The sequence below is a fragment of the Mytilus trossulus genome, chromosome 5, assembly GCF_036588685.1.
Source record: "Mytilus trossulus isolate FHL-02 chromosome 5, PNRI_Mtr1.1.1.hap1, whole genome shotgun sequence".
NCBI classification, from domain to species: Eukaryota; Metazoa; Mollusca; class Bivalvia; order Mytilida; family Mytilidae; genus Mytilus; species Mytilus trossulus.
This window is the reverse complement of record NC_086377.1, coordinates 77,052,233-77,196,411: the sequence shown is the minus strand read 5'-3', so window position 1 is coordinate 77,196,411 and position 144,179 is coordinate 77,052,233. Positions and strand designations below refer to the sequence as shown.

Below are 144,179 nucleotides of genomic sequence, written 5' to 3'. Positions count from 1 at the left end.
TAAATTTCGAAACTTACTTTGATATTTTAGATGACAAAAACATTGCTTCTTTTTGTAGATTTAGAACTTTGAACACAAAAATTCCTATCGAAATTGGTAGATGGCAAAACATTCAGAGAGAAAATCGTATTTGTACTTTGTGCAATAACGGTGATATTGGCGACGAGTTCCATTACATTTTAGAATGCTCAGCAATAGACGATAGTAGACAATTGCTACTAAAGAAACCTTTTATAAACAGACCAAATATTCTAAAATTTCAAGGTCTCATGAATAGTAGCAACCCGTCTGAACTAAACAATTTGTGCAAGTTTATAAGAATTATTATTAAATGCCTAGAATCTCCTGGGTAATCACTTTATGTCTCTATTTTTACATTTGTATTTAAAATTTATACTATGTTAATTTATTTGTATATGTCTCTGTACCATTGTACTTTGGTTTACGAGAATAAAGATATATATATATATATATAACATATATGTAGCTAATAGGTTCAAACGAATTTTACATGAGTTAGGATTCAATGAGGTCGAATTAATCACTTGGAAATAAATAATTCATCAGCGATGGTTTCTTTGGCTTGTTTTGACGATATTGATCAACATCGGCAGGTAAAAAAGAATTATCATTTCATTATTTCATTTTTATTAATAACTGAAGCAAATAAAATCATATTCTATTCTTTTCAAATTTCATTGATTAAATTTTATAATAGTATTCATGTACCAGACGACGATTAGATATTTGGAAAGGGGAGGGGTGGTTGCTTGAAGTCTTAAGATGAAAACATATCTGGCTCTGATTTTGACTAAAATGAAATTAATTTCACAGTTGGACTGCACCTTCAAATAAAAAGAAGGACACGAGTTTCCCATTTGATAATTTTAAAGGTGTACAAAAAATGTACTTGATTTGGTCCATATCTTTATTTATTTAAACCAACATATAAATTTATTAACATGTATTTAGGAAATCATTGCTAGTAATGCATGCGATCATTCTTTTTATATGAAGTACATAATTGCCAAATATTAGGGTACAAGGAGAAAGGCTGTTTATTTTCTATAAAATGTCAGTATGTTTAGCATTGAAACAACGCAAGTGTACATAATACTCAACATTTCCATAAAATGTACAGAACAGCTGTACACGAGCTACCAATCACATCAAATATACACATAAGATATTTAGTTTAATAAACTTCTTATAATGAGACCTGACCGTCGTGGTCCCTTTTCTTATTAGCTTCCATGTCGTCTATATCTGCCAGAAATAGTGTGTAAACGATCGCGCTACGACAATTAAATCATAGTCTCGCTTTAAGACTTTCTGTTACTCGTAGACGAAATAATTGTTTTATTATACGCTGTATGTAAAACAAAAAACACCACATGAACATCATAATAAAACTATATTTATATAAAAGAAGACACGTTTGAAACTCTGAACTTGCCTTATTCGGAACTATTTATAATAAGTTACCACCATCACAGATTTAACTTACGACCATCTTCAACATTCATATTGTTTTAGTTACGACCATCATGCTCGTATTTTTGAATGTCTATTTTACAAAAACTCGAATGATTTTATGTATCAAATTTTATTTCAATATCAAAGCACTGACGATTAGTATGAATGAGACAATCGGTTTGGTTGAAATCGAGCTTTTACTGCCCTAAAATTGGAAAAGAAAAACTTACCTCCAGAGTTGTCTCCCATTTTCGGATGGTCGTAACTTTAAGTTACGACCATCAGCTTACCAGCAGTGAACATTTTAAAAGCTGCAATTTTTTTTTTACAGCCTCCTTTTTTTAGCCGTAAGATTTATTGTTGGCTATTATTTAGATACTTTATATATATATACTATACATACTCATGTATATTTTTATTATGTTTCTTTTCAATTAGGCTCTTTGTTGACAACAGGAATATACTGTGATGGTTATTTCATTGATTGTGATGTACATCAGAGTTTGATTGGATCATATCGTTTATTCAGGAAAACAGGGAAAGGTATCATTTCATATTTTTATCTTCTGATTATGCTCTTGGTCATCTCTTTTAGAAATCCTAATACTGAAGAATACATTAATTTTCACATGTTGAATATAACGACCATTTAAGAACTTTGAAAGCGATGACATGGAAAAGGGTCCTTTCTGAAACTAGTATTCAGTTTGTCATCGAAAATCTTAACAGTGTAAATTTATACAACATTATCTGTCATAAATAAAGGCAACAGTAGTATACCGCTGTTCAAAAATCATAAATCGATTCAGAGAAAACGGGTTACAAACTAAACAAACTATTTGATAACAACTGCAATATCCCTGACTTGGTACAGGACAATTTGATAAAAACAAATGGTGGTTTGAACCTGATGTTATGGCTAGCCAAACCTCCCGCTTATATGGCAATGTTAAAAAATATATCGCTAAAATATCAACACTACGTGACAGGAATACAGTACAAACAAATGCAAAAACACTCGGTACAGAGAAACGCATAAAAAATAATACATTTCGACATGTAAACCGCAGAATAACAACGGACATCTTCCTTTAACAACAGCACATCACACCACAAACAGTGAGGTATTTTTTGTGACGTTTATATAATCTTGAAATTCATACAATTATTTGAAATGAGATCCTAAAATTTACAATTATTTTCACAATACTAGTCCAAATAATCATCATGGTTATGACGGTCTTGAAAGGCTATTTTAGATTAATGCTGTGACGACGTCATAATTAGTTGAACTAACACAATACTTTATCCACGGGAAAAGGAAATTAACTCAACTATACTGACAAATAAGACGTATGTGAAATGTACTGATAATACAAAATTTAAACAACAAACTATAAGACATAACACAATATCAAACCGAACACACTAAAGAAACATAACTAAATACATGAATGTTGGATGTATAAATACCGAGACACATCGTATATCAATGCAAGTTCACACTCGACAAAACAGTCATATTCGGGAATAGGTCACATTCGGTGCTCAGAAGACTGACGACATAGATGTTAAACCACAATCTAAGACGTGGTAAAAATATCGTTAGTCAATTTAAACACGATCAGTTATACCATACAACCTCACTTAAAATGAAAACAACACTTTATAAATGTCATGCGTTCGAAACGATTTTCTGAATTTATCTTCATCAGGAACGCTCAAAGAAGAATATTTAAAAGCCAATGATATATAAGAACAGAAATGTATGACGAGCTTATCCATATAAGATCAACCTTGCCTTAGAGAGTTGAAACCTTAGTTTCTAAATCATTTATAAATTTATAAACGAACAATTTAGAAATGGTTGTTATGAATAATGTTATAACCGAAGTACTGACTACTTAGCTGATGATACCCTCGTATGATAAAGATCGATTACTCCAAATAGTCCCTAATTCCACAAATATGGTACATTCGGTAACTAAGTATTCACAAATAAAATTGAGAATGGAAATGGGGAATGTGTCAAAGAGACAACAACCCGACCAAATAAAAAACAACAGCAGAAGGTCACCAACAGGTCTTCAATGTAGCGAGAAATTCCCGCACCCGGAGGCGTCATTCAGCTGGCCCCTAAACAAATATATACTAGTTCAGTGATAATGAACGCCATACCAATTTCCAAATAGTACACAAGAAACTAATATAAAAATAATACAAGACTAACAAAGGCCAGAGGCTCCTGACTTGAGACAGGCGCAAAAATGCGGCGGGGTTAAACATGTTTGTGAGATCTCAACCATCCCCTATACCTCTAACCAATGTAGAAAAATAAACGCATAACAATACGCACATTAGAATTCAGTTCAAGAGAAGTCCGAGTCTGATGTCAGAAGATGTAACCAAAGAAAATAAACAAAATGACAATAATACATAAATAACAACAGACTACTAGCAGTTAACTGACATGCCAGCTCCAGACTTCAATTAAACTGACTGAAAGATTATGATTTCATCATATGAACATCAGGCACAATCCTTCCCGTTAGGGGTTTAGTATAATACCATCATAACATAACAAATCAAAATATTACTATGCTGCTTTCAAAAATATAATAAAAACTTATTGGTCACTGTGCTATTTTTCAAACTACAAGTTGCGCAAAAGTACCCAATTTTCTTAGACTATTCATGAAAAAAAACCTTTTTAGGAATTTAAAGAAATCTATGAGACTGAATTTTGATATACAATATGATTGGTGTAATGATATGCGTTATGAAAATAAAAATAAAAAAAATGCTGTCACCCTTTTTGATTTGTTGCTAGAAGTAAAAAAGAAAATGTCTTTAACATTTCTTTATAAAGTCTTACTTATAGAGTTATCTCCCCTAAGAGGAAAATTACTCGGGCAAAAACAAATATTTCGTATTTGTAACAACAGTCTCAAATATGCAATAATTTAATGATTATTCTATATCTATATTAACAAAAATTGCAGACTGATCAAGCGGAGAACTAGACCGATAGCGTACAGCTATTTTACCCTCAAAGATGGCGGTTTACTTTGAATCTTTTTTCATACTGTTGTCCCCTCTGACAAAACTTCAAAATTATGTATTTCATTTATGGAAATCACAAAATATACTTGGTTAAGCAAAACATTTGGCTTCAATTGATCAATAGGAATATAACGTATACTCTATAGAATTGACCTGATAGAAATTCCGGGCGAACCATAGGATTTTGTCATATTCCTTTTGAACTTTAGGCAGGTTGCCTATGTGGATTCGCCTTTATCAGAGATGCTCTTATTGAAAGATTTGAAAGCAAGATGTGTTTTAACACGTATAAACGTAAAAAGCTATATGCCCACGAGGGACATAAAAATAATAGCCAAATTCATCTTATATCAACATTACATGAAGGAGTTTCTTAAAAGTTTCTTAATCTGACAAAGTAAAAGCACCGACTCCTTGATTCATGTATCGACATTGCCTGAGGTAGTTGGAACCTTAGTTTTTTGAAAATTTCTACATTTATCAACTATAAATTTTAAAAAGTTGGAATAAATCGTATCAGTACCTGCGCAAATACTAAGAGCTGCTGATTCCATCGGGAACCAATATCGAGTTATCGATGCAATACTAGAAAATATTTATTAAAGGACTTTAGAATTGTCGTGAATCTGAATAGTTTTCTGGAGTACACTTCAATGTGAAAAGCTCAAACCTAAACATTTGAAAGACAGGGATGTGTAAATATATCGAGACCCTAAGACCTTAACAGCTAAACGTGATATGAAACTAACTGCCAATTTCATCTATGATGATTTTTAACTGAGGGAGTTGAAACCTTAGATTCTTCATAATTTCATAAGGGATAAATGGATATGATGTGAGTCAAAAGCGCTTTTCATTGTTTACCTTCATCATGAATGTTAAAACCTAAGCATTTCAGAGTCAGAGATGTATGATATATGCGCAAAAGGAATCTAAAAATTTGGTCAAATTCATATAAAAGGTCAATTTTGACAGAAGGAGTTTACTTATAATTCATTGATAAATTCTTAAAAGAGAGGCGAAAGCTACCAAAGGAATATTCAAACACGTATGTCGACAAACAAACAACCCAATTGCAAAAAAGAGGAAAAAACGACCAAAACACAAACGACGTTATAAAACACAACATACAAAACTAATGTCAAAGCAATTCGAACTACATCGAAAATCCAGGGGGTGATCTCAGGTTCACCTGTAGGGAAAGAATATCTTGCTTCACAAATTTCTTTAACAACGTCGAATTTTTAGACAATTTTTATAAATCCCTGAACAGATAACACCTGCCAATTGCTATATCGACTCAGAGATAAAAAATTAAATAAAACATTGTGTATCCAAAGTCTTTTTTTCTGGATTTACCTTGATCAGGAACGCTCAAACTAAAGATTGGATGTCAGAAAAGTATTGCATACATAGAAACTGTAGAAGTTTTCCAGAAATTATTTCTGTTTGTGAAGCATTGACATTGACCCAGTATACGCACTATTATCACCATGTTTACGGAATACGGGATTCCTTATTATTTTCAAATAATAGATAGCTTTCGAGTTCGATGCATTTCCGTCAAACACTTTGGTTTTAGTGAACATCACTTGTGTGTATAGGGGCCTCGTCACTTCCGGTTCCATGTTGAGCGAGTTGTAAGAAAACTATGATGCTATATTGCACGAATTATTCGTCAAATTGAATTCTAATAATTGACAATCAACACTTGTATCATAAGGGAATTGTAATTAAGTACCTACAGAATAAATATAATTACTAGTGCATAATGACGATCACTAAGACATTTGAGGAACGTTAATAGTGCAGGGATGCAGGCGATCCCCTCTATCTGGTAAATGACGTCATAAAGGCGCGCATAATTGACGAGTTTTTACCGGTGACGGTTGAACTCAAAAGTGGTCTATTGAATAATACATACATTTTAAGAATATAAAATGAAAATAACCCTTTCATGTCGAGCTCAATTTATTATTGTAGGTGACATACCGATTAGTAAATGTATGAAATTGGAACCAATGAATGAATTTGAAAATTTGGTTATTGCATCTTCATATTTGAAAAATGAACAAGGATGTTCATCAATACTGAATGAGAAATCTTTCCTACAAGCAGTTGATAAAAGTCAGGATTTGTTGTGTAGATTAATGCTGTCCTACTTTGGTGACAGTGAAAAAAATGTTGAATATCTTGCCAAAGCCCTCCGATTTGCAATAGAAAAAAGACATGATACTATCTCAATGGGTATTGCTTGGCATTTAACATGGATCTATTATAAACAAAATCAATTTGCTTTCCCATCTTTAGTTGATATTTGGCCTGCCGTTCGATGTTCCTGTACAAACGAGTCAGAATATAAGAATGATATTTGCTCATCAGAAGCAGTAATTGTTGTTCAACTCGATACTGATGCAGCACAGCCTTCAGTAATGTTCTTTTCAATTAAGGTTATTTATTTCACAAATTTAATGGACGAAACATTACCTTTTGCCAACAGAATAATACCTTATTCTGATCACATACCGATAACTGGTTCTTCAGCAGAAATGTTATTTAATAGTCATCGAAATCTAACACTTATATGCAAATCCTCATGTTTAACGTCGAAGGAGCCATGTAGACCTTCAAACACACAATTTGAAATAACAGCATGTGTGAAACTGTACTGTAAGGCAAAGGGGTTCATACCAATAGGTGAGGAACATTTTCCAAAGATTTTCTGTGGTATGCGTACTACAGTTGTACAAGGAACACCAACATTGATGACAGGTATGCAGATAGGCAAAAAAGTTGGCACAGACAACTTTAAGAAAGGAACACTTGGAGGGTTTGTCAGATTTAGAGGTGAAAACGCTTTTCTCACCTGCCTCCATGTTTTCCTTACAGCTGAAGAGTTAACAGCTGATTACATAACTCTTGATGATACTGAATCATATCATGTAAAATATTATCAAAACACAACTGAAGCGAGTAATGAAGGCGACGGAATTGTTTGTGGGAAAATTCAAGTTTTTGGCTTTGGAAAAAACTCTGAAGGAACAAGCATAGATGCTGCTTTAATACAGTTGGAGAAAGGAATACCTATAGACTCGTCTCATTTTACTGAAACAACAGGTCAGAATATATTTTATTAAAACTAGTCTCTTAAATGCATATATCAGTTTAAATTCAACTCATTTCATAACAGCTGAAGTGTTCACTATTTTATAGATAAATAAGTCTGACCAATTAAATGAACGATTAAATGGTTTAATATTATGATTTCCGTCGCTGCAAACAATACATATTGAATATATACAATTCCCTTATGATCTTCTGGTTATTGTTTCATAAAACATAGTCAGGGCTAAAACTTATGTCTTATGAATTGTCTAATAATGTTTGATATAAAAGTGTATTTCGAGAACATATCAATGATAACTCAAGTCTCATGACTACTGGGCTGGTGACATCCTCGGATAAATATATCTCCACCAGCAGTGACATCGACCCAGTGTCTGTAAATACACTCATCATAGATACCAGGATAACAGCCCTTTGTGTGTAAAACATATGACTCAAACAAAACATCATACTTCCCCCCTTCGAAGCTAAATGGTTGCTCCCTTATTGTTTTCTGCTGAAAATGAATTTATTGGTGAATTATATTTTTAAATGACGAATGTTTACATTCAATATCTTACAGTGCCATTTTGATATCCATTTTTCTTTCTTTGTAAATTTTACAAAATTTAAAACAATAAGACATTTGTTTAATTTCAAGACTATGAAGACTGTTTTACAATCGACAATAATGTCCCCAGTTTCTTGGATCTCCTATATATGTTAAAAGAAAAGTTTGAATTTCCATGCAGTGAGAAAATTGTTTTGATCAGGTTTTTCATTTTCATCTAAGCATAAGGAACCATCACAGGCACTAGTCTCGGAAAAAAAATCCTATATACCTTTATATAACATATGTTATCTACCCAAAAAATTTCCAGTTTTACATTGATTATTTCTCATTTATATATAAATGCAACAGATACTGGCAGGAGATACACACGAAACAGGGTGTGTAAATTATTTTATCGGTGATTTGAGCATTTTTCCTTTGATGTGTACTCCTTGATTATTATAAAAAAGAAGATGTTGTATGATTGCCAATGAGACAACTCTCCACAAGAGAGTGGAGACCAAAATGACACAGAAATCATAAGTCACCGTACAGCCTTCAACAATGAGCAAATCCCATAGTCAGCTATTAAAGGCCCCGACATAACAATCTAAAACAATGCAAACGAGAAAACTAACAGCCTTGTTTATATAAAAAAATGAACAAAAAACAAATATGTAACTCATAAACAAATGACAACTACTGAATTACAGGCTCCTGATGTCACCATCAGTATTAGTGGACTGGTCATGTAAAGAAAATATATTTGGTCGGTTCACAATTTACTTGTGCAAGTGCACTGCAAAAGAATCTTCTTTACCTTTAATTAAAATGTAAAAAGTAAACAATTATAGGTTAAAGTAAGACCTTTAACACATAACTTTGTCTTACACCGACCAGCAAGCTATCAAGGACACACAAGTGACTAATGTAGCAATTCAAACAGGAAAACCAACGGTTTAGTCTTCATATAAAACAAAACTAGAAACGAGGAACATGTATGAACCACAACAACCACTGAACAGGTTCCTTACAGTTGCAAACAAACGCAGCATGTGTATACGTTTAAACATGCGACAACCTTCAACCTAACCCGAACTTATATACTCTTATTAGTAACTTGCATGTCCAATTATAACTGTAGTTCATTTTGATAAACAAATTACAAAAAACACAAAAACAAAACGAAAAAATACAAAATGCAAATTAATCACATACATGCATTTTATCTGATATTTCACAAATAATTTGACAGTGACAAGAAAGTGAAACCATCTTTGTCATTGCCAATATCCACATCATAATTACAGATAACAAAAATGTTCCATAGATATATAGGAAGATGTGGTGCGAGTGCCAATGCTACAACTCTCCATCCAAATAACCATTTATAAAAGAAAACCGTTATAGGTCAATGTACGGCCTTTAACACGGGGCCTTGGCTCACACCGAACAACAAGCTATAAAGGGCCCCAAAATTACTACTGTAAAACCATACAAACCATAGTCCATTTCATCATATAAAAACAAAAATATATATTACAAAAACAAAAAAAAAGTATTTGTCAAATAGCGCATTTTGTGCGGTAAAATTTGGTATCAAGTAATATAATAAGTAGGGGTAGTTCAGAATGTTAGTGTAAGTTTAAACTCTAAGAAGTTCGGGGTATATAAACGTTGAAAATATGCCGCACAGCCCTATATTTTGACCTTTGAAAAAATAGAATTCTAGGGTATATTTTTTTTTCAAAACTTCATAGTTTTCGTAAGGCAACATAATTCTTTGATACGTCATATCTTGTGTGTACCCTTTTATGTCTCCTTATGTTCTATAAAGTTTCCCAAAGTCTGATTACGTGCTTTTTCATTAATAATTGCAAACTATCAATGAATACAAAAAAAAGCTAATGAATTGCATGTGTCTGAAATGCTTTTTTTGGATTTACTTTCATCAGAAACAATCAAACCCTAAAAGAGGCAAAATATAACAATGAGATACTCTCATTCATAAGTCTAAAACAAATTGACAATGCCATGGCATAACACGAAATACTACAAAAAGACAACATAGAAAGACTGAGCAAATACTGGGGATGATCTTAGACGCCTCACAAGGGGAAGCATATCTTGCTTATCATTCATATTTTCAACGTTTATATACCCCGAACTTCTAAGAGTTTAAACTTACACTAACATTCTGAACTACCCCTACCTTGACTTAAGGGTTTCCGCAGATTTCAATTTGACCGCTCTGCATATATATGTATATTTACTGGTAACATTCCCAAGTTATGTCTCTACGAGATGAAACATAGAGATCATATCTGGGAATCAGTACGTTAACAAAATTAATTACCTATGAATATTATATATCTCCCCAAAAGAGGCGTGGTTTGTGAAACAGCTGTATTTACTAGTAAGTGCAACCTATAGACAACGAAAATAAAAGGACGATAACTGTGTCCCCAGACTTGCTGCCGGAAAGCATCTCAATGTTTTGCCTTTTGCGACATTCGTCACAGGCGAGACGATACAACATACATATTATTCTGATAGTATCGAAATACATACTAAATCGCTGTATATTTGGAACTGCCACAAAAACAATTACTTAAAAAAACTAATGATTAAGATATAATGAGGAAAATTGAATTGGAGTCCATGTGAAATAGTTTTATCATATTAGCAGCTTTTTATGCTAATTATATGAAGTTTTATCGTAACTCTAGATACGTCGTGGCAACCTGTTTGTTATAAAATATATTCTGCAGTATTAAACCAACACAAAAAAAAACAACATGGTGATATTAAAACAAAATAACTTCAAATCAAGGCAAATAATGGTTTCTTGTATTTCACATGCGCTTATGCACAGGATTTTAGATTGTTTATTTCATTGTTATAACTGATTATATACATTCAATCATTTGTTTTAAGACTACATACTTAACAGAATCTGGTTAAAACTTTAAATGTAGGTTCCCGGAAATCTAACTAAAGGATGATAATTTAAAACGAGATGGCGGCGAGTTTCGTGTCTATTTGTATTTCCTACTCTGTCGGTATAGTTTCGATATAGTAATCTTTAACCTTAATGATGCTTTCCATGGTTATATCTTGGTCTTTATCCCCAATCTGTTCTTTAATAGAACGAAAAATTATTGTCTTTTTCAGGGTTAATTTCATGTGTTTTACGAAATGTCAGACTTAAGCCTTCAAATTGAACGCATTTAAAACAGAATAACAAAAATAACTCAAAGGTTATTCAAAAATGGGGACGTCCATAAAAACTAACATCATCAAATATTATCAACACACTGGACGAGTGAAAAACAAGTGTCATATTCCTAACCTGGTGCAGGCATTTTCCGAAGAAAATGGTGTATTTAAAATGGTTTTATCAAAGGTCCTTACACTTATATATATTGTGTTTAAACGCATGCTTTCTTCTGAATGCGTCGGATTTCTTTTTTTTTGAAAGGCTTTTCTGGTTTTAGAATGGAAAGTTAACTGAGGGATTGTATCAGATTTGATAGAATCAGCTAAAACTATGCACTATGTGAAAAAACCAAATAAGGGTTTAATAAGTAGATATAAAAAGATATGGTATGAGTGCCATTGAGACAACTCTCCATCCAAATCCAAGTCACAATTTATAAAAGTAAACCATTATAGGTCAAAGTACGGTCTTCAACACGGAGCCTTGGCTCACACTGCACAGCAAGCTACAAAGGGCCCCAAACATTACTGGTGTAAAACCATTCAAACGGGAAAATCAACGGTCTTATCTATATAAAAAAAGAGAAACACTGATGAACCACAACAACAAACGACAAACAACTACTGAACATCAGATTAAGTATATGGTCTAAAAACTGAATATTGAATATTGAGCGCCACCGCAAATATTTCATTAAAATTGTGTACCCATGCAAATGTTGTTACACCGACTTTTTTTCGTTTCCATGAAATAATATAAAACACAATGGCCCACTCATATAATCACATTCTTATGTTCATTGAGCCGTAATATTACTTTTTTTTCATATATAGGTCTACAATCGTGTTACTTGAATGACATATGTATTGATTACAATTCACTCAGACACGGCTTTCCAGGCCCAACGATTTCAATTGTGTCTATAGGAGCTGTTTCCGGCAACTCAAAAATAGATTTCAATGTCATGGTGCAGAAACCTATTGATATGGATATAGATGCATTTAAAAAATCGATTAGCGATATAATACTTGAAGGTATGAGAGATCATGTAGTGGCTGTCATGCAGGCGCTTCATTCTTGGTCCGATATTAGAACACCAGTTCGTGATAGAATTCGCATTTCTGTAAATAAAATATGTAGTGCAGAAATGTTAGTTGAAACAAAAGAGAGCATAGCTGAAATCGTTTTTCGTATATTTCCTGAAACCTTAAATCATGAAAACAGCGATCAAATAGAGAAAATCGACAAACTTCTGCACGAAGCAACGTTTGAACAAACTTCTAGTAGATTTTCAGCAATAGTCAGTGATGTACATATGCAAACAACTGCACTGAAGAGGACAGTAGAGTCAGCCAAAAGAATGTCATATAAAATTTATAAACAGATTTACATACCAGGCATTCCATTCGAAATGGGTGATTCAGGTACATGCTTATATGTTCATGATAGTGTTAATCCTAATACAAAAGGATGTATCGGTATGGCAATTGCTAAACATCCAGATGGTGGATGCATTGCTACTCCAATAATGGAAATACTGAAACATTTTCAAATCCGTTTTAAGGATTGTTATTAGGAACGTGTGGACGTAAATGGACCATAGAATTAACTGATTGACTCTTTATATTTGTGTGTTGGGTTATTAATACAACTACTAGATTTTGTATGTATATCTTCCGTACATTCACTGCATCAAACAATAAAAACAAAGGATCAATTAATTTGAAAAGATTGTTATTTTAACAAATATAATGCTGATCTCTAACACAGTATACCAGGTGTGACAGAGTGAATTTGGATACAACTTCTTATTTCCATTTTTTTTTTAAAGAAATCACTTATATAACTAATCTTTCATAAACTTTTATTTTTAAAGTATATTGGTATCATGTTGTCGTCGTCGTCGTTGTCTGAAGACACTTAGTTTCCGGACAATAAATTAAGTTTAAATGAATGGATCTTTATGAAATTTAAACAAAAGTTTTGAAACCACAAAAGGAAGGTTGGGATAGATTTTGGGAGTTATGGTCCCAAGAGTTTAGGAATAAAGGGCCTAAAAAGGGGTTCAAATAAGCATTTTTCTAATTTCCAGACAACAACTTGTGTGTAAGTGTATGGATCTTTCTGAAATTGTACCACAAGGTTCCATACCAATAAAGAAAGGTTGGGATTGATTTTGGGGGTTATGACCCTAAATGTTTAAGAATAAGGGGCCAAAAAGGGGCCAACAACAAAATACTTTTCTAATACTTTGTATAAATTGCTTATTTCTTGACCAATTTCAATGTGTTTTTTTTCTTGAACTCTTGGGGTTTTTTAATATGCTGAATCTAACCGTGTATTAAGATTTTGGATTTCAGGCCCCGTTTTCAAATGTCTACATTAAGGTCCAAAGGGTCCAAAATTAAACTTAGTTTGATTTTAACAAAAATTGAATTCTTTGGGTTCTTTGATATGGTGAAACTAAACATGTATTTAGATTTTTGATTATGGCCCAGTTTTCAAGTTGGTCCAAATCGGGCTTCAAAATTAAACTTTGTTTGATTTCAACAAAAATTGAATATATGGAGTTCTTTGATATGCTGAATCTAACCGTGTATTAAGTTTTTGGGATTTTGGGCCGCGTTATCAAATTGGTCCACATTGAGGTCCAAAGGGTCCAAAATTAAACTTGTGTTTGATATTTCATCAAAATTTGAATTATTGGGGTTCTTTGATATGCCGAAACTAACCGTGTATTTAGATTTTTGATTTTTGGTCCCGTTTTGAAATTGGTCTACATTAAGATCCAAAGGGTCCAAAATTAAACTTGTTTGATTGTAACAAAAATTGAATTATTGGGGTTCTTTGATATGCTGAATCTAAACATGTACATGTATCTAGATTTTTGATTATTGGCCCAGTTTTCAAGTTGGTCCAAATCGGGGTCCAAAATTAAACTTTGTTTAATTTCAACAAAAATTGAATATATGGGGTTTTTTGATATGCTGAATCCAACCATGTATTTAGACTTTTTTGATTTTTGGGCCGCGTTATCAAATTGGTCCACGTTGAGGTCAAAAGGGTCCAAAATTAAACTTTGTTTGATATTTCATCAAAATTTGAATTATTGGGGTTCTTTGATGTGCTGAATCCAACCATGTATTTAGATTTTGGATATTGGACCGTAATTGGTAAATGTCCAATTTAAAATTTTAAGTTTTTAGACCACATTTATTCTGTGTCAGAAACCTATGCTGTGTCAAATATTTAATCACAATCCAAATTCAGAGCTGTAGCAAGCTTGAATGTTGTGTCCATACTTGCCCCAACTGTTCAGGGTTCGACCTCTGCGGTCGTATCAAGCTGCGCCCTGCTGAGCATTTTATTTTACTATTCGTCATTTCACAGATCTTATATGACCATGTGTAATACATATAGTACAAACAAATTCCTATAAGTGTAACATACATTAACTAATTGAGCAACATGTCAAATAATGTTTACACAATTAAGCTTTCAGACAGGAAACTTTCAACAACGTACACATTTTTTTATGTCTATGTAAATATGCTATTACACACTTGTAGCCGGGTCCCGCATAGGTACAGTGGAGATCACTTCTAACCTCTCATTAAATCTGTCAGGAGAACTGTTGTAGAACAGTACGTAGAACTGTCAGCAGGGGTCGAAATTAGCGCTAGATCGTGAATGGTTGCATTATATAGTAGATCGGAATTTAATGAACTATACAATATGTGAAAAATTTGCAGTTACAGACCTAGATAGGAAATGTATTTTCGAAACAGGATCGTCAAATTTCAGATTGGATTCTGTACTTGCTCATGAGCAATCAGAACAGCACATGTCAAATTAATGTCATTTTTGCAGGACCAGTAGATTTTGAGCCGGGAGCATGTAATTCAGTGATTTTCTTTTTTTTTTGTGTGTTACATAAATTTTTGTTTTTCTCTCAATTTTTGTACATAAATTAGGCCGTTAGTATTAGGGGGGCATTATTATTAATTGTTTTACATTTGTTATTCCGGGAGTCAGGATGGCTCATTATCACATAACAAAATTATCGGACCTCAATAACCAATATAATATCTGTTTACGAGTAGTTTTCATACCTTGGACGACCTGTTTAACAAAAATCTTTTGACCGCATCAATCTAAACTGCCTTTATTTGCTTTTCCTTTCTGCAAATCTATATAGCTGCACAGTACTTCAGTTTTAATTTAAGGTCTAGAGGGACTGTAATATACAAGTAACAGCAATTTTGGAAAAAAATGTAATTGTTCACATCAATTTATAGTGCCAACATGCAGGGGCAGCTAGATCCAGGCTGGGGGTCCAACTATATGCTCCCATTCATATGCATTGATGTTTAAAAAAAAAGGGGGGGGGTTCCAACCCCTGGACCCCCTCCCCTTGATCCTCCAATGAGCATGTCCTTGGTTTTTTTTCAAAATATTGAATCATTAACAAATATCAGTTGTTTGTATACTTCAGACTGAGTCATGTAATAAAATCTTTTGACTGCATCAACCAAAACTTAACATATTTGCTTTTTATTATGTAAATCTATATAGCTGCACAGCAATCTAGTTATAATTTTAGTTCGAGAGGAACTGTAGTATATAATTTACTGCAATATTGGAAATCAATGAACACAAATTTTTTCTCTCGCATTAATTGAGGGTGCCAGCATTTCCTATTTTTATTCAAAATATCGAATCAGAAAAAAAATATCAGTAGTTTTCATACCTCAGACTCGTGTTACAAAATTATTTGTCTGTACCAATCACAACTAACCACATTTGACAGCACCAACCAAAACTGACCATATTTGACCACATCAACCAAAACTGACCATATTTGCTCTTTTTTATACAACTCTTATAGTCGCATAGTAAATCTGTAATATTTTTATGTAAGGATGGAGTGTATAATCATTATAATACAAATGATCTATATTATAGGGTTATTGCATGAATATTGGGGAATATTGTTTCGAGAATTTTATATTGCGCGTGCTTATATTTTTATATCAGGATGGATTGTTCAATATGAATGAAAGCACCGTTGGAAAACAAAATTATGCTCGCATCAGTTTAAAGTGCCAGCATGTCCTCTCTTTAATAAAAAATTTGAATCGTAAACTAATTTCAGTAGTTTTGATATCTCAGATTGACTCATGGATATAACAAAATGATTTGTCTGCATCAACCAAAACCATGAAAACTGACCATACTTGACCGCATCAACCAAAACTGACCATATGTTACAGCATCATCCAAAACTGACCATATTTACACTTTATTATGTAAATCTTAATATATATATATATATAGCCGCATAGTAAATCACTTATACATGTAGTTACATACCACGATGGATTGTATAATTCAAATGACAGCAATCTTGTAACACATTGGCTAAAAAAAAAATTCACATCAATTTAGAGTACCAGCAATTTTCTGCAAGTCCTCTTTTTATTCAAAATATTGAGTTGTAAACAAATTTCAGTAGTTTTGATATACATGTATCAGACTGAGTCGTTTTACCAAAAATTATTTAACCATATCAACCAAAACTGAACTTATTTACACTTATCATGTAAATATATATATGGCCTCATTGTAAACCAATACAATTTCTATGTCAGGACGGATCGTATGATAAAAATGACACCAACTTTGGAACACAATACACCTATATTGCTAATCCAGGCTGACCCGGCCTCTTGAACTTTTGAAGCATACAACAATCACTTTTCCATTGTGGCGTCAGATATTTTGTTTTATGATGTCAAATTTTTACGGGTACCTATGCGATATCCAGTAATGGCAGACAAATAGCGGTAAGGTGTATTTATACCATATCTTAAAATTTAGCGCACCGTTATTTTCTCTCTGTATTCATAATAATGAACCGTCACTATAGTGAATTTTTAAGTCAATTAGTTTGTGTATTTTTTTTTTTAAACAAAACTATTTTACGGCATCATCCAACACTCACATGACGGATTCATATACTTTATTTTAAAATAAAAAAGTACATGTATGGGGATTCTCTTCTTGGAATAGTATACTGTTAATATAATTTGAAGACAAATGGAAGGAGGCAAAGAAAAATGCATGATTTTGTTTGTAGCCGAACGTCCAGTGGCAAATGCTTCATTCATGTTCAGATGAGTATATTTTTCTGAGTTTCAGACTCCCAGATATCATTTATATTCGTTATGGATAAGTCTGGCTAAATTGACCAAATGGTGCAATTGTACATGTATATTTTTTTTTACGTTATAATACAACACTTTTTTCATTAATATCCCATAATTCATCCACAATTTTCGTATGAACATTTGTCAAAACAGAATCTTAAATAAATGTTAATCCAAGGCAAACAAGCAGGTAAATAACGATTAAAATTCCATGAATAGACCACTTTCGAGTTCATCCGTCACCGGCAAAAACTCGTCAATTATGCACGCCTTAATGACGTCATTTACCAGATAGAGGGGCTCGCCTGTATCCCTGCACTATTTACGTTCATCATAGTCTTAGTGATCGTCTTTGTGCAGGATGAACTAGAAATAATGGTTGCTCTGTAGGTACTTACTGACAATTCCCTAATGACAGCAGTGTTGATTGTCAATTTTGAGAATTCAATTTGCCGAATAATTCGTACAATATAGAATTATAGTTTTCCAACCACTCGCTCAACATTGGAAGGGAAGTGACGACGCCCCTATACGCACAAATGACGGTGATAAAGGCGCGTATAATTGACGAGTTTTTTCCGTTGACGGATGAACTCGGAAACTCGAAAGTGGTCTATTGAATGCAGAGTTATATTTATGAAGAGACTGTTTAAAACGGGGAACGAAGAAACGTAAACAATGATGTTTCCTATGCAATCTTATAAAAATATTTCTCCGATGAGTTGGATTACCTCCTATTCACTTCGAAATTTGTACATGTAACGTTTGATCAGAAAGAAATATAGAAAATCTGCTATTATATAGCAAAGTAATTGGAAGTGATTTATTTCTTCTAAATTCTAAAGTGCCCTTACTGCAGTGACGTCATTTAGAACTGTTCTACAGTCCTGACTGATTTAGTCAGTTGTGCTGACAGTTCTACGGTTAGAACTGATTTGGACAGTTCTACCTAGAACTGATTTAGACAGTTCTACCCTAGAACTGATCCTGACAGTTCAACCTAGAACTCATTTAGTCAGTTCTACCTAGAACTGATTCTGACAGCTCTACTTAGAACAGTTCTAGGTAGAACTGTTCTAGGACAGGTTAGAACAGTTCTATGACAGTTCTCCTGGCAGTTCTAATGAAAGGTTAGAAGTGATCTCCACTGTAAATATAACTATAAGTTTTTGATTAATAGATTTCTCCTTACTATGGCCTTACCTGAAATTTTGGACAGTGTGTAAATACATGTACCGTTGTCTTGTTTGTTTCGGTCATTACGGATACTGTGAACAGAACTTAAAAAGTATAGATAATATAAATAAAGTTAGAGAAAATTGCGTATATATTTTTGTTTCATGCGTAATCATTATTGAAATTACTAATTCAATGTTAATTTCTGCATTTCATTTCATAATGATGATAACCGTCTTGAAGTACTATTAGGAGCTGCTAATGATACAGTATTCAAACTCGTCTAGAATGATGTATTACATAGTGAAACATGCTCACGCCATGTGTAAAAAATTCAGACATCTATTATTTGAAAACAGGTTTAGTTATGAAATTGATTAGACATTGATTGATGAACATTTAGTTTTTTGTTTACAAGTAACTGTGTATTGTGTATTTATCTCAAAATGTATATTTTGTTTATTGTGTATTATTTCAAAATGTATGATAATTTGTTTATAATGTGAATAATCACTTGAATCTTTGTATTCAAAATCTCCATCTACATTGACGAAATGCAGATACATTCATTAATTCATTCTCTTTTGTCGTAAGTTTTGTTTTCGACAGACTCTTATTGTCAATTTCTAGATGTAAGTCAAGATAGTGAGGGTATCTGTTTTATCCTTCATCTGAAGTTCGATGGCAAAGGTGCGTTCAACATAATCACGAAAATTTGAATTATTTAGTGAATTTTCATCATCTTTATATCGGAAAGTGAATTTAAAGGGTAAGGCTTTTCTTTCTTCCTTAGAAGCTCTTGAGAAAAGTCAGCCTCATATGAATGAAGAAACAAGTCGGCAAGAAGAGGAGCACAGATGTTCCCATGAAAATACGAATTGTTTGTTGGTTGAAAAACACATCCTCCAAACTGTGATTTGTGTACAAAGTCCGATTTATCCTTCCCTAAGACTTGTTTCTAAGTTGGCAATTCTTTTTTATGAAACAAAGCAGGACCAATTCCTTCAATTTGTCTTTTAGTTTGGAATGGGGTTATGTAGCATAAAACTTTAGCAATCATGAATTGTTTTAAGTTTGTTAAATTGAAAAATAACTGTTTTATTGTATTTCAGAGAAAAAGACACATTGATTTTACATTGGAACAAAATTTGCTAATTACTCTTAAGAAGATCTAGATTTAAAAAAAAAAACAACAGACGGGTTATATGAAGAACAATAAGGTTGTTTTTTGTTTTGCTTGTTGTTGTGTGTTTGCGTTTACTAGCTAATATTTTGGATGATAACACATTGATGATAAATTAAATATGCAATTACTGCAATGGATACATCCGGATAAAGAACATGATTTTTGCCTGCCACTTGAAACGAAGGTAATTTGGATTGGAACATAACTGTTCACTTCCAACAGGCCATCTACGGAACAATGATCAAAGAATACCACTCGGCCACCGAGGCCCCTTCTCCTGATACTATAGGCATCAGATTTAATGTCCCCTTTCACAAAGAATGCGAGTTCATACATCCTGCACAGTCAAACGAATTCCCGGTATAGCATAAGTTTCACATATAAGGCTGTTTTTTTGTTTGTAATGATAAGATACGAGTATCTTCATCTCCATTGCCTCAGGAGAATTCCCGTGTCTGTACAATCTGATGAATTAAATACTGATGTTAAAAATCCATACTAAAGCGTATTTACACTTGTGAGACAAAACAAGTAGACATATAAAACTTAAGCAGGTCGGGAACACTACCTTAAAATTGAGAATGGAAATGGGGAATGTGTCAAAGAGACAACAACCCGACCAAATAAAAAACAACAGCAGAAGGTCACCAACAGGTCTTCAATGTAGCGAGAAATTCCCGCACCTGGAGGCGTCCTTCAGCTGGCCCCTAAACAAATATATACTAGTTCAGTGATAATGAACGCCATACTAATTTCCAAATTGTACACAAGAAACAATATAAAAATAATACAAGACTAACAAAGGCCAGAGGCTCCTGACTTGGGACAGGCGCAAAAATGCGGCGGGGTTAAACATGTTTGTGAGATCTCAACCCTCCCCCTATTCCTCTAACCAATGTAGAAAAATAAACGCATAACAATACGCACATTAAAATTCTGTTCAAGAGAAGTCCGAGTCTGATGTCAGAAAATGCAACTAAAGAAAATAAACAAAATGACAATAATACATAAATAACAACAGACTACTAGCAGTTAACTGACATGCCAGCTCCAGACTTCAATTAAACTGACTGAAAGATTATGATTTCATCATATGAACATCAGGCACAATCCTTCCCGTTAGGGGTTTAGTATCATACCATCATAGCATATCTGAGAAGAATAACATAACCCGTGTCATGCCAACAACTGTTTTTAGATGGATATGCATGTATTAGCATACTTATGTCCTCGCACATATAATTGTTTATTTACGTGTGATGCAATTTATTTTTACATCGATTTTACCAATCCACTTAATGAGTAACAATGCATGATGGACTACTACGTCGAAACGGTTGCCCGGTTGACGAACATGGCGGACCCACTTTTCTAGCTGCCGAGGAAAATTGTGTTATTTTACTGTTTTAGTCACATCAATATATATATACACATTGTTTTATTATCACCACCTCTACTCTAAAACAATCGTTCATGTTGCCTGAACATTAAAACCATCATATTTCACTTGGAAAGCTACAAATTGTGTGTTTAACCGGCTTCTGCTGACGACGCCATCTTGCGTTTTTTGGTAAATTGATATTTGGTCATCCATATTCCAAATATTTATTGTGTCAACGTCTTACCAGATCTTATAAGTAACCCTCACAGAGAACATTTTTACTTTTTATAAGATTTTATAGCATTTTAAACAGTACCTGTCCTTTTACTTTTGGATATTTTTACGATTTTTACCGTTTCGTTTTACTCCTCATATTTTTAACTGGTTTAACCGTGTGTTTTAGATTACCTAGCATTGACATCCATAGTTCTACCTCTTGATATATATCAAGACAATAGACATAGCAAGAAAAAGGAGTGACAGAGTCAAAACAAAACGTTCTGCGTATATCCCTGTCAAATCAGCACGCAAATCTGTTATTGTTGCCTCACCAAGCTGAATATGCTCTAAATAAAAACCAAGCAATTCGTCAAAAACTTGATGCCTAAAATCGAACATTCTCAGTAGTATCTGTATTTAGTCCTGGTAACTTAGTGCTTACATTCACCGCTGGTGCTTATGACGAATTTAAAATCGTGTCTTTGCGTGTGCTTTAGGGTCAAGGGCTGTCAATCAGAATGACAAATACGATCGACGTATACAACACTGAAGTCTCTGAATCTGTCGTTGTCATTAATGCACAGAACAAACTATATGTATTAAGCTTTTACAATACTTTGTCAAAAGTAGTTCTGAATAGTAATCAGCTACATATGTCAGTTTTTATTTCGTCAACTCTACCTGATACCTTGAATGTATTAGACTACAACAAGGATTTCATAACAATTAACAGCAAAATCAGACAATGCTGCATTGCATATCTTAACTCAAATCAGGGTAGCTGTACTCGATCAACCGACATAAACACTAGTATTCAACAAGATCAGTTTGAAAATTCTAAACAAAGTAGTGCTTCTGCATCTTTAAAGTCTCTAATAAACGCTTCCGATAACAACGATCAACAACAAAATGACTACTGTCCTACATGTGACAATCTTTGTAGTTCTGACGATAAGGCAGTTGAATGTAAGATCTGTAATAAATAGATTCATTATAAATTTGAAAATTTTACTGTTAAGGAGGTTGATGAGATAGAGAATGATTTAACACTCCAATATAAATGTAACAGCTGCAAAAGTTTAAAATCATTGCAATCAGATTTACTTGTTTCTCAAATAAAACATGCCACGGATATCACATGTATTCAACCAACCACGAGTATACGGTCACGCTCAGAAAATAGCGATACAGCTATAAACTCGAGTCATATCTCAGTTCCGTGTACCACTCCGTCCCGCTAACTAACTGTAATGTACATCCTATTCCAGTGACCATCAGTGCCACTCCAACGAGATCATGTAATAACACTAACAACTTAGAGGAGGAAAATAAAATCTGAACTTGGTCTAAAAGATAAGCAACTTAAAACCAAAGAATCACTCATTTTTAAACAAGATGCCGAAATAAAATTAATGAAAAAGAAATTGGCTACTAACAGAGCCCTCATTAGATCATATTCCATGAAACAACGGGTACGATCATTGGAATTTGAACTCCTTAAACAAGACAATAAAATTTAAAATGTATCTGATAAATTCATTGACTTTAAAATAGAAATATGTCGTAAACAACCGAGAACTAAAAGAACAAACAAAAAGTGAATAATAAACAAACTGCTGACCAGTTCATGTTTGAGAAGTTTTCAAACGATTCTTGTTGTAAAGTATTATTCGATACAGAACTTGACATGCGTGATGACGAGGCAAGAGATGAACAATCACCTATTCATAATATACAGTATACCGCACAGTCTCCTTTTTTAGGCTGTGCTCGTGTGCAGAAAAGACACCTGCAACATATGAATTTCTCCCCACCAAAGAAACCAATGTACCACCCTCCTCCAACAAGACAGAGGAATCCGAACCATATGCCCACCGACAACACCAAGTGATTCCCAGATGTCAGAGCCAAAGTCCACGAATAGACACGTCTCATTACCCCAATTCTACAAAGACGATAATACAAGACCAGCAATTCCAACAATCGACTCAGTCAAGAATTTAACTACACACTCGTTAAATATTTTATCTTTTAATATTGAGGGCCTGACCTCCAATTTAGTGTATCTTGATAAACTTACTAAAAGATCAGATATAATTTTACTTCAAGAGCAGGATCTATAGTCACGAGAAGGACAATCTGTATAATATTTTTACTGATTTTAACTGTCACATAAAACGCTTTGACGATGGAATTATCGATGATGTAGTTGACAAAAAAAAGAAACTATCTGATGGAAGTAATATAATTGCGGCAATACGTTTGAACTTTGATGTATCTCTGGTGATAATTTCTGTAGATTTACTTTCTCGTAGTAATAATTATAGTCAGATGACTATCTTGCAGTATAGGACGAACTTATCGAAATTGTCACAAAATGCAGAGACTATGCTAATATTTTAATTGGAGTTGATATGAATGCCTCAATTTTCAGGAACCATCCTAGAGATAATGACTTTAAAAACTGTCTACGTAATAATAATCTATGCATACCTGAAAACTATGTTGAGTGTAGTTATTTTATCATTTTAACAATGATTATCGTGATGAGTCACAAATTGACTATTTTATCCAGAATTTTGATATTATTAATACATACTGTACATATAGTCGTGAATTAGCTAACACATCAATTCATGATCCGATAATGGTATCAGTTTTAATAAAAACTGCAGATAACCGAATGCTTTTCCAAAAAGTAAACATTTGCAGCGTATAAACTGGAATAAAATTGATAAAAGTGAATATCAGAGATTAATGGAATTAAATTTACAGTAAAAAAATAACTGAAATAGATCATCTAACACTTGAAAACTTTGATGAATTTGTGATTTCTGTCTGTGAGATAATAACTCAAACAGCTGATACGCTCCGACCTCCTAATAGTAGAAAACGTGGGGAAAATAGATATTGGACTCCGAATATGACTGAAATTTCAAATCGTAGTAAATTGCATTATTGGATGTGGAAACAAGAGGGAACATCAGATAAATTAGGCATTCATTATCAACAGCTCGTGCAGGTGCACTCGACTCCAATCTTATTTTTTGCTATCCAAGGTCGGTGGTTTTCTCCGGGCCCTCCGGCTTCCTCCACCCATTAAAAACTGACCGCCACGAAATAGCCCAAAAGCGGTGCTTAAAAGTGGCGTTAAAACACCAAAAATCAAAATCAAATCATTTTCAACAAATGGGAGTACTTAAAAAGAAACTCAGATCAGAGCAAAGGAAAATAGAATCTGCTAAGAGACAGTATAAATTTAATAAATTATGTCGTTATCTGACAGAAATGATAATAATTTCTATACTTTAATTAACAACCAGCGTAACATGTGCTCTTCTGTGACATCTATTTTTAAATATGACAATAAATAATTAATACTGAGGAAGAATTTTAGATACCTGGGCTTCATATTATGAAAATTTAGCCACACCTGTCTATAACCCGGACTTTGATAATACATATAACCTTATTATGGAACAGGACATATCATACTTGACCGATACTTATACTGACAATAGAGATACGCTGGCCCCAGTCTCAGAAAGGGAGGTGGTACAATTCACTTAAGAAAAGGAAAAGCACCTGATGCCTCTAGCGTAACCTGCGAACATCTTAAATTTGGTGGAAAAAATCTCTCTTACGTCTTAACATCTATCATAAAATTCCCATTTTCAAATCATCTTATACCAACCATATTTACACAAGGACTAGCTTGATCTGTGTATAAGAAAAAAGGAATCCGAAAGAGGATACTGGTTCCTACAGGAAAATAACTATCACTAATCCCATTAGGACATTAACAGAGAAATTACATCTTGTCAGGAAGAAGGACAATATTTGCAATATACTTATAGAAAAAAGAGGGACGAAAGATACCAAAGGGACAGTCAAACTCGTAAATCTAAAACAAACTGACAACGCCATGGCTAAAAATGAGAAAGACAAACAGAAAAACAATAGTAGACATGACACAAAGACTTTACTCAAGGTACAATACCACTGGTGGCTGCACTTATTCTATCGAATTACATACTGAGGCTTAGGAGAATGGTGATCCACTCATTATTGCACTAACAGATACTAAAAGCGCTTTTGATGTGGTCTGGCACGATGGTCTTCTTCGAGAAATGAATAAAGCTGGCCTATGCGGCGACAATTGGCTTCTTTTTAAAGACTGGTATAAGGGGCTGAACTCTAATATCAAATGGCAAGGACAAACGTCCAGAACATTCCTGGAATCTCAAGGTGTCAGACAGGGTGGTCTCTGGTCCCCAACCGCTTATAAGATTTTTTATAAATTCTCTTCTCACAAATCTCGAAACTTATAGTATTGGCTCTCATATTGGTTCTATCTACGTAGGAGTTCCGACCGTAGCAGATAATGTCACCTTATTATCAAACTGTCCGTACCAATTACAGACAATAAAATTGAGAATGGAAATGGGGAATGTGTCAAAGAGACAACAACCCGACCAAATAAAAAAACAACAGCAGAAGGTCACCAACAGGTCTTCAATGTAGCGAGAAATTCCCGCACCCGGAGGCGTCCTTCGGCTGGCCCCTAAACAAATATATACTAGTTCAGTGATAATGAACGCCATACTAATTTCCAAATTTACACAAGAAACTAAAATTTAAATAATGCAAGACTAACAAAGGCCAGAGGCTCCTGACTTGGGACAGGCGCAAAAATGCGGCGGGGTTAAACATGTTTGTGTGATCTCAACCCTCCCCCTATACCTCTAAACAATGTAGAAAAGTAAAAGCATAACAATACGCACATTAAAATTCAGTTCAAGAGAAGTCTGCGTCTGATGTCAGAAGATGTAACCAAAGAAAATAAACAAAATGACAATAATACATAAATAACAACAGACAACTAGCAGTTAACTGACATGCCAGCTCCAGATTTCAATTAAACTGACTGAAAGATTATGATTTCATCATATGAACATCAGGCACAATCCTTCCCGTTAGGGGTTTATTATCATACCATCATAACATATATGAGAAGAACAAAACCCGTGTCATGCCAACAACTGTTTTTGTTTTTTGTCCATGGATTTATGAGTTTTGAACAGCGGTATACTACTATTGCCTTTATTTAGAATAAATGTGTTTAGTTCCGGCGCAAAGACCTTATCAGTGACTCAATATTAACGCCAAAATATGCAATCTTTAATGACTTGACAACAGTATCGTAATTACATCCCTTCTTAATAAGTCTATTCAAAGATTTTGTAAGTTTATGAGGTGAATACTGACACCTTTGTGCTTTATAAAGAATATTTCCATAACAAATTGGATGTGAAATACCTGAACGTATTAGAAGTCTGCATGTTGAACTATATTTACAAATGATGTCTTTATACCGATGATAAAATTTAGTAAATGTTTTGACTAGTTTGTGATATCGAAAACCCTGGTGTAATAATTTTTCAGTAATACATACATTTCTCTCGTTAAAATCTAAAACATTGTTACATACACGAGCGAATCGTACAAGTTGAGATATATGAACACCGTAAGCTGGTGACAAGGGAACGTCACCATCTAAAAACGGATAATTAACGATAGGAAATGAAAAATCATCCCTTTTATCATAAATTTTAGTATTCAGCTTTCTGTTAGTGATATAGATATCAAGATCGAGGAAAGGGCAGTGGTCATTGTTAGTATTAGCTTTATTTAAAGTCAGTTCAGTAGGATAACTTTCATTAATATACATACTGAAGTCGTCATTATTGAGAGCCAAAATATCATCCAAATATCTAAAAGTATTATTAAATTTGTTTATCAGATGTTGTTTTGATGGGTCTTTGCTTATTTTTGTCATAAATTGTAACTCATAACAATACAAACAGAGGTCCGCAATAAGTGGTGCACAGTTAGTCCCCATTGGAATTCCGATAATCTGACGATATACGGAATCCCCAAAGCGAACAAAAACTTTATCTAGTAAAAATTCAAGGGCATATATAGTATCAAAGCATGTCCAATTAACATAGTTTTTTGGTTTATTGCTACTAAAAATGACATTAAAGAGTTTGAACATATATATTCATATTCTGATTTTTTGAATGCCCATTTAATTAGGTGTGTGAATGTTTTCTTAATGAGAATGTGAGGCAATGTGGTATACAGGGTAGAAAAATCAAAACTTTGAACAGATTCAAAATCACCAATATAAGCATGCAATTTGTCAAGTACTTCCAACGAGTTCTTGACACTCCAAAAGTAATTTATTCCACTATTTTCGAAGGCCTTATTTGAACAATTTATTATAAGGTTTTTTATTGTACCAAGTGTGCTGGTAAGCATAATGGACAATTTAGTAGTTGAACAATGGTTTGAAGACGAAATAAATCTATATTTGTAAGGGGTTTTGTGTAGCTTCGGAAGCCAATACATAGTTGGGACTTTCATTGTATTTGGCTCTGCTTGTAAAGCGGTGGCTAAAAGTTTATTTTTGTTACAGATTTCGTTTTCTGAAAATGGAGTCAGAATGTTGGTGAATTGGTGATTTCCTTTTTCAGAACCTCAATGTAAAATGTTGGATTTACAAATTGTCACGCAAATAAATCCGTTATCTAATCAGTCAAAAATCTTTCATACTTAATTACAGATGTGCTGACTCTTACGACTGATCCATCAATGGTAAACCACCTATGGATACTCCATAAACGCTGTTCATCTTGGTATTCAACGCGATAAGCTCTCCCGTCTCGGCACAAAAAAAGTTATACCTGGTCGCATACAACTAGCCAGACAGACTGTCTACTGATGGGTGCTGGGCTGTATGATATCAAAGGAGTCAACCCAATGGTCTCGCTTCATCTTATCCGCTGCTATGTGATTCCCAGGCTTTTATATGGACTTGAGGTTATACTTCTATTGAAAACAGATATAAGTAATCTTACAACATATTTTGTGAAGCTATTAAAACGTATCCAACATCTATCGGACCGTACAGCAAATGCTGCAGTCCTATTACTTATTGGACAAATTCCTATTGAAGCGGAGATTCATAAAAGAATTCTTGGTATTTTTAGAAACATTATTGAGAATGATAACTCTGTCGAACGTGATTTAGCCTTCCGTCAACTTGCAATGAAATCTGATTCATCAAGCAGCTGGATTCGTTAATGGTTATCAAAGGTACCAGGCTTATAATTTAATACGCCAGACGCGCGTTTTGTCTACATAAAAAATAATTCGTAAAATAGTTACTATCACAGAATTATATGATCTAACGTCACCTCATGATCTACTTGTCAGTCCTCCTTCAAAGTCACAATGGAAAAAAAAACTGGTTAACACCTCCGTCAACTACTACAGTAACTGGATAACCAAACTAAAATCTGAAGCGTCAGACAAATCATCTCTTAATCTTTTGAACTTTGATGATGCAGAATTTGGAAGCATTCATCCTATTTGGAATACTTGTGGATCTGAACCTTACTCTACGTTACGTGCCTGCATCAAATCCAAATTAGCATGAAATACATATACTCTTCAGTGTGGCAAGGATAAATTAAGTAAACGACTAGTCAGTGCAATCTATCCGTTATGTGGAACTGAAGAAGAGAATCGGTTATATTCTCTTTTAAGATGCTGTAAATTAAATAATGCTAGAAACCGCTTTATACATAGTCTAAACGCCTTCATAACAGATGTTGTATCATCTGAACTATAAGATGAACTATTTTGTTCTGAAATTAACTCTTTACAGTTAATTATCGACTGCAGTGGATTTCATTTCCTGACAAGAGGCGATATATTTACAGTAGAGTGCATCACTAGAGGACTATGCTTTAAGTTACATCAGGTGCGATCGACTCTATTGAGGTAATATCAAGCAGTTTAAAGAAAACAAAGTGCTCAACTGGGACAATTGTCTATTTGAATTGGAGCAATGCACATTTGTAGGTCAATTGACTTGCGTTCCAGTTTCTGTCGTGTATACATTTCAAGGGATGTACTTTTTCTCGTGTGTAAATAGATGTGGTAGTTAATGTTTATAACAGAAACAATTATAGTGCATTGAATTAAATGACAGTTTAATGATATTCACACTGAAAAATGGGTCGTCTGATATAGGCGGAACAGTACAGACTAAAGTGAAGTAAAGTTTACAATCAATCAAGAACACGTGTTATTGACTGAAATACAACACATTTTTTCATGCATTGTGGGAGTAACAATTTCGCTTAGTTTCTCATTTTTTGTACCCACATTTATAGTTCGTGGTATAAAGTATTCGTTCCATGCTCAGGTTGACGAAGAGTTGTTTCTATCATAAGTGAGTCCCGCGAGATTTGACTAATACAATCAGTTTGGCCGCTGCTATCAAGCGTGACTTGGGTAGAGCGTGGTTGTAGTGTTCAAAGTTGAAGTAAAGACGTTTCTTACTGTGGAAGTAAGTTTTTTAAACTTTGTAAAATATAGTTAATGCTTTGCATGTATTTTGTTGATAACAGCTAATAGTTTCAGTTGGAATCTGTTTTATAATTAATGTACTTATATGGAGTTTGCGTCTGCATTGGTTGCAACGCGTATTGAGAACTGTCCTGTAAGTCGGGAAGTTTTGTATGATTTAGTTCAAACATACTTTTAAATGTTTCAAGTGCCGTTTGCATAGGTTGCGGCGTTTTAATAAAGATCATTTTAGAGATTTTTGGTTGAATATATCTCGGGAGAAGTAGTTTCCGTATTTTGTGTCATTGTCGGGGTAATGGAAATAATAAGGCAAATGTTTTTGGTTTAGTTCATTCAGGAGTTTAATATCCCATTTGTTTTTGTTAAATGTTTCTTTTATTGTGCATTAGCGAAAGTTATTTGTATCCTTAATTTACGACTTAGAAAGTCCGCATGTCACGATTTTAAATGGCGGTTTTGTTAATGTTTAATTAATTTTAATAAAAACATGAAAAAAAAATTCAGCTATGGCTCAGGTGTTGAAGCCTTACTGCTCCCTAGTGGGATAAAGTTTAATCCCTATCATTTTGAGGGTGAGAACCACAGATGCGGAAGCGGTTTTAGAGTTTTCCAGACTTAAAAAATGATGAACCACTAGAGAGTCTAGCGAAAGTTGAATTGAATGCTCAATTTGAAAAGCTGACGGTTAATTAATAATTAATTACGTTTTTTTAAGACTTTCAGAGATCTTGTATTCAAAATTAATCATGTTAATATGGCTTTACAATTTGGGAAATATATATTTGTTTTGACCGATAATGAATTTTGAACAAGCATTTATTTAGTTACTAGTATTTCAGTTTTACTTTGGAATGTTACTGCATCGGGTGCAATGCTATACTGATTAAAATAATAATGTTAAATCTGCATCTGGTGCAATGCAACTATCCTTATGTTTTTACGTTAATTCCTGTTATTTTGATAACATCAGAAGGTATTATTTTTTTGTAAACGGTAAACAAGTTGCCTCCGAGTTTTTAGCTTTCCACGGTTCGAGATTTTTTACTCATTGTACATGTACTGGTATCTATTATGATTAATTGATAAGTGGTTTTATTCAAATTCAGGTGAATCCCTTAAAGATGTATCAATTATATGTGGGAAGGATGACAGTATTGGGAATGTTAGACTTCTAGTGCACGAAATCATATTGTTGGCTTATTCTGTTGGTGCTAGAAGTCAGAGGTTAAGGAATCCTTCGAGTACAGATACACAGCGGCGAAAGGTATGTTTCTTTTTTTACCTTATTCTTTGGATAAGTTTGCTTGTCCATCTGTCCTAATTTAACCTTTTTTAAGTGCTTCTCGAAGGTTGTCTCACCTTTTTTGCGAATTAATGTTCATTGACCATTATGTAGGCCTATGTATTAATTACGGGACAAGTCATTCACGGCAGTATATCTAATTTTGTTTTCGTTGCATTTATAATAGGAAATCTGGATTTCTTTGCTAACTTAAGAGTTTTTCGTTAAAACAGAATTGTTATATTCAAAAACTGTTGCAAGGAAGTTTACTGACTTTCTTCTTGGTTTGGCTGTTGTAGGAAGTGATGGTTAAGCCGCTCCATCTACAACAAACCAGCAGCTGCAATCAATGAGGCAAGACCTGGATGAGTTGAAGAAAAATTTAAAGGTTTTACAGGTAGATGAAGCACTATCTTACGTTAGAACGTTGGCAGCAAGACCAAAACTTACAACACCAGGAGAATTGCTTGCGGCCATCGCAATGTTGGTTGATGCAGCTAACAAGGCGAATCATAAGGACTGGTCTTTATTTGCAAAATCATTTGCAATGTGTACAAAATACGAAGATAATGTTGATTTTAGTGGGCTCGTTTTTAAAATTGTTTGGTTCCCAGGAGGACAAAAAGATTTCCTCCTTAATTTCAGACTGGGCAAAATCTAAGAAATACGAGGAACCATCGGGGCCAAAGGAAAGGCAGGAGAGATTAGATGCACCACCTGCTTCAGCTTCTGCATTTCCATTTCCTGGATATGGATATCAAAATTCCGAATTTGGTTTCCCGTATCCTAATTTTTATTCTTGGCCAAACATTAATTCTGGTGGTTTTCGGCCTCCCAAGGAGTCGGGACATTTTATTGCCAATTGTCCAAAAATGAAGAAAGATAATTAATTTTGTAATTTGTGTATTTTTTTTTTATACCTTTCCCTTTCTCAGGAGCTTCGATCTCCAGTGAAATTGTTTCACGCGGGCAAGGGTTGAGTGTCTCTCTCCTTTTTTTTTTAATTTATAAATCTTAAGCAATTTTCCAGAGATGAAAAGATATTTTTCTTTTTTGTTAATTTCAGAATATCAGGAACACAAACCGTTGGTTAAGAAAGAAATGTTTGAGCCAGAAATTCCAGATTGGGAGTTAAAATCGGGCTTTGATCCATCTAGAATTAAATTAAGAAAGCAGAGACATACTTTCAGGAAGTTTTAAAGGAGAGATTACCCAACCCTATAATTGCTTGCCAAATGCTGAAGAGGTTGTGAATGGTAGCGACTATAATTTCGAGGATCTGTCTTTTTTAGATCCTAATTTTTTCAAAGCAGGAAATTGTTCAGAACAATGGGAGCAAATAGGTTGTCCTGGTAAAATTTTGGACTGGATTAAACACAAGGTAGATATTAATTCCATGTTTAAACATTTTAAGGGAAATTTTAAGGGTCGTAGTTATGATTCAAGCCTTCCCCAACCTACTTATTTACAAAACTCTGCTAGTTGCAAAGGATTTTAGAAATTTCGGTCTAACACTTTATTAGAAAGAATAGCCAATGGATCTTTAACTGTAATTGGTAGAGTTTTCGCCTTTACTTGCTTTACCTATCACCATTGAGCCATCAAAACCGCGTATGTGCCATAATGAAAGATGCTTGAATTTATGGATTAAGGATCTCCCTTTTTCCTTGGATACTCTTAAAGAGGTTCATAGATTTATAGGAAATGATTCTTTCATGGCATCTCTTGATGATAAGTCTGGTTATGCTCATATACTTTTAAATTCCAAATCTAGACAGTATTTTGGAATCCAGTTTGCAGGCTGTTACATGGTTCTCAACACTCTTCCATTCGGCTTCAAAGCTAGTGGTTATATTTACCACACTACTGGTCTGGTTCCAATCAGCTATTGTCGCTCCCTTGGTGTACCTTCTTTATTGTATATAGATGATAGATAAGTTGCGAGTTTAAAAATTTTAATTTGAAGAAAAGATCAGGCCATGCCAAATTAGAAAAAAACGTCTGTTCATTCTATGTCAGGTTCTTGTTAGATTGGGATATTTCTTAAACTTGACCAAGTGTTGTTTTTTTACCAACCAGGTGTTTGAAATTCTTGGGAATGTTTTGTGACTCAACTAAACTGGCCTTTATCTTGCCGCGGCAGACAAAAAAAATCATTTAGAATTTTAAGGGAAACTATCCTTGATGGCAATGATGTAGGCATTATAACCTTTCAACGCTTTGCAGGAAAATGTATTTCATTTTATCTTGCTATCCGCACTGCCATATTGTTTTCAAGGGAAATCAATAGGGCCTTAAGCCTTGCTTCTAGAAATAGCAAGAAAATTACCATTTACAAAAAGTTAAAAGACGAGTTATTGGCGTTTTTTTTTTTATAATTGGGAGGGGGCTGCCACTTTGAGATTAGAGATCCATTTAAAATTGATTTTAGTAACTGATTCGTCGCTTTTTAAGTGGGGTGCGTTCATGATTTGCAAAGAGGATACGGTAGAATTTGGTGACTTTTGGAAGTACAACAATAGCTCCCCTATCCACGTTTAGGAAGCAAATGCGCTACTGGACTCCCTCTGTTCTGTTAAAGAGAAAATTGTCGACTCTCTGGTAGACGCGTTTTGTGATAATCTTGCGGTGATTAATGCTTGAAGTAATCAAGGAGGTAGAGACCCCTCGTTCAATTTAGTTTTGCGGAAGATTTTCACTCTTTCAAAAACAGTTAACATGGACCTACGTCTTATGTATGCTGACAGAGAGTTCAGGAAGTTAAGATTATCAGATGGTATGTTAAGTCCTCTGAAATGGAACTTTGTTGAACAGAGGTTTGGTCTGCTGACGACAGGTTTGATGGCATTATACTTGAATGATAATAAAGGTAATCCGTTAAAACATTAAACACCATTCCCTACAGTTCTTTTAGAGCTCACTACTTGATCGTTATTGAAGCATTCAGGAACTACGGGTGTCTACAAACATAATAATTGCAGTTCAACTGAAGATATTAACACATTAATTTAAGTCATAGGTTAAATACATTTGCTGAAAATTAATGACATGGAAGGTACACGTGAAAGTCACAAAAACAATATAAAAAGGCAAAATTTAAGTGCACGGCAGAGTTAGCAGTAGGCATATTCTGCTTCGATCAGTTTTTCTGCATGAGATGCATTCATTTGATTTTTTTGGTATTTGCTTTGATCTGCTTAGTTGGCGATATTTCAAGTATTATCTTGGTGTCTAAATATTTTATGGTTTCGGAAATAACAATTATTTTTCATGGTTTCGAAACTATCATTTGTTGTAGAATTTTCGATTTCTTCATTTATACAAGACGATATTAAAGTTTTGGGTGGGTATTGGGAATGTTAAAGGTTAAACTTAGGAACTAAAAAAATATTGTCGATATACTTATAGTATTGTGGTTCTGTGAAATCCAATTTTCACCCAATACTCATATAAATTTGGTCATATCGAGCAAGGACTTACTTATGAAATTACTAATCTATATCAAAAGTGAGTCCCGCGAGAATTGACTTATACAATCAGTTTGGCCGCTGCTTTCAGAGCAAAGCGGGACTTGCACATGCTCTGTGTATGATGTTGATACAAAGGTGGACTTGCACATGCTCTGTGTAATACATAATTATGGTTTAAGGCTGGAATTAACATGTGACGTCTGGACAAAGCGGGACAAAGCAGGACAAAAGACAAAAAAACCAACAGAAAACAGAAAGAACAAAAAACCTGAAATTACATGTATCTCATTATGGCAAACCCAATTTTCACCCAATACTCATATAAATTTTGTCATATCGAGCAAGGATTTACTTATGATATTACTACATGCGAAGAAACGAGTAGATATAGGAAGATGTGGTGTGAGTGCGAATGAGACAACTCTCCATCAAAATAACAATTTAAAAAAGTAAATCAGAGTGTTTGAATTACCCGATATGTATCCAGTTATATGATTGATGATGACACAGAGATTTCAGGTATTCGTCCACAAGCCAGCAACGAAACAACAATGAAAATACAATTACCCATAAGACAAACTTTCAATTGTTAAGCTAACCGTCGATAAAATCCGGTGCAAATAATCATGAGGGCAGCAAATTTCATATAGATAGTTAAAAAAAAAGGGGTCCTTGAATGTTGTGTTCGTAAAAAAAGGGAAGACTTAGAGTGTGTCCAATGTCTGTTGGGGGATACTAAAATTTCACTATTTTGATTTTATGATATTGTAACTTCTCTTATGATTAAAAAGTATTTTAAATCGATGAAAAGTATGTATTTATTATTTTTTCTTTAAGAAACAACAACATATAATCATCAATCGGGGTCATGTATAGCCGATTATGGGGTAAGGGTTTTTCTCATTGTTGTAGGCATTACAGTATCATTAATTTCATCCACTTTATTTGAACTTAAGTGGATAGTTGTCCAATTGGCAATCCTACCTCATCTCCGTATTTTTGTATACTAACATCTTTCAGAGAGATCGGTTTTCTATTATGATATACTTACTGTAGAATCGGACTAAGTAATATTTTCATATTAGAATTTGACAGGTATAGAACATGTATGAAGCCTACATCATCCATCATATTTCATCGAAACTACACAAAACATTTTTAATTCTAGTATGTTACACATGTTATGAACTTTGAAAAGAACACAAGCACGGGTAACTTTAGACACCCCCTGCAGGACAGGATATGGTCACAAGTGGAGGTGGTCGGTTTATAACAGTAAACCACTCTAGTCTTAACCCACCAAATGCTTGCTTGAAACAGAAGTAAAATAAAAGCAGGTAATTGTTGTTTGTGCTGTATTTAGACCCCTCTACGAAGACATTAGTTTTGCATGCACACGTATACAAATTGCGGTTTGTATCCAACGCAATCATAGGTTTCAACGTTTTTTTCAATTTAGACTTATTTATATTTTTCGTTTGGGTTTGTATTATATTTGACTTCGAGTTTATATGATCCATTTATCCCATTTCGACTCTTCAAAACTCAAGAATCTATCCTAAATAAAGATAAATTATATGGCCTTCCAAATACCGTTTCGATTCCAAACATCACTAAAGAGACATCAATTGCCGAAATCCGGATATGGTGTACAAAAAAGGTTTTGCACCTCATGTTTGCGGTATACCATCTTTTCCGCAAGTTTATTGTTTTCTGTTTGGTATTACATTAATAATAGATTCATTTTGTTACATGTTGTGATCCGTTTATATGGCAATCGCCTATGGCAGTCAGCAGGGTTTAAGAACATCCGTTGTTCGACCTGTTAGTCAAATGCGTTTTGTTCTCTTTTTTGGTCTTTTGGAAAATGTTGTGTGTGCTGTATTAAGACCCCTCTACGAAGAAATTTGTTTTGCATGCACACGTATAACAATTGCGGTTTTTATCCAACGCAATCATAGGTTTGAACGTTGTTTTCAATTTGGACTTATTTATATTTTTTCGTTTGGGCTTGTATTATATTTGACTTCGGGTTTAAATGATCCGTTCATCCTATTTCGACTCTTCAAAACTCAAGAATCTATCCTAAATAAAGATAAATTATATGGCCTTCCAAATACCGTTTCGATTCCTAACATCACTGAAGAGACATTAATTGTCGAAAACCGGATATGGTGTACACACATTTTTTTGCACCTCATGTTTGCGGTAAACCATCTTTTCCGCAATATTTTTGTTTTCTGTTTGGTATAACAATGATAATAGATCCATTTTGTTACATCTTGTGATCCGTTTATTTGGCAATCGCCAATTGCAGTCAGCAGGGTTTGAGATCATCCGTTGTTCGACCTGTTAGTCGAATGCTTTATGTTTAAATATACCTTTCCACATTATTAGTTTTTTGGAAAATGTTGTTTGTGCTGTATTTAGACCCTTCTACGAAGAAATTTATTTTGCATGCACACGTATGTCTTATTTATATTTTTCGTTTGGGCTTGTATCAAATTTGCTTGCGGGTTTATATGATCCGTTCATCCTATTTCGACTCTTCAAAACTCAGGAGTCTATCCTAAATTGAGGTAAAGTATATGGCCTTCCAAATACCGTTTAGATTCCTAACATCACTGAATAGATATTAATTGTCGAAATCCGGATATGGTGTACATCATTTTTTTGCACCTCATGTTTGCGTTATACCATCTTTTCCGCAAATTTTTTGTTTTCTGTTTGGTATTACATTAATAATAGATCCATTTTGTTACATCTTGTGATCCTTTTATTTGGCAATCGCCAATGGCAGTCAGCAGGGTTTGAGAACATCCATTGTTCGACCTGTTAGTCGAATGCTTTATGTTCAAATATACCTTTTCACTTTTTTGTTTTTTTGAAAAATGTTGTTTGTGCTGTATTTAGACCCCTCTACGAAGAAATTTTTTTTGCATGCACACGTATAAAAAATGCGGTTTTATCCAGCGCAATCATAGGTTTGAACGTTGTTTTCAATTTAGACTCATCTATATTTTTTCGTTTGGGCTTGTATTATATTTGACTTCGGGTTTAAATGATCCGTTCATCCTATTTCGACTCTTCAAAATGCAAGAGTCTATCCTATATTGAGGTAAATTATATGGCCTTCCAAATACCGTTTCGATTCCTAGCATCACCACTAGTAGCCCGAATTAAGCTTGAACGGACGAAAACGTGTTAACGCTATTTAAATGAGATTAATCGTCATTTGATAAAGATTGACAAAACATAAAAATTATTTTTTTTCATTTCAATTCATTTTAACGCCAGTCAAATAGATTTCTTTGCGGTCAATCAATTGAAATCAAGTTGGTGGTAATGTACGTCAAACTTAAAGGCCACGCCCCCGTTAAACTATTTTAAACTGGCATCAATTCGTTTAAAACATCATTGAGACCCGAGCTTGCACAGGTAAATCACTCAAGCAAAACAACCTTAATTTATGTATCGTTTATTTTTTTTTCAAATTATATCGAATTTAGTTAAACATGTTAAATGCGTGTATTCTTAGTAAAGTCGCATGCTTCACATTTTTTAACAAATGAATGAACAATACACGTGATATTTAAGAAATTTTAATAAAAACATTAAAATATTGATGTACAGTTTTTAAAATGTGAATCTGTTGAAAATAAAATAGTAAGATGTATAACATAATTTGAATTTGCCAAAATGCAGTAGATCTTTATCTCACCAGAGACATATGATCTGTATGATTATTTTTGTTGGCATCTTATTTCAAAATTTTATAATACTGTGTAGAACTTGTAGTGTAACAATGTCCTATATCTAGTTATTGGTACTTTTATCATATGTATTTGATATATGTATATTTTTTTATTTGTATATGAATCATGATGATGACAAATACCATATGGAAATGTGTCAAGAACCAATAAATTTTATATCTGATATTTGTACTTATTTGTCTATATCTCGTACATGAAAAATGAATAAGTTGAAGCAATGAGACAACAACCTCCAAAAAAGAAACACGCAACCTACAAAACATCGGTGTTCCGAATGTTCAAAGGTGGTGGTTGTGTATTTTACCTGTGCGACTGAAAATTGTATTTTATGTGGTGGAGGCATAACATTGAGAAGATTCAAGCTTATTAGTGTTCCCAAACATTTATAACAAGCCAGAAACTATTAATTTACATTCAGAAAACGTCAATTCCTACATTTTAAAAGTCTGTTTCAAGTACATTTTTCCTGACACTTCTGCACGAGAAAAAATGGCGGCTTTTTTAAAAAAAAAAAAACATACTAAAACAATCTGGTCTTTGGCGATCTGCAATCATTCTATTAAATTTCCAGCTTATATAACATTGAATACAAGATACCTTCTCAATACTATTGCATTGTTGACATTTAGTGAATCTGTATTTTAAACTGTGCTTATAAACGAGCAGAACTATCTTGAAATTTTATCGAAGTGGTTTTTAGAAACAAGACTCAGTTTTAGATTTTATTTGTTTTATCCTACATCAAATAATTTCAATCATAGGATTCGAACAATTCATCTAGCATTATATAACATTTTATCATCTGTGGCTTTTAGCAAAATATATATAGACTTGCTTGCACGAACTAATTAGTACCTGTGTGTTATAGCTGCTTGCATAGCTTGATTTTAGAGAAGTGTGTAGTCAACAATATTATTTTACCCTCTTAAACTTTATCGATTATATGCTAACAATCTTAGTTATTATTCATGACGGAGCATAAACTATTAAAGTATCTTGCAAAACCATTTGTAATACCAGCTGGGGTAAAACAACTGACTCCTGTAGTGTTTACTGACAGTAAAGGGAAATATTTGGAAAGGTATTGCAGAAATACAGTTGAGAATAGTATTAAATGGTGGAATCAATCTGGGCGTAGCTCCTCTCAAGCTCTTGTATGGTTAAAACAAAACCTTGAATACAAAATTGGACATCTTGATAATATTGCGTTATATGTATGGTTTGGCACATGCGATCTCACTACTTATGACAAAAACACTAGATATATTACCTTAAGAACTGAAACGGATGATTCCATTCAAACAATTGTTAACAATTATCAAGAAATTGCTGATCTCCTTAAGAGTTATCCTGGGTGTAAATTAAGATTTTTGGAAACTCCACCATACTCTGTATCTCTTTGGAATTCGTATCAAAAACATCCTGATGTTCAAAAATTCAAAAATGATGATGACATTTTATTAAAACAAATAAAGGCATTAAACAATCACATCAGACACATGAATGACACATTGGGAACTAGAACAGCTGATATTCACCATAGAATCAATACTAGCAACAAAAATAGTTTAAATATAGCTAGAAATCAATATAACTTCAATCTGTATAGAGACGGCATCCATCCTTCAACAAACCTTGCAAAAGTCTGGTTAAAAAAGATAACCCAGCAAAAAAAACCCAGACTGTTGGTAATTCACAATCCTGCTTTGAAGTATTTGATCTTAAAGACAATCTGTATATCGCTGCTGTGACATAGTTGGGGAACGGTGGGATTTTCCACAGTACTCTTACTTGTCACAACATATTTTATACTAAATTGTTGGTTGGTTAAAAACAAATAAAAGTTAAAAAAAATATGGAGCTAACCCAAAGAACTAAGCGAAGAACGTCCAACAAAGGCAATAATATGAGCCCGCACCAGAAATATGAAAACAACTATACTATGAATATTGAAAAATCTTTGAAGAAAAAATTAGAAAGTACTAAAGTCACTGAAATAACATACTCAAAAACCGGAGGTGGTATCACTGGAAAATTTGATGCTATATCTTTTGATCTTTTTTTTTATATGCATATGAAATCTACTATAAAAATTCACAGGACATACTTGACTTCAGTAAAACTGCAGCAACTGACAATGTGGGTAATAATGTACAAATAACCTATAGTATCACTGATACATCAAATAAAAGCTTTACTATAAACGCCTAAATAACAAAGTGTACCTTGCTGATAAATGGTAAAAACGCAAATAGATTTGAACTATGTGACATTTCAAAAATACACAATATAATGGCGGACACCAAGATATCTGGTATAAAGATAAATATAGTAAAAGTCACAGAAAGCTCGCGGAGCAACTTGAAGAGGCAATTACAACGCTGCATTCTGAGCTAGGATTAACAAATACATCAAAATCTCAAATGGATATTGTGCCAAATATAAATCAAGAGGAGAGATGTCTCAAATGTAACAGAAATTGCTGAACAAAAGCAGTTCTTTGCATCTATGATCACTGGGTACATTATAATTGTGAAAAAATTTCTGAAGATGATGTAACAAATGTGAAAAGAAAGGATTTTACTTATGTATGTACAGTCTGTACTCTCGAAAAAGCTAAAAACAATAATATTATAAAGGCATTGGAGTCGAATGATAAACAAGACATAACCTTAGCTGAGTCACTTTTACAAGAAGAAAATGTACTGAACTGTCATGCGTGTGATATGTCTATACTAAAGAATGTAGATTGCTGTTCTGTTTGTCTGATGAAATTTCACATTACTTGTATGGATACCACCAACCACACCTGCTTTGCTTGCTTTGCTTAAAGACCAAAGTGAAATTGTACAACCGGTTGACACACAAGATCAGCAAACTTTGGCTAAAACAATAGATGCAGAAGGTCTATTAGTAGACAACAAAATTGATGGCAGCTCAACGCAACATACAGAAAAGAATGAAGAAACTTTAACAACAAGTAGTACTCTCTCATCATGCTCAAATAACAACAATTCCACTGCGCAAGATCAAAATGAAGCCAGTGCAAATTCCGAATTTCAGAAAATTAAAATGAAAGAACTTCGACAACTAGAACAGAGATTGCGGAAAAAAGATGAACAGTTGAAGCTGAAGGAGACTGCTATTAATGAAAACATGTCAGAAAAAACGAAAGTGCTAGATAGACTGTTTAAAGCTGAGGCAAGAAACCTAGAGTTGGAACAGACCGTAAACACTCTTTTCACAAGAATTGAGACACTAGAGCCTATAAGACTACACAGGGAAACGGTGGGACTATCCACAGTATCCCTAACACAGAAGACAAAGTTAGTCATGATAGTACCTCAAGTGATAAACTCATAGTGGGAATTAGAGACAAAGTCACCAACTATGTACTTGGTAAAGTGGATGAAGAACTCAACAAACTTCTCAACAACAGCGGTAATAGATCATCAAATTCTGAACAGTTTAATTCTAGTCAACAATCGTATGATCAGCAAAAATCATTTGTGCAACCACATCAATACTCTCCAAATCAGCATTCAATTCGAAATCAACCATATGTTACAACTCAACATCCAAATCATCAATACCCATATTACGGCCAACCTGTTTTTCACAATACATCTCATTTGCAACCAAATCATCAATGCTCAAATGCCTACTACCAATATGATCACATTCAAAAAAGGGAACAAGATACATAAATTAATCATCCAGTTAACCTTCACCTCGATGTCAACTATGACAAAAAACATATGTAAAGAAAACTTAATTGGAATACTTCCAAATGAACAAATGAATGTTAACAAGACTGAACTTTCACACTCAAATGAATCATACAGGAACGATAAAGAAGTGGTCAACAATCAACAGAGTATAGGAAAAAGTAATCCCAATTGGTTCCACATCTCCCTGGAAGGTGCACCTATAAGCTATGAAGTAAACAATAGTGACATGCATTTTTTATACCAACAGAGCCTCATCCGTCCGAAAATATAGCAATAAAACCTAGATCCATAGAAGAGAAGGCTAAAAAGTGTAAATATGTATTAAAGATTTTAGATTTTAATTTTATTGAACATTTTAACCTGTGGTCCACTATTTCATGAATTAAAAGACTCTATTGACATTTATCTACTTCAAGAACACTGGCTCTTCCACTGTCAGTTACAGATGTTGAATGACATTTTACTTGATTATAAGGGTGTTGGTAAAGCAGTAGACTCCAGCGACCCAATTGCTCCATGGAGAATGCCAAGAGGTTATGGTGGGACTGCTATACTATGGAAGAAAAATCTTGACTCCATAGTCACTCCACTGTCTATAGGAAATAATCGAATACAATGCATAGAGATCAATGGTGACCCAAATTTATTAGTCATTTCAGTATACTTACCGTGTAAAGGTTCAACAAATAGTCAAACAGAATTTCAAGAATGTCTAGATCTTTTGAATGAAATATTGACAACCTATGAACTAACACACCAAATAATAATAGGTGGTGACTTTAGTGAGGAAATCTTTGGATCTAATGACTCGATAAGACAGAAATATATAGTGTCATTTATGGACGAACACTGTCTGAGTACAAAAGATACTAGAAAAACATACATTAGCGCTAATGGGAGTGATTGTACTGCAATCGACTATATACTTTTTCAAGAAACTTTTAAAGAATCAATCATTTATATTAGGAAATCTGATTTAGTTGGGAATGTATCTGACCATTATCCTCTTCTATTGTCTCTGGATTTCAAAATAACTAAGAGTTCAAATACGAAAACAGAATTTAAGACTAAAATGAAAGTTAAATGGGATAAAGCAGACTTGTTGAAGTACACTGAGATAATTAATGAGGGACTTATTACATCTCTACAAGTTATAAATACAAAGGATGATATAGAAACAGGTTTTCATGATATAACAACTGTAATAACAAAAGCCACCAATGAGAAAGCACAAAAACCAAAAATTCGAAAGAATAAACCAAAATTAAAAGTAATGTCTGACGAAATTTTAAAAGCTATTAGGAATAAGAAATCAGCATTTTATTATTGGAAAGCAAGCGGACGGCCTACTGATTGCTTAGATCCTTTTCTACTTGAAAAGAAAATTACAACACAGGAACTGAGAAAAACTTGTAGATTGGAAATTGCACAAAAACGCAGGCAAGAAAGAAACGAAATTATTGAAGCAAGTTCATCAAACAAAACTCTCTTCTATAAACTTATCAACAAGCAACGTGGAAAACTATCTAGACGTATAGATCAGCTGAATGTAGGTGACAACATTTATAACACTCCAGAGCAAATAATGGAGGGGAGGAAAATACATTTTGGTCAACTAGCAGAAAACACTTTTGATTCCAATTATCTAAAGAATACAGAAAATGAATATACAAACATCATTGAACTCTGCAGTGAGCAATTTATTCATGTTAATGTAACACAGGAAGAAATTTTAAAAGCTATAAACAGTCTGAACCGAAATAAGGCAGCAGATTTCTATGGCATAACAGCTGAGAATATTATCCATGGCGGTGCCAACCTTTTAACATATTTACAAGCTTTAATCAACAAATCATTTGAAAAACATTTTATTCCTGATTCACTCAAAATTGGAACCCTCTTTCCGGTATTTAAAAATAAAGGAGACTGTAAAAATGCAAAAAAACTACAGAGGAATTACTGTAACAACAACATTCTCAAGAGTTATTGAGAAGATACTAAAAGTTAGAGAGAACTGTAAAATAATAATATGTCAAAATCCGTTACAAAGAGGTTTCACAGAAAATTCATCACCATTACTTTGTAAACTTATAGTAGAAGAATTTGAAAGAGAGAATATAGATCTTAAGCGCCCAACCTATATAGGCCCCTTGGATGCAAAATCTGCCTTCGATGTAGTGGTTCACGCAAACTTAATTAAAAGACTTCATCAATATGGTTTTTCAAATCAATCAATTTTATTGATAGACAATCTATACCAAAATGCAGTGTCATATGTCATATTTCTTTAAAATAGAACAAGGTGTTCGGCAAGGCGGCACTCTCAGTGCTGATTTATATAAACTATATATAAATCCTCTTTTGAATTTTCTATGTGACTCTGGACTTGGTGGAAAAATTGGAAATATTAATTGCTGTGCACCGACCTGTGCAGACGATGTTGCACTACTTGCCTGTAACCCATTAGACATACAAACAATGGTAGATATAGCCGTGGATTTCAGTAAGCGCGAAGGATACAATCTACAACCTTCAAAAAGCGTTATTTTACCTGTAAAAAGCAAAGCTAAAACTATACAAGCTAATTTAGGATTTTGGAAATTGAACGATACTGTAATGCCAGTGGTAGACAAAGCTTCACATATTGGAATAACGAGATCTCAAACAATTCTGCACAAACAACTGTTAACGAAAATTTAAAAAAAAACAGAAGGGCTATCTACAGTCTAATGGGAACTGGTCTACATGGTGAGAATGGTCTTGATCCTGAAACATCAATTGCAATGTTGAGAACATATATTCTTCCAATACTAACCTATGGGCTTGAAATTGTGTCACCAAAAGGCAAAATTCTCGACAATTTACAGATCCAATACAAAAAGTTACTTAAGCAAATTCTTTCACTAAATATTAATGTGGCTGACCCTGCTGTATACTAAATATCTGGTTTACTACCTATAGAAGCAGAAATACACTTAAAAATTCTCTCATTGTTTGGAAATATTGCAAGATCAAATAAAAATTCATCTGAGTGGAAGCTAGCAGAAAGACAACTACAGATTAAGAGCTTTGATAGTAACAGCTGGTTTATAGATATGAAAAAGATATGTATCAAATATAGTCTAGAAAACCCATTATCACTACTTTATATTGAAATGTCAAAAGGAAAATGGAAGAAATTGACTACCACAGCAGTACATAAATATTGGACAACAAGAATTAATGAAGAAATAATGTATTACTCAAGCTTAAATACATTCCAACATCTTCATTTAAAGTTGGGAAAATTCATCCTTTGGCCTTAGCGAACAGTGCTACATTGTAATCAAAGAGACATCAATAGAATTCCAATAAGAATACAAATTGCAACTGGAACCTACATTCTACAAACGAATAGAGCAGCTTACAATCAAAACAACGTTGATCCAACTTGTAAATTATGTGACCAAGCAGAAGAATCACTTTCACATTTCTTGCTGTGTTGTAGTGCACTTGACTAATTTCGCTTTTTTAGTGACGTAGGAGATAGTGTATAAGGCTACTGGTGCAGTGTAAGGAAACCTGAGTGAAGTACCAATAAAAATGTGCATATTGGTTTAGTTTTGAATGAACAATACAAAGTTGAGTTATGTGCTGAGTTACAAACTGTCACAGTAACATTGATAATTTGGTGGTACACGAAGTGTTTTTAGATTTTAGTATATGCCACAGTGCATGAACTTTTAAAGTAATATACATTGATTAGTGTATAATTGACATAACATGTGTGATTTATATGGAGCACAAATGTATATAGTATGGTGATGGAACAGTTTCCTGCACGTCTACAAAAATGATTTAACATTAAGTTATTTTAAAGTTTATGTTTGAATGGAGCACTGGCTGGGATCGCAGCCTGAGCTCATTTTGGATAAGACCAACTGCCGTTGCGTTGTAAATTGGTAGTGGGTACGCCAGGCTGTGTTGATATCCTTTATACCAGTATCTAGAAAATATATTTTAGGCGAAATAATACTGGTTTGTGCACCGATCATATATTCACTGTACAATATTCCTGCACATGCACACAGTTGCTCACAGTATACAGTAATCAGTTGCTTATCCGTGCTACACTACACAAGTAGTGGTACTCCAGACAGTGGAGGAAAGAATTATAAGGAAGAAGACACCAATTTTGAAAAACATTATATGTAAATGTAGTGAGCTTCCTGCTTTGCAACATTCTAATATTCAGCTAGACATTTTGCAACTAATTATTAATCCATTCTACTATGATGGCAGTGCTGAGTCAGTAAATGATATAAGCGATAGAATTGAACCTTTGTGTAGACAATTAATTTATAAATTACACAATAAGAGGTACGAAATACTTTCAAAAATGGACTTGATAAGTAGCAGGAGAAAGATGAACTTTAAAGTCAGTTAGATAGGTCAAATAGGGTTTTTGCAGATCGCCTAGGCTTAATATTAAGTTTTATAAATAGAATTTTAATAGTATAAAGACAATTTTTATCTTTTACATATAAAAGGATAAATAAATATCATAAACTGTGAACTGTGTACATAATCCTCATAGTGGATTCATAGTGTATATATATTGATGGATTGATATTCTATACTGTTGCGGTGGTGGAACTATTTTTATTGTTTTACTCCATATAACAGAGGTATGCCTATATTGGCAGAAATTCATAGGATACAGATACAGATATGGCATATTTGGGACAAACAATACAAAAATATTACAAACCTTTCAAATTGCTCTTTCCGTGTTGTTTTGATGTATGACCACGGAAGCCAGAGATTGTTTTAAACACTTTTTTGCAATCGGGACACATATATCCTGAACACTGAATGTCCTTTTTTGGCTTCTTGCATGCAGAATCAGCATTAATATCAGTGTCGGTATAATCACCAAGAAGATATGCTAGTTCAAAGTCGTCTAAATCTTCACCCCATGATAAAAAATCGGACTTCGACATAATTTCACTTGCATGTGTAATGTGCAAAAGTTTGGCATAGAAATGAAGTTACTTTCAGTACCAAATTTTAATTTGAATTAATTAACAATGCCGAAAATGAAATATTATTTTTCTCAATTTACGTTTATTTAAACTTTAACTTTTGATATGTGCGTAAGCATCAAAGCTTGATAATATGTTCATTAATTAATTTATCACAAATCAGTAACCACCCAAGCTCAGATCTTCACTAATTACCTTATGTATATGTTACAGTAAATAGGTGAAATTAGGAATTACACGTAATTACTAAACATTTCAGTAAATACCTGTAATTACTAGTCGATTTAGTAATTACATGTATTTACTAGTTTATTTTTGGTAAGCTTAATCTCAAATTGTAGCTCCTGAATTGCCAAAAAAGTGGTCTTTCAATTTGAATGAAAATGGCAAACTCAGGTCAAATGGTAGTAAAAATTTGTTTTCCTCACTTTAATCAACCATACACTATAAACAAAACCGTGTCTTAGATTTTTGATATATGTCTCCAGTAAGAAGATATAATGATTTAACTGCTGGGTGCCAAACCTCATTTCACCTTTTATCTTTTGACACCTATGAATTCATTTAGAAACAAATTATCCAAAAACTGGGACACGGTATTGTAATAAATACTCCCTTTAATCACATATATCAAAGTCAAACCAAAAGGGGTACCCATGAAGTTTCTATTTTCTTTTTTTGCTAACAATTCTCATGAAAAATTGTTCAGAGAAATGACCTAAAATCTGAATTTCCCCCTTAGAACCCCTATAAATGCAACATTAATACAAAAGTTACACTGAGAACACCCCAAGAGTGTTCTGACCCCATTATTTTATCAATATAACCACACACTTTGTGTCTTTGATGCTCTAATACTGTAAATTTTGAATTATATGTGCACTGACCAACACTAACTTGGCATTTGGTGGGAGTTTGACGTCACAGATTTGACCAACATCTGTAATGTAGTAATTAAATATAGACAAAGCTCCGCCTCTATCCAGATAAGAGAATAACAGGAATTACCAGGTGTATATAAACACTATAATCACTATAAAGAATGATTTTCATTTGTATTTTAAAAAGAAATATACTATGAAATTAGCTAGAACATTAAAATTATGCAATAAAAGACATGTTTCAAAAAAGATCAAGACCATCCCCTTACTGACAATGATTTAGTTTTACGGAACTGAAAAATTTCACATAAACTTAAAGTTGGTTAAAGTCCCTAAAACTCTTAAGAGAAGACAGATTCAGAGCCATTGTCTTCTTATTTGTTAGTAAGAACCTTAAAAGTTTAAAGTTTGTCAGAGGCTTTCAAAGATACTTTCACACTCTTATCCTTATATAGATAGTTTTGTTCATTTTGGTTAGATTTTTCCCTTTAGATTTTCTCCTTTTTATTAACTTTTCCTTTTCTCTGCTTACTTCAAAGTAATATAAATTACTTTTTGGCAATACACATTATACAATCAGATAAGACCACACTATTCATCTTGTGGTCAGTGATTAACAGCTGGACACTGGCATCAACAGATGATTGACATGTTAGCCCCTCCTTAATGCCTACATATTTACATTAATTACCATGTGCTTTTATTTACATAACTTCATTATCAATTTATTCCCTGTTGTGATATGATAATGACTTTTGGATTTTTACAAACTGTGCAGAATAATACTTATTTCAAAATTATGTGATAACAAATAATATTTAAAAATACGCTGTTAGACTGTAGTGCTACCTTAAGAAGAACCGCTAATGTTAGGTCAATGATATTTGGTATGCAAATTGATTGGCATTAATTTTTGTAAATCTCTTTTCCATCGAGATTATATAGCCCCAACCCCTCATCATGGTTCATTGATTTTGAAACTTTTACATAGTTTACAAGCTAATGTTTGTGTTTAGGTTTGTCTAAAGGGAGCGACTTATGATAAGTCAATGGTATTTGGTTTGCAGTTGTATTAGCATTGGCACATCTCATTTGCAGAGATTGTTTAGCAATGTATCTTCAGTGGTGGTTCATTGACTTAAATATTTGCATAACATACTTGTTAAAGTATTGCTTTTTAAATTTCAACATTTGCATTTTACTATCATAATTGCAAAAAAGGCGAGACATATCTCTGTGTTAATAGTTTATTTTTGGCTAATCTATATCCTTTGTTTCTATACAAAATGTCATTTTATGTTTTTGTATACTTTTTTTAGCTCACCTAGCCCGAAGGGCCAAGTGAGCTTTTCTCATCACTAGGCGTCCAGCGTCGTCCGTCGTTTACTTTTACAAAAATCTTCTCCTCTGAAACTACTGGGCCAAATTTAACCAACCAAGATGGCCTCTATGGCTAAAATAGAACATAGGGGTAAAATGCAGTTTTTGGCTTATACTTCAAAAACCAGAGGTTGCTGCCCCTGAATTGGTAATTTTAAGGAAATTTTGGTGTTTTTGGTTATTATCTTGAATATAATAATATAGATAGACATAAACTGTAAAGAGCAATAATGTTCAGCAAAGTAAGATGTACACATAAGTCAAGATGACCAAAATGATCAGTTGACCCCTCTAGGAGTTATTTCCCTTAATAGTCAATTTTTAACTATTTTTCGAAAATCTTAGTAATCTTTTAGAAAAATCTTCTCATCTGAAACGACTCGACCAGATTTAACCAAACTTGGCCACAATCATCATTTGATTTTAACTAAAGAAATCTCTGTTTTGCTGAAAAAGTGTCACACCAGGGTTTTCCATATCACAAACTAATCAAGACGTTTAATAAATTTTACCATTGGTACAAGGACATCTTTCGTAAATAAAATTCAACATGCAGACATCTTATACGTTCAGGTATTTCACATCCAATCGTTTATGGTAATATTCTTTACAAAGCACAACAATGTCAGCATTCACCTCAAAAGCTAACCAAACCTTTAAACAGACTTATTCAGAACGAATATAGTTATAATACTGTTGTCAGGACATTAAAGATGGCATATTTTGGTATTAATATTGATTCACTCATAGGATCTTTGCATCGGAAATAAACACATTTATTCTAAAAGCAGTTGTTGGCATGATACGGGTTATGTTCTCATATATCTTGTGATGGTATGATACTAAACCCCTAACCATGCTAACAGGAGGGATTGTGCTTCCCCTCTGAAGAGTTTTTGCACCTGTCCCAATTCATGAGCCTCTGGCCTTTGTTAGTATCGTATGTTTTTTTTTAATTTTAGTTCATTCATATATATTTTGGAGTTAAGTGTAACGTCCGTTTTCATTGAATTAGTACACATTCTGTTTAGGGGCCAGCTGAAGCCCACCTCCCGGTGTGGGATTTTCTCGCTGTGTTGAAGACCCATTGGTGGCCTTTTTCTGTTTTCTGCTCTTTGGTCGGGTTGTTGTCTCTTTAACACATTCCCCATTTCCATTCTCAATTCTATTTGCCTATCCAGTTCCCCAAGCCTGATCACCGTGACAGGACTTACTTCCAGAAAGTTAACCTTCCACAAAACATGAATAAATACAATACAATAAAACTCACCTAAATGTCTCATCCTCATAAGTGCAAAATAAATACAAAATATGATAAAATGTCACCCTGGATGCCGCACGAATGCAACGTTAATGGCGAATCGGAAACCGGTTTATGATACATGTAGTTTTCTGTTGAAGAAAGAAAACTAAAACAGGTTCAAACAGAAAGATTTCGAAAGCATATAAAACTGTGCACCTTATAATCAGAATGTTTTAATACTAAAAGTCCAGTCTACAAATAAGGCGTAGGTACGTTAATTCAGCCACGGACCCTCAATGTCGCGAGTGTGTTCTAGAATTCATTTAAAATAGATGAATGAGAGGTAACCAAACAAATTCATAATTTTTTGTCTACTGATAAACGCCTTAACTTGTATTGTGTATAGGATTTAGGCTAAAAAGATCCTTTTTTTTTTGCTCCCCAAAAAAGGGGGAGGGGGCATATGTACATCATCATTTCTGTACGCTCTTCTAAACGTTACAGGACCTTCATTCATTACATTTTTAAATCTGTGTAAAAAGAAATAGTTTCAGGATGAACACTTGTGTTTACTTGCAATTTTAACAAAAGGTATACTGAAAGAAGTCATTGAAAAAGAAAAAAAAGCTTATTTATTTTGTAATTAATAGTTTTAAGTCCAAGGTCACTGATATATAAAATAAGTTTTATGTAAAATTGGTTTCTAGAGAGTAACTTAAGAATGTAAATTTGGAATAAGACATATAGAAACATGTTGATCAAAAGACGAAAGTTAAAGACCGTTGACTAATAATAGAATATATTTGATGATTGTTTTAAGAATCGTTCCTGTTGTTTTCTCATTAAAATTGAGAATGGAAATGGGGAATGTGTCAAAGAGACAACAACCCGACCAAAATAAGAAAACACAACAGCAGAAGGTCACCAACAGGTCTTCAATGTAGCGAGAAATTCCCGCACCCGGAGGCGTCCTTCAGCTGGCCCCTAAACAAATATATACTAGTTCAGTGATAATGAACGCCATACTAATTTCCAAATTGTACACAAGAAACTAAAATTTAAATAATACAAGACTAACAAAGGCCAGAGGCTCCTGACTTGGGACAGGCGCAAAAATGCGGCGGGGTTAAACATGTTTGTGAGATCTCAACCCTCCCCCTATACCTCTAACCAGTGTAGAAAAGTAAAAGCATAACAATACGCACATTAAAATTCAGTTCAAGAGAGGTCCGAGTCTGATGTCAGAAGATGTAACCAAAGAAAATAAACAAAATGACAATAATACATAAATAACAACAGACTACTAGCAGTTAACTGACATGCCAGCTCCAGACTTCAATTACACTGACTGAAAGATTATGATTTCATCATATGAACATCAGGCACAATCCTTCCCGTAAGGGGTTTAGTATCATACCATCATAACATATATGAGAAGAACATAACCCGTGTCATGCCAACAACTGTTTTTAGAATAAATGTGTTTAGTTCCGACGCAAAGACCTTATCAGTGACTCAATATTAACGCCAAAGTATGCAATCTTTAATGACTTGACAACAGTATCGTAATTATATCCCTTCTTAATAAGTCTATTCAAAGGTTTTGTAAGTTTATGAGGTGAATACTGACACCTTTGTGCTTTATAAAGAATATTTCCATAAAAAATTGGATGTGAAATACCTGAACGTATAAAAAGTCTGCATGTTGAGCTATATTTACGAATGATGTCTTTATACCGATGATAAAATTTAGTAAATGTTTTGACTAGTTTGTGATATCGAAAACCCTGGTGTAATAATTTTTCAGTAATACATAAATTTCTCTCGTTAAAATCTAAAACATTGTTACATACACGAGCGAATCGTACAAGTTGAGATATATAAACACCGTAAGATGGTGACAAGGGAACGTCACCATCTAAAAACGGATAATTAACGATAGGAAATGAAAAATCATCCCTTTTATCATAAATTTTAGTATTCAGCTTTCCGTTAGTGATATAGATATCAAGATCGAGGAAAGGGCAGTGGTCATTGTTAGTATTAGGTTTATTTAAAGTGAGTTCACCAGGATAAATTTCATTAATATACATACTGAAGTCGTCATTATTGAGAGCCAAAATATCATCCAAATATCTAAAAGTATTATTAAATTTGTTTATCAGATATTGTTTTGATGGGTCTTTGCTTATTTTTGTCATAAATTGTAACTCGTAACAATACAAAAAGAGGTCCGCAATAAGTGGTGCACAGTTAGTCCCCATTGGAATTCCGATAATCTGACGATATACGGAATCCCCAAAGCGAACAAAAATGTTATCTAGTAAAAATTCAAGGGCATATATAGTATCAAAGCATGTCCAATTAACATAGTTTTTTTGTTTATTGCTACTAAAAAATGACCTAAAAGAGTTTGAACATATATATTCACATTCTGATTTTTTGAATGCCCATTTAATTAGGTGTGTGAATTTTTTCTTAATGAGAATGTGAGGCAATGTGGTATACAGGGTAGAAAAATCAAAACTTTGAACAGATTCAAAATCACCAATATAAGCATGCAATTTATCAAGTACTTCCAACGAGTTCTTGACACTCCAAAAGTAATTTATTCCACTATTTTCGAAGGCCTTATTTGAACAATTTATTATAAGGTTTTTAATTGTACCAAGTGTGCTGGTAAGAATAATAGACAATTTAGTAGTTGAACAATGACATGAAGACGAAATAAATCTATATTTGTAAGGGGTTTTGTGTAGCTTCGGAAGCCAATACATAGTTGGAACTTTCATTGTATTTGGCTCTGCTTGTAAAGCGGAGGCTAAAAGTTTATGTTTGTTACAGATTTCGTTTTCTGAAAATGGAGTCAGTTGGAATGTTGGTGAATTGGTGATTTCCTTTTTCAGAACCTCGATGTAAAATTTACGTCAAACAATAATAATATTATTAGCAGCTTTATCGGCCGGGACAAAAACAAATTCCTTGGCTAGTTCTTTTAGTTTATGTTTGATACGCGAAATAGGTTTATTGTGGTTATTGTTTATAGTAAAATGTTCTTTAAAATGTTGAATACGTATATCAACTATCTTCATTACTGAATTAAAAAAAGAGTCCAAAGATGTTTTGTCAGCTTTTTCCCGTTTTATCCATTTCATACAGTAAGTATGGAGTGAGTCGTGGATGATATTACGACACTCATTCCAATTAATAATTGACGGGGGACGATATTTAGGTCCTTTACTGAGAAATGATTTTAACTCTCGGTCTTGAACGATGTTAAGATCTCCTGTTATAACATGGGAAATGGGTCCATAAATATATTCGGAATTACTGCAATTACATGAAGTAGGTGTATTTTCACTGATATTAACATCTTTACACAATTGACTATAATTAAACACAAATTTCCGGGTAGATTTCTTGTAAATATAACAAATAAGAGGTAGCTCAGTATTGTCAAAATATCCAGGAATTTGTTCTTTAACAGAATGGTCGTTAAATATACCAGCAATATTTACAAAATCAAAGCCTTTATTGACATACTTAATTTTAATAAAATGTTTTTTATGATCTTCAGGGCGATCAATTTTGGGAAATAATTTAGAATAACAATATGCCTTAATAATTTGAACACTTTCATACTTAGGACTGCTATATGAAATTGTGTTGCAATCCTCCAAATTTTTATTTAACTTATTAACCGGTAACGAACAGAGTTTTGTTATCAGATAATGTCTGCCGTTGTTTTTTGAAATAGAAATTAGGTCCGAAATATTGGTATGATTGGCCCGAAATTTTCTTTGATTGCGATTTGTTCTACAACCGTGAGAACGGTTTTTACGAACAGTTTTAGAAACAATATCCAAAATGTTAACGGAATTGGTTCTAGATATATTACCAATTCCCATGATATTATCATTTAGACCGAGAGGGTAAACTGTCTGTAATTTTTTAATCCAATTTAATTCAATTATTTTCCGTGATCGTACAAACTTTGAATGCGATTCACCAGGCTGCTTATTTACTACTTCTCAAGGTTGAACTGCTAAATATTTAAAAGGATGGTTGTGCTTCTTAAGGTGTTGGTAAATGATACTTTTGAATTTATTAGGTCTTTTAAAACGATACAGATGTTCTTGAGTGCGTTTTGATAAATATCTTCCAGTTTCTCCTACGTACTGAATACCACATCCCGGTTTGTTTCATGTGAGTAAATAAATAATACTGTTTGTTTTTCAAGTAATATCAGTTTCAAAATTTAAAGAAAATGTGCGACCATTAAACGTGGACCTTACCGTATTGTTGGTGGAAAGACGGGGACATGTAAGTCATTTTTTGGCATGACACTTATCGATAGAAGGGTAACCACGATTTTTATTGTTAAAAATGTTAGCGATGGTAGTATTTTTAGATAACCGATTTTGAAAATTGAGACGTGTAGATACCCTTTGAACAAGTTTAGTATTTAGTATTTTTCCGTTTCTTAGTTTCATAGTCATGCTTATGTGAGTAAAAATTGCGCAGAGAAACAACATATGAACCAGTAAGTCGCCTATAAGTCCAAAGTTTAAGATCAGTGTTACAAAAAAAAAATATTTAGACTTATGATTCGGAATGTCCATTTGGTATATTCCGCGTCTCTTTTAGAACATGTTGGTTTCCTTCAAAATTATTAATGAAATACAAAATATGACATATGTGTGGCATTTATTCTTATGTTAACTCAGTAAATGAGCAAAAGTCTCGATCATAAAATATCATTAACAAGTCAGGTGGGGTAAACGTCGACAACATTTAGACACAGACAGAAACCAAAACACACCAACCATGTTGGTTATTCTTGTATTAATTACAAAATATTTTGTAGGTAAAAAGAATCAGAAAAGGTCATTGTGGTATGTATTTAAAAAATATCTGGTCATGATTATCAATGAAGCCAAGATAGGATTTAGTCTTGATACTGTTAAAATACTATTTATACACACGTTTAAACTTTGATAAATAGGTGGACCGGCATGTGTTTTATACAGAAAGTATTTTGTGAAATTTAACCAGTAACATGCATTCTTTGATCTGCAACCAGTTTCTATCATTCTTTGATCTGTAACAAGTAGGATGCATTCTTTGATCTGTAACAAGTAGGATGCATTCTTTGATAATAAGTAGGATGCATTCTTTGATCTGTAACAAGTAGGATGCATTCTTTGATCTGTAACAAGTAGGATGCATTCTTTGATCTGTAACAAGTAGGATGCATTCTTTGATCTGGAACTATTTGAATGCATTCTATGGTTAGTAACCAGTAACATTAAAATGCATTCTTAGATCTTAGATAAGTCGAAAATAAACTGACAAAGCTATGGCTGAAAATAGGACCAACAGACAAACAGTAGTACACGAGCATAGAAAAGTAATGGCTGAGCAATGAACCCTACCGAAAACTGGGGGTGATCTCGGGTAAGCAGATCCTGCTTCACATGTGGCATTCGTCATGTTGCTCATATTAATACAAACCTGGTTATAAGTCTAATACCGTAGGTCACATTCTGGAAAAGGAGTTGGAATTACGACATTAGGAACATATCTGTTATCATCTGTGAAACGGATATTCCATAACGTACAACCAACTTGTGATGGGGTCCATTATAGTTATCAAAGGTACCAGGATTATAATTTAGTACGCCAGACGCGCGTTTCGTCTACATAAGACTCATCAGTGAGCTCATATCAAAATATTTATAAACGAAGGAATGATTTTAACTTCACCATTTGGAACTTTTGGTTTAATAGCTTCCTTGTGAGCAGCAACCCTCTATCAAAGAAATCATGATAGGAAATGCAAGCCCTGGAATACTGTATCAAAATTATCGACAGTAAGTTGCATTCTTTGATCGGGTATACAGTAAAATGCATCATTTGTTCTGTATCCAGTCACATGCATTCTTTGATCTGTAACCAGTAAAATGCATTCTATGGTCTGTAACCAGTAAAATGCATCCTTTGATCTGTAACCAGTATCTTTCATTCTTTGATCTTTAACAAGTAGGATGCATTCTTTGATTTGTAACAGTAAAATGCATTCTTTGATCTGTAACCAGTAAAATGCATAGTATGATCTGTAACCAGTAACATGCATTCTATGATATGCTTCCAGTTACTTGCATTCTTTTTTCAACAAGTAACGTGCATTCTTCGATCTGTAACAAATAACACGCATCCTTTGATCTATAACCAGTAACATGCATTATTTTATTTGTAACCTGTAACATACATCCTTTGATCTAGAGTGCTGTGATTTCTTCAGCGCACAGATGTTACTTGATCGTCTCTTACAAATTTTTTTAACCGTTGCAATGGTCACCTTGAGCGTGCAGTGATGTTAAAGTAGTAACTTTGAAGTTTTGGTCACATCAAATTGAAACTTAGTACACATGTTCATTATGATATCGATGTAAACCTGAAAAATATTATTCAAAATAATAGTATTGGCCCTGATTTTATGGTTCACTGAACATAGAAATGTGATAGTGTGAAATTAGTTCTCAGGTTAAATTTTTGATTAATGCAGTTTGTCATTAAGTTGTTGTCATGTCAACTTAAGACTAATTACGCATATTCATTGTGGAGGGAACTTTAAAATTATATGAAGAGTTATGATTTTGACCCTGATTTCAAGGTTCAATGAGTGAGGACATGTGATAGTGGCAGCGGGGCACTGTGTCTTAATGATACATACCATTGTTTTTGTTATTACAGTTATCAATGAAGAATACATGGATTTAATTCCAACAGATGAAATACTAGATAAACTGGCACAAGTAATAGGTGTAGTATCCTTCCAACTGGGTTTAGAATTAGGATTACCTATAACATCAAAAGATATTATACAGTATAACAATGGTCGGGATTTAGTGGCACAATGTAAAGATATATTATTTCAATGGAGAGAAGAACAAAGAGTCCGGCCAACTATACGTGTTCTGGTCCAAGCTCTTGTAAATGTTGATAGAGGTGCTAAATGTTTGGAGGAAATCATTAAAACAGTTGGTGTGAAGAAATACACCCTACACGAGGAAGTTGACGAGAAGAAGGAAGGAAAAATTAAAACACTCCTGAAAAACCTGAATCCTTTCCAGAAGAAGAAATAAGATCGATGTTACAGTTAGTATTTTTTATTGTAACCAAGTTTTTATACCATCTAGGCTGTGTGTTAATTTTGGGTAACAGTTTGTTATAGTGCCTGGTGTGGGTTTCATGTTATTAATAGCAAATTATTTAAAAACAAGAGCAAAAAACAAACTCCAAACAAATACAACTTGGAAATATCTAAACAAAATGTTGATGACTCTATTACATTGTAACTAGTGATTCAAAGAGTATATCCATGCAATCTTGTCTTAATATACAATCCCTTTAATATACCTTTAACTGTAGTGTTATGTTTTTTTAGTATGATGGATACATATTACACTTTTACAAGAATGAAGGAAATATTTTATCTTTTCACAGTTTTGTGCAGTAACACTTATACTTTTTATTTTGTAACAAGGCAAAACATTTCCTTCAATCGAGCTATTAAAGCTTTTGAGGATGCAAAATACTACAGTTTTAATGAACAAGTCCACACCAAACTGAAATTGAATATATAGTTGTACAGTGCTGTTTATCACTTTCAGAAGCAATATCACAAAGACTTCTCGTTACCATGCAAATATATATCGCAATGTTTTATAACTTTCTGAAGTGTTGTCTGGATAAAGAAAGTCGTCCTAACTTTTAAAGTAGTTTGTAATTTGTGTGTAGTTGTTTTTGTGATTTGAGTTAAATATCAATTGATGTACTAAGGATATCACTTTCTGTGCAATATATATATATGATTATACAATACAACTGATTTCATTTCTGTTTTATTATTAGTTTATGAAACATATACAAAAACTTTCAAAACACTACTTGGTTTATCTAAAATAGCCAAAAAAGTATATTCAAATTGATGTTATCACTTTGCATATTCCATTTCGTAAGTCTTGTGTGGACAAAATGCACAACATTTTAACTTGTTGCCTTTTGTTAGCTAATATTCGTATGTTTCTTTGTCAATTGTGTTCTCCTATTTATTTATATTGTAGTCCTGTAATGTGTGTTGTCATTTTAATGTTATATTTCACATTGCTATAAAAGAGGGAGGATTGGCATGCCACAAAACCAGGTTCAACCCGCCATTTTTATACGACCGCAAAAATTAAAAAAATGTTGGTCGTATTTTAGTATCACGTTGGCGTCGTCGTCTGCGTCGTCCTTGTCCGAATACTTTAAGTTTTCGCACTCTTAACTTTAGTAAAAGTGAATAGAAATCAATGGAAATTTAACACAAGGTTTATGACCACAAAAGGAAGGTTAAGATTGATTTTGTGAGTTTTGGTCCCAACATTTGAGGAATTAGGGTAAAAAAAAAGGCCCAAATAAGCATTTTCTTGGTTTTCGAACTATAACTTTAGTTTAAGTAAATAGAAATCTATGAAATTTTGACACAAGTTTATGACCACAAAAGAAAGGTTAGGATTGATTTTGGGAGTTTTGGTTTCAACAGTTTAGGAATTAAGGGCCAAAAAGGGCCCTAATAAGCATTATTCTTGGTTTTCGCACAATAACTTTAGTAGAAGTAAATAGAAATCAATGAAATTTAAACACAAGGTCTACAACCACAAAAGGAAGATTGGGATTGATTGTGGGAGTTGAGGTATGAACAGTTTAGGAATTAGGGGCCAACAAGGGGCCCAAATAAGCATTTTTCTTGGTTTTGGCACCATAACTTTAGTATAAGTAAATAGAAATCTATGAAATTTTAGCAGAAGGTTTATAACCAAAAAAGGAAGGTTGGGATTGATTTTAGGAGTTTTGGTCCCAACAGTTTAGGAATAAGGGGCCCAAAGGGTCCAACTTTAAACTGTGAATGAACTTGGGGTTCTTTGATATGCCAAATCTAACTGTGTATGTAGATTCTTAATTTTTGGTCCCGTTTTCAAAGTGGTCTACATTAAGGTCCAAAGGGTCCAAAATTAAACTAAGTTTGATTTAAACAAAAATTGAATCCTTTGGGTTCTTTGTTATACTGAATCTAAAAATGTACTTATATTTATTATTTTTGGCCCAGTTTTCAAGTTGGTCCAAATTGGGGTCCAAAATTAAAATTTGTTTGATTTCATCAAAATTTGAATAATTGGGGTTCTTTGATATGCCAAATCCAAATGTATGTGTAGATTCTTAATTGTTGGTCCTGTTTTCAAATTGGTCTACATTAAAATCCAAAGGGTCCAAAATTAAGCTAAGTTTGATTTTAACAAAAATTGAATTCTTGGGCTTCTTTTATATGCTAAATCTAAACATGTACTTAGATTTTTGATTATGGGCCCAGTTTTCGAGTTGGTCCAAATCAGGATCCAAAATTATTATATTAAGTATTGTGCAATAGCGAGACATTTTCAATTGCACAGTATGCAGCAATAGCAAGAAAGCTCCAATTACACAGTATTGTGCAATAGCAAGAAATTTTCCATTGCACAGTATTTTGCAATAAATAGCAAGAAATCTTCAATTGCACAGTATTGTGCAATAGCAAGTCTTTTCAATTGCATAGTATTGCGCAATAGCAAGAAATATCTAATTGCACAATATTGTGCAATAGCAAGAAACATCTAATTGCACAATATTGTGCAATAGCAAGACATTTTTAGCTCATCTGGCCTAAAAGGCCATGTGAGCTTTTCTCATCACTTGGCGTCCCTCGTCGTCGTCGTCTGTCGTCCTTATTATAGATAAAGATAAACTGTAAACAGCAAAAATTATCAGCTAAGTAAGATCTACAAATAAGTTAATATGACCAAAATTGTCAATTGATCCCTTAAAGGGTTATTGTCCTTTAATGACACTTTTTCACAATTTGTTCATCATATTTGCTAACTAAAAAAAATCTTCTCTGAAACTACTCAACCAAATTCAACCAAACTTCAACTGAATGATCAGTAGGGTGTATAAAATAAAGTTTGTGCTTTATTTTTTATTTCGTCAGAAAACATGGCCGTCATGGGTAAAAATAGAACACAGGGTAAAATGCAGGTTTTGGCTTATATCTCAAAGCATTTAGAGCAAATAAGACAAGAAGTTAAAGTATTTATAAGATAAAGGTCTACCTGTCCTGAAATTTTCAGCCGAATTGGGTAACTGGTTTTTCAGGTATAATGCCCCTGAATTGATGATTTTAAAGAAATTTTGCAGTTTTTGGTTATTATCTTGAATATTATTATAGATACAGATGAACTGTTAATAGCAAAAATGTTAAGCAAAGTACGATCTACAAGTAAGTCAATTTGACCAAAATTGTCAATTGACCCCTTAAGGAGTTATTGTCCTTTAAAGGTTTTTTTCACAATTTGTTCTTCATGTTGACTTACTTTAAAAAATCTTCTCCTTTGAAACTGCTGTATCAATTTCAGCCAAACTTAGGCTAAATGAGTTTCAGAGTATCTAGTATAAATTTTATATTTCATTTCCTTGTATGTCAAGAAACATAACTCCTATGGCTAAAATAGAACATAGGAGAAAATGATTTTTTTTGCTTTTGAAGAAAATAGGACGATTCAAAGAACATTTAAATAAATTGAAAAGCCAAAATAATCATTGATGAGAGATTTAACCAAAAAAATTAAGGTGAGCGATTCAGGCTCTTGAGAGCCTCTTGTTTTACATCTTAATATTTTATGATGTATTTAAATGAGTAGTTATTGTTGCAAACTCCATTAGAATTTTGAATTGAGATCAGTTTTGGAATAAGGGAAAGGGGATGTGAAAAAAAAATTGGGTGGGGGGGTTCATTTTTTCTCATTTCAAATTTCATTAATAAAAAGAAAATTTCTTTAAACATTTTTTGAGAGGATTTATATTCACCAGCATATTGAATTGCTCAAAGAGAAAACAAAAATTTTAAGTTCATTATAACACATTAATTTTGTGTCAGAAACCTATGCTGTGTCAACTATTTAATCACAATCCAAATTTAGAGCTGAATCCAGCTTGAATGTTGTGTCCATACTTGCCCCAACCATTCAGGGTTCAACCTCTGCGGTCGTATAAAGCTGCGCCCTGCGGAGCATCTGGTTTCCTTTAAAATGTGCTGTACCAAGTCAGGAATATGGCCATTGTTATATTATAGTTCGTTTCTGTGTGTGTTACCTTATAACGTTGTGTTTCCGTTGTGTCGTTTGTCTTCTCTTATATTTGAGTGTGAATTCACATTACTATAAGACGTGTCACAGTACTTATCTATCCCAAATTCATGCATTTTGTTTTGATGTTATATTAGTTATTCTCATATGATTTTGTCTAACGCTTAGTCCGTTTCTGTGTGTGTTACATTTTAATGTTGTGTCATTGTTCTCCTCCTATATTTAATGCGTTCCCTCAGTTTAAGTTTGTTATCACGATTTAGTTTTTTGTCCATGGATTTACGAGTTTAGAACAGCGGTATACTATTGTTGCCTTTATGTAGTGCACTGCTAATGTTCCTCTTCTGTGAAACTATACTATGACAATGATAGGTATAACAGAGGATTCTGATTGAACTTTTAAAATCCTTTTAAGCTAGCAGTCAGGGTGGATTTAAATTTTACAAAGGGACTTATTTAGTAGTTTCATAAAATATTAAAACTTATCAAAGATATCAGGCTAAATAATTAGGGGGTTAGACACGCGTATCGTCTACATTAGACTCATTAATGTGGCACGAATCAAACAGGAACCAAATCTACAATGAGAAATGAACGAAGTTGAAGAGCTATCCCATGTAATTAAATGTTACAATAATGCACTATTTCTATTATCTCTCATATTACACCATATGTAACTGTTGTATAATTCCTTTTAATCCAATTTGATCCTGTTTTTTTTATCTTCATCAGTTTTCTTTGTATTAAACATATTGAGCTAGTTGATCTACGTTTTATATCAAATTATTGCTGTCGGACTTTTCATTTCAAAAATACTAGTTAGTTTTTTCTGTACAGATGACTTTTACATGTTATCTTTTTATTGCTATGGGACTTTTCATTCCAAAAATACTAGTTAGTTTTCTCTGTACAGATGACTTTTGAATGTTATTATACGACCGTAACCAACATTTTGCGGTCGTATATTGGTATCAGGTTGTCGTCGTCGTCCAAAAACAATTGGTTTCCAGACAATATCTTTAGTATGATTTAATAGAAATCTATGAAATTTAAACACAAGGTTTATAACCACAAAAGGAAGGTTGGAATAGATTTTGGGGGTTATGGTCCTAACAGTTCAGGAATAAGGGGCCAAAAAGGAGCACAAATAGGCATTTTTCTAGTTTCCAGACAATAACTTGTGGAATGGTGTATGGATCTCTCTGAAATTATACCACAAGTTTCCATACCACAAAGAGATGGTTAATGGACAATAGCTTTAGAACAAAACATAATTTAAAGCAGTGTAAGGGAGGTAATTCAGGCTTATCATTTGAATTACCTCCCTTACACTGCTTTTAAATGGTTAATGGACAATTACTCAAGATAATTTAAAATCAGTGTAAGGGAGGTAATCCAAACACAATGTTTTGATTACCTCCCTTACACTTCTTTCTAATAATGTTTAAAGATATGCATATTTATAAAGGAAGACAAGTAAAAATATCTGCAAATGTTGTTTCTTTTTTTTTTTACAAAAAATTCCATATGAAAGATTTGACACCATATTTTATATTCTATTATCAAATAGATTAAGTTAGCACTATGGTAAATTTAAATTGGTAATTATGGTTGCAAACTCCATTGGAAATTTGAATTGAAAGTATGACCATATCCTGAGGTTAGAATTTTTTGGGGGGAAAAAGAGGGGGGGTAAAAAAATTGTGGGGGGTCAATTTCTTCTCATTTCAGAATTCAGAAAAATTCTTCAAAAATTATTTTTTTAGGAAAAAAAAAGTGTGTGTGGGGGTGGGGGGGGGGGGGGGGGGGGTATACGCAACAGCATAGTATTGCACAAAAGCAAAAACAAGGGGGTTACTTTTTTCATTGGGGGAAAGGGGGGGTTAATTTGCAGCAGCAAAGTGTATTGCTAAAAAGAAAAAAAATTGAACATAAATTCAAATCATATAACCAATTCTAAGTTCTTTGACTACAGTTATTCTGTGTCAGAAACCTTTTATGTGTAAAATATTTAATTACAATCCAAATTCAGACCTGTATCAAGCGCGAATATTGTGTCCATTTTGCCCCGACTGTTCAGGGTTGGACCTCAGCTGAGGTCGGCGATGCAATTAATTTTTTTACTGCTATTGGACTTTTCATTTCAAATATACTAGTTATTTTTCTCTGAATAGATGACTTTTGCATGTTATTTTTGTACTTTCATTTAACCTAACTATAGTCATATTTAATTTCAAATTCCTGTTAATATTTAGTTTATAGTTGTTAGATTTTTATTAATGCCATTTTTGTCGAGCATGCAACTTTTGTTGCAGAAAGCTCGTCATAGGGATAGTGATCAGGCGGCGACGTTAGCTAACGTCTTGAAAGCTTTATATTTTAGAAGGTGGATGCTTCATACTTTGTATATAGATGCTTCATGCTACAAAGTTTCCGTCGGTCACATGTCCAATGTCCTTGGCCTCATATTTAGTTCAGTGACCACTTGAAAAAAAAAGTTCAAATTTTTGGAAATGTTAAATTCTCTCTTATTGTAAGTAATAGAATAACTATATTTGGTATGTGTGTACCTTGCAAGGTCCTCATGCCTGTCAGACAGTTTTCACTTGACCTCGACCTCATTTCATGGAGCAGTGAACAAGGTTTAGTTTTGGTGGTCCAGTCCATATCTGAGATACTATAAGCAATAGGTCTAGTACATTCGGTGTATACAAGGACTGTAAGGTACATATCCAACTGGCAGGTGTAATCTGACCTTGACATCATTTTCATGGCTCAGTGGTTTTAGTTAGATGTTTGTGTTTAGGTCTGTTTTTCTCATACTTTAGGCAATAGGTTTACTATAATTGTTGTATGGAATGATTATAAGGTGTGCATGTCTAGCGGGCAGATGTCAACTGACCTTGACCTCATTTTCATGGCTCAGTGGTCAAAGTAAAGTTTTTGAGATTTGGTGTTTTTATCTCATACTATATGCCACAAATCAAATATATTTGGTGAATGGAAATATTTTATGATCTATTCATGTATGCCAGTAGCGCAGGTTTTATTTTACCTTGACCTCACTTTCATGGTTCATTGCTTAGTGTTGACTTTTTGTGTTTTGGTTTGTTTTTCTTAAACTATAAGCAATAGGTCAACTAAATTTGTTGTATGGAAGAATTGTTAGCTGTAAATGTCTGCCTGACATGGTTCATCTGACCTTGACCTCATTTTCATGGTTCATTGTATAATGGTTAGTTATCTTGATTCATGTTAAGTTTATGTGACAGTTTTATTAAAGCTTTATATTTAGGACTACCAGCATAATATCAATGATTAATAAAGAAGGCGAGACATTTCAGTGTGTGCACTCTTGTTTGTAAATCTCCTAAATTTTGTAATCTCTTACCTCAATTGAATAAAATAGACATTATCTTTTGACCTCACGTTTTTCTATAAGGGTTATGTCCATTTACTGGAAAATTCCCATTTTGGGATAATGTGGATTGCATTTTTATTGTCTATTTTAATGTATTTATTAAGATTGATGAAATACCACAGATACAGTGAGGTCAGCTACATATATTGATTTACGTCTAGAAGGTTGACATTAGGAACAGGTAAAGAAATGAACTTATTGGCAAACGAAATAATATTTACGTTAATTAAAATAGCATTGCGTGAATTTTTAAAGCAATTTTTGAAGATTAATTATTGCCATTTCGGGTGATCTGAATAAAATAAATGTATCGGAATACGATATCTTATCATTGTGATATCCAACCAGTCACATTTCTTGCATTAATAGAAACTTCGCAATAAATTTTGAATTAACAGTAATCCATCTTTTGGTGATGCTAGAAGTGCAACATAACATTGGAAAGTTCACAAATATTATTTCGTTTGCCAATAAGTTCATTTCTTTACCTGTTCCTAATGTCAACCTTCTAGACGTAAATCAATATATGTAGCTGACCTCACTGTATCTGTGGTATTTCATCAATCTTAATAAATACATTAAAATAGACAATAAAAATGCAATCCACATTATCCCAAAATGGGAATTTTCCAGTAAATGGACATAACCCTTATAGAAAAACGTGAGGTCAAAAGATAATGTCTATTTTATTCAATTGAGGTAAGAGATTACAAAATTTAGGAGATTTACAAACAAGAGTGCACACACTGAAATGTCTCGCCTTCTTTATTAATCATTGATATTATGCTGGTAGTCCTAAATATAAAGCTTTAATAAAACTGTCACATAAACTTAACATGAATCAAGATAACTAACCATTATACAATGAACCATGAAAATGAGGTCAAGGTCAGATGAACCATGTCAGGCAGACATTTACAGCTAACAATTCTTCCATACAACAAATTTAGTTGACCTATTGCTTATAGTTTAAGAAAAACAAACCAAAACACAAAAAGTCAACACTAAGCAATGAACCATGAAAGTGAGGTCAAGGTAAAATAAAACCTGCGCTACTGGCATACATGAATAGATCATAAAATATTTCCATTCACCAAATATATTTGATTTGTGGCATATAGTATGAGATAAAAACACCAAATCTCAAAAACTTTACTTTGACCACTGAGCCATGAAAATGAGGTCAAGGTCAGTTGACATCTGCCCGCTAGACATGCACACCTTATAATCATTCCATACAACAATTATAGTAAACCTATTGCCTAAAGTATGAGAAAAACAGACCTAAACACAAACATCTAACTAAAACCACTGAGCCATGAAAATGATGTCAAGGTCAGATTACACCTGCCAGTTGGATATGTACCTTACAGTCCTTGTATACACCGAATGTACTAGACCTATTGCTTATAGTATCTCAGATATGGACTGGACCACCAAAACTAAACCTTGTTCACTGCTCCATGAAATGAGGTCGAGGTCAAGTGAAAACTGTCTGACAGGCATGAGGACCTTGCAAGGTACACACATACCAAATATAGTTATTCTATTACTTACAATAAGAGAGAATTTAACATTTCCAAAAATTTGAACTTTTTTTTTCAAGTGGTCACTGAACTAAATATGAGGCCAAGGACATTGGACATGTGACCGACGGAAACTTTGTAGCATGAAGCATCTATATACAAAGTATGAAGCATCCACCTTCTAAAATATAAAGCTTTCAAGACGTTAGCTAACGTCGCCGCCTGATCACTATCCCTATGACGAGCTTTCTGCAACAAAAGTTGCATGCTCGACAAAAATGGCATTAATAAAAATCTAACAACTATAAACTAAATATTAACAGGAATTTGAAATTAAATATGACTATAGTTAGGTTAAATGAAAGTACAAAAATAACATGCAAAAGTCATCTATTCAGAGAAAAATAACTAGTATATTTGAAATGAAAAGTCCAATAGCAGTAAAAAAATTAATTGCCTCGCCGACCTCAGCTGAGGTCCAACCCTGAACAGTCGGGGCAAAATGGACACAATATTCGCGCTTGATACAGGTCTGAATTTGGATTGTAATTAAATATTTTACACATAAAAGGTTTCTGACACAGAATAACTGTAGTCAAAGAACTTAGAATTGGTTATATGATTTGAATTTATGTTCAATTTTTTTTCTTTTTAGCAATACACTTTGCTGCTGCAAATTAACCCCCCCTTTCCCCCAATGAAAAAAGTAACCCCCTTGTTTTTGCTTTTGTGCAATACTATGCTGTTGCGTATACCCCCCCCCCCACCCCCACACACACTTTTTTTTTCCTAAAAAAATAATTTTTGAAGAATTTTTCTGAATTCTGAAATGAGAAGAAATTGACCCCCCACAATTTTTTTACCCCCCCTCTTTTTCCCCCCAAAAAATTCTAACCTCAGGATATGGTCATACTTTCAATTCAAATTTCCAATGGAGTTTGCAACCATAATTACCAATTTAAATTTACCATAGTGCTAACTTAATCTATTTGATAATAGAATATAAAATATGGTGTCAAATCTTTCATATGGAATTTTTTGTAAAAAAAAAAAGAAACAACATTTGCAGATATTTTTACTTGTCTTCCTTTATAAATATGCATATCTTTAAACATTATTAGAAAGAAGTGTAAGGGAGGTAATCAAAACATTGTGTTTGGATTACCTCCCTTACACTGATTTTAAATTATCTTGAGTAATTGTCCATTAACCATTTAAAAGCAGTGTAAGGGAGGTAATTCAAATGATAAGCCTGAATTACCTCCCTTACACTGCTTTAAATTATGTTTTGTTCTAAAGCTATTGTCCATTAACCATCTCTTTGTGGTATGGAAACTTGTGGTATAATTTCAGAGAGATCCATACACCATTCCACAAGTTATTGTCTGGAAACTAGAAAAATGCCTATTTGTGCTCCTTTTTGGCCCCTTATTCCTGAACTGTTAGGACCATAACCCCCAAAATCTATTCCAACCTTCCTTTTGTGGTTATAAACCTTGTGTTTAAATTTCATAGATTTCTATTAAATCATACTAAAGATATTGTCTGGAAACCAATTGTTTTTGGACGACGACGACAACCTGATACCAATATACGACCGCAAAATGTTGGTTACGGTCGTATAATAACATTCAAAAGTCATCTGTACAGAGAAAACTAACTAGTATTTTTGGAATGAAAAGTCCCATAGCAATAAAAAGATAACATGTAAAAGTCATCTGTACAGAAAAAACTAACTAGTATTTTTGAAATGAAAAGTCCGACAGCAATAATTTGATATAAAACGTAGATCAACTAGCTCAATATGTTTAATACAAAGAAAACTGATGAAGATAAAAAAAACAGGATCAAATTGGATTAAAAGGAATTATACAACAGTTACATATGGTGTAATATGAGAGATAATAGAAATAGTGCATTATTGTAACATTTAATTACATGGGATAGCTCTTCAACTTCGTTCATTTCTCATTGTAGATTTGGTTCCTGTTTGATTCGTGCCACATTAATGAGTCTAATGTAGACGATACGCGTGTCTAACCCCCTAATTATTTAGCCTGATATCTTTGATAAGTTTTAATATTTTATGAAACTACTAAATAAGTCCCTTTGTAAAATTTAAATCCACCCTGACTGCTAGCTTAAAAGGATTTTAAAAGTTCAATCAGAATCCTCTGTTATACCTATCATTGTCATAGTATAGTTTCACAGAAGAGGAACATTAGCAGTGCACTACATAAAGGCAACAATAGTATACCGCTGTTCTAAACTCGTAAATCCATGGACAAAAAACTAAATCGTGATAACAAACTTAAACTGAGGGAACGCATTAAATATAGGAGGAGAACAATGACACAACATTAAAATGTAACACACACAGAAACGGACTAAGCGTTAGACAAAATCATATGAGAATAACTAATATAACATCAAAACAAAATGCATGAATTTGGGATAGATAAGTACTGTGACACGTCTTATAGTAATGTGAATTCACACTCAAATATAAGAGAAGACAAACGACACAACGGAAACACAACGTTATAAGGTAACACACACAGAAACGAACTATAATATAACAATGGCCATATTCCTGACTTGGTACAGCACATTTTAAAGGAAACCAGATGCTCCGCAGGGCGCAGCTTTATACGACCGCAGAGGTTGAACCCTGAATGGTTGGGGCAAGTATGGACACAACATTCAAGCTGGATTCAGCTCTAAATTTGGATTGTGATTAAATAGTTGACACAGCATAGGTTTCTGACACAAAATTAATGTGTTCTAATGAACTTAAAATTTTTGTTTTCTCTTTGAGCAATTCAATATGCTGGTGAATATAAATCCTCTCAAAAAATGTTTAAAGAAATTTTCTTTTTATTAATGAAATTTGAAATGAGAAAAAATGAACCCCCCCACCCAATTTTTTTTTCACATCCCCTTTCCCTTATTCCAAAACTGATCTCAATTCAAAATTCTAATGGAGTTTGCAACAATAACTACTCATTTAAATACATCATAAAATATTAAGATGTAAAACAAGAGGCTCTCAAGAGCCTGAATCGCTCACCTTAATTTTTTTGGTTAAATCTCTCATCAATGATTATTTTGGCTTTTCAATTTATTTAAATGTTCTTTGAATCGTCCTATTTTCTTCAAAAGCAAAAAAAATCATTTTCTCCTATGTTCTATTTTAGCCATAGGAGTTATGTTTCTTGACATACAAGGAAATGAAATATAAAATTTATACTAGATACTCTGAAACTCATTTAGCCTAAGTTTGGCTGAAATTGATACAGCAGTTTCAAAGGAGAAGATTTTTTAAAGTAAGTCAACATGAAGAACAAATTGTGAAAAAAACCTTTAAAGGACAATAACTCCTTAAGGGGTCAATTGACAATTTTGGTCAAATTGACTTACTTGTAGATCGTACTTTGCTTAACATTTTTGCTATTAACAGTTCATCTGTATCTATAATAATATTCAAGATAATAACCAAAAACTGCAAAATTTCTTTAAAATCATCAATTCAGGGGCATTATACCTGAAAAACCAGTTACCCAATTCGGCTGAAAATTTCAGGACAGGTAGACCTTTATCTTATAAATACTTTAACTTCTTGTCTTATTTGCTCTAAATGCTTTGAGATATAAGCCAAAACCTGCATTTTACCCTGTGTTCTATTTTTACCCATGACGGCCATGTTTTCTGACGAAATAAAAAATAAAGCACAAACTTTATTTTATACACCCTACTGATCATTCAGTTGAAGTTTGGTTGAATTTGGTTGAGTAGTTTCAGAGAAGATTTTTTTTAGTTAGCAAATATGATGAACAAATTGTGAAAAAGTGTCATTAAAGGACAATAACCCTTTAAGGGATCAATTGACAATTTTGGTCATATTAACTTATTTGTAGATCTTACTTAGCTGATAATTTTTGCTGTTTACAGTTTATCTTTATCTATAATAAGGACGACAGACGACGACGACGAGGGACGCCAAGTGATGAGAAAAGCTCACATGGCCTTTTAGGCCAGATGAGCTAAAAATGTCTTGCTATTGCACAATATTGTGCAATTAGATGTTTCTTGCTATTGCACAATATTGTGCAATTAGATATTTCTTGCTATTGCGCAATACTATGCAATTGAAAAGACTTGCTATTGCACAATACTGTGCAATTGAAGATTTCTTGCTATTTATTGCAAAATACTGTGCAATGGAAAATTTCTTGCTATTGCACAATACTGTGTAATTGGAGCTTTCTTGCTATTGCTGCATACTGTGCAATTGAAAATGTCTCGCTATTGCACAATACTTAATATAATAATTTTGGATCCTGATTTGGACCAACTCGAAAACTGGGCCCATAATCAAAAATCTAAGTACATGTTTAGATTTAGCATATAAAAGAAGCCCAAGAATTCAATTTTTGTTAAAATCAAACTTAGCTTAATTTTGGACCCTTTGGATTTTAATGTAGACCAATTTGAAAACAGGACCAACAATTAAGAATCTACACATACATTTGGATTTGGCATATCAAAGAACCCCAATTATTCAAATTTTGATGAAATCAAACAAATTTTAATTTTGGACCCCAATTTGGACCAACTTGAAAACTGGGCCAAAAATAATAAATATAAGTACATTTTTAGATTCAGTATAACAAAGAACCCAAAGGATTCAATTTTTGTTTAAATCAAACTTAGTTTAATTTTGGACCCTTTGGACCTTAATGTAGACCACTTTGAAAACGGGACCAAAAATTAAGAATCTACATACACAGTTAGATTTGGCATATCAAAGAACCCCAAGTTCATTCACAGTTTAAAGTTGGACCCTTTGGGCCCCTTATTCCTAAACTGTTGGGACCAAAACTCCTAAAATCAATCCCAACCTTCCTTTTTTGGTTATAAACCTTCTGCTAAAATTTCATAGATTTCTATTTACTTATACTAAAGTTATGGTGCCAAAACCAAGAAAAATGCTTATTTGGGCCCCTTGTTGGCCCCTAATTCCTAAACTGTTCATACCTCAACTCCCACAATCAATCCCAATCTTCCTTTTGTGGTTGTAGACCTTGTGTTTAAATTTCATTGATTTCTATTTACTTCTACTAAAGTTATTGTGCGAAAACCAAGAATAATGCTTATTAGGGCCCTTTTTGGCCCTTAATTCCTAAACTGTTGAAACCAAAACTCCCAAAATCAATCCTAACCTTTCTTTTGTGGTCATAAACTTGTGTCAAAATTTCATAGATTTCTATTTACTTAAACTAAAGTTATAGTTCGAAAACCAAGAAAATGCTTATTTGGGCCTTTTTTTTTACCCTAATTCCTCAAATGTTGGGACCAAAACTCACAAAATCAATCTTAACCTTCCTTTTGTGGTCATAAACCTTGTGTTAAATTTCCATTGATTTCTATTCACTTTTACTAAAGTTAAGAGTGCGAAAACTTAAAGTATTCGGACAAGGACGACGCAGACGACGACGCCAACGTGATACTAAAATACGACCAACATTTTTTTAATTTTTGCGGTCGTATAAAAATGGCGGGTTGAACCTGGTTTTGTGGCATGCCAATCCTCCCTCTTTTATAGCAATGTGAAATATAACATTAAAATGACAACACACATTACAGGACTACAATATAAATAAATAGGAGAACACAATTGACAAAGAAACATACGAATATTAGCTAACAAAAGGCAACAAGTTAAAATGTTGTGCATTTTGTCCACACAAGACTTACGAAATGGAATATGCAAAGTGATAACATCAATTTGAATATACTTTTTTGGCTATTTTAGATAAACCAAGTAGTGTTTTGAAAGTTTTTGTATATGTTTCATAAACTAATAATAAAACAGAAATGAAATCAGTTGTATTGTATAATCATATATATATATTGCACAGAAAGTGATATCCTTAGTACATCAATTGATATTTAACTCAAATCACAAAAACAACTACACACAAATTACAAACTACTTTAAAAGTTAGGACGACTTTCTTTATCCAGACAACACTTCAGAAAGTTATAAAACATTGCGATATATATTTGCATGGTAACGAGAAGTCTTTGTGATATTGCTTCTGAAAGTGATAAACAGCACTGTACAAATATATATTCAATTTCAGTTTGGTGTGGACTTGTTCATTAAAACTGTAGTATTTTGCATCCTCAAAAGCTTTAATAGCTCGATTGAAGGAAATGTTTTGCCTTGTTACAAAATAAAAAGTATAAGTGTTACTGCACAAAACTGTGAAAAGATAAAATATTTCCTTCAATCTTGTAAAAGTGTAATATGTATCCATCATACTAAAAAAACACAACACTACAGTTAAAGGTATATTAAAGGGATTGTATATTAAGACAAGATTGCATGGATATACTCTTTGAATCACTAGTTACAATGTAATAGAGTCATCAACATTTTGTTTAGATATTTCCAAGTTGTATTTGTTTGGAGTTTGTTTTTTGCTCTTGTTTTTAAATAATTTGCTATTAATAACATGAAAACCACACCAGGCACTATAACAAACTGTTACCCAAAATTAACACACAGCCTAGATGGTATAACAACTTGGTTACAATAAAAAAATACTAACTGTAACATCAATCTTATTTCTTCTTCTGGAAAGGATTCAGGTTTTTCAGGAGTGTTTTAATTTTTCCTTCCTTCTTTTCTTCAACTTCCTCGTGTAGGGTGTATTTCTTCACACCAACTGTTTTAATGATTTCCTCCAAACATTTAGCACCTCTATCAACATTTACAAGAGCTTGGACCAGAACACGTATAGTTGGCCGGACTCTTTGTTCTTCTCTCCATTGAAATAATATATCTTTACATTGTGCCACTAAATCCCGACCATTGTTATACTGTATAATATCTATTGATGTTATAGGTAATCCTAATTCTAAACCCAGTTGGAAGGATACTACACCTATTAATTGTGCCAGTTTATCTAGTATTTCATCTGTTGGAATTAAATCCATGTATTCTTCATTGATAACTGTAATAACAAAAACAATGGTATGTATCATTAAGACACAGTGCCCCGCTGCCACTATCACATGTCCTCACTCATTGAACTATGAAATCAGGGTCAAAATCATAACTCTTTATATAATTTTAAAGTTCCCTCCACAATGAATATGCGTAATTAGTCTTAAGTTGACATGACAACAACTTAATGACAAACTGCATTAATCAAAAATTTAACCTGAGAACTAATTTCACACTATCACATTTCTATGTTCAGTGAACCATAAAATCAGGGCCAATACTATTATTTTGAATAATATTTTTCAGGTTTACATCGATATCATAATGAACATGTGTACTAAGTTTCAATTTGATGTGACCAAAACTTCAAAGGTACTACTTTAACATCACTGCACGCTCAAGGTGACCATTGCAACGGTTAAAAAAATTTGTAAGAGACGATCAAGTAACATCTGTGCGCTGAAGAAATCACAGCACTCTAGATCAAAGGATGTATGTTACAGGTTACAAATAAAATAATGCATGTTACTGGTTATAGATCAAAGGATGCGTGTTATTTGTTACAGATCGAAGAATGCACGTTACTTGATAAAAAAGAATGCAAGTAACTGGAAGCATATCATAGAATGCATGTTACTGGTTACAGATCATACTATGCATTTTACTGGTTACAGATCAAAGAATGCATTTTACTGTTATGAATCAAAGAATGCATCCTACTTGTTAAAGATCAAAGAATAAAAGATACTGGTTACAGATCAAAGGATGCATTTTACTGGTTACAGACCATAGAATGCATTTTACTGGTTACAGATCAAAGAATGCATGTGACTGGATACAGAACAAATGATGCATTTTACTGTATACCCGATCAAAGAATGCAACTTACTGTCGATAATTTTGATACAGTATTCCAGGGCTTGCATTTCCTATCATGATTTCTTTGATAGAGGGTTGCTGCTCACAAGGAAGCTATTAAACCAAAAGTTCCAAATGGTGAAGTTGAAATCATTCCTTCGTTTCCTTCGTTTATAAATATTTTGATATGAGCTCACTGATGAGTCTTATGTAGACGAAACGCGTGTATGGCGTACTAAATTATAATCCTGGTACCTTTGATAACTATAATGGACCCCATCACAAGTTGGTTGTACGTTATGGAATATCCGTTTCACAGATGATAACAGATATGTTCCTAATGTCGTAATTCCAACTCCTTTTCCAGAATGTGACCTACGGTATAACCAGGTTTGTATTAATATGAGCAACATGACGAATGCCACATGTGAAGCAGGTTCGCTTACCCGAGATCCCCCCAGTTTTCGGTAGGGTTCATTGCTCAGCCATTACTTTTCTATGTTCGTGTACTACTGTTTGTCTGTTGGCCCTATTTTCAGCCATAGCTTTGTCAGTTTATTTTCGACTTTTCTAAGATCTAAGAATGCATTTTAATGTTACTGGTTACTAACCATAGAATGCATTCAAATAGTTCCAGATCAAAGAATGCATCCTACTTGTTACAGATCAAAGAATGCATCCTACTTGTTACAGATCAAAGAATGCATCCTACTTGTTACAGATCAAAGAATGCATCCTACTGGTTACAGATCAAATAATGCATCCTACTTGTTACAGATCAAAGAATGCATCCTACTTGTTACAGATCAAAGAATGCATCCTACTTGTTACAGATCAAAGAATGCATCCTACTTGTTACAGATCAAAGAATGCATCCTACTTGTTACAGATCAAAGAATGCATCCTACTGGTTGCAGATCAAAGAATGCATGTTACTGGTTACATTTCACAGAATATTTAATGTATAAAACACATGCCGGTCCACATATTTATCAAAGTTTAAACGTGTGTATAAATAGTATTTTAACAATATCAAGACTAAATCCTATCTTGGCTTCATTGATAATCATGACCAGATATTTTTAAATACATACCACAATGACCTTTTCTGATTCTTTTTACCTACAAAATATTTTGTAATTAATACAAGAATAATCAACATGGTTGGTGTGTTTTGGTTTCTGTCTGTGTCTAAATGTTGTCGACGTTTACCCCACCTGACTTGTTTATGATATTTTATGATCGAGACTTTTGCTCATTTACTGAGTTAACATAAGAATAAATGCCACACATATGTCATATTTTGTATTACATTAATAATTTTGAAGGAAATCAACATGTTCTAAAAGAGACGTGGAATATACCAAATGGACATTCCGAATCATAAGTCCAAATATTTATTTTTTTGTAACACTGATCTTAAACTTTGGACTTATAGGCAACTTACTGGTTCATATGTTGTTTCTCTGCGCAATTTTCACTCACATAAGCATGAGAAAACAACAGGAACGATTCTTAAAACAATCATCAAATATATTCTATTATTAGTCAATGGTCTTTAACTTTCGTCTTTTTATCAACATGTTTCTATATGTCTTATTCCAAAGAAAGATACTCTCTAGAAACCAATTTTACATAAAACTTATTTTATATATCAGTGACCTTGGACTTTAAACTATTAATTACAAAATAAATAAGCTTTTTTTTCTTTTCCAATGACCTCTTTCAGTATACCTTTTGTTAAAATTGCAAGCAAACACAAGTGTTCATCCTGAAACTATTTCTTTTTACACAGATTTAAAAATGTAATGAATGAAGGTCCTGTAACGTTTAGAAGAGCGTACAGAAATGATGATGTACATATGCCCCCTCCCCCTTTTTCGGGGAGCCAAAAAAAAAAAGGATCTTTTTAGCCTAAATCTTATTCACAATACAAGTTAAGGCGTTAATCAGTAGACAAAAAATTATGAATTTGTTTGGTTACCTCTCATGCATCTATTTTAAATGAATTCTAGAACACACTCGCGACATTGAGGGTCCGTGGCTGAATTAACGTACCTACGCCTTATTTGTAGACTGGACTTTTAGTATTAAAACATTCTGATTATAAGGTGAACAGTTTTATATGCTTTCGCAATCTTTCTGTTTGAACCTGTTTTAGTTTTCTTTCTTCAACAGAAAACTACATGTATCATACACCGGTTTCCGATTCGCCATTAACGTTGCATTCTAAGGCATCCAGGGTGACATTTCATCATATTTTGTATTTATTTTGCACTTATGAGGATGAGACAATTAGGTGAGTTTTATTGTATTGTATTTATTCATGTTTTGTGGAAGGTTAACTTTCTGGAAGTAAGTCCTGTCACGGTGATCAGGCTTGGGGAACTGGATAGGCAAATATAATTGAGAATGGAAATGGGGAATGTGTTAAAGAGACAACAACCCGACCAAAGAGCAGAAAACAGAAAAAGGCCACCAATGGGTCTTCAACACAGCGAGAAAATCCCACACCGGGAGGTGGGCTTCAGCTGGCCCCTAAACAGAATGTGTACTAATTCAATGAAAACGGACGTCACACTTAACTCCAAAATATATATGAATGAACTAAAATAAAAAAAAAAACATACAATACTAACAAAGGCCAAAGGCTCCTGAATTGGGACAGGTGCAAAAACTATTTAGAGGGGAAGCACAATCCCTCCCGTTAGCATGGTTAGGGGTTTCGTATCATACCATCACAAGATATATGAGAACATAACCCGTATCATGCCAACAACTGGTTTTAGAATAAATGTGTTTATTTCTGATGCAAAGATCCTATGAGTGAATCAATATTAATACCAAAATATGTCATCTTTAATGTCCTGACAACAGTATTATAACTATATCCGTTCTGAATAAGTCTGTTTAAAGGTTTGGTTAGCTGTTGAGGTGAATGCTGACATTGTTGTGCTTTGTAAAGAATATTACCATAAATGATACCTGAACGTATAAGATGTCTGCATGTTGAATTTTATTTACGAATTTACGAAAGATATCCTTGTACCAATGGTAAAATTTATTAAATGTATTGATTAGTTTGTGATATGGAAAACCCTGGTGTAACACTTTTTCAGCAAAACAGAGATTCCTTTAGTTAAAATCAAATGATGATTGTGGCCAAGTTTGGTTAAATCTGGTCTAGTCGTTTCAGATGAGAAGATTTTTCTAAAAGATTACTAAGATTTTCGAAAAATGGTTAAAAATTGACTATTAAGGGTAATAACTCCTAGAGGGGTCAACTGATCATTTTGGTCATCTTGACTAATGTGTAAATCTTACTTTGCTGAACATTATTGCTCTTTACAGTTTATGTCTATCTATATTATTATATTCAAGATAATAACCAAAAACAGCAAAATTTCCTTAAAATTACCAATTCAGGGGCAGCAACCTCTGGTTTTTGAAGTATAAGCTAAAAACTGCATTTTACCCCTATGTTCTATTTTTAGCCATGGTGGCCATCTTGGTTGGTTAAATTTAGCCCAGTAGTTTCAGAGGAGAAGATTTTTGTAAAAGTTTACGACGGACGACAAGTGATGAGAAAAGCTCACTTGGCCCTTCGGGCTAGGTGAGCTAAAAAAAGTATACAAAAACATAAAATGACATTTTGTATAGAAACAAAGGATATAGATTAGCCAAAAATAAACTATTAACACAGAGATATGTCTCGCCTTTTTTTGCAATTATGATAGTAAAATGCAAATGTTGAAATTAAAAAAAGCAATACTTTAACAAGTATGTTATGCAAATATTTAAGTCAATGAACCACCACTGAAGGTACATTGCTAAACAATCTCTGCAAATGAGATGTGCCAATGCTAATACAACTGCAAACCAAATACCATTGACTTATCATAAGTCGTTCCCTTTAGACAAACCTAAACACAAACATTAGCTTGTAAACTATGTAAAAGTTTCAAAATCAATGAACCATGATGAGGGGTTGGGGCTATATAATCTCGATGGAAAAGAGATTTGCAAATGCCAATCAATTTGCATACCAAATATCATTGACCTAACATTAGCGGTTCTTCTTAAGGTAGCACCAGTCTAACAGTGTATTTTTAATATTATTTGTTATCACATAATTTTGAAATAAGTATTATTCTGCACAGTTTGTAAAAATCCAAAAGTCATTATCATATCACAGCAGGGAATAAATTGATAATGAAGTTATGTAAATAAAAGCACATGGTAATTAATGTAAATATGTAGGCATTAAGGAGGGGCTAAAATGTCAATCATCTGTTGATGCCAGTGTCCAGCTGTTAATCTCTGACCACAAGATGAATAGTGTGGTCTTATCTGATTGTATAATGTGTATTACTTTGAAGTAAGCAGAGAAAAGGGAAAGTTAATAAAAAGGAGAAAATCTAAAGGGAAAAATCTAACCAAAATGAACAAAACTATATATATAAGGATAAGAGTGTGAAAGTATCTTTGAAAGCCTCTGACAAACTTTAATCTTTTAAGGTTCTAACAAATAAGAAGACAATGGCTCTGAATCTGTCTTCTCTTAAGAGTTTTAGGGACTTTAACCAACTTTAAGTTTATGTGAAATCTTTCAGTTCCGTAAAACTAAATCATTGTCAATAAGGGGATGGTCTTGATCTTTTCTGAAACATGTCTTTTATTGCATAATTTTAATGTTCTAGCTAATTTCATAGTATATTTCTTTTTAAAATACAAATGAAAATCATTCTTTATAGTGATTATAGTGTTTATATACACCTGGTCATTCCTGTTATTCTCTTATCTGGATAGAGGCGGAGCTTTGTCTATATTTAATTACTACATTACAGATGTTGGTCAAATCTGTGACGTCAAACTCCCACCAAATGCCAAGTTAGTGTTGGTCAGTGCACATATAATTCAAAATTTACAGTATTAGAGCATCAAAGACACAAAGTGTGTGGTTATATTGATAAAATAATGGGGTCAGAACACTCTTGGGGTGTTCTCAGTGTAACTTTTGTATTAATGTTGCATTTATAGGGGTTCTAAGGGGGAAATTCAGATTTTAGGTCATTTCTCTGAACAATTTTTCATGAGAATTGTTAGCAAAAAATGAAAATAGAAACTTCATGGGTACCCCTTTTGGTTTGACTTTGATATATGTGATTAAAGGGAGTATTTATTACAATACCATGTCCCAGTTTTTGGATAATTTGTTTCTAAATGAATTCATAGGTGTCAAAAGATAAAAGGTGAAATGAGGTTTGGCACCCAGCAGTTAAATCAATATATCTTCTTACTGGAGACATATATCAAAAATCTAAGACACGGTTTTGTTTATAGTGTATGGTTGATTAAAGTGAGGAAAACAAATTTTTACTACCATTTGACCTGAGTGTGCCATTTTTATTCAAATTGAAAGACCACTTTTTGGGCAATTCAGGAGCTACAATTTGAGATTAAGCTTACCAAAAATAAATGTATCTACAGATTAAGAAGAATTAATATTCCAGCTTTAAAACGAGGTAAAGATTTAAAAAATCCATTGAGTAGTTTTGGAGGAATTAATCTTTAAAGACTGTTGGTTGGAGTCAGAAAATTTTGACTGTAGTGCTACCTTAAACTGATCTAAACCACAAACTAATACATGTATAATAAGCAAAAGTTTCAAAGTCAATAGACCTTGACTGAGGGGGCGAAGCCAAATAATCTTCCGAGAAATGAGATATGCCAATGCTAATACAACTGCACACCAAATATCATTGACCTACCACTAGTGGTTCACCATAAACTAAACCTAATCACAAACTAATACATTATTGAAGCCGCCACCGGAAACAGCATACCTATGTCTCACTTTTTGACTCCGTCAAGTCGAGACAAAAACGAAATCTATTCCTTATAGCATTAATTATCAATAGAATTGACATAGTTTTGTAATGCAAAATAGTTTTTTTAATATTTTTGCAATTCAAGGACCACTTATTATACCTCTTCCTTAAGTTATAAAGTCTTATATAAGTCCATTTTATTGGACTAGTTTACCTGACACAGTGTGTGGGTAGTCAAATCCATATCTTGTAAAGCTTTTGCTATGTTACTGAATCTTCCTGAATACTTTTCTCTCCAGGTGACCAGTACTCTATACTTAACAATGTCGACAAATTCATAATCAGATCTGAGTTTTTCCCATTCATGCAAAGTAATACCAAGATGTATAGCCAACTCTCGTATTACGGTTTCCTCACATCGTGATGAAAATCGTTGAAGTTCAATATCACTTGGAATCTGATTCAAGGCGTCTTCTTGTAAACCTAAATTTGAATAAATTGTTACATAATGCTAAAACAGTAAACACTTATAATAACATTTATATTATGCATGATACATCATAAGTTATTCTATCTGTGGTGCAAATGTACAGAAAATTTGAAAGTTTGACCTGAATACACATATCATGGAATATAAGTCAATGGTTGTCCTATATGTGGAGCAAATACACAGAAAGTGTGAACGTTTGACCGGAATACCCATTACAAATTAGTCACTGGTTGTCCTTTCTGTGGTGAAAATATACAGAAAGTATTCTTTTTTTTTAAAAAATACAATAAAAAGTATGGGTCACTGTGTTATTTTTCAAGCTACAAGTCCAGCAAAATTGAAATAAAATTTGAGGAAATAGGTTTTGAAATATGCTTTAAGAAAATAAAAAGAAAAAATGGTGTCACCGAACTTGCTTTCTTGCTACAAGTAAAATTTCCAAATTTCTCATTCCATTATGAAAAATTTACTCTGTGAGTGATCTCGCCTTAAATGACTAAAATTGACAATTTGATTCGAATAAGTAACTCAAACATTTGATATCCGATTAAGCAACAACTCACTTATTTTTCCCCCCAAGAAACAGTAAAACCAATTATTTGCAAATATGTTTCAAAATTTGCAGATTCATGCAAATAACTAAACCTATTTATTAACACTATATTACATGAAAATGGCAGTTAATCTACCTTGATGGGGTCTGTAATTCAGTTTGATAGCTTTAGACATACTAGTTTTTTACCTTTTCAAACTATACCAAATAACTACTTTACCTAATTTTTTTTACATGTAATTTCATTCCCCTACTTATTATGTTATGCATAAAATATCAAGAAATGAATTTGGAAGATGTTTGAAAAAATTTCGTAAGGGTTCCGCAAAACCCAGTGTCTCGACTACTTTTGCTGTTGTCTATGTCTTCAGTGTGATAGGGGAATGTTCAGTTAATGAAATGAAACGTTTGGAATGTACAAAAAAAAATATGTTTGTAAAAAATGATAACAGTACACAATCAAATCTATAGATTTATAAACGAGTTGAAACATAAATGTATTCAATGAACAAATGATAAAGAAGATAATTTTCAAATTTTCCTCTAGATACTATCTTTTGATTGTAAGAAGCTTCTGTCCAAGTTTGGTAAAAATCAAGGATGGTTTGTGAATCTAATAAATGTTTTAAAAACTTTAACTGCAAACTGTATGTAATGTTAACTGGAAGAAAAACTTAAGTCCATTTTTTTAGTAAAATACGGAAACACAGGAAATATTTTTTTTTAAAATTTCCTTCTAGATACTAGCTTTTGATCATAAACAAGCTTCTGTCTAAGTTTGGTACAAATCTCAATATATTCATACATCAGTAAGTACTTATTCTGTTTTTTTACCTTGACAGTTTATTTCACATTCTTCTTTTGCCTGAAAAGTAAATATTGGTGGATACAAAAATTAGTATTTACAAAATGCAATGGATACAACAGTGTGAGGTTGAGACTTAAGCTATTTATAGTTAAGCAATGGTTAAATTGTTAGCATTGCCTGTCTATTTGAATTTACATGTATAAAACTATTGCAAAATTTGTTTCAGGGTGGAAATTAACAATGATTAGTCCTTTTGTTTTTAATGTGAGGGTCATTCTTTATGTGCCAAACAATGGCATGTAATATATATACTATATGTAGGGATGTTATTGTTAACTCAGTAAAAAATCACTAATCCAGTACTCCTAAAAAAATCAGCTACTCCTTATCAAAGCTATTTACAATCAAAGCAGTCCTATACACAATTAAAATTAATTAAAATTATATGCATACTGTGCTGACTTCTTCTTTTCGAATGTTTTTGTTTGCTCCTACGCATAACTTTATGGAATATTTGTTGTTCATTGTTTAGCCTTCCAATTGTTTAGATTCTGGTACCTCTGACGAGTCACACAAATACCTAAAGTTTGTTTTTAGATATTCACGAAAATACAGATTGTGTTAGGACTTATGCACCTTAGTCTTGTTTGTCGTGACCCATTTTGATTCCCTGTGTTTCATTTATACACAACGTTATAGACTTGGGGCTGTGGGGCAACTAAGAGAACTATACATATTGCATAGACACCTGTCTCATGTTGAAGTCTGTATGGTGCCCTCTCGATATTGTTCGGTTAGTTTTATAATTACTGTATCATTGGTATATTTAACCCCCACGTCCTATTTAATTCAACAACTAGAGGCTCTCAAGAGCCTGTGTCGCTCACCTGTATCTACTGTTGTTTGGGAAATCATGTAAAATAAGGTTTAAATCATAATAAATAGTATTTACCATAATAATGATTGAGGCCAAGTTTGGTTTAATTTGGACCAGTAGTTAAGTTAAAAGCAGGTCATCCAACCAGTAACTAGACTTACAATAGTCAGATAGTTACTGAAGACCCCTTATCATTTTTAAATTAGTTTTCAATTGTGATTATTTGAAATTGTTTTTTTTACAATTTTCCCTTAGACTTCTATAGTAAATACCTATGTTCTATTTTTAGCAATGGGGGCCATGTTGGTTGGATGGCAAGGTCATTGGATACATTTTTCAATCAAAACACCCTATTGAAAATTGTGGCTAAGTTTAATTATATTTGGCCCAGTAGATTAAGTGGAGAAGATTTGTGTAAAAGATTGTAAAAATACGAAAAAATGTTAAAAATTAACTATAAAGGGCAATAACTTCGTAAGGGGTCAATTGAAAATTTGGCATTATTGACTTATTTGTACGTCATACTTTGCTGAACATTATTGCTGTTTACAGTTTATCTCTATCTATAATAATATTTATGATAAGAACCAATAAACTGCTTCGCCTAAAGCAGCTGGAAATGACCACAGAGGTCCAACCCTGAATAGTTGTGGCAAAAATGGACACAATTTTCAAGCTTGATACAGGTCTGAATTTGGATTGTAATTAGATATTTGACACATTATAAATTTCTGACATAGAATAAATGTAGTCAAAGAACTTGAAATTAGTTATATGATTTGAATGTATATTCAATTGAAGATTTCTTGCTTTTGTGCTATACACTGTGCTTTCACGCAATACTTCGTAAATTTGTTAATTTTTTTATAATCTTGAGGGGAAAAAAATGCCCCCTAATTTTTTTTATCACCCAACCCCCCTAAATGCTTAAGTTTCAAATATAAGTCAAAAACTGCATTTTACCCCTATACTCTATTTTTATCATGTCGGACATGTTAGTTGGCAGACGCGGTCATTGGACACACTTTTAAACTAGATATCCTAATGATGATTGTGGCCAAGTTTGATTAAATTTTACTCAGTAGTTTTAGAGGAGAAGATTTTTGTAAAAGTTAATGACGACGGACAACAACGACGACGACGGACGAAGGACGCCAAGTGATAAGAAAAGCTCACTTGGTCCCTCGGGCCAGGTGAGCTAAACACATAATATGGTTCAAAATAAAAACAACAGACCTATAGCTTGCATTTGTAGACCTAATGTAAAACAAATATTAAAATTGCTACGTTTTGCAACTTTGAAAAGACTTCTTTAATTAGTTATCAAAGGCACCAGGTTTATAATTTAGTATGCCAGACGTGCGTTTTGTCTACATAAGATTCGTCAGTGACGCTCATATCAAAATATTTATTAAGCCAAACAAATGTAAACTTTTGTTAACAGAAAATCTATCAAAAATGACCACATTATTGATATTCATGTCAACACCGAAGTGTTGACTACTGGGCTGGTGATACCCACCCTTTGACTTGTAATGCTCACAATATTTTTCAATCACAGAGTCAATCAGTGACATACAGAGAAAAGCTCATTCTTTTTTATAATTCCTTATCAGATAAGTAACAAGCAAATTGTCTTGTAAGATCAGTTTCACAGGAATTTATCTTGTGAGATATTAGTTACACAAGAATTTATTTTGTGAGATATTAGTTACACGGGAATTTATCTTGTGAGTTTGTAATATTAATTGTTCTTTTATTTTTTTTAACATGTTGTTTTCTATTTTTGGAGACCATAAGTCAGCACTGTATGAGTTGATTCAAGATCTTATTATATAATATCAAGTTAATAGTTCCAATTTTACCTGATCTTGATTCCAAATATTCCACTTGTCTTTGGTATGTACAATCTCATGTTTATCACAAATCCATTCATCAGCTGTGAATGCTGCCTCTTCATTTATATGGCATTCTAACCTGGAGCATGCATATTCAATGTGGAAGGGTAGTTTTTGGCTGCTGGAGGAGACTGTGGACTTATAGAACTCTGAGATTCTCTCTAGTGTTGTATACATGCATTCCTTGATACCAGTGGCAATATCTGGTACGATCAGTCCATTGGAGGTTGCATGGACTATGTAGAGCAATATCTTGTTACCTTCAACACATACTACAATATCATGTGCTTTATCAAATGATAAACCAACGAATCCTGAAAACAGGAGTTGTTTTCCTTCATACGTCTTTACGGTCCACATACTGAGACATGCGCTAATGAGACGATTCGGTAAGGCTGGTGGTATTATTGTCCCTTTGAAAACAAAAGCTAGACTGATTGCTTTCTCTGGTGTGCATTCATGGGTCATGAACCTTGTGTCATTTCTTTGAGTGAGCATACAGGGAACAAAGAAGTTTTCCACTGGTAACCGACTTCCTGTAGTAATATCATATCTACGCTGCTCTGATAGAATATCAAGGTGGATGAGCATATCAAATATGAACTCTTTGTAGGGTGATATTTTAATGAAGTGCTTTTGTTCCCAAATAAGATAAAGATCTTTTCTTTGTATTATTCCCCTCCCTGACATCCTTTCAAAAGTCTTTCTAATGAGACCTTTCTTTGGCCAAAAGGCAATATCTGTAAAGTAAAAACAAATAAATAAATAAAATGAAAAGAGTATAAACAGTATCTTATCATAAAGAAACTAGCCCAAAACACAAAAAGGTCAAAAAATCATTTAAGGGCAATAATTTCTTGACTCCTACAAAGAATTTACTTACGATTTCGGAAAAAATGTGATTTATTTGTAGATCTTGTCTTGCTGATCATTGTTCTTTTTTTTAACTTTCCATCTTTTAATAGTTTTAATTAAATAGGCAAACATTTAAAAAGAAGACTGGTAGCATTCGCCATTTAAGGGCAATAACTTCGATTTCTATAAGAAGTCGTCTGACAGTTTTGATGTAAACAGACGGTAATTTATCTCAACCTTTTGATTTTTTTTGCCCTGTTAGATTGTCTCTATTCATATTCAAGACAATAAACAAAACTTGCATTTCACCATTATGTTCTATATTTAGCCATGTCGGCCATGTTGGTTGGCTTGCAAGGTCTTTCAACATTTTTTTAGACTAGATAACCTATTGATGAATGTGGCTAAGTTTGGTTAAGTTTCAGAGCAGAAGATTTTTTGTTAAAAGCTAACAGATGACGATTGACAATGAAGACAACGAACAGCAGAATAGTGAGAAACGGGATGACGAAAAGGTACTAAATAGATCTACAAATTATCAAACATAACAGATTGCAATAAAGGTAAAAACGAATATCAAAAAATTCATTATCAAGCAATATGAAACCCAGTCAAATAATACATTAGTTCACGCAAGAGCATATGTATTTTATCAATGATATTTGAGTTAAGTGTTTTATTCTAATTTTCGAGTTGGTGGTTCATTTTATAACAGTTACTGTATTTCTATTTAAATTAAAAAGTAGTCACAGAAATCCAGTTCAACCTAGCCGGAAACATTATTCTGAGTCTGAGCCTACCAGTCTTAGCTCATACTCCTCCTATATGATGCGTGCTAAGCAGAGAAATAGCAAATATTAATGTTCAAGTATTTGGTTTCACCGGGTCAGGGTTGGAACCCATGGCCGCACCACTCAAGGCAAACATGTAACCACAAGACAAACAAGGCGCTCCAATAGTTTGTAGATTTTGCATGTTTTCTACCTACCTATCATAATAAGTTTCCCACATAACAGGAAAAACACAAAGCTATTGTTGATCTTATATTGCTGATCATTTTTGCTATATATACAGTTTATAATAAATACTTATATTATACTTAAATCATTTAGTGTTTTCATAGAAAAAATCAAAACCATGAAAATCAGTCCAAAATCCTCAATTAATGACAATAACTCCTTCAAGTTATGGCAATTGCCAGGTGTATAGTGATTTAGAGATTTTTGACATGTGCTATAGACATCTGGCTGTATTTGATGACCATTGAGTACAAAAGTGAATATTATATCATATAATACCTGTAACAAAAGATCGCATAACTTCCACCAGAAGTAGCGGACTTATGATCACATAACCTCTTAACTGTGGGGTGTCAAAATAGACCATCTTTCCAAGTGAGTGTTGGAAATGAAGAAATGTACTGAGCTCTTCAGTAGACAAGACGGACACCTTGCTGATGGCATTTAATTCTTCAACTTCCAACAATGACAATACTTGTTTCCCATTTGCTACCAGGTTAGCAATCTCAAGTTCAAGGGGAACAGATGCATTAGGCATTGACTCTCCCCAACATGGATGTTGAAAGGTAAGATCTGTGATTGCTTTCTTGAGGACATCGATCTCTGGATCTGTTTTGTCTGTTGCATTGACAAATATTTGATTGTCGATGACCAGATGTTCTCGTCCTTCGTGGTCTTTAAATAACTCTTCTACTCCACTATATAACTCTGTACGCCGTTTTTTAATATCCTCCTATAAAGAAATGTGAAAGTACAGGAGAGTGATAAGATTTTGCGAGGAAATACAATGTTTGCAATACTTAAGTTCATGTAGAAGGAATTTACCGCTATACCACTAATCTAAAACACAAAACCTGAAGAACAATCATGGATGATCTTAGCGATGATCAATATCCCTAAACATTAATGGAAATGTAAAATTAAACAAGGGCAGGCAAAATGACAGCAAACCGTTTATTGATTGTAACATACTTAAATCATTCAAGGGTCATAACTCCTGAATACCAAAATTAATAATATTCAACAAAACATATTGAGGTTTAAATAGGATTGCAGTAAGTGTTCTTGGTTATTGCACATCAATCCCCAATGAATCAAAGATTAATACTCATGCACAAACAGCACATTAGGAATTTCTAAATATTTAATTTGACCTTTATTTTTTTTATGAGAAACAACATATCAAAATTTGAAAAGGATTGGATCAAACTTTTTCTAAAGTTATCGCACAGAAATCTGAAATGTCCTGCTGGTCAATTTCCCAACTAATCAAATATCTCACTTATTTAAGACATCAGTCTGAAGGCTTAAGAATCTGGGTGAAACCGGGTCATTTTCGAAATTCCCGGGTTATTTAATGACCCAGCGGGTATTGAAAAAATCTCAGGTGAGGGGTGAAAATTTCAGGTCATAACCATAACCCTAACCCTTCTGACACAGAATGTATGTAGTCGAAGAACTTAAAAAAAAATAATTACTTATTCAAACCATATCATTATTATTTGCTTTTATATATAAATCAGAAATAACCAATTTAAAATGGAAAATTTTAAAGAAAAAAAAATTCCTCGCCCAAATTTTTTGAACCCTCTTATGATTCATCACCCCAAACTCAATCCTAGCCTTCCCTTTGTGGTATGGTACCTTGCAGTACAATTTCAGAGAGATCCATACACTTGAACACAAGTTATTGTCTGGAAACTAGAAAAATGCTTATTTTTAGGCCCCTTTTTGGTCCCTTTTCCTAAACGTTTAGGGCAATTACCACCTAACTCAAACCGAGCTTTCCCTTCGTGATATGGAACCTTGTAGTACAACTTCATAAAGATTAATACACTTACACACAAGTTATCCTGAAACTAGAAAAATACTTGTTTTTTGCCCCTTTTTGGCCACTAATTCTTAAAGTTTTGAGGCAATTACCCCCAAAATCAATCCCAGCCTTCCCTTTGTTGTATGGTACCTTGCAGTACAATTTCAGAGAGATCTATACACTTGAACACAAGTTATTGTCTGGAAACTAAAAAAATGCTTATTTGTGGCCCCTTTTTTTGGCCCCTTATTCCTAAACGCTTTTAGCAATTACCCCCAAACTCAATTCCAGCTTTCCCTTTGTGATATGGAACTTTTTAGTACAATTTCAGAAAGATCCATACACTTACACACAAGTTATTATCATGAAACTAGAATATAACTTGTTTTTTGCCCCTTTTTTGGCCCCTTATTCCTAAAATTGTGAGGCTATTACCCTCAAAATCAATCCCAGCATTCCCTTTGTGATATGGAACATTTTGGTACAATGTCAGAGAGATCCATACACTAACACACAAGTTATGTCTGGAAGTTACACATATGCTTATTGTTGGCCCCTGTTTGGCCACTACTTCCTAAACTATTGGTAGCATAACCCCCAAAATCAATCCCAATCTTCCTTTTGTAGTATTGAACCTTATGCTTAAATTTCATAGAGATGGATTCACTAAAACTAAAGTTAGAGTGCGAAAACCAATGTGTCTTCGGACGACGACGACGCCAACGTCATACCAATATACGACCGCAAAATTTGTTTGCCGTCGTATAAAAAGAATAATTAAACTAATTTGAATCTTATAGGAAAAAAAAACATTTTAATAAAGGCCTATGTCAAAAGACTTTCTAAATATAGGTGTTAACTGACCTTCCTCTACATTGATTTACTTTCCTTTTGATAGAAGTTGTGTAGATATATTAAAAAAGTTATTCAATTAACCCTGCATTTCATTGCAGAAATATTTTGCTGAGTCATAAACATGTATCTTGCATGTCTTGGGTATTTCAAAGCAATATAATTTTTTTATTTGGTATTTCTATCAAATATTTTGGAATTTTTTGGTGACATGGTAACTAAGCTTGTAAACAGGAAAAAGAAGGGAAGGGGACTTTGATTGGTTAACTTCTGGTGATGTTTACTATATTATATGCAATGACATGTTATGTTATATTTTCACTGTAGTACTGGACAGGATACAACGTATTTCTTTATTTAAAACAAAGATAAATTATGCATTATGTTTTGAAGAATGCCAATAAATCAAAGACTAATAGTAGAAAGTCAATAGTGGTATTACTCCTCAAACCAGCCTTCCAATAATGAATTATCCTACTGTCGTCTAAAATAGTTCATCTTGTCAGTTCGTTAGGTATTTTATAAAGGAAGTCAACTACAATCATGACAATAAACATGATTTTGGTTATAGGTATCCTGAATTTTGGCAACAGACATTCAAATGAATTAGTATACACGGGTGTCATTCAGTTTATCGAGAGAAATGATCGTGAAAGAATATCTAAAGGCGGTCAAGTATTAAGAGACGATCATGAAAGTTCTGGTACCTGATCGTGAAAGACATGTAATGTTCATTCTAGTTCAGAATCTTTGAAAAAATCGCTTAATTTTCAAAACGCGGAACAAATCCTAACAAAAAAATATGTCTGTCAAAATGGTTTAACTTCCTCAACATAACTGTAAAAGAAGATAAAGAAAATATGAAGTACTTTTTTAAAAAGAACAAAAAGCGCAATGCATGTCTAAATATTAATTACAAATAACACGCTTTTTGTACCTATAATGGTCTTTTTTCAAAATATCATGATATATTTGAAATAAAATCTTTGGTGTATCTGATAGTACAGTAAAATTAAGTATGTTCGTCCATTAAAAGCGTTAATTTGTTTAAGGATACCTTGAATTTGTTGAATTTCCATCAAACTTGATCGTGAAAGATCAGGCAACGTATTATTTCGATTGTGAAAGAAAATGCGTGACCAGACTTAGTTCGTTCTTATGTTGTACTGTTATACCACTGTCCCAGGTTGGGGAGGGTTGGGATCCCGCTAACATGATTAACCCCGCCACATTATTTATGTATGTGCCTGTCCCAAGTCAGGAGCCTGTAATTCAGTGGTTGTCGTTTGTTTATGTGTTACATATTTGTTTTTCGTTCATTTTTTACATAAATGAGGCCGTTAGTTTTCTCGTTTGAATTGTTTTGCATTGTCTTATCAGGGCCTTTTATAGCTGACTATGCGGTATGGATGTTGCTCATTGTTGACGGCCGTATGGTGACCAATAGTTGTTAATGTTTGTGTCATTTTGGTCTTTTGTGGAAAGTTGTCTCATTGACAATCATACCATATCTTCTTTTTTATATTAATACTAGTAATCAGAAATCAGTATTTCTTCTACCATTTGATAAATCTGCAAGTGGTTGAAGCCTGTAACTATTTTGACAAGAGTGAACATTAAAGCTATTATCTTTTTTTCTATTCAACACTTTACCTCGAAATTTAAACTAGAGGCTCTAAAGAGCCTGTGTCGCTAAATGTGTTCTATGTGAATAGGACACAGATCGATTCGTGACAAAATTGTGTTTTGATGATGGTGATGTGTTTGTACATCTGACTTTACTGAACATCCTTGCTGCTTACAATTATTTCTATCTAGAATGAATTTGGCCCAGCAGGTTAATGGAAAATATTAGTAAAATTTACAAATTTTATGAAAATTGTTAAATTGACTATAAAAGACAATAACTCCTTAGGGGGTCCATTGTTGGTCATGTTGACTTATTTTTAGGTCTTTCTTTGCCTGTACATTATTGTTGTTTACAGTTTATCTCGATCTATAATAATATTCAAGATAAAAACAAAAAACGGCAAAATTTCCTTAAAATAACCAATTCAGGGGCAGCAACCTAAGAGCAGGTTGTCCGATCCATCTGAAAATTTCAAGGCAGGTAGATCTTCATCTGGTAAAAAATTCAAAAGCGTCAGATTTGCTCTATATGCTTTCGTTATTGAGTTATAAGCCAAAAACCCCATTTTACCCATATGTTCTATTTTTAGCCGTGGCTGCCATCTTGGTTGGTTGGCCGGGTCACGCCACATATGTTTCAAACTTGATACCCCATAGATGAACCATGCCATACAGATCTCTACAAATGTCCTGTACACCAAATAAATGTGTTCCGATCCTTACAGTGCCTTAGAAACTGAGAAATGTAACAGTTATGCTTGTCCAAATAATATGGAACATATTACGGGCAAAAGTATATGAACCCTGATCGACAGTTAGGCATAGACATCTTAGTATCATTCTATAAACCAAACACAATTGGAGTCATCATTGTCATATAAGAAACATGCAGACAGACATGTACACCATACACGAAACACCTTGTCCCTATAGCATGCAGGTACAAAATGTATATATTCAACAGGCAAAAAAAAAAAAAAAAACCATTGCTGAATGATGCATGATATTGAATTCAATGTTAGTTGAAACCTTGCACAAGTCGAAAATATACGCCTTAAAATCATAACAACAGACATTTATCATAAAGCTTAACGAGTCCTCGATACGGACTTGACACTTGAATGAATCTTAATCCATGAAATGAGGCAAATTCACGATCCTAAAATGCGGTACGTGATCTTTCACGATCACAAAAATCAATTTTGTGTAGATAGTTCTTTATTTACCAAGTTTCAGATTATATTTATACAAAATAACTATGAAAACCATTTAATTAATTAAAATACAATGCCCTTAGTTTGATAAACGTAGTTTATCAAGTCGAATTTGTGAACAAGATCGTGTTTGTTTACATTTTTATGTCATTGAAATGTCGAGAAGCAATTTGCCTTTTGTTGTTTTGTAATAACTATGTACTTTTGAAACTGGATATTCTGACATACTGATCATAATCTTGAACCATTTTGACAGACAGTTTTATTTTGTCATAAATGTGTCTGTGAAATTAATTAAATTAGAATGTTAACTGAACTTTCATATGTCTTCTCGATTAATTGTCTTTCACGATTCGTTACCAGAACTTTCACGTTTGTCTCTCAATACTTGACCGCTGTCAGATATTCTTTCACGATAATTTCTCTCGATAAACCGAATGACACCCGTGGAGAACAACGACACAACATTAAAATGTAACACACACAGAAACGGACTATGCATTAGACAAAATCTGATGAGAATAACAAATATAACATCAAAACTAAATACAATCATTCAATACACCACATATAGTTGACCTGTTGATTGTATTATCTAAGAAACGGACCTAATCACGTAACTTTAACCTTGCTCACTGATCCATGAATCGAGGTCAAGGTCAGGTTAACCTTGTCTGACGGACACATAGACGTTGCAAGGAACCCATATGAACCAAATACATTTGGCAAAGTAGTTTCAGACGAGAAGAATTGTGTAAAAGATTACAAAAAATTACGTAAAATTGTTAAAAATTGACTATAAAGGGCAATATCTTTTTAGGGGTCAATTGACAATTTTGGTCTTGCTGACTTATTTGCAGAAATTACTGTGCTGAACATTATTTCTGTTTACAGTTTAAAGTCTATCTATAACAATATACAACATAATAACCAAAAACAGCAAAATTTCCTTAAAATTACCAATTCAGGGGCAGCAACCGAACAACAGGTTGTCTGATTCGTCTGAAAATTGCAAGTCAGATAGATCTAAATATGATGAACAATCATACCCCCAAGTCAGATTTGCTCTAAATGCTTTAGTTTCAGAGATATAAGCCAAAAACTGCATTTACCCCTATGTTCTATTTTTTTCCATGGCAGTTATGCTGGTTGTCGTGGTCGTCGGACACATTTTTAAACTAAATACCCCAATGATGACTGTGGTCAAGTTTGGTTAAATTTGGCCCAATAGTTTCAGAGGAGAATATTTTTGTAAAAGTTAAAGACGACGGACGATGCCGGACGCCAAGTGATGAGAAAAGATAACTTGACCCTTTGGGCCAGGTGGGCTAAAAAAGTATGGAAAACTGTAACTAGTCATGATAAAACTATATACCAAATAGCAAATCAATATTTTCAAGCATGATAAAAAATAATGTGGAAAACTGATTACTTGTGTGAATTTCCAAGGACCATAACTCCGCACAAATTCATCAGACCGAAACATAATTCAAACTTGATCTGTAACTAGTCATGAAAAAATATATACCAAATACCAAATCAATATTTTCAAGCATGAAGAAAAAAGTGTGGAAAACTGATATGCCGGACTGACGGATGGACAGACAGACAGACAGAGTGCAAACCTAAAGTCCCCTACCGATGAATAAACAGAGAGTGAATTAAATGCTGACAGAATTACTGCTAATTAATCAATCTTTTGATCGGATTGATCTGTGCAACAGATACAATGGGTAACCATTTCAAAACTGATTGACAGGTGTCAGTTACATAACTGTAACGATAGTTATGATAGTTTTTTTTTTAGCAATACCCGTAATATCCACTTGCTGTTTTAAAGGGAAATCACACTATTGTTTATACGCATCGCTCTCGGCGCCGCCATAGTGTCGTAACTGTATTATGACGTCGCCGTTTTCGATTCCGTCGTAAAGGTTTATAATTCATGAAAAAGCGAGCGCTCGAAGGGACGTCCACTTAAGCAGATGAAATGATAATGGACATATCATATTTTTTACAACTGATATGTTGTACTAGCGAGTTTCTAGATTGTATTGGTATTTACCTGCGGAATACAAAATAATTGGCAAATACTGCAAAATAAAAGGCAAAAAAAAGATTGAATGATAAGTTGCAAAAATAAAAAGAATAAAAAATATTGGAAACACAAAATAAACATTAATAAATGAATTACCCACTATCCAGACCATTATGATAAAAAGAATATATCAATACTAAACACATAATCATCATGCATAATCAACACTAAGAACGTTGGAATTTCATAGCATATTTAATGTAACTTAGTCATTAGTTAGTACCCCTCCGACCAGTTTCTCGATAACGAAGTCGGTGACATAAATTTTTTATTTTATTTTTTTATGTATATGTTCAATATCTAATTGAATTCTAAATTTCAAAAAATTCTTTTGACTCATCTTGACCCATAAGTGCAAAAATGAAAATGCTACCCGAAATGGACAAAATGTATAGCAAAAAAATAGGTTTTTATGGCACAACTTTGGCAGCGTATTACCGCATGCGGTATGTAGGGTTCAGCCTATATTTTCGGAAAGGGGGGTGGGGGTTGTTACAAATAGACCAAGAGTACCAGCATATTAGCGTATAGCTATCGGAATCTGTAGTTTTCTGTTCAAAAGAGGGTTGTAAATAAGAACAATGAGTTTCAACTTACAGTTTTCTCCAATCTAATAAAAATATTGATCTCTGATTACGTTATACTACATGTTTAAAATATTGATGCATGCAACATCATAAATATAGTCTTCAATACTACATGTATAACTAATTCATCAAACATCTCATTTCATATAAGAATTTAACTCGGCTCAGCCTGTCGGATTTTTACAAAGCAGAGTCAAAATTCATATGTTCAAGTTCTGAATATGCATTTAACTTGCCACTGGACGTAAATGTGTGAAGTCCTATTTGATATCGTTATTATTTCAAATGTGACGACAGAAATGATATAAGTGTCGTCCATCTTTCCCAAATGTTCCTTTAATATCTAACGCCTCTGAACTCTGAACAGTTAGGATCAGGTAGGGCAATTTTTGATACAATATTCAAGATTGATCCGGTCTAAATTTGGATTGTGATAAAAAAATAAATTGACATAATATAGGTTTCTGACACGAAATAAATGTGTTCAAAGATAATAAAAATCTATTATGCAATGCTGTGCAATTGGAGATTTCTTCTTTTTGCCCTAAAAAAATGAAACGCCACCCCTCCCCTCTGTAGTACAATTTTTAATAGATTCATACACTTGAATAGTTAAAAATAGTAAATTTAGTAAATTGCTTGTTTGTGGCCCCTATTAATTCCTGAATGTTTTGAGCAAGTACATGTACCTCTTAAATCAATTTCAGCGTTTCATTTGTGATATAGAATTTTGTGGTACAATTTCAGAGGGATTCAGAACTTCTCAATGTCATATTAGAAATTTATGAAAATCAAAAGGGTATTTACATCAACAGATATAAACAATTTATCAAAGTTGTATGATAATTGATGAAAGCGTTATTGAATTATGTTTGTCCGAAAGCTGGAAAATCTCCCTTTTTTAATGAATAAAACCCTATACATGTAACTCAGAAACGTAAACTCAAAATTCCTAAAAAAAAGAAAGGGAGCTCACGTCAATAGATATAAACAATTCACCAGATGTATGCTAATTGGTTAAAGCGTTTTTGAGTTAATGTCCGACATGTTGACGACGACACGGACGGACAGATGTATACCATAATATGTCCCGTAACCGGGCGTATATATATAATAATAATTCAACATGTACTTTACATTTGGCTTTACCAGTCTCCAACAAGACAAATATTTAACACACACGCACACATGTATTTATGTAGAGATATATTCATGACTCACAGAGTACTGCTAAACTGTAACAGACACATTAATGGTCCGTCTGGTGAAAGAATATTCCACTCATATAGACAAATGTTCGTGATGATGTTCATCAAATATTTGCCACTGAAAGTTTTGCAAAAATAAAGAAAAATGGTAAAAAAAAATGAAAAAAAATAGAAATAAAAGTTCAGATGTAGGTTCGGGTTTAGGTCACTCAATGTGATCACTGTCGACAGGATAAAGGGAGATTGTCGGATCCCTTCCGTGACTGAAAAGGACATCCAGTTTTTTTTTATACAAAGGTAACTGATTAACTCTTTATTCTTTAGTAACCAACATGATAAAATAGAGAATGCTTAAATATTGGCACACTAATTCAATCAATTATTTTCAAATTAACTATCATTAATAAGGGGGACGGGGTTAGAGGGGTCCTGATCCCGAAATCCCGGGCTTAAAAACATGATATCCCGAGGTCCAGAATTTAAAAAAAATCCCGACATTCCGAACATCGAAAAAAAGAAATCCCGGATCCCAAAAGGGTCAATCCCGAGCTTAAAAACACTTGATCCTGACGTCCCGAAAAAGGTCCTGCCCCCTCATTAATCAGTATTGGCAAACATAGGTGCATATACCACAATGAAAGATAAATGTGATAAAATAATACACATTCAAACAAAAAGAGGTGCACCAGCAGAAAATGGAAACCACATTATTAATCTTAATTTCATCGGATCTCAAAATTTAAACTCTTACCAGAATTTTTATTCTATCTAACAGTATAACTCAGAAGTTTCTAAGTGTAACTCGAGCTTAAACTATAAATCTTACTGGAAAAAATATTCGCAATCAAACTTGAACTTTGAACTCAAAATTTAACAGGAACTCGAACTTAATTTGGTTCGATTATGGAGCGTTGTGTGATAACAGAAATGTTAGCCAATTTGAAATTTCTACCGAAAACGATGTCATTTAGGGCTTTTTTTTTTTTAAGTGCTGAGTTTGTGTCTTTTTAAATACGGCATTTCGGGTTTTATATTCCCGGTGCAATGGACAAGTAAGTGAATTTATTCTGTTTGTAGTCTAAATGGAACGTGTTACTTTTCAGCCCAGATACAACAAATGCAATTAAAAATTTAGATGACTCCAACTTTGACAATTACTTTTTAATAAACTGTTACTGTATGTTTAATAATGAATAATCAAAGTACCTAAAAAAAATATGACTATAAAAAAATATATATATTATACATGTTATAATGGTATAGTAAAAAGGTTTAACCCAATAGTTCAAAGCATTGCAAGAAATGCTGACTATGCTAGCAACGTCGTTCTGTAACGTTTTAGAGAAAAAGTTATAATTCCCGCCAAAATCGATAATAAGATTATTTCCGTTGTAGCGGATTTTAAACATCGGTGACCCCCCTTTTTTATTTATGCTTTTAAAATCTCTCCTGGAGCTGCAACTAATGCAGAAGTTTGAAGGAAAAAACATAAGTAGATTTTTTTTTATTCAAGAGAAATCTATAATAAATGGCAATCAAAAATGGCGGGAAATTAAAAAGGGCCTTAAAAAATGAGGAAACTGAGAAAAATAAATAGGTATAAGATAAAAGTTACAATTTACTGTTCTAGTTAAACCAGTTAAGCATAGTTTTTCAATAATTTTGCCTTCTTGTAGCATTTTTGAGCGCTATTTCTATATTACGGTATAACGCAATTCTTTACTTTTTGATGACGTCATATCTCGAAAACAACATCGGTGACCCCAATTTTTTTTTCGCCTAAAATATTGTAATAAGTATGAGCTGTCTACATGCACAATTTAAATGGATTATTATTAGTAGTTTAAATAGTGTGATTTCCCTTTAAATAAGTCATCTCAATGTCTTTTTGACATACGGTCATGTATGAGATTAATTTTAAGTTCCAATGTCCCTGAAATATTCGCGGTCCTTTTATTTTCGCTCTTCAACTCCTACCGCGAAAAAAGCAAAAATAAAACTGACTAAAAAATTTCCCTGTTTACAGTATATTGTTTTGGTCAGTTTGTATTAATGGAGCGCTCGTAGAGAACCATGACTTTCTGTAGAAAAACTGGTAATCCTAGTCAATTAAGATTGGAGTAGATCGCATCTGCAACTTAAACTGAATAAGTTTGATTGACAGCTGTCATTCATCTTGTGGCATTTATGTAGAATTGTTTGAGTAAATAAGTGAATATGTAAAGAATGCCTTTATATCAGCTAACATTAGTTCACTTACCTTTGGTACTTTGTCTTTATGCGTAGCAACAAACAAAATCTTTGGAATTCCTGTATATACTGCCTTACAATAAGTTAGGATACAGTTGACCCAATGTTGTAAAAATACTGAAAATAAAACACATGAATATAATATGAATATTTGCATTTCCTGGATCTCTAACAGCAACATATATCATTATTCATGTTTTAAAGCTGGTTTCAGTTTGCCATATCAATAACATTTCAAGGACTAAGTTGATTACTCTTGCAAGTAGTTAGATTAGCCTATAAAAATCATTCCCAACTGTTTCAATATGAGTTTGAAACCATTTTTTTTAATCACAAAATAGTTCGGTGCCATTGAAGCTGATTCTGAGGTTTGTCACTTACAGGTCTGAGGTCATCAGCAATGGAAGATGGTATTAGGAAATTAGAGCTGTTATTTTACTTGGATTATGGTATTAACCTTTAAAGTTAATAAATCCATAAATGAAACTTAACTTTCTAACTCTTAAATAATTATTCTAAACTACAATGTGTAATACACAGAGTGAACGCTCATTCAAAGTTAAGAAGTATTAGGCACACTAGTTTCAAAGGAGAAGATTTTTAAATGTTAGCAAACTTGATGAACACATTTCGTAAAATTTTCTTTAAAGGGCAATAACTCCTTGAAGAGTCAACTGACAAATTTGGTCATGAAACTGTTCTGTAGACCTTATTATGCTGAACATTATTGCTGTTTACAGTTTATATCTATCTATAATAATATTCCAGATAATAACAAACAAGAGGCTCTCAAGAGCCTGAATCGCTCACCTCAATTTTTTTGGTTAAATCTCTCATCAATGATTATTTTGGCTTTTCAATTTATTTAAATGTTCTTTTTTCTTCAAAAGCAAAAAAAACCAATCATGTTCTCCTCTGTTCTATTTCAGCCATAGGAGCTATGTTTCTTGACATACAAGGAAATAAATATAAAATGTATACTAGATACTCTGAAACTCATTTAGCCTAAGTTTGGCTGAAATTGATACAGCAGTTTCAAAGGAGAAGATTTTTTAAAGTAAGTCAACATGATGAACAAATTGTGAAAAAAGTCTTTAAAGGGCAATAACTGCTTAATTTTGGTCAAATTGACTTATTTGTAGATCTTACTTTGCTGAACATTTTTGCTATTAACAGTTTATCTGAATCTATAATAATATTCAAGATAATAACCAAAAAATAAAATTACCAAATAAGTTGCATTAACCAAACAATGGGTTGTTTGATTGATCTGATAGATCTTGACCTAATGAACTTTTTTACCCCATGTCAGATTTGCTTTAAATGCTTTCGTTTTTGAGATATAAGCCAAAAACTGCATTTGACCCCTATGTTCTATTTTTAGCAATGGCGACCATGTTTGTTGATAGATCAAAACTTCGGATACAATTTATAAACTAGATACCCTAAGGATCATTCAGTTAAAGTTTGGAAGTATTTGGCCTAGTAGTTTCAGAAGAGAAGATTCTTGAAATAGTTTACGACGACAGACGACAGACGACAACAGACGACGGACGGCGACAGACGCCAAGCTAAAAACTACAAAATTTCCTCAAAACTACCAATTTAGTGGCAGCAACCCAACAATGGGTTGTTCGATTCGTCTGAAAATTTCAGGGTTTTTAGGGACGATTTTTAAATGTTAGCAAACTTGATGAACAAATTGTGTAAAATTGTCTTTAAAGGGCAATAACTCCTCAAGGGGTCAATTGACAATTTTGGTCATCATTTTTTTTTGTAGACCTTATTTTGCTGAACATTATTGCTGTTTACAGTTTATATCTATCTATAATAATATTCAAGATAATAAAAAAAAACAGCAAAATTTCCTTAAAACTACCAATTTAGTGGCAGCACCCCAACAATGAGTTGTTCGATTCGTCTGAAAATTTCAGGGCTGATAGAAGTTGACCAATTGAAAATATTACCGCGTGTCAATTTGCTCTAAAAGCTTTAGTTTTTGAGATATAAGCAAAAAACTGCATTTGACCCCTATGTTCTATTTTTAGCCATGGCGGCCATGTTTGCCGATGGATCAAAACTTTGAATACAATTTATAAACTAGATACCCTTAGGAATATTTAGTTAAAGTTTGAAGGTATTTGGCCCAATAGTTTCAGAGGAGAAGATTTTTGAAATAGTTTACGACGACAGACGCCAAGTGATGGCATAAGCTCACATCCGGTGATCTAAAAATGACGATAGCACAATAACACAATGGCAGGATGTATAAATACCAAGCCACGCCAGGAGGATATTACCAAACATGAACAACAGAAAAGTAAATAATTTACGAAGACAGATAAAAAACACACTATAACAACATGAACAAGTATTTCAGATGATGAACAACGTCACTACCTTGAATCTATACTTCAAGGCCATCATGTATTACAATGTATTATGTGTGACGTTGATGCAGAATATTTATCAATCAGGTCTTGGGATCTTCTGAACAACTTCTTAAGAAAAAGGACAAGACGTTCTTTGACATAACTCTGATTTATCAACTTTCTGCTCTGACACTGGTGACGTTTAAGATATACTAATCATGGTAATCACAAATTTCCACCAGAACTATAAAATACTGTTTTATAAACTGATCCGCAAATTCTCAGAAAAAGTTTTAAATGGTGTCTCATAAATACTGATGATAAAACTTCCCCCAAAACTATAAAAGATTGTCGTTCAAAATTACTAAAATGACTGAAATCTGCCTTTTATTCACTGGAAATAAACTGGTTATATAAAATTTCCCTGTTTGGGTTTTTTTTTTCTTAAAGAAGGAGGGGGGTGAAAATTAATGGAACGCATCCATTGTATGGTCATATGGGAGCTGCTGCAATAGTGGATCGAAATTTCCTTAAATCAATGTTTACTTTGATTCTGTCTTGCAGGTAAACAATCATGAACATGTTCTTGTTATGTTATGCATGCACTTTTTTGACATTGGACTTTAAGAACAATATATCCATCCATCTGGTCTTGACATGTTAAGTCCATTAAAAATGTAAGAATGGGTTTTAGAATGGTTAAATTCACCAATAATGGGCACATCACTGAAATGATATTTCCTGGTTCATCTTAATATCATATAAAAGTAATTAGCAAATCAGAATGTCTCAAACAGGACTGTTGGAAGCCATTTGTGAAGATTGAAGTAGAATTTCTGAATAGTTTAATCATGTAAGGAAAAGTTTTATTATATTACCTGCTGGTGTTGGAGTCATATGCTGCCCAGGAAAACACAAGACATCAGGAACCTGTTCATGTAATCCTTTGCTTCCATCAAATACAACAAGAAACAAAGCTCTGTAGGTCATGAAGGTCTGGTGTGTTGTATAATATACATACTGTCCACCAAAATCCCAGAAGATTAGTCGTCCCACTTTCATCTTGTATTTTCCGCTCTTTAAAACTTTTTCCATTTTTCTTCTGATTTCATCTTTAGTCATCTTAGCTTTCATTTTCTGTTTCAGCTGCTGTCGTGATAGAGGTACAATGGAGGATGCCTGAGGTGGTAACGTTAGGGCTGCTGGAGGTTGTTTGGAGAGATTATCTGATGTGTTTAATGGGAGAGGCAATGCCATAGCTTGTGACTGCTGTAGCACACCTGGATTAACCATGTCATCATCTTTACTTCCAGAAGGACTTCTATCTGATGCTTGTTGTTGGTCTGACTTTTCTTTTAGATTATGTTCCATTTCTTCATTTGAAGTCATTAAAACCTTATTGTAGACAACATCCATGGCATTATACGTTTCTGTATGAAAAAAAAATGAAAAAACACACCACTGTATAGAATTATAAAAAAGATAGATATATATGCTTATTCTTATATGAATAGCTAGCCAATTTCACTAAGTTAAAATAGAAATTAAAAACAAATTAAAGGTACAAATGCTAAAATGTTTCGGCTGCTTTACTAACCATGATTGATTTAATATTGGCAATCTTGAAAATAAGGCTAACACATGGTACAAAATTTCAATTTAAACAGCCCAGGCCATGCAAAAAACGTCCAACAAATCTATGGCTTGTATACATATTTCTGATACAACATTTCAATTAAAACAAGAGGCTCTCAAGAGCCTGAATCACTCACCTGTAATGTTTTGCTCAAATCTTTCATCAATGATTATTTTTGCTTTTTAATATATATTAATGAATGGCTTTTAAATGCCATTTAAATGTACTTTGTATCTGTCATATTTTCTTCAAAAGCAAATAAATGCATTTAACCCCTATGTTCCATTTTTGCCATAGTGGCTATGTTTCTTGACGTACAAGAATAAAATACAAAATTTATACTAGATACTCTTAAACTCATTCAGCCCGAGTTTGGCTGAAATTGATTCAGCAGTTTTAAAGGAGAAGATTTTTTAAAGTGAGCAAACTAGATGAACAAATTGTCTTCCGCCATCTTGGATTGTGAAAAACAGAAAAACTAAGATCCAGATTTTCTATCAAGTTAGCAAAATTTGATGCAGGAATGCAGATATTTAATGTGGATTTTAATTTAAAAGAACAAATTTATAAGAATATAACTTATAGATATTAATATTTTTACAAGCATTGATTATTTTTGGTTGTTTTGAAATGTTTTTAAATTGGCATTTTCAGGGGAGGTAACTATAAAACAGTACATTTTCTGAAGGATTCTACATGGAATTTTCCTATTTTGTATTTTAGCCAGAAACCAGATGCTTCGCAGGGCGTAGCTTTATACGACCGCAGAGGTTGAACCCTGAACGGTTGGGGCAAGTATGGACACAACATTCAAGCTGGATTCAGCTCTAAATTTGGATTGTGATTAAATAGTTGACACAGCATAGGTTTCTGACACAGAATGAATGTGTTCTAATGAACTTAAAATTTTTGTTTTCTCTTAGAGCAATTCACTATGCTGTTCAATATTAATCCTCTAAAAATAATGTTTGAAGAAATTTTCATTTTATTTATGAAATTTCAAATGAAAAAAATTGACCCCAATTTTTTAATCACATCCCCCTTTCCCTTATTCCAAAAATAATCTCAATTAAAATATTCTAATGGAGTTTGCAACAATAACTACTCATTTAAATACATCATAAAATAAACTGTAAATAAAATGTAAAAAAACTGCTTGTTATCACTGAATGGTAAAGATTATTTAAATTTATCAGTTGGTAGTAAAAAGTGAATATACATTGTATATTGTATATAACGAAGGAAGATAACTCCAATTTAAAAAAATTCTTGCAATAAGATATTTCTTGCTTACTATTTTGGACAAAGAAAGATAACTCTAATTAAAAAAAAATTTGCTATTTCACAATATTGTGAAATTAGATATTTCTTGCCATTGCACAATACTGTGCAATTGGAAAGACTTGCTATTCCACAATACTTAATATAATCATTTTAGATCCTGAGTTGGACCAACTTGAAAACTGGGCCCATAATCAAAAATCTAAGTACATGTTTAGATTAAGCATATCAAAGAGGCCCAAGAATTTAATTTTTGTTAAAATCAAACTTAAGTTTAATTTTGGACTCTTTGGACCTTAATGTAGGCCAATTTGAAAACGGGACCAAAAATGAAGAATCTACATACACAGTTAGATTTGGCATATCAAAGAACCCCATTTATTCAATTTTTGATGAAATCAAAAAAGTTTAATTTTGGACCCCGATTTGGGCCAACTTGAAAACTGGGCCAATAATAAAAAAATCTAAGTTCATTTTAAGATTCAGCATATCAAAGAACCCCAAGGATTCAATTTTTGTTAAAATCAAACTAAGTTTAATTTTGGACCCTTTGGACCTTAATGTAGACCAATTTGAAAACGGGACCAAAAGTTAAGAATCTACATACACAGTTAGATTCAGCATATCAAAGAATCCCAATTATTCAATTTTGAAGAAATCAAAGAAAGTTTAATGTTGGACCCTTTGGGCCCCTTTTTCCTAAACTGTTGGGACCAAAACTCCCAAAATCAATACCAACTTTCCTTTTATGGTCATTAACCTTGTGTTTAAATTTCATAGATTTCTATTTACTTATACTAAAGTTATTGTGCGAAAACCAAGAATAATGCTTATTTGGGCCCTTTTTTGGCCCCTAATTCCAAAACTGTTAAAAGCCAAAACTCCCAAAATCAATCCCAACCTTTCTTTTGTGGTCATCAACCTTGTGTCAAAATTTCATAGATTTCTATTCATTTAAACTAAAGTTATAGTGCGAAAACCAAGAAAATGCTTATTTGGGCCCTTTTTGGCCCCTAATCCTAAAATGTTGGGACCAAAACTTCCAAAATCAATACCAACCTTCCTTTTATGGTCATAAACCTTGTGTTAAAATATCATAGATTTCTATTCACTTTTACTAAAGTTAGAGTGCGAAAACTAAAAGTATTCGAACGACGACGACGACGACAACGACGACGACGCAGACGACGACGCCAACGTGATAGCAATATACGACGAAATTTTTTTCAAAATTTGCGGTCGTATAAAAACGTACGGTGACCCTATCTTTTCTTTTGATATTCTCAAAGCATTGTCTGAAAGCAAGCTTTTCCCTATTTGTTTTACAATTCTATCATTTTGTTTAGTTTCTAATCACGAAATGGTGTTTTTTCCTGTATAATCCATAAAAAATGTGTCATTTTGTCACAACCTGAAGCTTGAGAAAATGCGCAGTGACCTACCATTTTTATTCTATTTTTGAACATATTTCAATAGAAGCTACGTTTTGGCAAAGTATGAACAAATTCTATCATTTTTATTTTAGACTCCCATACCACCTTAAACGGCAATAACTACTTAAGGACACATTTGACAATTTTGGTCATATAACTTATTTGTAGATCTTACTTTGCTGAACATTTTTGCTGTTCACAGTTTATCTTAATCATTAATAATATTCAAGATAACCAAAAACTGCAAAATTCCTTAAAATTACCAATTTAGTGGCGGCAATCCAACAATGGACTGTTAGATTCATCTGACAATTTCATGGCTGATAGAACTTGGTCTAATGAACATTTTAACCTCTCATCAGATTTGCTCTAATTGCTTAAGTGTTTGAGATATATTAGCCGAAAACTGCATTTTACCCCTATGTTATAATTTTAGCCATGGCGGCCATGTTTTTTTACGAAACAAAAAATAAAACACATTCTTTATTCTCGATACCCGAAGGATCATTCAGCTTAAGTTTGGTTGGAATTGGTTCAGTAATTTCAGAGAAGAAGATTTTTTAAACTTAGAAAACATGATAAACAAATTGTGTGAAATTGTCCTTAAAGGGCAATAACTCTTTAAGGGGTCAATGAACAATTTCGGTCATTTAACTTATTTGTAGATCTTACTTTGCTGAACATATTTGCTGTTTACAGTTTATCTTTATCATTAAAGGGAAACTTCGCAAAAAAATCAAAAATTGATATTATGTTCATTCTGTATAAAAATGCTCAAATTCATAGATATTAAAGTTTTATTCCGCTAGATAAGCGACCACCATCGATTTTAAATTTAGAGTATCAATTCTACGGTTCCGCCATTTTGTCTTCTTTCCCGATTAATAAAAAAAGATATGTCTATAAACCACAAAGAAACAAAACCACAGTAACTGATGTAGTCGTAATTGCGTGTCGATATCTTGTCAATCGTATGGTTGTTTTATCCGACTAACTAACTTGATACGGAAAATATTCTTTAAATTACCATGGTCTGTTGTTTTAAAACTTGATATTGGAATTAGGTGAAAAGTCAAAGTTGAAATCATAAATAAGTGTTCCATGAAAACTGTTTTCGGAAATCTACTTTGTTCATAATTCTTTAAAGTAATAAACTGTTTTCAAATAAATTTTGATCTTCCCTCTTCTGATCACCAGCATGGCTAAAGGTATTACTTTTTAAGGTATTGTGAGGGGTGTGAGGTGACACGTCCAGGTATTCAAGCGATTTCCTGTCTGGCTTGCAAGTTCACGCATCGTTTCACTTCTGCAGGTATTGATCAGTGTACACGGCTGATAACATTTAACTTTCCATTTTGAACTATCAGATGTATAATATACAACTCTGTCTTACTTGTCATTACCAAACTCATACGCTTGTTTATAAATAACATTTCTGGTGTAAAGAATATTGTTCATAAAAATATAAATAATACCCAAAAAATAAGATTTGATGAAATTAAAATCTATTTAAATATTTTTTCCAAGGGTGAATTTGGGAAAATGTAATATATACTGATAGTCAAAAGTGAAGGACAGATTGGAACATACCAGAAATATTGATTTAAAAAAATGTACGCACTTGCCGACGATTCGTTTATACGACTGGATAGAAAGTTACGGAACTATAGCGCAATTTAAAATATATACATGTATACATTGAACATAAGAAAAAAACATATATTCTGAATAAATAGGGGTAAAAGTGTTGTAAATAGACTAGTCCACATATGCCAACAGTATGCACTAATCTATAGTCGATAGACTATTGTATACCAGAAGAAGAAGAGAACCAATTTGATTTAAATACAGGTCGATGTTTAACTTTTGCTTTGGTTCATTGAAGTTGTGGACATAGTAAAATCACAGATTTATATTTCAATAAGATTGTTCTCGAACAGAGGAAGGAATTCGTCATCACAATTGTTATATATGCCACTGGACGAACGCTAATTATCCCGAAGGGATGTGAATATTTTGCTGGGAAACTTTTGAGTATCAAAGTTTCAAATTTTCTTTCTTGGTATTCAATAACAGAAAAAAAGAATAAATTACTTGTCCGCTAAATAGGGGTATTCTTGTCAGATGAAAGACTTTTAGTTATATTTAAAAATAAGGAAATATGACATTAAATTGGTTCTGTCTTTTTTTAAACATCGTTAAAAAGATGTGTGTCTAAGGTGAACGCCACAAGAACCCTGTAATACTAGTACGAGAGTATAGCATGTAAACATTCCTTCTCAATAATATGGTTGTACAGGAAATATTTTCATACAGATTGACAACTCATTGTCCGATATGCATGTAATATTTGCCACATGACGCCCATAGTTCTTTCTACCATCATCATCTTATTCTTTGATATTGCTGTCAACATCGATGGTTCACACCCAAACAAAATGGGAGTAATGGACCTTCAGAGCTTCTCCGTGTTATACACTTGTGAAATATATAGACGAAATTTCTGTATTGAAATGAATCTACATCTCACAAACAGGATTTTCAAATAACGATTTTGAGTTATCACCTTACAAACCAATATAAACGTATGGCAAGATATAACCATGAAGGAATTTAGTTTTCTGTCAGACGCAAGAACTCATCACTTTATCATAATTTCAAATATCAAGAACAAGCGGTCGATGTCGATAGTCTGTTTTCTAACTGTTCAGAGTAAGACATGTCACTCGTTCATTCTTGGAAGCCTTCATATTCCCCTTCTAACGATGGGAACTCTTTCTGATTGTGTTGACTATAAATGCTTGTATGGTAAATCTGTACAAGCGGTTGCATTTCCTCTCCTTTCCCAACAAACAAACGAACGAAACGCCACTAGTCTGATTTCTCTGGAGCTCATCCTCAATGGCTCTTATACGTCAGGAAACTTACATGTATATACTAATAATGATTGTTTCATGAACAACGATGTATGGACTAACTATTATAAATTCCTCAATATCATTTATGCATATTTAAAATATAACTTTTATTACAACTACTGTATTACTTATTTGGATTAATGACGGCTATCATGTTCAACATTGCACAAATATTATCATAGAATTTTTAAAAAAAGCCTTAGCTTAGATAATTTGTATTCTTTTCACAAAAAAATCGTGTAAATGATTCAAGTTGTCAAATGAATTTAATTATGTAAGAATAAAATTTTAAAAAGAAACTAAAAAAAATCATGCATGTTGTATGTTGTATTTTTTTGTCAATTAAAAACTTTAAAATTGCAATAGTTTTATTAGCATTTAAACACAGCCAGATTTGAATACAAATTAAGAAATTCCGGTAAAGTCAATGATATCAAACAGATGTACAATGGTATATCAAATTGGGTAATATTGCATTTAGTTTGCATTAAATATTAAAACTACTATTTTTTGCTTCATATTTGAATCTTTACGCCAATTGCCGCTAAGAAAGTCATCAAAAATTGTTTCCTTTTATTTTTATACACTTTCGGAATTACGAATCTGAATTTTATTTTCAATTAATTTACACAATTTAATTATTGTATCTTTATTCTCATCGTGTATTAAATCTTAGTGTATTTACATCGTGACAGCATATACTCTTTCTAATCCTTTCTGTTTATCCTTTCCAAATAACAACATTTATACCTGTGTACGCTTGAACTCACACCTGCGGCTAAATAGCTATAAGGTAAACGAATTGACCTCAAGCCGAGAAATATACAGTGACCTTTACAAAATAATATACACACTCTGCTCACACATTAGTTGCATTGAAATGATTATCAAAACAATAACGGTAAATAGAACTGAAATATTTTCAGTTCAATATCAGTAAAAATGTTCAATAAATATTTTATGAATAAAATCTCAACAATAATTAATTAAATTTATTCAAAAACATTTACTAGAGATAATTTTATAGGAGTTTAATTCAATCAATACAAAACGGTATATGCATATTTATTTTCGTTCATTATTATATTGTGGTTAATAACTACGACCATTCGTCAGCTGTGCGCTTTTAATTACGTATATTGTCGATAAGCTCTAAGAGTTAAACAGATTTTATTTTTTCCCAGAATTCAATAAATCGGGCTAATACGTCACGACCCACTCGAGAATTAAACCAAAAAAGTTACAGATACTTGATTTTCTCCGTTATCAGAAGGAATATAAGTTTAAAACTTTGCAAATGTGTTTTTTATGTTAAGATGAACATAATTAGATGATAAGTAAAAAATCGCGGAATTTCCCTTTAATACTATTCAAGATAATAACCAAAAACTGCAAAATTCCTTAAAATTACCAATCTAGTGGCAGCAACCCAACAATGGGTTTTTAGATTCATCTCAAAATTTAAGGGCTGATAGAACTTCACATAATGAACACTTTTACCCCTGTCAGATTTATTCTTACTCCTTTGTTTTTTAGATATAAGCCAAAAACTGCATTTTACCCCTATATTCTATTTTTACCCATGGTGGCCATGTTTTTTGACAAAACATAAAATAAAACATGAACTTTATTCTAGATACCGTAAGGATCATTCAGCTTAAGTTTAATTGGAATTGGTTCAGCAGTTTCAAAGAAGAAGATTTTTTAAAGTAAGCAAACTAGATGAACAAATTGTGAAAACTTGTCTTTAAAGGGCAATGACTCCTTAAGGACACATTTGTCAATTTTGTTCATATTAACTTATTTGTAGATCTTACGTTGCTGAACATTTTTGTTCTCACAGTTTATCTTTATCATTAATACTATTCAAGATAATAACCAAAAACTGCAAAATTTCCTTAAAATTACCAATTTAGTGGCAGCAACCCAACAATGGGTTATTAGATTCATCTGAAAATTTCAGGGCTAATAGAACTTTACCTTATGAACACTTTTACCCCATAAGATTTGCTCTAACTGGTTTGGTTTTTGAGATATATTAGCCAAAAACTGCATTTTACCCCTATATTCTATTTTTAGCCATGGTGGTCATGTTTTTTGACGAAACAAAAAATAAAACACAATCTTTATGCAAGATACCCTAAGGATCATTCAGCTTAATTTTGGTTGGAATTGGTTGAGGAGTTTCAGAGGAGAAGATGTTTGAAATAGTTTACACCAGCCGGACGACGAACGGTAAGCTAAAAAAACAATCCCCTCCCCTGTCGATATGTGCATCTACATTATCAACAAAGTTTCATGAAATTCTATTTTGTGCTTTTAGATGGGTTGAGATAACACACTGTTGCAGTAGTATGTTTAGGCCAAAATTCTAAATTCAAAGGGGCATAACTCCTAGAAAAAATTGAATTCTAATTTCCTGTTGATATGCACATCTTCATAGTATATATTATTATTATCTACAAAGTTTTATGAATGTATGTTGTGTGGTTTCAGAAAAGATGCGATGACAAGAACAGGAAGGACAGACGGACTGATGACCTAATAACGGGTCAAAAACATGAGACCTCTCCATCAGAGACCAAGTGTAGTTCTATAAATAAATGAGGAATGTGTCCATATAATGTTAACTAGAGCCTGTGTCGCTCATCTTGGTCTATGTGAATATTTAACAAAGGACACAGATGGATTCATATTGTGATGGTGATATGTTTGTAGATCTTACTTTACTGAACATTCTTGCTGCTTGCAATTATCTCTATAATGAACTTGGCCCATTAGTTACAAAAGATAATGTTAGTGAAAATTTACAAATTTTAAATTGCTAAAAATTGACTGTAAAGGGCAATAACTCCTTAATTGGTCAATTGACCTTTTTGGTCATGATAACTTATTTAGGTTTTACTTTGCTGTACATTTTTACTGTTTATAGTTTATCACTATCTATAATAATAGTCAAGATAATAACCAAAAACAGCGAAATTTCCTTAATATTACCAATTCAGGGGCAGTAACCCAACGATAGGTTGTCCGATTCATCTGAAAATTTCAGGGCAGATAGATCTTCACTTGATGAACCATTTAACCTCGTGTCAGATTTGCTCTAAATGCTTTGGTTTTTGAGTTATAAGCTAAAAACTGGTTTTGACCCTATGTTCTATTTTTAGCCATGGTTGCCATCTTGTCACCGGACACAAATTTTAAACTAGATACCCCAATAATGATTGTGGCCAAGTTTGGAATAATGTGGGCAAGTAGTTTCAGAGGAGAAGATTTTTGTATAAGATAACTAAGATTTACGGAAAATGGTTAAAAATTGACATTTACAGTTTATCTCTATCTATAATAATATTCATGATAATAATCAAAAACAGCAAAATTTCCTTAAAATAACCAATTCAGAAACAGCAACCTAACAATGGGTTGTCCGATTAATTTGAAAATTTCAGGGCAGATCAATCTTGACCTGATAAACAATTATACCCTATGTCAGATTTGCTCTAAATGCTTTGGTTTTTGAGTTATAAGCCAAAAACTGCATTTTACCCCTATGTTCTATTTTTTGTCATGGCGGCCATCTTGATTGGTTGCCCTGGTTACCGGACACAATTTGTTAACTACATACCCTAATAATGATTTTGGCCATGTTTGGTTAAATTTGGCCTAGTAGTTTCAGAGGAGAAGATTTTTGTAAAAGTTTACAGACGACGGACGACAGACGACGGACGCCCGACGACGACGGACGCCAAGTGATGAGAAAAGCTCACTTGGCCCTTTGGGCTAGGTGAGCTAAAAATGGACATAACTCAAGAACGATGAAAGTGATGCTACCCAAATTTGAACTTGATCACAGTTTTGTGGTAATAAGCATTATTTCAAAATCATGGGTATGTATTATTTGTTAAGGGGCATAACTCTAGAACGCTAAAAGTGACACCACCAAAATTCAAACTTGATCTGTGTTTTGTGGTAATAAGCATTGTGCATTAGTAACGTAGTATTTGGTTGAGGCAAACTAAAGTTAGAAAATGTAAAGAAAAAATTCAGCAATTTTCCATTTGTAAAAGGGCATAACTGTAAAAAGCAAAAGTGTTGCCACCAACTTTCAATCTTGATCTGTGTTATGTGGTAATAGGCACTTTGCGTTAGTTCCATAACATTTGGTTGAGGCAAACTAACGTTAAAGTACTTAAACTAATTTTGGAATGTACCTCTGGACTTCACAGACAAGGGTACCGCTTAAAGCTCCCTCCAATGCGGCAGGACAAAAACAAAACAATTTGTGTGTTTCAATTCTTACCTGGATTTATAAGAATCCATTCTCTTGTCTGGACATCAAGACCACAGCCTTCATGAAGAGAGATACCATCTGTAGGATGTCTCCCCTCGGGTATAACGTCCCCAACTAATAGCTTCACCAGACTCGATTTACCTACGGCGAACTGGCCAGTAACCATACAGCGCATGTCAAACGATTCGTAGGTACCTTTACCCGTTAAACGATTTAGCATGGTAGACTGTTTTTTTTTCTTCATCATCTTATTGTATTCTGTAAAAATAACATGAACATTTTTTACTTAAATTATAATAAAGCCAATGTTATCAGGGGAAAAAGAGGATAACATAATTGAGGAATGTGTCCATGGGACACAGACGATGAACTTGCTTGTATATAACGTTAATATAAGGGAACATAACTCAAGAACGGTAAAAGTGACGCTTACCAAATTCGTACCTGATGTAAGTGTTGTGGTAATAAGTTTCATAACATTTGGTTGAGACAAACTTAAGTTAGAGAACGGTCACGATAAAAATCAGCAATTTTTCCATCTGTAAAGGGGCATAACTCTCAAAAAGTGAAAGTGACTTCACCCAAATTCAATCTTGATCTGTGTTTTGTGATAATAAACATTGTGTATAAGTTGTTTGAGACCAACTAAAGTTATAGAACGGTATAACTAATTTCGGGACGTACGTACAGACCGACCGACCGACAAACCAGGGTAAAACTTAATGTCCCCTCCACTACGACAGGGTCATATAAACGATTAATATCTTGCATTACAATGTACCAAATGCACAAATGGACAGTACAACTGATCAGATCGACAAAAAATAATTATAAATAGAACATTGAAAGGCAGGGGCATTATTTATAAAGGTATAAGCTGTCAAATTCATGTTAATTGATTTTCTCAAATTTTATTTATAACATTATCAAACGTGTATCCAAGTTGCAAAAAGTATAAAAGAACAATAAATAATGCATGGTTTCGTTACATTGTATCAGCTTGTGCTATAGAAACAACCATTAGTAGTATATAAATAAAGGCAACAGTAGTATACCGCAAACAGTATTAGAAAAACAGACCAAAACACAAAAACTTAACATTGAGCAATGAACCGTGAAAATGATGTGATGGTCAAATAAAACTCACCAGACTGACATGCACAACATATAATATTTCCATACACCAAATATAGTTGACCTATTGCATACAGTATTAGAAAAACAGACCAAAACACAAAAACTAAAATATTACCACTGAACCATGAAAATTAGTTCAAGGTCAGATGTACACCTTACAATCATTACATACACCACATATATTAGACATAATTGTTATACACTAGTAACCCGAATTTAGCTTGAACGGACGGAAACGTGTTAACGCTATTTAAATGAGATTGATCGTTATTTGATAAAGATTGACAGAAATTAAAAATTATATTTAATTCATTTCAATTCATATCAATTCATTTTAACGCCAGTCAAATAGATTTCTCTGCGGTAAATCTATTGAAATCAAGTTGGTGGTTAGTTGCGTCAAACTAATAGGCCACGCCCCGTTAAACTATTTCAAACATGCATTAATTTGTTTTAAACATGGATGAGACCCGGGCTTTTTACAGGTAAATCACTCAAGCAAAACGACCTCGATGTATATATCTTTTTTTGTTATAAACTTTAAATGCGTATAGTCATAGTAAAGTCACATACTCCACAATTAAACAAACGAACAAATAATACACGTGACATGTACATATATAAGGAATTTAAATAAAAAAATACCACTGAGATCCCATTGGGATAAACTTTCCATTGGGATTCCACTGACACTCTGAAACATTCCAGTGGGATTCCACTGGATTTTGTTTTTCCACTGGGATTCCAGTGAATCCCAATGGTATCCCACTGGAATCCCAAGTACATTTTCAGTAGGGAACACTTTTTCGATTCTTCCAACCACAACAAAAATATCTATCTTTTCTCCTATGAAAATTATTACTATTTATATAAGAACAAGTCAAAGTTGCCGGAGCTTGATTTAGGATGCATACGAAACTTTAATGAATAATTACCGTTTGTATTTTTCAAAAAAATTATTATATCCGATAAAAATCGAACAAAAAATTATCGGTAAAAACTACCTATTTTTTTATAAAACAAAAATTATCCTTATTGGAGTCAAATTTGTAATATAGATTCATGAAGGACAAACCATATCCTCATGTTTATTTCATGCAGCACTAGTAAGCAGGTCTAGGTATTAAGCTTCAATTCGACCATTAACTACCGTAAATTTTCATTTCTTTCCGAATTACGAAAAATATGTTATAATCCTTGACCTTCCTGATGCATATCTCCCAATTTATACGATATTCCCGTGCTTGCATTTCCTATCATGATTTTCTTGATAGAGGGTTACTGCTCACAAAGAAGCTATTAAACCAAGAGTTCCAAATGGTGATGTTGAAATCATCCCTTCGTAAATTTTACGGTCGCCATCACAAGTTGGTTGACCGTTATGGAATAACCGTTTCACAAATGATATCGGATATGTTCCTTACGTCGTAACTACAATCCCCTTCCCTTTCATGAATTTGACCTACCGAATTAGACTATTTACCGGATTTGTAATCACATAAGCAACACGACGGTTGCCGCATGTGGAGCAGGATCTGCTTACCCTTTCGGAGCACCTGAGATCACCCCTGGTTTTTGGTGGGGTTCGTGTTGTTTATTCTTTAGTTTTCTATGTTGTGTCATGTTTACTATTGTTTTTCTGTTTGTCTTTTTCATTTTTAGCCATGGCGATGTCAGTTTGTTTTAGATTTACGAGTTTGACTGTCCATTTGGTATCTTTCGTCCCTCCTTTATACTTCGTTCATTTGATTGTATGAAAGCAACCGGTCTTTTACTGCAAACAAAAAATGAAAGATAAAAGCGATTTTTGTTTGAAGTAACGAATGCCATTCTTTAAAAAAGAGGAAGTTTTCGAATATTAGGTCGTCCTGATGCAAACGTAAAAGTTGAAATAAAAATTACACTCTTGAGATTACACTAAAACATTTTGCTAGCACACATAGGACTATAAATCTTTCATTTGCAAACAAACAAAAAAATTATACAAAACAAATGATAAAACTTCCAAATTTAAAATTGAGAAAAAATCGACAAGTCAAGAAAGTACAAAGGTACGGCATTTATTTAAAAACAATCTCCATCAAACTTCAAAGTGTGAGGTAAATCGATTAGTTTACGCTAGCCAAGCAACCAACAGACAAAATAAATCTTGCCTTCCCGATCAAGACTATCTATAGACACGGAATAAAAAATAGGAAAATAATAGCATGTTAGATTGGTAACAAACACCTTTATGCAAACATGAATCAGCTGTTTCTTTACTGAACTGGTCAGTGGTAATACAAAACCTGGGTTTCAAAAAGATGAAGAAAAAGAAAAAGACATTTAAACATGTTGAAGTTGATAAAAAAGCAAATCAGAAATAGTATTTAACTGAAATTGAAAAAAAAGAATCATAAAAAATATAGTCTATGATATGTATAAAAAAATTATTTCAGAAAGCTAACAACAAAATGAAAGGAAAATATGTCTAGCTTAAGAACATTTACCAAGGCTTGTCTTCTTATCAAATTGTTTTCATGGCGAATGCCTTGCAAGAAGCAAACTCCCTTACTCCGATTTCGCCCTTGCATGTTTTTGCGTGATCCATGCATGTTTCTGAATTACTTGTCTTTTGTTCATTTACTGTCCTTCTATATGGCTATAGTCTAAGTGTTAATTGTCAATTGTAAATGTCTGGTTTCGCAATGATGCATGTAGATGTTTTAGTGTCCTGTTGAATTGTTCCTTTTAAAATTGTTATACGATGATGACTGATGTACCCATATTTTGACTATTTTATTAATTGTGACTGTTTATTTAAGGCATCATGTAAATGTAGCGGAATTTGATGAGACTGTTATTAAAGTGAGAGGGTTAGCGCTATAGAACCAGGTTTAATCCACCATTTTCTACATTTGAAAATGCCTGTACCAAGTCAGGAAAATGACAGTTCTTGTCCATTCGTTTTTGATGCGTTTTGTTTTTTGATTTTGCCATGTGATTATTTTATCTTTGTGTGTATACGAAAAAATGATAGCAAGTGAAACTTCAATGTTCATGACTTACAAGTATTATACTTCTTGTAAAATTGATAGATGAGCGATTTTCACAAATACCGAACATAAGAATATAGCGTAAACGTCAATTAATGGAGAAGCAACCCAACAAGGAAAATATAATTTCAGAGGCATCTACATGTACATGTATAACTAGTTTTGAATTAAAGAAATCATTCAACATGTTCATTGTCATATGATTCTATTTAGATTTGTGCGTTTTTCGATTTACGGATAAGTCAATAAGATAAAAAAAATGTAATTGAAGCAAAAAAAAAAGAGATACATGAAATAACGAATTAACATAAGTTTACAAATACATACCTCGGTGCATTTAATAAAACAACATTTGAACTAATTAATACATTTTTTTTCATATTATTGTAAAATTGTATGTTTATGTACCTGATATAGAGGTCTTCTAAAATTAACCAGATGCTCCGCAGGGCGTACCTTTATACGACCGCAGAGGTTGAACCCTGAACGGTTGGGGCAAGTATGGACACACCATTCAAGCTGGATTCAGCTTGTGATTAAATAGTTGACACAGCATAGGTTTCTGACACAGAATGAATGCGTTCTAATGAAATTAAAATTTTTGTTTTCTCTTAGAGCAATTCACTATGCTGTTGAATATTATTCCTCTCAAAAAAATGTTTGAAGAAATTTTCTTTTTATTTATGAAATTTCAAATGAGAAAATTGAACCCAATTTTTTTAATCACATCCCCCTTTCCCTTATTCCAAAACTAATCTCAATTAAAATTTCTAATGGAGTTTGCAACAATTACTACTCATTTAAATACATCATAAAATATTAAGATGTAAAAAAACTGCTTGTAATCACTGAATGGTAAAGATTATTTTAATTTATCAGTTGGTAGTAAAAAGTGAATATACATTGTATATTGTATATATAACAAAGATTTAAGTTGATTCTGGACAAAGAAAGATAACTCCAAATAAAAAAAATTCTTACAATTTGATATGTCTTGCTTACTATTCTGGACAAAGATAGATAACTCTAATTAAAAACAAAATTGCTATTTCACAATATTTTGCAATAAGATATTTCTTGCCATTGCGCAATACTGTGCAATTGAAAAGACTTGCTATTGCACAAAACTTAATATAATAATTTTAGATCCTGATTTGGACCAACTGGAAAACTGGGCCCAGAATCAAAAATCTAAGTACATATTTGGATTCAGCATATCAAAGAACCCCAAGATTTCAATTTTTGTTAAAATCAAACTAAGTTTAATTTTGGACCCTTTGGACTTTAATGTAGACCAATTTGAAAACAAGACCAGAAATAAGGAATCTACATACACAGTTAGATTTGGCATATCAAAGAACCCCATTTATTCAATTTTTGATGAAATCAAACAAAGTTTAATTTTGGACCCCGATTTGGACCAACTTGAAAACTGGGCCGATAATCAAGAATCTAAGTACATTTTTAAATTCAGCATATCAAAGAACCCAACCGATTAATTTTTTGTCAAAATCAAACGAAGTTTAATTTTGGACCCTTTGGACCTTAATGTAGACCAATTTGAAAACGGGACCAAAAGTTAAAAATCTACATACACAGTTCAGCATATCAAAGAACCCCAATTATTCAATTTTGATGAAATCAAACAAAGTTTAATTTTGGACCCTTTGGGCCCCTTATTCCTAAACTGTTTGGACCAAAACTCCCAAAATCATTACCAACCTTCCTTTTATGGTCATAAACCTTGTGTTTAAATTTCATAGATTTCTATTTACTTATACTAAAGTTATGGTGCGAAAACCAAGAAAAATGCTTATTTGGGTCCCTTTTTGGTCCCTAATTCCTTAACTGTTGGGACCTAAAATCCCAAAATCAATACCAACCTTCCTTTTGTGGTCATAAACATTGTGTATAAATTTCATTATTTTCTATATACTTAAACTAAAGTTATTGTGCGAAAACCAAGAATAATGCTTATTTGGACCCTTTTTTGGCCCCTTATTCCTACACTATTGAAACAAAAACTCCCAAAATCAATCCCAACCTTTCTTTTGTGGTCATAAACCTTGTGTCAAAATTTCATAGATTTCTATTAACTTAAGGTGGTAGACCTTGGTTAAGGGAAATAACTCTTAAAATCATTAGTACGTTTGTGTCAGCCATTTTCATAAATACGTTCTAAGCTTCTAGGATACATAGATTATTTTCAATCTGTTTCAGGTAAATGCTTAAAATACATTAATAAAACTTGACTTTTACAAACGCATCACTGAATTAAAGAGTTATCTCCCTTGACCAAGGTCTAATCCCTTAAACTAAAGTTATAGTGCGAAAACCAAGAAAATGCTTATTTAGGCCCTTTTTGGCCCCTAATTCCTAAAATGTTGGGACCAAAACTCCCAAAATCAATACCAACCTTCCTTTTGTGGTCATAAACCTTGTGATAAAATTTTATAGATTTATATTCACTTTTACTAAAGTTAGAGTGCGAAAACTAAAAGTATTCGGACGACGACAACGACAACGACGACGCAGACGACGACGCCAACATGATAGCAATATACGACGAAAATTTTTTCAAAATTTGCGGTCGTATAAAAATCACTTAAATGGGTATTACTGGTGTATATACATGTATCACACGTGCTATCTACATGTATAATATACGAAAATGACACGGCTAGGTATTGTAAAGTTACTGAATGTAGATTACTGTCAGGTTTATATCCCAGGGCGAAGAATTTACCGATTTGTCAATCGGTTAGGTGTAATTTGTCATCTCGTAAAGGTTTGAATCACGCTCATCTCTTCTTTCTTATAAATATGAATTGCGCCAATAAAGGAACTTGACACATTCCCCATTTCGATTCTCAATTTTATTAATTGTGTCATATTAACCTGGAAACGATTAACCTATTTACACGTACATGTACAATGATGTAACATTAGATCACTGTTAAATAACTTTATTATTACTAAAATTCGAAATTATGTACTTCTCCTTCCGTATGCCATGTTTTTTGTGTCAATTCTATCTTTGCATCAGGTCCCTAGTGCACTTTTTTGTCAGTCTAAGCGTACCAAGGAGGCCCTTTCAATCTGCAGTATCTGTACCTGCATATAAATACCGAAAAGGACCTCCTCAGTGCACTAAGAAGAAACATTTGAAAATAAGTCTATAATATTTGCGCAATTAAATGATTGTTTTATTGGCGCAAATGAATGTTGCAGTTTTTACAATAAATTGATGAGAAAACAAAATTGGCGTAATTAACTTGTGGCACAAATTAATTCTATTTTAGCCGAACTGGATATCGGCCTTGACATTGTGTATACACAAACAAAGCAATATTTATCTTTTACGCAGTCTAGACGGAGAATAAAAGTTTTTGCAATTTGTGTAGGATTTTATTTTAGAATGTAATGAACAGGTAAGGAGATCGTTATGAACATTTAGTGAATCGGAAAATGAGCTATGCACGAGGAAAGGAAAAGTTCGGTACGTCGATAAAAAATTTCATCATGCGGGATGCATGTGATAATTGTAAAATTTCAAGTCTTTAAATAACATCCATTTGTAGAACTGATTATTTCGGTCCTTCAAATATGTGTAGAATAATAATAAAAAAAACCACCATATTATTAAGTCTCTTTCATATAAATACTGTAGATTTGTATTTGATTATCGATTGCAAACATAACGTTCAGTGAAAACTATTTCATGTATTCGTAAAAAGAACAAATCTCAATACAATTGATTGGTTATTTAGGTAAATGATTTGCGACAGAATAAGTGAAACTTGGCCATAAGCTTACCTTTAAGATAAAGAAATAAAGAAATATAAAAAGGCAGAGTTATTTTTTTATTCTGTATTTTACTCATAATGGACTTATGCACTTTTTACAGTCAATACCGAAATTATGAAATACATCGATTAAAATTATGTACACAATAAATAATTTCTGAGTAGTTTTCCGTGTCTACGTCTAATTACGAGTACAATATAGTAAAATGTATAATTTGTGTATGCATTTGATGCTATGAGCTCTATATTTTCCTACGGAATAAAGAATTATTACAGAAGAACAGAAAAAAGTGAAAGGTAAACATCCATGAATACATAGAGTTTCGTAAAAAGTTACAAAGGACCATGCGTTACTTTCATGCCACGAGTTTTCATAGCACTTGGCAATTTTTGAAACCCATATATATATATATGCGATAAAGATCTAGTGCATTTCAGCAAATTAAAATCATGTTACACATATAACTATTTTATTTTCAACAGATTCACAAGTTTTGCATTTTTTAACCGCATGTGCATATATATTTTGATGTTTTTATTTAAAGTCCTTATATATGCACATGCCACGTGTATAATTCATTTGTTTGTTTACATTGTGGAATATGTGACTTTACAGAGACTATGCATTTAAAGTTTGAAACAAAAAACGATAGATACATCGAGGACGTTTTGCTTGAGTGATTTACCTTTAAAAAGCCCGGGTCTCATACATTTTTAAAACGAATTGATGCATGTTTGAAATATCTTAACAGGGGCGTGGCCTATTAGTTTGACGCAACTAACCACCAACTTGATTTCAATTGATTTACCGCAGAGACATCTATTTGACTGGCGTTAAAATGAATTGAAATGAATTAAATATAATTTTTATTTTTTGTCAATCTTTATCAAATATCGATCAATCTCATTTAAATAGTGTTAACACGTTTTTGTCCGTTCAAGCTACATTCGGGTTACTAGTGATAGTATCTGAGATATGGACTTGACCACGAACATTTTACCTTGTTCACTGATCCATGAAATGAGGTTGATGTCAAGTGAAAACTGTCTGAAAGACATGAGGACCTTGCAAAGTACGCACATACCAAATAAAGTTATCCTATTAATCATAATAAGAGAGAAATTATCATTACAAAAATATTTTTTTTTCAAGTAGTCATTGAACCATGAAAATGAGGTCAAGGGCAATGGACATATGACCGACGGAAACTTCATATCATAAGGCATCTATATACAAAGTATGAAGCATCCAGGTTTTCTACCTTCTGAAATATTTAGCTTTTAAGAAGTAAGTTAACGCTGCAGCCGGATCTTTAACCCTATAATGAGTTTTCTGCGACAAAAGTCGCAGGCTCGACCAAAAATCAAAGAGACGATTTTAATTATCGATCCGAAGAATAATATAAAGTTTCTAGAAAATCAATCAAGGCATACTGGAGTTACTGCGCAGTAACTGAAACATTGCTTATATCTAACAATTAAAGTCCTGTAAATCTGGAACAACAAATCCACCAAAATGTTACATCGAAAAAGAGCTTTCCTCTGTTAGTCATTGTGTTGAAATTATACACAATAATTGATAAAGCAAATTTGAATAATTTTATGACGTGTCTACTGATAGAAGGACAGATGGACGAATGGATGGAGACCAACGGACAAACAATGTTATACCATAATACGTTTTGTCTTAAAGGATTAAATAAACATGGTAAACAATCATCATTCAAGGGTAATAACTTGTATAATGAGTGAACTGACAAATTTGGCTATGCTGACTTATAAATAGATCTAGTAAAGCTAATCATTTTGCAATTGAAAGTTCTTTTAAAATCTATTATATTTAACGTAGTAATAACACTGTGTAGCATCACCACCCGATAAAGGTACCCCAAAAGCAGTTAATAAAAATGTGAAAACAGGTAAGGTCACATTCTTCTTATTTTTATTATATTCTACTTTTTGCTGACAAGTACAATTTTGTCAAACTTATTCCTAATAAGGTAGCTACTACTTAGGGCCGATTATGATCCTTTATTGGCTGTCTCTCTCTTTAAATCATCACCTGAACGAGTGGTAACTGTTCAAAGAAGCATGTGACAAGTTCAAATGGTATGATAGACAAGAATAATTTGTGAATTGGCATAAATGGAAATGTATCCATGGGACACAGATGATGCCCCGCTTGGACATAACAATATAAAGGGACATAACTCAAGAACTGTAAAAGTGAGGCTACCCAACTTTGTACTTGATCTGAGTTTTGCGGTAATGAGCATTGTGTATACGTTTAATTGAGGCACACAGAAGTTACCGAAGATAAACGAAAAATTCAGCAATTTTTCCATTTGTAAAGGGGCATACCTCTAGAACGGTAAAAGTGACACCACCAAAATTCAAGCTTGATTTGTGTTTTGTGGTAATTAGCATTGTGTATGTAAGTTTCATAACATTTGGTTGAGGCAAACTAAAGTTAGAGAACAATAAAATGCTCCGGTGAGGCGCAGCCTTATACAACCGATGCGGTCGAACCCTGAACAGTTGGGGCAATTATGGACACAACATTCAAGCTTGATACAGCTCTGAATTTTGATTGTGATTAAATATTTGACACAGCAAAGGTTTCTTACACAGAATGAATGTGGTCTAAGAAAATTTTCATTTACCTATTATGGTCCAATATCTAAAATCTTAACACATGGTTAGATTCAGCATATCAAAGAATCCAAAGAATTCATTTTTTTATGAAATCTATATATTAATCAGAAATTACCAACTTAAAATCATTATGGCAAATTTTAAAGAAAAAAAAAGGAAAAAAAATCCCCAAACTCAATCCCAGCCTTCCCTTTGTAGTATGGTACCTTGCAGTACAATTTCAGAGAGATCCATACACTTGAACACAAGTTATTGTCAGAAAACTAGAAAAATGTTTGTTTTTTTTGGTCTTTTTTGTCCCCAAATTCCTAAACATTTAGGGAAATTATCCCAAACTCAAACCCAGCGTTCCCTTTGTGATATGGAACCTTTTAGTACAATTTCATAAAGATCCATACACTTACACAGAAGTTTTTGTCCTGAAACTAGAAATGCTTGTTTTGTGCCCCTTTTTGGTCCCTAATTCCTCAAATTTTCAGGCAATTAACCGCAAAATCAATCCCAGCCTTCCCTTTGTGCTATGGTACCGTGCAGTACAATTTCAGGGAGATCCACACACTTGAACGCAAGTTATAGTCTGGAAAATAGAAAATTGCTTATTTTTGGCCCATAATTCCCGAACTGTTGGTATCATAACCCCCAAAATCAATCCCAATTTCTCTTTTAAGGTATTGAACCTTATGGTAAAATTTCATAGAGATCCATTCGCTTAAACTTAAGTAATTGTACGAAAACCAATGTGTCTTTGGATGATGTTGACGCCAACGTTATACCAATATACAACTGCCAAAAAAAAATTTGTTCATAAAAAAACGAATATTTCAGCTATTTTCCCATTCGTAAAGAGGCATAACTTTAGAACGGTAAAAGTGACTCCACCAAAATTCAAACATTATCTGTGTTTTTGTGGTAATGAGCATTGTGTACAAGTTTCATAACATTTGGTTGAAGCAAACTTAAGTTAGAGAACGGAAACCAATTTTGTGAAGTACTTACATACGTGCAGATGGACAAGGGTAAACCTTAATGCCCCCTCCGCAACGGCGGGGGCATAAAAAACCACGATAAAGAATACTCGCAGATCATAACTGGACTTACCTTCTGGAGTCTGTAACATTACAGTCTACAAAAGAATAAACAATCTGATATTATATAACCAGATGCTCTGCAGGGCGCAGCTTTATACGACCGCAGAGATTGAACCTGAACTTTTGGAGCAAGTATGGACACAATATTCAACCTGAATTCAGCTCTAAATTTTGATTGTGATTAAATAGTTGACACAGCAAAGGTTTCTGACACAGAATGAATGTGGTCTAATGAACTTATTTTTTGTTTGTTTTGCCTTTGAGCAATTAACTATGCTGTTGAATATTAATCCTCTCAAAAAAATGTTTGAAGAAATTTTCTTTTTATTTATGAAATCTGAAATGAGTAAAATTGACCCCCTCCCATTTTTTTCACATCCTCCTTTCCCTTATTCCAAAACTGATATCAATTCAAATTTCTAATGGAGCATGCAACAATAACTACTCATTTAAATACATCATAAAATATCAAAATGTAAAAAAAGTGCTTGTTATCACCGAATGGTAAAGATTGTTTTTATTTATCAGTTGGTAGTAAAAGTATACATAGTATATTGTATAAAACAATGATTTAAGTTGATTCAACTACTATTCTGGACAAGGAAGGATAACTCCAATTGAAAATGCATGTTTTGCTATTGCACAATATTGTGCAATTAGACATTTCTTGTTTTTGCGCAATACTGTGCAATTGAAGATTTCTGGCTATTGCACAATACTGTGCAATTGAAGATTTCTGGCTTTTGCTGAATACTGTGCAATTGAAAATTTCTTGCTATTGCACAATACTTAATATAATAATTTTGGATCATGATTTGGACCAACTTGAAAACTGGACCCATAATCAAAAATATAAGTACATGTTTAGATTCAGCATATCAAAGAACCCCAAGGATTCAATATTTGTTGAAAACAAACTACATTTAATTTTGGACCCTTTGGACCTTAATTATTAAATTTTTTCATAAACCTTGTGTCAAAATGTCATGAATTTATTTCTTCTTAAACTAAAGTTATAGTGCGAAAACCAAGAAAATGCTTATTTGGGACCTTTTTGGCCCTTAATTCCTAAAATGTTGGGACCAAAACTCCCAAAAATCAATTCCAACCTTTCTTTTGCGGTAATAAACCTTGTGTTTAAATTTCACAAATTTTTATTAACTTTTTCTAAAGTTAGAGTGCGAAAACAAAAAGTAATCTGACGACGACGACGACGCCAACGTGATACCAATATACGACCAAAACATTTCTTATTTTTGGGGTCGAATAATCAAAATTCATAAACTTAATGTGTGTACACGGTAAAATATAAAGCCATTCAGACAAGAAAATCAACTGTTTGATTTCGAGCAAAGAATCGAAAAAACAAATATGTCAGACATAAACGAAAAACAAATATGTCAGACATCAACAAAAAACAACATCTGAAAGACATGCCTCGAATTAGAACATGAATGTAGCAGTTAAACAGGTTTTTAATGCTAAGTCCCTCTAAGCTTGAGACAATGGTGCAACAACACAACACAATAACATATCGTGAACATCAGTTTAAAAAATATCTGACGCTTCAGTTCGAAATGAAGCACACAAAAAGAAAGACACAAGTCACAAAAAACAAATATAAATGGAAATTACTTAATTTTGAGCGTCCGAAGTGCTTATCTGGATTTACCATCATCTACTCTCATTGGAGGGGTTGTTCCCAATCTTTTGGATAGATTTCTACATAACGACAGTTCTCTTATCTTGACCATCGTAAATGGAAAAGTTGAGACGTAAAACTATGCTTGAAACACACGTGTCACTCAAACAATTTCAAAGAAGTCTCCCTAATCAATTACCTATATTAAAGTCAAAGGATATTTAAAGTTTTCAATCGAAGATTTTTCTAGCTTTTGAAAAATTTTCGTCAAAACAACAGCTTTCTTTTCTAAACTATCTTTAAAAAAGAGGAGACATCAAAAGTTTGCTTCAAACATTTGCATTGCAAAGTGGTAAAAACATTCTGTATGTGACATTTAGGGGAAGCCATTTAATCATATCATTTTGTCAAACAATTCAATCAACACCTTTATTGATTAGTCCTTTAGATTATTCATTGTCTGTCCAAATCTTAATGAGGTCAAGGTAAATTCCGAGTATTGTCTGGTCGGATAAAGTCCAAGAAACTCGAAAAAAGTAAATAAACAAGATGGAGGAAAATAAATCGTTCTATATATTTCTTTCGCCAAATTCGTTCACAAATGACGAATTTTTATTGCCAGCGGAAACCCTGCATGCTTTAATATGTCATATTTAGGTTATAAGCTGAGAAAAAGTCTCAAACTGAACGACGTCGATCACGTTTCTGCACAATTACAGGATAGACAGTATTGAAAGCAGTTTTCCCAATTACTGGCAAACTAAAGACAATTGACCTGATCAATCTGAGCCATTGAGTGTGGAAAATAACCAAGAAAAAGACATTAATTCTTCATTTAGAGTCAGTACTCAAACAACGGTAATTTTTCAGACAATGACACAGTTGATAACGGGGCTCATAAATCAAAAATCAAAATACATGCTTAGATTCAGCATATCAAAGAACCCCATATATTCAATTTTTGTTGAAATCAAACAAAGTTTTATTTTGGACCCTTTAGACCTTAATGTAGACCAATTTGAAAACAGGACCAAAATCCAAAAACTTAATACACGGTTAGATTCAGCATATTAAAGAACCCCAAGAATTCAAAAATAAAACCCCATTGAAATTGGTCAAGAAATAAGCAATTTATACAAAGTATCTTCTTTTGCACAATACTGTGCAATTGAATATATATTTATTGCAATTGCGCAATACTGTGCAATTGAATATTTCTTACTTCTGTGCAATACTGTATAATTGACAATTTCTTGCTTTTGTGCAATAATGTATATTAGGCAACAAGCTTGGAATTGTCAACTTACATTGTTAACTGGCAACAAATACTACAATGACATTGAAAACTACAGGCAACCGTTTTATTGTAATTTCTTTGTACCGAGTCTGTTTTGTCTCTTATAATCTGTGAATATCTTTTAAAGTAAGACAAGACTATTAACCTTAAGGAAGTCCATCACTTCTTCCTTCTTCCTTTTTCTCTCTTCCTTATCATAGCTTTCTATTTCTACCAGATCATAAGGAGTCTCACCCTGAAATACAATCAAATAATCTTTCATTAATTATACACATATATATCTTTTATTTCAAAAACTGTAAAACATTAAATAATAGGTAACTGTTGCATTAATTTTACCTATGCAATGCAGAATGTTGTCTTATTTATACATACTTGAAATAAAAACCAGTGAACCTAAATCAACAACAAATATGAAGTGTCATTATAAAGAGATCAATGAATAATATTTGAGATTTTGCTGTTACAGAATTTATTGAAGGATTGGTGTAGGGTGTGTTGGTGAAGTGTGATAAGATGGTAGTTGTGATGGTAGTGTAAGATGTGTTGCTGGAGTATTATTAATAGGTAGTTATATTAAAAAGAGTATGATTGGTGTAAGATGTGTTGGTGGAGTATGATTAGATGGAAGTTTTGTTAATAGTGTATAATTGGTGTAAGGTGTGTTGCTGGAGTATGATTAGATGGTAGTTTTGTTAATAGTGTATGGTTGGTGTAAGGTGTGTTGCTGGAGTATGATCAGATGGTAGTTTTGTTAATAGTGTATGATTGGTGTTAGGTGTGTTGCTGGAGTATGATTAGATGGTAGTTTTGTTAATAGTGTATGGTTGGTGTAAGATGTGTTGGAGGAGTATGATTAGATGGAAGTTTTGTTAATAGTGTATGATTGGTGTAAGGTGTGTTGCTGGAGTATGATTAGATGGTAGTTTTGTTAATAGTGTATGATTGGTGTAAGATGTGTTGGAGGAGTATGATTAGATGGAAGTTTTGTTAATAGTGTATGATTGGTGTAAGGTGTGTTGCTGGAGTATGATTATATGGTAGTTTTGTTGATAGTGTATGGTTGGTGTAAGGTGTGTTGCTGGAGTATGATCAGATGGTAGTTTTGTTAATAGGGTATGAAAGGTGTAAGGTGTTTTGATGGAAAGTGATTAGATGGTAGTTTTGTTAATAGTGTATTATTAGATGTGTTAGGGTTAGGGGTATTATTTACTTTTAACAAAACTACCATTTTATCATATTTAACCAACACACCTTACACAACCATACATTATTTACAAAAATACCATATAATCATATCCACCAACACACCCTACACCAATCAAACACTATTAACAAAACTACCATTTAATGACATTCCACCAATGCACTTTACATCAATCATACACTATTATTAACAAAACTACTATCTTATTACATTCCACCAACACACCCTACACCAATCATACACTACTGACACTACTACCGTATAATCACATTCTACCAACACCCTACACCAATCATACTCTATTTAACAAAACTACAATCGATATCTAATCATACTCCAACTCTTTTTTTACATAAATAAGGCTGTTAGTTTTGAATTGTTTTATATTGTCTTATCGGGGCCTTTTATAGATGACTATGAGGTATGGGATTTGCTCGTTTTGAAGGGCGTACGGTTACAAAGTTGTTAATGTTTGTGTCATTTTGGTCTTTTGTGGATAGTTGTCTCATTGAAAGTCATACCAAATCTTCTTTTTATATAATCACATCCCACCAACACACCCTACACCAATCATACACTATTAACAAAACTTCCATCTAATCATACCCCACCCATACACCTTACACCAATCATACACTATTAACAAAACTACCTTCAAATCATACTCCAGCAACACATATTACTACAATCTAATCACATTCCACCAATACACCTTACATCAATCATACTCTACCATCACAACTATCATCTAATCACATTCCACCAATACACCTTACACCAATCATACTCTACCATCACAACTCCCAACTAATCCCATTCCACCAACACACCCTACACCAATCATACACTACTGACACAACGACCATATAATCACATTTCACCAATGCACCTTACACCAACCATACACTATTAACAAAACTACAATATAATTACATTCCATCAACACATACTACACCAATCATCATGATCATACACTACCAACACAACTACCATCTAAAAATATTCCACCAACACACCTACACCAATCATACACTATTAACAAAACTACCATTTAGTGAAATTCCACTAATACACTTTACACCAACCATACACTATTAACAAAACTACCATCTAATCATACTCCAGCAACACACATTACACTAATCATACACTATTAACAAAACTACCATCTTATTACATTCCACTTATACACCTTACACCAACCTTACACTACCACTATTGGTGTTTGATTTGAAAATATCTAGTTTGCTATCCAATCTTCTATAAAAATTAATTGTATAATGTTTTGATCAACACTATTAGAGGATGGCTTTGATTTGAAATAGCATTTAACAAGTGAAACTGCGAGCTACTGCTCACTGATGATACCCCCGCCGCAAGTGGATAATATTAATAGTGAAAAAAATATGCAAGTGTTTGGTAAACAGGAAGTTGTCGAGTGATGAATCTGAAAATGCATCACACAGTATAGCTAACTTATTTAAATACTGAAACCAAATTTCAGAAATCCTTGTATTGTAGTTCCTGAGAAAAATGTGACGAAAATTTTAAACTTGGCTATCATGTGTAAAATCATCCAATATGCAAGTGTTCAGTTTAATAACAGGAAGTTGTAAATTGATGAATCTGAAAACGCATCACACGGTATAGCTGAAGTTATATAAATCCTGAAACCAAATTTCAGAAATCCTTGTATTGTAGTTCCTGAGAAAAATGTGACGAAAATTTTCAACTTGGCTATCATGTGTAAAATCATACAAGTGTTCGGTAAACAGGAAGTTATCAAGTGATCAATCTGAAAATGCATCACACGGTATAGCTGACTTAATTAAACCCTGAAACCAAATTTCAGAAATCCTTGTATTGTAGTTCCTGAGAAAAATGTGACGAAAATTTTCAACTTGGCTATCATGTGTAAAATCATACAAGTGTTCGGTAAACAGGAAGTTATCAAGTGATCAATCTGAAAATGCATCACACGGTATAGCTGACTTAATTAAACCCTGAAACCAAATTTCAGAAATCCTTGTATTGTAGTTCCTGAGAAAAATGTGACGAAAATTTTAAACTTGGCTATCATGTGTAAAATCATCCAATATGCAAGTGTTCGTTAAACAGGAAGTTGTAAGGTGATGAATCTGAAAACGCATCACACGGTATAGCTGACTTATACAAATCCTGAAACCAAATTTCAGAAATCCTTGTATTGTAGTTCCTGAGAAAAATGTGACGAAAATTTTTTTTTTTTTTTTTAACATTCATAAATTCTTTATTGCACTCTTTGCTGTTTTAACAAATTACTTAATGTACAGCATTCCATCAAGTATCCCTGTTACATACAATTATAACTGATATCCAGGGAGAATATACAGTAAAACTTATCTTATTTTATACATAGCCATTTAATACATTTCTATTTTCTATCATTACTTTATAAATATACATAATATCATATAAAATCTTATCGAAGTACTTAAAGATGTTACAGACCATGTGTCGTGAAATTTACGGAGAAAAATCCGTTATCGGTTCTTTTAATAGAATTTTGAACCATATGAAAATATGAATGAGATACAGCGTGGTTACTGTTTCTGTTAACTTTTGTTAATTCGTACCTTTGGATTTATGCAATTCTTTGGAAGTGTTTGTTAATACTAAAAAATGGTAAGTAAAGTATTCTCTTTGTATGTTTCTTATAAGCTTTTGTCATGATTTTTGATTTTACAAATTTGACCCAAATTTTATTACCTGTGAACAGTCTGTGACCTGTCTGTGACCTTTATATTGTAAACATTAGAATTATCCTTATTATTCTTGTACATAATATGTTCATATAGTTTCACATAAAAAAAAGAAAAACATCATTAAACATATGAAAATGTACATAATCTTTGTTGTACAGATATAATAGAATACATGTTGAATATTTTTTTTTTTTTTACCTTTCTCCCCCCTTTTGTTTCCAAATTATTTTTATACTTCACTTTCATGCATACATAACTTACATACCTACATACATGCATTCACACTTACATATATATTCATTCACACATATGCTCTAGTTACATACATACATGTCCACACACATATAACATGTATAAAGACCTTTACAAAAAGATGCATTCACATACATTGTACATGTATCTACATGTGTTTTCATACATTTTTTGTACATAGACACCTATACTTATATTATAGTATCATATTTTTTTACTAGTCCACTGGTGAAATATTGAAAACAAGTACACAATATTAACATTCTAGAACATACATTCTGTTTTTTTCCAAGAGTTAATTTTGTTTATTTCAAGATCTGCAACACTTTTTTAAACATTTTGTTTATTTCCATATTGGCCGTATAATATAATTCAACTGTACTCGAGATTTCATATTTAAAAATGTTCACTATATCTATTTTTTTTGCCTTATTATTGGATTTATAATTTGATTTATAGACTGAAAAAAACATTAAACTCAGCAAGTGATTGAGTCCAAAATAAGCATCATCATGAATCTTGTATCCTATTACTAGAGAGTGTAGGCTTATAACATGTTTGTCAATACCTATTTTGTTAAATATATCTCTCATTGATCTCCAGAAGTTTGTGTTATATGCGCATGTGATGAAAAAATGTTTGTAGTTGTCTTGTTCATTACAATATGAACAAAGGCTGTTTTCAGAAATTTTCCATTGAAATAATAGCTCTTTATTTGCTAAGATGAAATGCATTAATTTCCGCCTGAACATCTTAATTTTATTATCTTTTAAGTATTCAAAAGTGAATTTTATCGTGTCTTTGAATTCACTATTTATATTTCCTGTATGTAATATCTTTTCCCATTTCAAAAAACCAATGGGTGTTTCTGTTTTTATTCTACTTTGCACTATCTTATAAATATCTTTATTATTAATGCCGAGTATATCCTCATGGTCTCTTAATCTGATTTTTTCTCTGTTAATATTTACTTTAGTTTTGAATGATCTCTCAGTTTTAAGCTTCTCCTCCCAGTTATTTAGTATGGCTTTTTTAAGTTTTGAAAATTCAGCAATCCAATTACCTTTGTTTTTTAGTTTTAAATTGATTACTTTTTCTGATATTTGTCCTCTATTGTCAATTATGTCATTTATAAATAGAATATCACTTTCAATCCATTTATCAAAAAACAGACATTGTCCTTTAAATTTTATCAAGTTATTGCCCCATATTATTTGCTTTCTGATCTCTAAAAAGTTCCATGTTTTATTATTTTTAGCTTCATTCAGATTTACCTGAATCCATGATTTTATCAGTTCTTGATAGAATAACGGTGTATTGTTCCATATTTTTTTGTCAATTAATTTTATATTTCTTATATTTATCTTGAAAATTAGCAAATTTTTGCCAAACTTATTCAGGTATAGTTTAGGCAACACTGACCAGTTAGCATTTTCTGATTGTATTATTTTTTTAATCCATTTTATATGTATTGACATTATATAAGACTCCAGATCAATCATTTTTAATCCCCCTTCAGCATAATTTTTTGTTAATATTGACCTCTTTATTTTATCTTTTCTGCCATTCCAAACAAACCTATAAATTATATTGTTGATGATTTGCAACTTATCTTTAGTAATAATACCATTAGTAGCAAAATAAGTTAAATTTGGTAGCAGAAGAGCTTTTACAATTAAAATTTTTCCAAGCAATGTTAAATTTCTTTTTGACCATCTGTCTACAAGTTTTGTAATTTTATCCAAGATTTTTTCTATGTTCAATGTTTGACATTCCTTATTATCATATCCAAAATAAATACCTAGACTTTTGACTGGTTTATTTGTCCAGTTTATATTTTCATATTTATCTTTACTGCTTTTTAATCTCCCTAACCATATTCCTTCTGTTTTATTCCTATTAAGTTTCAGCCCTGATAGACTTCCAAATGTCTCTATTATACTGAGAGCTAGACTTATATCTTTACGAGACTGAAGAAATAGTGTTGTGTCGTCTGCTAATTGACAGATTTTTAAATTACAAGATTGTCCGTCTAATTTTATTGTTATTCCCTTAAGTTCTTTATTTTTTCTTAATCTTATGGCCATTAATTCAACAGTTATAACAAACAGTAACGCAGAAATCGGACACCCTTGTCGAATACCGCGGTATATTTTAAATGGACCTGAGACCCACCCATTATTCAAAATACACCCTTTAATATCATTATACATAGTTTCAACCCATCTGATAAATCCACTTTTAAATCCAAACTTTTTGAGAGTTTCTGTCATAAAGATCCATTCTAAGGAATCAAAAGCCTTACTGAAATCTAGAAATAGTACTGCTCCTTCTATGTTAAATTTCTCTGAATAATCAATTATGTCTTGAATTTGCCTTATATTAAAACCAATATATCTATTCTTTACATATCCAGTTTGGTCTAGACTTATAATAGATGGTAAAACTTTTTTTAGTCTTTGTGCTAACACATAAGCCAGTAGTTTTGTATCTATGTTAAGTAATGTAATTGGACGGTAATTATTTAATGAAAGCGGGTCATCTTTTTTATATATTAAGGAAATCGCACCTTTTTTTTGTGAATTGGTAAGTTCTTTTTTCTCATAATTATTATTGAATACTTTAACCATAATATTTTTTAAATTATTCCAAAATTGCCTATAAAATTCCACCGTCAGACCATCCAGGCCAGGGGATTTATTTAACTTCATTTTAAAGATTGCTTCTGTACATTCTTTCTCAGTTACTTCCCCTTCACATTGATTGCTTTCTGATTCATCTAGCTGTTTTGATATTTCTGTTTCTGTTATATACTTCTTAACCTCATTATCACAGGGATTAGTTGATTCATAAAGTTTTTTATAGTATTTTACTTCTAACTCTAAAATTTTATTTTGATTTTTAGTAGCCAAACCATTTTCATCATATAATTCAGTAACAACTTTTTTTGTTTGACGACTCTTTTCTAGCCCCAAAAAATATGCACTATTTTTTTCACCTTCTTCAAACCATTTTACCCTTGACCTTATTTTTTGACCTTTAATCTTATCTTTATACAGAGTGTCTAACTTATTTTCAACATTCTGTATTTCTTTTTGTAATGTTTTATTTATATCAGTACTATCATTTATTTTATTATTAAGGTTATTCAACTTTGTTTCTAGAACATTTATCTCATCTTTTCTTACTTTAGCTTTTCTTTTACAATAGTCTAAACTTGCATCCCTTACTTCTATTTTCAAATTATCCCAAAGAATCCCCAAATCATCACAGTTGGTTAATTCTTTTTCATATTTAGATATTAGCTTTTTAATAACATAAACATATTCTTCATTGTTCATTATGCTAGCATTTAACTTCCAATACCCCCTTCCTTTATTTCCTCTTTCTGTATTTATTTTGAGTGACACTGCATTATGGTCAGTTATTTTTTGGACAATAGGTCGAATATCACAATTTTTGCAGTTTTTTTGTACTTCTTTAGAAACAAAAAAATAATCAATTCTGGTAGCTTCTGTTCTATCTTTCCTACACCAAGTAAATTGTCTAGTATTTTTATTTTTATTTCTCCAAATATCAATTAGTTTACATGATTTTATAAGCCCTTTTAAACTTGTTACAGGTTTATCAAATTTTTTGGAAGATTTAGTTTTATTTTTTGTATCTAGCAGTGACCAAATGTCATTAAAATCACCTCCTAGAATGACTTGCCCGAGTCCGTATTTATTAATAAACACTTTTATTGTTTTAAAGAAACTATTTCTTTCTCTTAATCTGTTCGGAGCATAGATATTAACTAATGTGTAAATATTTTCATCAATTTCAATATTAATCATAATGACTCTCCCTTCTAAGTCTTTATGTTCATCTATGTATTTGAATCTGGTTTTATCTTTTATCCATATCGCTACCCCACGTGAATTGCTTGTCCCATCGCTTCTAAAAAGATTTTCACCAAATTCCTTTTCTAATGTGAACTTCATTTTATTTGTAAAATGGGTTTCCTGTATGAATAGAATATCATTTTTTTGTTGATTCGACCAGCTTACAATTTTACTTATTTTTTCAGGTTGTTGCAGGCCATTGGCATTGACCGTGCTTATATGTAGATTATTCTTCATTTTGGATTAAAAAAAATTTGATTGAGCGTTTTATCTGGTAAGTACCATTTTCTAATCATAGTTTTCAAAATATTTTCCATATATAATATACAGCTGTTGCTATACATTTGTATATCATTTTTATACTTTGCTTTTTCATAGGGCTTTTTATTCATTTTTTGGCAGAAACCTTTTACCATATATGTAGCATTTTTATAACTTTTAAATGTATGTTTACAGAAAGGTTTTAAATGGCTTTTTCTTTTCATATACAGGTATATTTCCTGAGTATTTACAAAATACGCTTCACTGATTCTTACGGATTTAAATTTTATCGATGTACCTTTAAACAATTGTCTAGCTTTTACTACCGGCGATTTTTTGTTACGGTTTATCCTACATTTATTTAAATTTGCTTGCCTCTTTACATATGTTCTAGATTTTAACCTACTGTTATTAATAACTCTTCTATTGAGTCTAATGTTTAAGGCTGAATCGAATTTTGATGATTGTTTCCATTGTTTTAATGATTTACACTCATTATAAACTATGTTATAAAATTTAATAGACAACCATTTAAGACATTCGTCAGTAGATCTTGTTGCAAGATACAAAACTTTTGAAATTGATTTAAAAGTCCGTTCAAGGTCGAATGACCTATATTTACTTGCCCACGTGACACTGTATGTAAACACAAGCACGTGTTGACACACTTTTTTTAACCACAAAATAATGCATGTAAACTTAGGCGCTTTTTGGCACAATATGCAGTTATCAGTACTCTTTTCATCATAAATATGATAAGATAATTTTATCACAATACATATCTCTAGAACGTATATCATTAGTATTAATAGATATAAAAATGTCCATACATAATAGCATACATATACATATAAATTTCTTATAACAAAAACATGTGATATATAGTATACTGTTTTTCTCAAGTACACAGTTTGAAAAATAGCATTTTTAGAGCTTTTACTATTAGGCAAAATATTAAAAACCTTTTCTGAAGCTAATCTGAGTATTGAATGTGTGCTTCTTATATATTTTACAAACAAATTTAACATTATTATCATTTGACAAGTCATAATTCGCTTTGAATAGAAAAGATTTGTTTTACTCAAATTTATTAAATGTAATTTATTCACTATCTTAGTACACCTTTGTTCTATATCAGAATCTTCATATTTTCTTTTTACTTTTTTCTTTTTCAGGTTAAACATTTCAAACAGGATTAACTTCAGTAGAGTTAAAGAATCTGTTGAAACTAGACCTTCAATTCTCTTCACAACTTGCTGCAATAGAATACAGCTTACATCAAATTTACAGATCAAACATTTTAGATAGTAAATACTGGATGATATAAATAAAAACAGTGCTGTACAAACTATTTTGTGAGACATTTTAACATGGCAATGCATTTTTTTTAATGTTTATATTTAATTTTTATTAAAAGTATTTCTATCTAAAGTTTGTATTTTTAATATCATCATCATCAAGCTAGCGTCTCTTCTTTGGCTTCTTTGCATCTCTCGTTGCGTCATGAAGATTTTCAGTTGGCGTCACAGGAGATTTTTCAACGTTTGGATTTTTATTTCTTAACTGTTTAGGCGTATCATTAATATTGTTAGTGCTGTCTTGATCTCTGCCTTTTGTTGATAGATATCTTGTTATGCTCTCTTTGTGGCCTGTGTTTTTGTTGTTCTTTGGTGTTTGACCTTGTTGTTTTTTGGACAACACACTTTGAGTTTCAAGGATTGACTGAGACTGTTCTGGATTAATATCCGTCTTCTTACTTTCCTCGATACTCATTGACGGCTTTGTTATATTTTGGGAATTTCCTTCCTCAAGAGACTGGTTGTTTTCACCTGTGCAATCATCATTGCTTTCGTCATCATCGTCATCATCATCATCATGATTTTCTTTGTTGAACGTGTTATTCATTTCATCACCATCATCATTTACCTCACTATCAGAATTCATATTTTCTGTACATTCAAATTGTTTATGCCCAAATTGCCCACATTTTTTGCATTTCCAGCCATTTGGACATTCTCTTGCTGTATGTCCTTCATCAAGGCACTTGCTGCATTTTGTACTTGGCCTTGTTGTATGAGGTTGACCATAATGATTTATGTTGGCCCAGTATTTCCCAACCTGCATAGTTTTAGGTAAGGGTTGTTCAAAAGTTTTGCATATCAATATGCGGTCACCATTTTTACAATTTGTAATCTTGTTGTCTATTCGGAGCCTCTCCCTATAACAGCTAAGAACCTCACATTTACTGACAGAAGTTTCTAATGTTCTTATTATTTGGTTGTCGTCAGCTGAGAGGGGAATGTTTTTTACCCGTACTCTGATTGTATCTTCCTGTTCACGAAAAGTAATTTTTGGATTTCGAGTGTACAGGGTAACAGAAATCCTTCTGATTGTAACTCCTTTGGACAACAGGTCTTTTTTGTCCATTTCGTTATCAAAGTATATTCTCCATATACCGCGTACTCTTTGTAGACCAGACAGTGATTTGACTGGAACTTGCTCATTTATTGCATGGTAAACTTCATGGTGAGTTAAAAAGTAACGCTGACCATTGGGACTTACAAGATTGTTTCCGAATACATCTTCTTCCAGTAAAAAAATAGGTTTAACTCCGGTCATTTTATCATCATATGCTTGTGATTGTGTATTGTCACCTTTTGCTGCCTCGGCATATGAGGCAGCCATGTTTTTTTCTTTGTTTGGATCGTCTTTGTCAGTACACATTGACAATAGTAATTTACTGGGTTTTATCCCGAAATATTGCAGAAAAGTTCTTTAGAGTAGTGCAACTACCTACTGTCTTCAACACATATAAGAATGTTACCATTAAATCTTCAAAATCTTCAAATAGGTTTAATTTTCGTCGGAGCTATGTAACACCCGTCACCTTAGTTCAGGGGCCGCAACTCGAAAAATTTTCAACTTGGCTATCATGTGTAAAATCATACAAGTGTTCGGTTAACACTAAGTTGTCAAGTGATTAATCTGAAAACGCATCACACGGTATAGCTGACTTAGATAAACCCTGAAACCAAATTTCAGAAATCCTTGTATTGTAGTTCCTGACAAAAATGCGACAAAAAATATTCATGGGACGGACGGACTGACGGACTGACAGAAGGACAGACAGAGGTAAAACAGAATACCCCCCCTTTTTTTAAAGCGGGTGTATAATGATTGATAGAAACAGCTATAGTATCAAATTGACAACATGAAGTTCAAAAGGGAGATTATTTTGGTGGGAAATGTTTTATGTTGTATTAGTTTAAAAAATTGATTGGGCCCATTAAATTTCAACTGGGCCCCTAAAAAAATATTTTTGGGACCCAGCTGGCCCCTGGAGAAAAACAGTAAAGTTTAGTCCTTATGTCAGATGAGTAATTGGACAAGAGAATGATTAGATGGTTTATGTGCTGGTAGTGTATTATTGGTGAAAGATGTGTAATACGAGTATGATTAGATGGTTGATGTGCTGGTAGTGTATTATTGGTGTTAGATGTGTAATTGGAGTATGATTAGATGGTTTATGTGCTGGTAGTGTATTATTGGTGAAAGATGTGTAATTAGAGTATGATTAGATGGTTGATGTGCTGGTAGTGTATTATTGGTGTTAGATGTGTAATTAGAGTATGATTAGATGGTTGATGTGCTGGTAGTGTATTATTGGTTTTAGATGTGTGATTGGAGTATGATTAGATGGTTGATGTGCTGGTAGTGTATTATTGGTGTTAGATGTGTAATTGGAGTATGATTAGATGGTTGATGTGCTGGTAGTGTATTATTGGTGTTAGATGTGAAATTGGAGTATGATTAGATGGTTTATGTGCTGGTAGTGTATTATTGGTGTTAGATGTGTAATTGGAGTATGATTATATGGTTGATGTGCTGGTAGTGTATTATTGGAGGTAGATGTGTAATTGGAGTATGATTATATGGTTGATGTGCTGGTAGTGTATTATTGGTGTTAGATGTGTAATTGGAGTATGATTAGATGGTTGATGTGCTGGTAGTGTATTATTGGTGTTAGATGTGTAATTGGAGTATGATTAGATGGTTGATGTGCTGGTAGTGTATTATTGGTGTTAGATGTGTAATTGGAGTATGATTAGATGGTTGATGTGCTGGTAGTGTATTATTGGTGTAAGATGTGTAATTTGAGTATGATTAGATGGTTGATGTGCTGGTAGTGTATTATTGGAGGTAGATGTGTAATTGGAGTATGATTAGATGGTTTATGTGCTGGTAGTGTATTATTGGTGTTAGATGTGTAATTGGAGTATGATTAGATGGTTTATGTGCTGGTAGTGTATTATTGGTGAAAGATGTGTAATTAGAGTATGATTAGATGGTTGATGTGCTGGTAGTGTATTATTGGTGTTAGATGTGTAATTGGAGTATGATTAGATGGTTTATGTGCTGGTAGTGTATTATTGGTGTTAGATGTGTAATTGGAGTATGATTATATGGTTGATGTGCTGGTAGTGTATTATTGGAGGTAGATGTGTAATTGGAGTATGATTATATGGTTGATGTGCTGGTAGTGTATTATTGGTGTTAGATGTGTAATTGGAGTATGATTAGATGGTTGATGTGCTGGTAGTGTATTATTGGTGTTAGATGTGTAATTGGAGTATGATTAGATGGTTGATGTGCTGGTAGTGTATTATTGGTGTTAGATGTGTAATTGGAGTATGATTAGATGGTTTATGTGCTGGTAGTGTATTATTGGTGTTAGATGTGTAATTGGAGTATGATTAGATGGTTGATGTGCTAGTAGTGTATTATTGGTGTAAGATGTGTAATTTGAGTATGATTAGATGGTTGATGTGCTGGTAGTGTATTATTGGAGGTAGATGTGTAATTGGAGTGTGATTATATGGTTGATGTGTAGGTAGTGTTTTATTGGAGGTAGATGTGTAATTGGAGTATGATTAGATGGTTGATGTGTAGAAAGTGTATTATGTGTCATTGGAGTATGATTAGATGGTTGATGTGCTGGTAGTGTATTATTGGTGTTAGATGTGTAATTGGAGTATGATTATATGGTTGATGTGCTGGTAGTGTATTATTGGTGTTAGATGTGTAATTGGAGTATGATTAGATAGTTGATGTGTAGGTAGTGTATTATGTGTAATTGGAGTATGATTAGATGGTTGATGTGCTGGTAGTGTATTATTGGTGCTAGATGTGTATGATGAGATGGTAGTTGTGTCAGTAATGTAGGATTGGTGTTAGGTGTGTTGGTGGAGTATGATGAGATAATAGTTGTGTCAGTAGTGTATGATTTGTGTAAGGTGTGTTGGTAGAGTATGATGAGATGGTAGTTGTGTCAGTAATGTAGGATTGGTGTTAGGTGTGTTGGTGGAGTATGATGAGATGATAGTTGTGTCAGTAGTATATGATTGATGTAGGGTGTGTTGGTAGAGTATCATGAGATGGTAGTTGTATCAGTAGTGTAGGATTGGTGTTAGGTGTTTTGGTGGAGTATGATGAGATGGTAGTTGTGTCAGTAATGTAGGATTAGTGTTTAGTGTGTTGGTGATGTATGATGAGATGGTTGTTGTATCAGTAGTGTAGGATTGGTGTAGGGTGTGTTGGTAGAGTATGATGAGATGGTTGTTGTGTCAGTAATGTAGGATTGGTGTTAGGTGTGTTGGTAGGTTGAGGTCAAGTGAAAACTGTCTGACGGGCATGAGGACCTTGCAAGGTACGCACATACCAAATATAGATATTATAAAAGATAATTTAACATTACAAACATTTTTTTTTTCAAGTAGTCACTGAACCATGAAAATGAGGTCAAGGACATTGAACATGTGACTGGCGGAAACTTCGTAACATGAGGCATCCATATACAAAGTATGAATCATCAAGGTCTTCCTCCTTCTAAAATGTAAAGCTTTTAAGAAGTTAGCAAACGCCGCCGCCACTGCTTGATCACTATCCCTATGCCGGGCTTTCTCAGATTAAAGTCGCAGGCTCGACAAAAAATATTCAGTTTTAAGGGGGCTTGCATGTCTAAATCATTTTTTTAATTTAAAAAAAATGGGGTCACCGTTCATTTACGCTCACAATCTGCCTTCATAAGAAGTATACATTTGTGTTAATGTCCATTTTTCTGTTGACCTAATAGCAATGAATAGGGGAAATAGTTGTAATATCGAAATAAAAAAAGAACTAAATTACAGAAATCGCTTAAATTTTACAGTTATTTAGTTTATGTACAGCTTTTTCGAAAACAACAATAAAAAATATAGGTCACCAATGAGTAAATTTAAGATATTTCTATTTTAATGCCAAAAAATGGCATTTTTGCACCAAAAGGGAGATAATTTGGAGCTTTTTCAATGATTTCTACATGTTAAAAGTCATCTGAGGCCAACAAGAATTGATTTTTTGGAATGATTCTTGTACCATTATGATAAAGTAATAACTACTTAAGGTAATCCGCAAAGTGGAGAGGGATTAATATAAGTTGCAAAACTTGTTTCCCAATCCACTCTAAATAAATATGTTTAAACTAAATTTGTAATGAAAAATTATTGTTTAATTTTTTTCTGAAAATCTTATACTTGTGAGCCTCCTTAAGAAAACTGTGTTCATTCATTAAGTGTATGAATAAAAAGGTTAGTCCCTCCATGTAAAAGTAACGCACAGACTGATTTCTTCATATTTAGTTTAACCTGTTTATTATACAGGTATTTCATCATAAACTTAAAAGTTGTACTTTATTATATTTTATCTGCAGCTGTTTACCCTCAACTATCATGACTATTGTATTTGTATTTATATTGTAATTGTACTTTCTCTGTTGACTTGTATTTAGTTTTTAGAGAATAAAATATCTATCTATCTAATAAGAATAAAACTGAATGTTACATGTACCTCCAATGTTTTCACCCAAGGACTGCATCCTTGATCTATTAAACATTTTATTACATCAATCTGTTCATTCTCAGCAGCATAATGTAAAGCTGTTCGTCCACTCTATAACAATAGAAAAATATAAACATGTTAATGGTGTGTGATAACAAAATCATGAGAGGAGTCAAACAATTTACCAAATGTAAGAAAAATAACATCGGGTAAGAAAATATCCAATTATACTTGTGTATAAACTATTAAATGGTAGATTAAGATATATAAATTCAATGCATATTTTCTGATTCAGTGAAACAAAACAGGTAAAAAAATAGTAAACTCTTAATTATATAAGTCAAATAATAGCAACCCTCACTTTATATAAGTCTCACAAGTATTTGTTGTCCATTTAACATGTATGATTAACAACATGATTTTATGTTGATTCAGTAGAATGATCAAAGTTGAAAAAAAAAACTTTTTTCAAGAAGCATTAAAACGAGTAATATTTTCTGATTCAGTACGAAGAGACAAGAAAAATAAGACCCCACTTTATATAATTCTGTCAAGTATTTGTTGTTTTTAAAAGATGTTTTACATAAGATCTGTAGAACTAACATTATCTAACTAAAGAAGTTAACACAACTTTTTCTCATCAACTTCTCATTAAAATCAGATGTTTACAAAATAATTTTTCGTCAGGAAACAAAATAAAACCTTTACTATCTGATTCAGTTCTGTGTTACGAATAAAATGAGGCCCCACTTTATATAATTCTAACAAATATTTGTTGTCCATTGAACCTGTCTGATTAACAACATGATTTTGTGTAGATTCTGTATAAAGTGATGTTTGGTCAGAGTAAGATGATTATATCTATCATTACCCTGGATGTAGTCTCTAACTGACTGCCGTGAGTGACCAGGTAAGTCATCACCTCCAGGTGTCCTCCCACAGCCGCCCACATTAATGGTGTCAATCCAATCTGTAATATCAACATATAACAGACATCAAAACTTGTGTCATAAACTGGACAATGTTGTGTAATAAATATAAACAAAATATATATCATATGAATCAGTGGTCAAAACTGAATAAAATGACCAGTCACACTTTTATTTCTATTCTACATAAACAACAAATAAACAACATGTTTTATTGTGAGATGTCAGAACTTCCATCAGAACTGTCAGGTTAAAAAAAAACTTTTTTCTAGAAACATAAACAATATTTATATCAATGGACTCAGCTGGACAAGACAATTAAAATGAGACCCCACTTTATATAATTCTATCAAATATTTGTTGTCCATTAAATCTGTTTGATTAACAATGATTACGTAGAATGATCAAAGTTTAAAAAAAAAAACTTTTTTCAAGAAACATTAAAACGAGTAATATTTTCTGATTCAGTACGAAGAGACAAGAAAAATAAGACCCCACTTTATATAATTCTGTCAAGTATTTGTTATTTTTAAAAGACATTTTACATTAGATCTGTAGAATTAACATTATCTAACTAAAGAAGTTAACACAACT

At 32.8% G+C, this 144,179-nt stretch overlaps 4 protein-coding genes and 1 long non-coding RNA gene across 5 annotated transcripts in view; 3 read left to right on the top strand and 2 right to left on the bottom strand.

Moving 5' to 3' along the window:
- Positions 1–1,910: 1,910 nt before the first annotated feature.
- Positions 1,911–16,740, top strand: LOC134719173 (uncharacterized). The gene is made up of 3 exons (XM_063582147.1): positions 1,911–2,019; positions 6,523–7,656; positions 12,251–16,740. The coding sequence occupies exons 2-3, from the start codon at positions 6,546–6,548 to the stop codon at positions 12,991–12,993; spliced, it is 1,854 nt and encodes a 617-aa protein (XP_063438217.1). The 5' UTR covers positions 1,911–2,019; positions 6,523–6,545; the 3' UTR covers positions 12,994–16,740.
- A 14,457-nt stretch (positions 16,741–31,197) lies between these two features.
- On the top strand, positions 31,198–32,641 carry LOC134717474 (uncharacterized). Its single transcript, XR_010107329.1, has 3 exons — positions 31,198–31,294; positions 31,612–31,709; positions 32,379–32,641. It is a non-coding gene; the product is annotated as an uncharacterized LOC134717474 (long non-coding RNA).
- A 22,789-nt stretch (positions 32,642–55,430) lies between these two features.
- On the top strand, positions 55,431–58,246 carry LOC134719172 (uncharacterized). The gene is made up of 2 exons (XM_063582146.1): positions 55,431–55,712; positions 57,574–58,246. Exon 2 carries the CDS (start codon positions 57,591–57,593, stop codon positions 57,963–57,965), a length of 375 nt encoding a protein of 124 aa, XP_063438216.1. The 5' UTR covers positions 55,431–55,712; positions 57,574–57,590; the 3' UTR covers positions 57,966–58,246.
- A 13,282-nt stretch (positions 58,247–71,528) lies between these two features.
- Positions 71,529–134,976, bottom strand: LOC134718323 (uncharacterized). The gene is made up of 14 exons (XM_063580818.1): positions 134,757–134,976; positions 134,316–134,516; positions 133,309–133,982; positions 127,578–127,667; positions 124,504–124,528; positions 112,782–113,030; positions 102,092–102,643; positions 98,852–98,958; positions 87,470–87,923; positions 85,284–86,056; positions 82,568–82,598; positions 80,905–81,173; positions 75,954–75,981; positions 71,529–74,008 (listed from the first exon to the last, which is right to left on the bottom strand). Exons 1-14 carry the CDS (start codon positions 134,974–134,976, stop codon positions 73,617–73,619), a joined length of 4,065 nt encoding a protein of 1,354 aa, XP_063436888.1. The 3' UTR covers positions 71,529–73,616.
- Positions 134,977–142,629: 7,653 nt separating this feature from the next.
- LOC134718322 (protein fem-1 homolog C-like) overlaps positions 142,630–144,179 on the bottom strand; it is a 17,009-nt gene continuing 15,459 nt past the window's right edge. Inside the window, exons 5-6 of the mRNA XM_063580816.1 lie at positions 143,528–143,626; positions 142,630–142,767 (exon numbers count right to left, since the gene is read on the bottom strand). Coding sequence (XP_063436886.1) covers positions 142,630–142,767; positions 143,528–143,626 — 237 coding nt within the window. The remainder of the gene's footprint in view (positions 142,768–143,527; positions 143,627–144,179) is intronic.

Coding starts and splice junctions, on each gene's coding strand:
- LOC134718323 (XM_063580818.1), bottom strand. CDS start 134,976: ATGAACAATGAAGAATATGTTTATGTTATTAAAAAGCTAATATCTAAA. Junction 98,959..102,091: donor TATGACTCCAACACCAGCAG/GTAATATAATAA, acceptor TTTTATTTTCAG/TATTTTTACAACATTGGGTC. Junction 86,057..87,469: donor TATGCGATCTTTTGTTACAG/GTATTATATGAT, acceptor TTTACTTTACAG/ATATTGCCTTTTGGCCAAAG.
- LOC134719173 (XM_063582147.1), top strand. CDS start 6,546: ATGAAATTGGAACCAATGAATGAATTTGAAAATTTGGTTATTGCATCT. Junction 7,657..12,250: donor TCATTTTACTGAAACAACAG/GTCAGAATATAT, acceptor TTTCATATATAG/GTCTACAATCGTGTTACTTG.
- LOC134719172 (XM_063582146.1), top strand. CDS start 57,591: ATGGATTTAATTCCAACAGATGAAATACTAGATAAACTGGCACAAGTA.